Source organism: Panthera onca, chromosome A2 (assembly GCF_046562875.1).
Source record: "Panthera onca isolate mPanOnc1 chromosome A2, mPanOnc1 haplotype 2, whole genome shotgun sequence".
NCBI lineage: Eukaryota > Metazoa > Chordata > Mammalia > Carnivora > Felidae > Panthera > Panthera onca.
This window is the reverse complement of record NC_138340.1, coordinates 105,704,289-105,848,467: the sequence shown is the minus strand read 5'-3', so window position 1 is coordinate 105,848,467 and position 144,179 is coordinate 105,704,289. Positions and strand designations below refer to the sequence as shown.

General features: G+C 37.3%; 1 long non-coding RNA gene and 1 pseudogene across 1 annotated transcript; one reads left to right on the top strand and one right to left on the bottom strand.

The window, feature by feature from the left end:
• Positions 1-67,561: 67,561 nt before the first annotated feature.
• LOC132676639 (small ribosomal subunit protein uS2 pseudogene) lies at positions 67,562-69,208 on the top strand (annotated as a pseudogene).
• A 9,112-nt stretch (positions 69,209-78,320) lies between these two features.
• On the bottom strand, positions 78,321-143,082 carry LOC132679225 (uncharacterized). The gene is made up of 3 exons (XR_009610020.3): positions 142,960-143,082; positions 137,569-137,664; positions 78,321-78,385 (listed from the first exon to the last, which is right to left on the bottom strand). It is a non-coding gene; the product is annotated as an uncharacterized LOC132679225 (long non-coding RNA).
• Positions 143,083-144,179: the final 1,097 nt, after the last annotated feature.

Genomic DNA, 144,179 nt, shown 5'->3' with positions numbered 1-144,179 from the left:
GATAGATACATGCAGCAGACATGCCCCACATGAATATGTATACACGTAATGAACATGGCATAGGAAATTGCCAACATCAGTCTGGGCAGCCATATGAGCTATTTGGATGATTCAGAGGGGAATTCAGTCAAAGTGAAGAAGAACCCCTTTTCCTTTCATGATCTTTAATTAGGTGGATCAATAGAATAGCTGTCACATTTTGGAAGGCCATTAAAATCTGTTAATTAATTGGAAGTAAGGCTCATCAAAGCTAGGAGTCTATTTATGGTACTTGATTTTCTACCATTAGCAGTTAGGAAACTGAAGAGCTTTCATTTCTAATTTTACTCTTGTCTAATTAACTCAACGATGTCCCAGTCTTGTTTTTCTCATAAAGCAGTTACACACAATACACAGAGCCACTAACAAGGCACCAGGACCGGGCACTACAGACCAAATTAGAACCCACGTCATTGGAACTGGGCCCACTATTCATCCCCGTTGCAGTTTTTCTGCACTTTGAGAGTTGATGTCAAATTAGTTTATAAAGCACTTTTGAAAAAAGAATCCTGCTAAGCAGTATCATGAGATCATGGATTTAAAGTATTCCAGAATCAATCAGCTAGAAAGACCATTTCAAAGGCCAAACACATGTTAGTAATGCTGAATTGAAGGGTATTGCTAATCTTTATCCTTTGTTTTTATTAAGTTTCCTTATGCTTATCTTTGTCCATGCTCTCCCCAAGAAAGAAAATCCAATCTATTTAACCTTTCAATTTTCAAAACTCTGAAAGAGCAAATATATGCATACCAGGAACATGCATGTGGCTAGCTTTAAGCCAAGTAATACTATGTATTCTATTTCAGAAACAGCTCTGGAGTGTGGTGTCTCTTCTTCGTGCCCTCCACTTAGGACCCACTCCAGCACCCATTTAGTCAACATTTTTTTTTAAAACACAAATTTGGTTTGGGGTACATGGAGACATATAAATTAAAGAGCATGATCTCTATCCTCAAGTAACTCATGGGAGGCAATCACAAAAGCACTGAGAACAGCAACGAGGTATGCAAAAGGTGGTCAGAAAGTAACCACCAGATACACCTGGTAGGGGTACCTAACTCAGATTGAAAGAAGGTGTCAAGGGAGACATCTTTGAGGAGATGTCTTTCATATAGCTATTGGAGAATAATAAGAAATTAAGCAAGTGAAAACCCAGAGTGAGGCCATGTGGGACTCAGTGATCAGAAGGCAAGGGGATGGGCATTTCAGAAGGAAGGAAAACCTACACAAGAGTTCAGGGAGAATAAATGCCTGCTTTGTTTTTAAACAGTTTTTTAATGAAGGAATTAAGACCGAGAAATCAAGAATAAACACTTTATCAAGGTTTAGGCACTGTGTAGCATGTATTTCACACACAATGAAAATCTTGATGTATTTCAGTGCTGTCTACACCGTGGGGTCCTTGGAGGCTGACCTCGTGAAACAGAGATCCTATTACACCACAAGTAGTTTGCACATTGAGTCTCACACTGCATTTTCTTATTTGTTTTTCCTAACAGGAAACAGGAGTCGAAACCAGACCACTTCAGGTACTGAGGGTGGGACTTTTTTTTTAATTTGAAGGTAGTTAGGGACTCAAATACACGGTCTCTATTCTTACAGCTAACTAATGTGTTTCTTAGTGCTCTGAACCCTATCATGAGTCATGGAATAAAAAGCATTGATGAGAGAGGTGGATAGAAAATTGAACAGAGGGTACTTGCAGAGAGTGGTAATTTTAGCACAAATGCCCCATTTGTCAACATAGATTACTGAAATGGCAAGAATAGAACAACAAAGCACCTATCATGGAAAATAAAATGTGTTGTTAGATCTCTTCATTATCATCACGTGGTAGACTTTTTCAGTAAGTTTCTATCCAAATCCCACATCTAAATACCATTAACAATTTGCCCCATGAGGACCATGATCTCACCCCAGGAATGAGGCAAAAGGAGGCAAAAGCAAGGAGGAGACTGCCAGGAAGCCAGGCCAAGGACAAAAATATGTTACAAGGAGGAAATGGAGGAGAGAGTAATAAACCACAGAAAGAAAATGCCAAAGAAAGTTATTTTTAAAAATATTCTGGTTCTTAAATCAGCAGGCTGAATATGTAGCAAAATATGGAGATACTAGTTAGTACTGTACATCATCAGGAGGAAAACTTGATTTAATGGAAAACGAAATACTCCTGGATACTATTACTCATTCAGAGTATCAAATCACTATTTCAGGCAATAGTGGCAAGTTAGATGCTAGGTGTAATTTTTTTCCTCTTTCAAGGACTTTTTAAAAAAAAATTTTTAATGTTTATTTCTGAGACAGAGGCAGAGCACAAGTGGGGGAAGGGCAGAGAGAGAGGGAGACACAGAATCCGAAGCAGGCTCCAGGATCTGAGGCTGTCAGCACAGAGCCCAATGCGGGGCTCAAATTTACAAACCGTGAACTCATGACCTGAGCTGATGTCGGTTGCTCAAGTGACTGAGCCACCCCGGCGCCCCAAGGAATTTTTTATTCTAAATATAGGATTTTCAGTTTATCATTTTAAGGCACTTTTTCTTCTGATACAAATGGTGCTTATTTTGTCCTTTACCATGTTGATTTAGCAGGGTTTTTATTTATTATTATTATTCTAAGTTTTCAACAATAGTCAAGTTATTACTCCATGGCTGCAATTTGTCCAAGTATGACAATGTAGTCAAAATGGGATTATTTGAGGAGCCAAAAATGAATGAGATTAGTTTAATGAATATGTGTGCTGGTGTTATTTCATCAGAGTTTTATTTCCCTAGTTCAAAAGTGTTAGTAATATTTACTTAGCTATTCTTCTATTAACCATTAAAGCTTTGTAACATGCACTACCATGTAATTCTACTAAACTTTTTTTTAATGAAAATATTATTTCTTTTTTTTTTTTTTTTTTAATTAATCTCTATACCCAAATTAGGGCTGTAATTCACAACCCAGAGATCAAGAGTTGCATGCTCTACTGACCAAGCAGCCAGGTAGGTGCCCCTAGACAAACTTTGAAAAAGAATTCTCAATCATTCTACAAGCCAACAAGCTGTTACTTAAAAGTTAAACTGTGCTCCTCACAGGTTTAATGGGAAGCTTGGTGTTGTTGTTGTTGTTTTTTTTAACATTTATTCATTTTTGAGAGACAGAGACAGAGCATGAACAGGGAAAGGGCAGACAGAGGGAGACACAGAATCCAAAGCAGGCTCCAGGCTCTGAGCTGTCAGCACAGAACCCGATGCAGGGCTCAAACTCACAAACTGCAAGTTCATGACCTGAGCTGAAGTTGGACGCTCAACTGACTGAGCCACCCAGCCACCCCAAAGCTTGTTTTTATTTTAATGTCAATTTTCCTATGTTACTCTGATCCAACAGGTAAGCTAGTCAAGGAACATGAAAAGGCAACTCTAAAACACCAGGGAAATACATTTTAACCCAAATAATTCAAGAGTGTGAAGGTGTCATTTTCAATGTTAAATTAGTTGACATATATGTATATGTATGTACACAAATGAAAATCTTAGCACTGGTAAGGATACCATTTATTCAAAAAAAGAGAATAGTGTAAATTGTCACAAATTTACCAGAGGCAATCAGACAATATTACTAAATGACTAAATGTGTACATCTATTTTGTAGTTAATTCTACTTCTAAGAGAATTAGGTTGATAATGAAGTTATGTATCATTAAAAAATTATCATGTATTGTCAGTATTGTCTTATGAAGTATTAAGAAACTTGAGCAAGGCCATACTGCCTTGCAATTGCTAAACTATGGGTCCTGATGAATATATTCTTCGTCAGTGATACCCAATGTTTCAGATTGTTACTAAAAAGACTCAATTTTTAAGAAGACTAAATATAGGAAAGAGATGACTGGTTAGAGAATAACACATAAAAATTTGCCTTTTTTATTGTTTCAGGAACTATTTTGAGGATAATCCAAATAATTTTTCCCTCAGATTTCATAGCTTAATCATTCAGATTATTATAAACACTTTCCCCATATTAGGAAAAATCTTAAAACTTCTAATCAAAGATGTTGAGCAAATTAAAGGGCCTAGATCTTTCAATGTGTATCATCCATTAATTTTTCTGTTGTGGAAATGCGTGACACCACTTAAGGTCCTAACATCTCACTTCTTACCAGAAAGCCAGATGTGTTTAAAAGCATAAAATTTCACAACTACCAAATAACACCATGAACTGACCTTGATTCCTGTGCAATGATTTCTGACACCAGTTCCCCAAAGTTTGGCCAAACTTCCCAAGTTAATGGCACAGTCGTCCATATTGCCTTTGGTTCAGACACCAGTCACAAGTTCCAGGTCTCTAGGCTACCCATACTTTTGACCAGTGGCTCAAAAGTTGGGGGCATTTCCATTACCCAATCACGATTTAAAATTCCCTGGAACAACTCCTATAATTCTGTGGAGTCGGGACAGGTCACCCTCCTGGCAGATCAATGTGTACACAATGCAGAGTATTACCAACCAAATTAATTCACCTGTACTTTGGTATCCAGAATTCTTATTGGGGCTTTCGTATATAGGTATAATTAAATCTTTGGTTGATAGGTTGAATTTCCAGAGGCCAGGCTAGTATCTTGAAGCTCAAAGCCCCAACCCTCTAATCACTTGGTTGGTCTTCTCTCCAAGCCAGGCCCCATTCTGAGTTATCTGGTTTGCAAACACCACTGTATTGTCACATCATTAGCATCAATAATCAGGGCCACCATGACTAACAAAGAAACTCTCATCTCTCAGGAAATTCGAAGGATTTAAGTTACCTCCAGCAACCTGAAGCCAGCCAAATTCTTTTACACAGGATCCTCTGTCCTTCACATGTTATTTCCCAACTTTCTCTCCTTCTCATTGCCATCAAGAAACTAAGAGACCTCATCTTTTAAAATGGATTGTGTTATTCTCTTTGAACAGATAACCCCCATCTCTCCTTCTTCAAATGCAACCTCTTATGTTTTCTAGATAGGCTCTCCAAGTTTGGTACAGCATCAGCCTCACCTCAGAGTTCAGTAAAATATAAATCATCAGCTCCCACCCCAGATACACTGCATCAGAAACTTTGGGGTGATGCCACGTGATCTATACTTTAATAAATCCTACAGGTAATTTCAATAAGCATGGAAGTTTGAGAACCATTGCTCTGGATCCCAGCCATTGGCCTGTCCAGACAACTCAAACCCAACCAGTAGAAAACCCATAATCATCCTCTTTCCCCCTCAAAGCCTTTTCTATTCCTGTTTTTCCTGTTTTAAGAAATAGCTCCATTAATTCATTTATTGAATAAGTGTTTCATTTATTCAGTGCTTATTATGCATTAGTAAGGACAGTCTCTATCCTCACGAAGGTGATAGTTTAGTAGAGGTAAAAGAAGAAAAGTCCTGTGTAGCCTGAGAGTTTGTGCCTAGTGACAGGGAAAAACCAGCAGCAGGGAAGCCAGGGAGAATTTCCCTGTAGAAGAGAAATTTAAATACTGACAAGGCAGTAAAGAACTATCTAGAGACATAAAAAAAAGAGGAGGAAGAGCATCACACAGAGGAATGTGCAAATGTACATGATTAAGGTTGGATGTACAGTGGCTTATTTTGGGAACTTGAGGAAGGTTCCAGCATATTAAAGAACATTGAGTGGGAGGGAGGGAAAGTGGGGATAATTAATATTTCATCTGAAAAAGACCATTCTTAACCTTGAAAGCCTTCCAAAGATTTTGGTGATTAGAATAAAAGCAAACATTGAATTATGAATAAAGACTAGTATGTTCAGATGTTTTGAAAGGTCACTCTGGACAAAGTGAGCAATTGGGAAAACAAGGGTATGAGGAAACCCGATAGGAAGCTACTTCTACAGTCGTCTCTAGATAGGTGGATGTGGCTTCAAATAGGAGGGGATGTGGATGGAATTGAGAGGTGGACCATTTGAGAAAGTATTTTGTTCTCCTAACCATACAACTATTATCCTTGATCCTTCTCCTAGGCTTTTCTTGTCAAATCATACTTACACTGATAATCCTTTGAAAATCTAATTTTCTTTTGGATCACTTTTCTGATTCCTATAGCTTAATCCTAGTCTAGCTTGATCAACTTTCCAACTTTCAGAGCTGTATCACAAGAGATCTCAGTAGTATATTTTGATCTTATCACACCCCAACACACTTAGAATGTTTTATTTTTAACCAACTGAAACTAGGCAAGAGTACCAACTTCATAACATGACTTAAAGGCCTTCATAAGATTCAACGATTCTAATCAAGGTGCATCTTTTAAAACTTCTCACTTCCGACTCTGTTCCAGCTATCCTGTATTGTCTAGTACTTGTCTTCTAAATTGAACTTTCTTCTCACTCGCTGTTCCCTCTGTTTGGACAGTGCCTCACAGCTACCCACATATAGTCCACGTCCTGTATGTCTACTGAAATGCCGGCTAGACAACTCCTGTCCTGTGTTCAGCTCTTGGTATAGAGGTGACTTACATCCCTGGAATCCTTTGTCCTCCTGATTGGGTGTAGTTGTTCATCCTTATTCTCTATAGCATTTTGTATCTCTGTTTTAGGATTTGTCAGACTAGATGATAATACTTTTTTACTACTCCCCATCTCCTACTAGCTTCTTGAAAGTAAGTAGTGTATTTTCTTCATCTCTGTGTGTGGTGGGTCTTGACATGTAGTAAATTCACAATAAATAATGAGTTAATGGAGTCAAATACTAAATTTAATCACAGCCTTACTTTTTAGCAGCTGTATCATTTTAGGCCATTCGATAACCTTGTGAACTTTGGTTTCTCCATCTCTGAAACCAAGGTAATACCCTGACTCAAAATTGTGTAACTGTTAATTGAGCATTTAATAATGGACACAGTTTTAGCCATCAATGATTAATAACTCTGGCATGCTAATATTTGATTTCTTGGTAATTTGGTTTCCTCTTCTATAAAATAAAGGTTTGAGTAAGTATGGCTTTTAAAAGGAGCCTAGTAGACACTGAGTAAGTGTCTAAGCACATGAATGAATGCAGACAAATATTGTGTAATTTTATGTTCCTTTGTCAAAAAAACTATGCTACTACTTTTTGAGTCCTTTTGAAACTTTACCATTGAGGCCTTTGTTACTCAATTCCTTCAATCCAGTGAAGAAAATTCATTTTCACTTTAATTTATTCAAGCTCAAAAACAGAAAATTAAAATCTCACATTTCTGATCTGAGAATGAGCTCTTGCTTTATAAAACAACAGACAGGGGCACCTGGGTGGCTCAGTCAGTTAAGCGTCTGACTTCAGCTCAGGTCATGATCTCGTGGTGAGTTTGAGCCCTGCATCGGGCTCTGTGCTGACAGCTCAGAGGCTGGAGCCTCCTTCGGATTCTGTGTCCCCCTCTCTCTCTGCCCCTCCCCTGTTCGCACTCTCTCCCTCTCTTAAAAATAAATAAACTTAAAAAAAAAACAGAAAAGTGTAAACGCAGTCCCTCTCAGTAGTATTTTCCATTTCTCTCCATTTAAAAAGTCAACTCCATACACACACCATTACTTCATTTGTCATTATTTTCCAATATCCATGTAAAAGTAACTTAGACTAGATCAAATAGTGTCATCTTTCACTGTGTCAACAACCAGTGTAACAAATACAGGGTACAGAAAACAAAAATTCTATTCCGTAAGACTTTTGCAAAAACAATGGATGTAAAATAGGAATTGAGGAACAGAGTCCAGCTGCCCCACTATATTCCTTGGATATATTCAGCTTAAATATTAGTTTGGCATGCAGTAATCAAACATCAACTCAGAACAAAACCCCCTGATCTTTTCATCAGTGATTTTCCCTCCTATTGTGACCTCTGTCAACCAAGGATCAGTGCCTTAAGCAGCAATGGAAGGTGAGGTCGGACATAGCTTCTGTTTCTTTAATCTGTACTTTACAGTTAAACCTACTTCTTAGAAAGCTTTATAAAGATGCAAAACCAGTGTTCTTCCTCCTTTCAGAGAAATGCCCTCTAGTGATTAATAAAGGCCACAACATTTCCCATTATGCTAATTTATGCATAATCTGGTATATTTTAAGCTTTTATCTCTATTTCATATGTAACATGTTTGATGTTTATTCTATTTATAAACCACAACTTAGAATTCTTATCAACTTCAGTGGCTTTGGAAAACACAACAAAGGACAAAGAGAGGTGATGGTCTTCAGAGATAAAAGATTCCAAACCTCAGTTATTTCTTAAAATAGTCTCATTTGTTAGGGATATTTTCTCTTCCAATATTCACCTTTTAAGACCTAGGTTTAAGATTCTCAAAATCCTGCAGGAGAATCTGAAAATATCTCTTCCCTTTGAGTCTAGACTAGAAGCCTAGCCCATAAACAAGGGAAAAGGGCCCCATTAGACGTTCTCCTAGCTTTCTCCTGGCTGACTCCAGTTTTCAGGCATGGGGTCAGACTTACACCTCAGGTACCACTCATAGGAAATGGTTTCTCAATTATCAAAGCCTCCTACTCTCATACATGGAGTTGCTATGAGAGTGTGATGAGGCAATCTAACTTTGGGCAAGTAAACCCATCATTCTGTGTAACAGATACCTCTTTACAGCTTTGGTAAACATGCATCTCTTGAGTACATATGTAATTCTCCTAAGCTGATACACTTGTTTCAGTCCAAGTGCGGCTTCAGTCACAAAAACAGCATCTATGTTCATTTCACTATAACACTTATAGTATTTCCTGAATTCTATAGACAATACTCCTCAGATATATTTAATATTGTTTTGCCTCCCCCACTCACTTGTCCTCACCCACCATAACTTTCACAGCAAAACTTCACTGCCCAAAGCACACAGCCACACACCCCCAACCCTATTATACTTGTTCTTCTCTTCCTCTGTACTCTTGGGCACCTCCTATCACCACTTTTTGACATTTATTTCTGCCTGCCCTCTGATTCATCATCACAAGACTAGAAGAGCCTCTCTAATGTAACAAGACATTCCTTAGAAAATGAAGGCAGAGTAAAGATGAGGTCTTTTTTAGAGAACTGAAAGAATGATATACAAAATAAGTTCAGTAGATCACGATGTGGGTGGTTCCAAAAAAACAAACAAACTCTATTAGATTTTTGTTTTTACAAAAAAATATCATATCCATAAAGACAAGAGTACATCTGAAACAAGGTATGTGTACCACATTTTAGAAGTATTCTACACAGTTAGAATGTGTTAATGGAGAATTAAAAGAAAGAATATGATAAGGGAGAAAAAAATTAAAGTGTTTTATGAACTAGGATCTAAGATTAATAAACCTAAAAATTGAGAAAAAGTTTACAATATAGTGGTTTAGGTTATTCAAAAGCTCAGACTGAAGACAGATGAAAGAATAGCATTTATTTCAAGGGCCAGTGGATGAAATGTATAGGGAGATACATAAATTCAGCTTAGCAAAGAAAGGTCCCATGTATTAACTGAAAATGCAATTTTTCCATTAGAGGTTTATGATGTGTCTAACAACGTATATATTGAAAAAAGTAAGCATATATATTGAACGTATATATTGAAAAGGATGTTGTATGTTTTACCCCATGGGATTCTTACAACTCTAACATGTATTTTCCTCATCCTCTAGAATCTGACTTGGTGATCTAATCCCCCATTTTTGCCCAAATTTCTTCCACACACTTAATTTCCAGTCTCAGGAGACCTGGATTTTGCATTGGTTATATGTATGTACTTTTTAACCTTCCAATGGACACGTAAGATTTACATGCAAATTTTATTCATGGTTTACAAGGAAAGGTTTGACTATATACCAATTCTATTACATTTAGTCATATAAAGATTTTTTTATTTTACTTTTTATTCATTCCACAACACTATGGGATAAACTTTGTTATGCAAACATTTGATAGGGGAAAAAGCTGTGAAGAGTAGATACCAAGAGGTCTTTAGCTAACCTCTTCAACGTAGTGAACTCATGAAGCAGTTAACAACAAATGAAGAACCTTGGGACCAGCCCAGGCTTTTCTCCTCAATAGCCTTGAGAAATTGGACAAGTCAGTTATTTTACCTATGAAATGAAAGAACTAGAAGGGATGATGCTGATCTATTCCAGTTCTAGGGAGATCATCTAGTTCCAGTTTGCCTGAGACCGTCCAGATATTTTAACTCCAAGTCCCAAGTCAGCAAATGTCCACAAGTCCCTAGCAAAACCAATGGTCAGCAAGAGATTATCAGGTTACAAAGTTACCAGTACTATATATTTATAAACAAAATGTGAATCAAGAAAAAGTGATTAAGTCCTTCAAATATGTATCCTTTCCAGGATGGAAAAAGGTAAAATTGTTTTTAAAAATTTATATGCCCTTTGCAATTTTATTTCAAATGGAACAACGTATATTTTTTTAAATGTTTAAAAGGAGTATTACACATGGGCAGTAATCATACAAATCTAGACCAGATTGCAAAATATGAGAAGACAAAGAACATGTTTTCTTCTATTATGTATAGCTCTAAGGCTACCTCCACAAGAATGGTTGTAAGAAAGTACAGTGAAATCCATTTGACCTACCTGTGTGTCATTTCTAGGAATAATCATGAACCTGATTATCAACACACAGTTCACTGGAATTTTGCAGTAACACATAGGCATATAAAAATCTTTCCCAATTTTGCCCAATTAAGTCATTATAATAAATTAAGGACGGGAAGGAGAAGAAGAAAAAAGAAAAAGGGGGAGAGGAAGACAAAAATTTATATTAAGGGAAGGGGAAACTTTGTACACCTTGAGAAATGCTTCCTGAGCTGGAGGCCTCAAGTAATCATGGAGTCCTTCCTTTATTTTATCACCTCGATTTTTTTTTTCTGTTTGTTTGAAGCTGCATGGTTGGAAAAAATGTTTCCTCTCAGTAACTGTGACTTACAACTATGCCAAAGAGAAAAAAAATTTATAAATTATTCAGACTAAACTGATTTTGCCTAGCTTTTTCATTTACATGTTTAGACAGAATTCTTAAAATAAATCCATTTTTTAAAATAATTCATTAGGGATCAAAAAATCAAATAATTCATATAATTATTTTGTCCTCCTAGGAGTCTACTATAAAGGTTTTACTGGCATGAAACCTAAGAGTGTAACTGTCTTTAGGCATTTAGAGTCCGAAAAAATAACCTTGGTGCAAACAAGTGTGTACAGTATATTCAATGACAGAAATGCATGCATTAAGCCTGATCAAGAATAGTAAAGAATTTGCATCACCATATAGAGCTGTATGGCAATTCAGACAGCAGGGAGCAGAGGACATTGGGGAAAGTAAACAGATGGTTGAATTTTACCTGGAAGGGGAGGAGAGAGGAAAATATTTAGGTGGTAGTTTCCATTTCCAGTTGATATTTAAGACCTGGTTCCAGGCAACAATTGATGTAACTGAACCTTGACACTATAATGCAATTGACATTGGTCATTCGCCTAATTGTTTCAGGAATCACAAGAATTTTAGTACTTACCAACACTTAATGCTCAAATTTTGTAGGTGAACATCAGGTATCTCCTGACTCCAAGGTTCATTTCTTCTTGTTCTTTCCATCAAATTATCAACTGGCCTGTACAACATGACTACACCTTTGTTTGTGCTATATACCTGAGTTGATTATCTGGAAAATTAGGATCATACGCACGATGGTAACTAGCTCTTGTAACTGCTTCAAAATTTTTGCTAAGTTTTTCAAGTGGAGGAGGATTATTTCTAGGATGACAAGGAAAACAGCAGAATCAGACCCTGTTCTGATGCAGAAGCACTAACATATGAAAAAACAGTCTCTGTGGGATTTTAAGATGCCTACAACACAGTCTGGAGCACCTTTAAGTATGTACTTTAAGCATGTGAATTTTATTTGCTTTTTAGATATTTTAATGCTTTGAGAATTGGAAGGTCAATTCAACTTCTTTTGTCAACATAGTGTTTGAATTGTTTTTTTAGCTTCCACTTATAGCTATTTTTCCTATTTAGAATATTACGAGGTATAAGGCGCCTACTTGAGAGCCAGGCCTCTGCACTTCTCTTCCCTATATATTTAGCCCACTATCTCCCATAGCTACGAGTGTCAGGACCTCCAAACTTTATTGCATATTGGTTTGCATCACTGGGGAGCTTTAGAAATTACCTGAGCCGCAGCCTAGAGATACTGATCTGATCCTGGGCATGCACATTTTTTCAAGCCCCCCCCTCCCCCCCCCCCCAGTGATCATACAAAGCAGCCAAGGTTATCTATCTCTACTGCAGTGGCTGTCCAAATATGGTCCCTGGGCCAGTAGCCTTGCAACAAGTGGGAATTCACCACAAATTTAAATTCTCAGACTTCTCACATATACCAATTCAAAGACTATGGACGTGAAATCAAGCAATTTTTAAAAAATTTTTTTAAACTAGGCTTCAGATGTAATTCATCTGCCTTATAATTCACCCATCTCAAATGTCCAATGGCTCCTAGTATATTTACAAAATTGTACAGTTATCACAACAAATTTTAGAACATCTCCATGATCTGAAAAATAAACCCTGCAGGATTTAGTTCATTATCAACAATCCCTTCATCTTCTCACCTGCAAATCTGCAGACATTTACTTCTTGACATTTATTATAAATTAAATCAGATGACACATGGTCTTCTGTGACTGATTTCTTTCATTAAGTGTTTTTAAGTTTTATCCATGTTGCAGCATTCAGTGCTTCATTTCGTTTTGGTGCCAGATAATACTCCAATGTATAGATACACCACAATTAATTTGTTGATTCATCAATTGAGGGACAATTGGACTGTTTCCACTTCTTAGCTATTATGAGTAATGCTGCTACAAACGTTCATGTGCAAGTTTTTGTGTGGACATCTATTTACTATATATTAGATATTACATTATATATTCATTACCTGATGGACAATTATATTGATTATTTCTTATGTTTATTAATTTCTGTCTCTTCTTTGTAGAAGTGTCTATGCAAGTTCTCCCCCCCACCTTGTTTTTAATTTTGGTTGTCTTGAGTGTTGGTAGTATTTTTTAAAAGTCCTAGCTACAAGTCCCAAATTACAATTTTTAATTTATCAGATATATTGATATTATTACATATATTATTTGATAATGTATTAGATACATTGATATTATATAATATATATTACATTATTATATATTTTATTATTGATAATTTATTAGATATAACTATTTATAAAATTTTCCCCCATTCTGTGGGTTGTCTTTCACAATTTTAGTGTTCAAGATGTAAGTGTTTTTAATTTTGGTGTTACTCAGTTCATGTATTTTTTTACTTTGTTGCTATGATTTATTCTGTTTTTATAGTTTAGCTCCTATATTTAGATCTTTGATTCATTTTTGTGTATGAGTTGACTAAGGATTCAACTTCTTTCTTTCTCTTCAGAATATCCAGTTGACTCAGAAACATTGCTGCACCATCTGTGTTTCAACAAACCCTACTGGTAATTCTGTCACATGCTCAAGTTTGAGGATCAGTATACTGCATGTGCTAAATCTTCTCTTTCATCACTAGGACACCCTAAGCCTAGCATAGAGGATGCTCTTTTATAGAACATTATCTATTCTCTCCTGAAAATCCTATAAATCAATTACATGTATTACTCTAACTCTCCATTCAGATGCAGTGAAAGAATCAACATAATTTCATGTATTAGTTGAGTTTTTGCAAAGGTAGACAAAAAGAGTTTATACCTTGTCATATTCTATCACGTGTTCTCCACCTTTGAGTATTCATGTGCATAGGAGTTCGCTTCCTAACTGTCCCTGTCTAGTCCATAAAAAGATTTTATCCTCTACATCCATCACATTGTCCCATGAGAGCACCCCAAGACTGTTCATGCATCAATAGAGGCTGGGCATGTACAAAAATCCTGTCAGTTGTCCTCTACCCTACTTTTTGTCACTTTAAGGGAAATCAATGTCTATTTATAATGCAAGGGGTGGTTTTGATGATGTCATGAGGATGTTACGTTTTCCAAAGCCAGCTCTATTAGTTTCAGTTCTGCCATGTTGGAAATGAATTTTTACACACGGCCAACGCCAGGGCCCTCTGTGAAGCATGTAAGATTTTCTTGAAAATACTGCTTTACCTTCATTATAATTTTTAGCATGTTGGAGAACATGGTTTGTAGGTCTTTAAACAAGCTATCTTGTGGTATGCCTTTTAATAGTGGCCCCAACAAACTGAAGTTATATTTGAACTTGAAAATTTTTTTAATCTAGTAAAATTTTCTAGTTATGTCTCCTGAGGCAAGGTAAATAAAAGCAAACATCAACTATTGAGATTGCATCAAAATAAGTACTTTGTGCACAGTTAAAGAAACAAAACTTAAAGACCACCTACAGAATGGGAGAAGATAATTGTACATGATGCATCCAGTGAAGGATTAGCAACCAAAATATATGAAGAACCAATACAAGTCAGTCAGTAGCCAAAAAAACAAACAATCCAATTTAAAAACGGGCATAAGACTTGACCTGACATTTCTCCAAACAGGAAATACAGATGACCAACAGACACATAAAGAAATATTCAATACCACTCATCCTTAGGGAAATGCAAATCAAACCCACAATGAGGTAATTCCCTCACACCTGTTGGAATGCTTAAAATCAACAACTGAAGCAACATGTGTTGGTGAGAATGCCTTTCTTAAAACTGTTGGTGGGAATGCAAACTGGTGCAGTCACTGTGGAAAACATTACTGGTTCCTCAAAAAAGTAAAAATATAACTACCATACAATCCAGGAATCACACTACTGGGTATCCATCTGAAAAATACACTAACACTAATTCAGAGACATACATGCACCCTGATGTTTATTGTAGCATTATTTATAATAGCCAAGCTATGGAAATGGCCCATGTATACATCTGTAGATGAATGGATAAAGAAGAAATGGAAAAATTCACACACACACACATACACACACACTGGAATATTAATCAGCCATAGAGGAAAAAAAAAACAATTTTGCCATTTGCAATAACATGGATAGAGCTAGAGAGTATAATGTAAGTTAAATATGCCAGCCAGAGAAAGAAAACACCATATACTTTCACCCATACATGAAACTTAATAAAATAAATGATATAAGGAAGAAAGAGAGAGAGAGAGACAAACCAAGCAGATTATTAATTATAGACAACAACCTAATGGTTATCACAGAGGATGTAGGTGGGGAAATAGGGAGAACAGAGGATGGAAATGAAGGAGTATATTCGTCATGATGAAAAACTAAGATTTAAAAAATGTCCCATTTCATATAGCAAAGTAATTGTCATTTCTATCATAACTGGCAATTCTTATCAAGGCCACTACCTCTCTCCTAGATAACTTACTAACTACTTGAAAACTACTTAGAACTTTAACTGAACATATTCTAAGTGTGTACCTGCCTCAGTCTTTTTCTTCTACCAACTTACTACAGAATGAAAAACACACCATTAGAAGTCTTTGTTTGGGTTAGACATTGTTATCTCCACATAACCTGTATTAGCAATAGCATACAGTATAATCACCGCCAGACTTATTCCACTGGTACTGGTTATTTACTTCAACACCAAGTATTTGTATGAAAATAGACTCATAAAGTTAACAGTTCAAACGTCATGAAGTATGGATATTTACTTGAGGGAAGTAAAGGTCTTTTCGCGGAGGCACCTTGCTGGCTAGCCACAGAAGGAAACTTTACTTTCTTCAACAAAGCATGATGAATTGGAGGGGCAGGGGAAAAAAAGGCATGAGTCCAACTTAATGTCAGAACTACCGTATTTTTTAGATGTAACTCTGGAACCTAACATCACCTCTACAGTATTTTACTTTAATATACTAATCATTTGACAGTGCCTTTCCTCAAAAATGTCAAGCGAATTGGAATAGAAATTAATTTCCTTTTAGAAAACCGATGACTGCCACGTGGATTTACAAATCAGTTTGTTTTCTCATCTCTTAAACTGAATTTAATCACCAATGGCTGACTTGGAAGGCCATTCCTTTGTTTAGAAAGCTACTTTCCTAATGTGTTCCTAGTGAAATATTACCTATTATACTCCATCATGGTTAAAAGCTGTTGGGGCTGAGCCTGCTGAAGACGATTATATGTAATTATGCACAAGGTACAAGAAAATTAGTGTGATAAATCTGTCCACGCTTTCGGGTAGCCAAGAGAAATAAAGATGATCATTCTCAACAGAGCTTCAACCCAACAGGCCAACTACTTTATATTATTCATTCAGTTTGTAAAACAACAAATTATCGGCTTTCCTATATTTAAAAAGTCAAAATTTTCTTCTAAAATGTAGCCAATTTTCAATTACCTAGAGGGGGTCATACTTGGGCTTGGTTTCCTACAAGGCAAGTTAGGGCAGAATCAAGGATTGTGAGGGAAAAGGTCCTTTGATGCTTCCTCTAGTCCCATCCCTCTCATCCATCTGTGGACATTGTTCAGCAAGCAGTCAGAGGACTTCGTTATTCCTTCCAATTCCATCAGGCACTTTTTCACATGCCCCTGCCTTTTCAGAAGTGATCCTTTGATTTCAGTATCAGAAAAGGAGATGCACACCATGTTTATAGACACCATGTCTGTGCACAAGTCTTCTCATGAAAGATGGGCAGTTTTTATTCTCAGCTCTGACTATTTCCTACTTTTTAAATTCTCTATCACTCCTTCAAACTCAGTTCATGAGTCTAAATTTTTACCAAGAGTCCCGTGAATCTTCTCCTCCATATTCTCCTGTTGCACTCTTTCTCTTTATTTTCTCCTCCTGTTCTCTAGATCTTTTCCCATTTATGAAATAGACCTCTTCTCACACCCTGGTATTCAATATACATCAATTCTATTTCTTTATTTCACCCCTTTGCGACAGTCCAGAACAGAACTGTTCACTGGAGATCCTTCAGTATAAACACCAGCTGGTATGGTGTGCTTCCCACTCACACTTGTCTCAAGTTATCAGAACGCTCTTAGCACACCTGAGGTCAGTCCTAAGATTCATCCATGAACATAGTCAGTATAGCATTTACTGTGAGTAACAGAGTATTCCGGCTGCTTTCCATATGTTGTATACGATCGTCACCCGTACACATTATATGTATATACACATCATATGTATATATTATATGTAATAGTCACATAGACACCTATTTATGCGTCACCTAACATCCCTATGAATTGGGAAGCAGTAATACCATGCCCATCTTACAAAGTGAAGACTCAGGAAAACCAACTGTACTGTCTAGGGTTTTAGAGTCAGTAACTTAGCATATGGGCATCCACCCAAGGCGGTCTTACTTCTGGTGTGCTCTGAACTGCTACCTGCCCCATAATGCATCACTAAGGTGCTTTACATGCAATCTAAACTTGCAGGTTAAAAGTCATACCGCTTGACACTATTTTACCACATGCATGTGTTCAAATATATTTTTTCTCAGTTACGTTTTCTTCCTGTCCTAACTGGCTAAATCGAGGAATAAATTTCATAAAATTTTCATGTTAATGATGGTATTAGTAACAAAGAGATGTATTCAATCTGGGCTCCAGAATGAAGTTGCTTTAATTTTTTGAGCACAAATCAAACATTATGAATTATTTAACTTTGTGTATTTTGTATGACAACCCAAAAAGCTAAGAAACTTTTCAGATGAAACTGTCCCATGAAAATCTTTTTGAGTTTAAATTTCACACGTTTTTCTTCTGGTCAATTGACTGCTGTATTTCTTTTTCCGTGTACTATTGCCTTTTTTTTTTAACGTTTATTTATTTTTGAAGGAGACTGAGTCAGGGAGGGGCAAACAGACAGGGAAACAGAATTCGAAGCAGGCTCCACAGAGCCTGACAAGCCGCTGGAACCCATGAACTGTGAGAACTTTACCTGAGCTTAAGTCCGACACTTAACCTACTGAGCCACCCAGGTGCTCCTATGTACTATTACTTTTAACATTTCCTCCTTTCCCCTCCTGTCATCAGTTAGTATTTTCTTTGAGGCACGGGTGACCTATCTCTGAAAACACATTCTCATACAGTCCTTTTAACCAGCTTGAAGATTACTTTTTTTTTAATTTCAGGAACTTGTTACCACTGTAATATCAATATACAGAAGGTTACTAACACAATTTCAAGTAAAACTTAGTCCTAAGTAAGTTTCTATTTATTTATAAAACAAAAAAACATTAGGGTAAGTATCTATGTTTTCTATTTTCCGTCCATGTAATCACTAATTTCTAAATTCTTCGAGTACCAGATATTGAGCCATAGAGCCTTTTCTTTCTAAGATTCCCTTTATTATATAATCTGAATGTATTGTTCATCATTTTTGCAAACCTGGTATTTTTTTTTAATTTTTTTTTTTAACGTTTATTTATTTTTGGGACAGAGAGAGACAGAGCATGAACGGGGGAGGGGCAGAGAGAGAGGGAGACACAGAATCAGAAGCAGGCTCCAGGCTCCCGGCCATCAGCCCAGAGCCTGACGCGGGGCTTGAACTCACGGACCGTGAGATCGTGACCTGAGCTGAAGTCGGAGGCTTAACCGACTGAGCCACCCAGGCGCCCCGCAAACCTGGTATTTTTAAGCAGTTTTATTATTAGAGTATAGCTGACAATGTTACCTTAGTTTCCACTGTGCTGCACTGAGTCCACAAGTGAATACATTATGTTGTGTTCACAAGTGTAGCTGTCACCTGTCCAGATAGACTGCTATGACACAGGATCACTGACTAGCTTCCTTATGTTGTGATTTTACTCCCAGGCCTAATTCATTCCATCACTGGAAGTCTATCTCCCACTCTCCACCCATTCTTCCCAACTTTCCACCACCTACCCTGGTGGCACCCAGTTTATTCTCTGCTTTTTGTTTCTTCTTTTTGCACACCTCATTTATAATATCTGAGAAGTAGAGTCAATGTGAAATTTAACAAGTAGAGTTTAAATAATGGTACAGAACAAGTTCCTAATTGTTCTAGCTTCTCCCAAAAAAATTCCATGTGTGTAAGTAATGTGGAAATAATATTCCAGTGTTGTGAACTCATCTCAAAAACACCTCTTCCTTTCTTCCCAAAGCCCTCATCTTCATAACAGGTTACGTTTTTCTTAGAGTCAAATACATTTCAGTCTTTCATTCCTCAACAGTCGTGAAATGCAGCAAACGAAGATTTTAAGAAGCCTGAGGTCAGTACTAAAAATGGGCATTTTTCACTCTCCAAAATTAGGCTCAGATACCTATTTACTCATATCACATACATCAGTGCTGCTAAAACAAACAAAACAAACAAACAAACAAAAACTAGCCATTCTGGAGGAGTAAAGCTGAGAATCCCTTCTGCTTGGGGACCTTATTATTAATCTTTTCATTTTCCACATTCTGGACTTCTAGAGTCTCAACCTAACACTCCATGGCACTGCCTCCTCCTAAGTTAGCTCTCTGTTTTGCCAGGAAGAGAATTTCAGATTTTCCATTTTCATTTCAAAATATCAGACCTGCATGTGTAACACCCTTCCACTTAGCCAATGAACAATTCTCCATTCCTTCAGCTTGTGTTTCATTTTTGCAGCATGCATTATGTGACAGTCTCCTGGCACTATTGAAATGTCCACGACAATGAAGAGGTCAGTTTTCTAACACACTCTGAGCACATGGTATGCCAGATGCAGGTGGTACACAGCCTCTACAGAGGAAAGAGGAAGAATCCTTCCTCTGGCAGTTTATTTCTAGCTTGGGACATTGGTAACTAAAGCAACGGTACAAACAGCACTATGACGTAAGTAGACACCAAGTATTGGGGATTGTATAAGGGAGGAGTTGAGACACTCTGAGATACCTTTCTGAACACTGTGTGTCTTTGAAGGAATTAAAGAGAAGGGATCTGCCAGGGAAATCCAGGAGGTAAGTCCAGATAGAAGAAACTTCTGCACAGACGCAAGCAATGGCACACATCTCTCTAAGAAGTACAAAGTGCTGCATTGTAGCTGGAGCCTCAACTTCCAGCAAATGGGGGAGGAAACACTAGTAAGAGGTGGTCCTGAAGAGGAGAATTTGTCCAATTTGAAGTGCTTATAATCTGTGGAAAATGGATTCGAGGGGCGCCTGGGTGGCCTCAGTTCTTTAAGCGTCCAACTTTGACTTAGGTCATGATCTCCCAGGTTGTGAGTTCCAGCCCCACATGCTGTGCTGACAGCAAAGAGTCTGCTTTGTTTGGATCCTCTGTCTCCTCCTCTCTCTCTGCCCCTCCCCTGGTCCCCTCTTTGAAAAAAATAATATTTAAAAAAATAAAATGGTTTTGAAAAGCAAAGAATGAGCCTCTGGAGGTCCGTCAGGGGCACTGGTGTGATCCTGAAGGAGGGAGAGAGATGGACAGTCTCCTTTCAATCATCCCCAAAACAGCAGGATTATAACAGACTATAATGACAAAAAAATATATATTTGCTATTGAATTGGTTTTAGAGACTTGGTTAATATGCTACATGTATCTTCTAAGATCCCATGTCATATAAAACATTATCAAGGATTTAAAATCATAATTTTTTTGAAGGTTGAATTTCTCATTTGAAAATTTAATTATAAAACCTAATTTTGCTTTGTTACACAGTTCACATCCATTTTCCATTCTCTAGTAGTCTCAAGTACTCATTTCATCCTCAAAGCACGGGTACAGCTTCCTTTTCTTATATATTTTATCTACCTTTTAAAATATAAATGCTCTTCAGGCACCTGGGTGGCTCAGTCAGTTAAGCATCCGACTCTTGGTTTTAGTTCAGGTCATGATCTGACTGTTCATGAGTTCGAGGCCCGCGTTGGGCTCTGTGCTGACAGCGCAGACCATGCTTGGGATTCTCTTTCTCCCTCCCTCCCTCCCTCCCTCTCTCTCTCTCTCTCTGCCACTCCCCTGCTTGCTCTCTCTTTCCCTGTCTCAAAACATAAACTGAAAAATTCTAAATATAAATATTCTTTACTGTAAATTAACTCCTGTTTATTTTGCAAGTAGCTAATATATAAGTATCAATAGATCCTATCATCTTTACACTGATAATTTACAACTCTAAATCCTGAACATGAAACCCTAAATGATACAGAACAACCTGAAGGGGTAACTAGCTTAAAAAGCAACTGGAGTAGTGTTGATGACACTTTTCTTTAATAGTCTTCCATAGATGAAAAATTTTGTCTGAAACCTCAATGTTACTGTTAGGTCATGGTAACACATCTATTTTACTTAAGGGAGAACTTTTTAATGGGAATCTTTTTTTCATTATAATGTTTTGACATTGTTAACTAGTCAAATATAAAACTTAATTCATTTTTAATCTACCTCCAGAGTATCTTAACAACTATTCTACATGGATGTGCTTTTCCAAGAAGAATTTACTTCACACCAATGATACAAAAGCATAATGTGCTTCCTAAATCTAGTCTTAGTCAGGAAGCTATTATAGTGCACTGTGAATTTTTAATCTAACCACATGAAGCTATTAGACTTAACTGTTAATGATCCCAAATTCTCAACAACAGTTCTAGGAAGGTTTCGAAAGTATTTCATTCACTTGTGTCATGTACTTAATTTTCGTTGAGCGAATTCAGCATTAATTAACAGCTTACTACTGAGTAGGCAATGTTGTATGTACAGAGGACATCACCTCTGACCCGGTATACACCACCTTCCATGCAGGCTGTCATCTACCCTGAATTTAGGCTACAAATGTTAGTTGAGTACCTTCATACAGCTGTGCTTTAGTAACACTATCTGAGGAGTTTGCTTGTCCTATTTATAATTTTATAGCTAACTAGATAGTACCTATGATACCCTCTGGACTGAGAACTAGTTTAATATACACTATAGGGCAGTAGTCCCTACTTCCCGGTTGTGGTATTTTTTCTTTACACGAATCTGTTGCCTTAATGATTGGTGGTAGGCAAGGCTGAGACAGAACTCACTGTGGGTGGTCTGCAATATACTGAACTGCTTATGCTTCTATTGAGCTTATTCAATCCCCTTCACCCTCCTCATGGGGCCTACTTTTCCTTCTGCTTTGTCTTTATTGAACAAATTACAAAGGAGATGCGTAGGAAGATATAGGGAAAGGGAAAAAGGATAAAGGGAAAGAAAAACTAGCCTTCCTTCACCCAATATTAGTTTTCCTGAGAAAGTAAACTTTCCCATCCAGTTTCCCCAGTATTCTATCCCTCCTGCTTTTGTGTCACCTGCGTGCGTGCACACACACACACACACACACACACACACACCCCTTCCTGCCATGTGACCACACAGGATCATGGAAAGCTGCCATCTGGGGCTCCCTCTATAACCTACATGCATTTGGAGTATCTGTTTCTGAGCCCCTATACCCACTGTCCTCTGATCCAATAAAGACTTCCTGGGTCATCTTTGCTAATATAGAATGGACTCGAGTAGGCTCTATTTCCGGGACTTGGCTGAGGAAAACTGGTCCTTCTTACCATAATTGTTACCATTTTGTTCCACTGGCCCGTTCTTCAACCAGAACTCCATTTTCATCAGTCTGTATTGAAAACCGTATTGCAACATATATACAAATTTAATCCCACTAGCATCATCGTTATCAATGTGAAGTTAATCCCCATTGCAGTATACGTGGTCTGCTCCTAGCTCCCAGTCCCTCCTTCACTGAGATAACAATGTGGCTAAACACTGTCTTGGTTCTGGTCCTCAAAGGCTCTTCCTCCGTAGGTTAACCACACAGCTGTCTCCTGCTAAGCCTCCTCTGCATTCCATGGTCTACATTTTCACCCAGGTCAAAATGAAATGACTGTTCATACCATAGATAAAACTAGCTTATTTATAATTACTCAGTATTCGGATTTATTGTTCACAGGATGAATAGAGTGCTTCTATAGATTTAACATAACCAGCTCTTACTCATTACTGAACACGTCATGTCAATTTTGAACATGCTGGTATTATGGTTTTTAAAATATGCAAAATAGCTCTCTTTAAAGTCTCTCTGGGAGAGGTCACAAGAGTTTTATAAATGCAGACTTTGCTAACTGGAAGGGGAAGGAAATTATAGGTTCTTCTGATGCTATCAGTGTTGAGTTTCATGTAATACCCAGAGGTCATTTAGATTAGAAAAGTATTTCTGACAGGAGCATCAGTGGCAGAAATAACAGTTACAACTTTCTTATTCCTAATCCCCTGGCATCTTATTATTAACTAACCTCATGTAAAGATTGCTGTAACATTTAAAATATAATTGACTGCACATCTCAAAAAATGGAGAAGAGTTGCAAAAATCAGAAAGGAGTAAGACAAGAAAACATGTAAATGGCAATATTCGAAGGAAATGTTGATTTAAAAAAAAGCATTTAAACCCATCCAACAGTGTGCTAGCAGGGGAAAGGGAGGTGAGAAACAGCAATAAGGAATTGTTACTATGGTAGAACCATCTTTTGGAACTTATAAAATGTTCAAGAAATCTACAAACACAGGGACTCCATGAAATGATTTTGTTTTCAATAGGTGAAATCCGTCAAGATTAAATTGAAGGACTAAGAAACAGACGGACACATAAATACTAATTCAGCATTATGTTAGGTATCATACTAAATATATAAGCCCCAAGGACTAAGTTTTATTAAGCAATAGGAAAGGAAGGATTAATATGGTTAGGAAGTACAACTATTTACCAGCTATTAGAAGGACATAGCTGACATTTGAATCTAGCTTTTTTAATTGAACTGTTTTTAAAGGGACACATTTGAGTCTCCTGTGACTGAAAGCCAGTTGTGAAACAAAGAAACCCTTAATTAGAGTCAGATTCTGGATTTCTTCCAATTGCCAATTTCACAGTTCTGGTAAATCCACATTGGTTCAACATTAGATCTTTCTTGCACATGATTTTCAGCTAACGGTCAGCTAAAAGTTATTCAACATTTTTGAGATTTTGAACAATTTGTTCCATTTGTGAACCAAAGCCTTGCTAAATGGCCAAACTTTTAATGTAATTCAGAGCAAACCAACTCCTCAGGTAATGCTCAAGGCCATTGGATTCCAGCCATTCCCCCAGTTATGAGTCCAAAAGGAGGACTTCTTTCCACGGGAATCCACCCATCACCTAGCCTCTAGTCGGCTTCATGAAGTTTCGGCAGGTCAAGAATCCTAACACGTTCACATGTATCATATTATTTAAAGCATACACATGCCTCTAAGGAGGTCTTTAGAATTTGCTACAGGTTTAGAGCTGAGGAAGGGAGCCTCAGATAATTAAAGTTCACAAAGCATGAAGCCTGAAAACAACAGATAACCAAGTGGTCTCCAACTGAAAATTCTGTGCACTTTCCACTATGGTATATAGAATCTACCTCAGTGCCCTACAGCCCCTGACCTAGAAATAATCCAAAACTGGTGTGACTTCGGGGAGGCAGTCTAGGAGATTACTCATTAGCAAGAAGCTGCAAGAATTCATTCAATACAGGCAGAAAAATAAGAAAAATTACACACTATTGAGTCATTTTGTGTGTCATAGAGCCCAACATGCTTTCAAATAAATAGCAACGTTTCACTTCCATTTTCTTCTTTGATTCTTACATATTAAATGGACTGATCACAGGTATACATAGCAATCAACCTGCTATTTTAAGTTTTGTATCTATGAAGAGTAACAAGTATTCACTGTTAAGTTTGGAGATTTCTTGGTGTCTTTTACGGTATTTTAAAGAACGGCCAATGTGCTTTGCCTCACCTAGCTCTCCCTAAACCGAGGACAACATATTTTAAACACAAGATTCCATATTCTACAAGCAGAGACTTGAAATAAAAGCATGAGTAACAGAACGTGTCCAAGAAGTGAGTTTCCCTTCTCATATGCTCTAAATAGACTCCTAGGAGCTCAGTGATGGCGCCCAAAAATTCCCCAGAGAAAAACATTCCACAGAGAAAATAATTAACTAAACCATTCATGAAAGACTACAGAAAACGTTTCAAAATGACACATTATTTCCGTGAGTAATCATTCATTGAATTTAGATACACACGTAGAAGGAGAATCATTTATGTCAGGCAGCACGGTGGACACCATAGGGCATACAAAAAGGATTAAGATGGGGCTTATGTTTGGCGGAAACCTTTTATGGAGAAAAATTTTGAACTATCATCATAATTACAGTGAAATTGGTGTCATTGTGAACTTTTAACAGTATCGGGAAGGTGTAATAGTAAAAAGCAAAGTGGCCTACGGGTATTCAAAAGTCTTCACAATCCAACGTGTTCCACAAGGTTACACTATACCAAGAAGAAAAGAAAAAGATCTCAAAGGTGAAGGTACCAAGTTACAAGGCATTAACAGATTCAGTGGCCTGAGGAGAGGAGTAGGGGATGAAAGTGATGGGCAAAGTGGAGACAGTTCATTCCTGTGAAGTCATTATCTAAATCCCAGGCCTAGTCTTTGGTGTGTCTTCATAGCCCTGAAGATACACACCAGGGTTGTGGATCTCATTAAATATTTGAAACGCATGAGGATGAAGTTAATTAAAATATTTTTAAAAAATACAGACTTCAAGTAAAACATTTTTAGTGAAATGTGTGCTTTAACGTTAATTTCAGAGTAACTTAGACATCTTAACCCAAAAGATCAGAGGTGGAGTCTGGGAATCGCATTCAGCCAGCTTACAGGGTCAATTTCATGCCGGATAATGGCAGGACACACTGAGAAAATGTAGCTTCAAGGGGGAGGCACCAGTCTAGAGCTGCCGTGACTTGTGTGGATTGGCTAAAGGAATCCAGGAAATAGCACAGTTCCCAATGATTGCGGAAAATGCGTTCCTGTATCATTCCTATCTACAGGGACAAGGCTTCAGCGAGGATTATAACTAATTTTAAAATTGCGATACATAACAATCACCCAGAAAATGTATTTTTTTTCTTTTTGTTTTTTTTTAATGTTTGTTTTTAAGAGAGAGAGAGAGAGAGAGCGTGCACGCTCAGGCAGGGAAAGATCAGAGATAAAGACCTGAAGCAGGTTCTGTGCTGACAGCAGTGGGCCCAATGCGGGGCTTTAAATCAGGAACCACCAGATCATGACCTGAGCTGAACTCAAAGTCTCAAGAGACTTAGAACCCAGGCAGCCCAAGATGTGTTTTAAAAGAAAGGTGCTACACTGAGCCTGGAACCTGCTTGGGATTCTCTCTCCTTCTGTCCCTCCCCCACTCACATTTGTGGGGTGTGTGTGTGTGTGTGTGTGTGTGTGTGTGTGTGTGCATGCGCGTGCGCACGTGCACGCACTCTCTCAAATGAAAGATTAAAAAGATAAAATAAAAGTAATGTACCAGATTCCTCACTTCTAGAGTTCCTGATTCAATCAAGCTTGGTAAGGCCAATGATTCTGCCTCTTTTTTTTTTTTTTTTTTTTTTTGTAATGTTTATTTATTCATTTTGAGAGAGAGAGAGCAAGCGAGCAAGAACAGTGGAGGGGCACAGAGAGATGAAGAGAGAATCCCAGGCAGGTTATGTGCTATCAGCACAAAGCCCAACATGGAGCTCAATCCCATTAACAGTGAGGTCATAACCTGGCGGAAATCCAGAGTCAGACACTTAACTAAGACACCCAAGTGCCCCAAGGATTGTTCATTTTTAATATGAGGTCTTATTAGTGATTCTGATGTAAGTGACCCTTAGAAGATACTGGAAAACAGTGTCCTGTCCCCATGGGGTCCTTGTAAACATTTATTACAATTAACATACTTACTAATTTTTTGTTAGACAATTTATCTGATTTATAGCAGTTTCACCCTGATTTATTTTAGGCCTTAAGTAACTGTTGACATTTAAAATTCATAGGTAAAGAATATAATAGTCTAATTATCTTTTACCTACATACAATGATCACTCTCCTGTAAGACTTTCAGGTAATTAAGTATGGAAAGTCAATTTTCATTTATCACAGTTGTTTCTTAGTGAGTCGTGATCTCCAGTTAATTACACATTTGTTTTATTTAGGTGGATGGATGTCAATTAAGCAACACAAGCCAATATTTAGCATCCTAATTCCCTATTAGAAACTATTCAAGAAAAAATTCAATGCACAATTCAACTACACAATTAAAAACAAAATTCAACTGTACATAAGTTTACCATAGAATTACATTACCATCTGCTCTACCAGGAAAAGATTTTTAAGGTTAGATTTCCCATTGGCAAAACTTGGATCTCCTATTACTGTGCTAGATCAGAAACCAGTTTGAAAACATGTTTTGCTGAATATATATAGTTTATTAGCTCAAATTGCCTAATAGGAGACCGGAATAAAAACCTAAGCTGTATATCCACAGTACATGCGGGTATATTTGGCCAGACCTGATGGCAGCTGGGCAATGGGGAAGATGCTGCCTTCTCTAGACAAAGGGCCCCAAATATCTCATCAAGGAGTTTAGCTGACAACTGGGGCCCCAAAAAGCACCCAAAAGCAGTCATCCTGTCCATCTTGTTCATCACCCTATCCCCAGCATGTAACATTGAGCCTGACAGGTAAGTAGTGAGTAACATTTGTTGGGTCAAACCATTCTCCCAAACAAATGAGAAGTCATCATCACCATGTGATCTCTAACACAATGTACCTGATTAAAAAAAAAAAAAAAATCAAAAAAGCTTATGACTAAGTTGCACACATCATCAAAAGATACTGGTTTGAGTGTAGAGTGAGGTAAGGTATTAGTGATCATGGGGATTTATCTCCTGATCTCAAGCCTTGAAAAAAAATCGGAATTTTATTTATACTAGATTTCATTATAAATAGTCTTTATGATTATAAAACCTTATTTTTTAGACTGTACATATAAATCCAATTTTCACTAATGCCGTATCTTTTCCTCCATTCGCTTTTCAAATACCACACTTCAGGTGTATTTTTAAATGGTTCTTATACTAAAACAAGAATGTGACAGCAGTAACTTTTGTAGTTAACCTTCTTGGGGAAGTTTCTAGTATCTTTTTCTATTCCACAGAAGTTTATTTTTAGGAGTCTATGCAAAACAGCTGTAACCACTTGTAAGGCTTGATGAAATAAAATCAACTGTGTCATTTATTAAATGCTTTAGAAACTTAACACATGTAAACATGTGTCATCATATTAAAAGAAAAAACAACCAAAACCCTCAAGATTTAGGAAGTAAAATTTAAAAATAACTAAGAAAAGCAAATTACCAGAATTCTTCCCTTTTAAAAGTTAATTCAGAATTGTAATATGGAGTATCAGACATTTTTATACAGTGCTTTTCAGGCTCTATGAAAATAATATAACACCTCTACTTAACTGGCCTGCTGTCCTAAACTTATTCTCCTCCCTAAAATTTGTCAAGGATAAAACAGTTGCCCTGTTTTGATTCGTAACATAGGACTGAATAAAGTTCTTCAATGTCCTTTTCAATAGTTGGGAAAAGTGGCAGTTGGCAAGGGCTACTATCTTAAAAATTAGCAGCTCCAGAGTATTCTCTCCTCTCTACCACCCATACCCCCCCGCCCACTCCTCAGAGCATACCTGGGAAAAGAATTAATTCTCAGCACTTTCCCAGAGTAGATCCAAGAAAGAAAACAAACATACTGTAGTAATGGGGCATAAGGCGACAGGTAGAAAGCTTTCTATCCATAGCTCTTGATTCCTCTTTCTTGTTCCCCATACAGAAAATAAAAAATAGTTTTAGGTAATAAAATATGAATTTCAGTTTGGATCTGCTTCAAGGATATAAAGGAGTATACAATCTGACTGGGATCAGGATCATGAGAGGGTTGTCAAGTCTGTTTTAAGGCAAGTCATTTACTAGAACTTTGTTCCGTCCTTCCATGGCCTTAATAATTTAAGACAGTATGTGATTCAGTTTACAAAGACTGACTGAGGTACATTTTCTTGTGATTAAAAGGCAAAAGTAAGAATGGGCTTAATGAGGGACTCTATCATCAAAATTAATGCTTTGACTATTTCAAATTAGAAAATGAGAAATGACAACTCAAAAGCAGTTTATTAACCAAATAAATCTTATGTGATTTTTTGCAGGGAAACACACACACACACACACACACACACACACACACACACACACACTAGTTCAGTAACTGTCCCAATGTTCTTAAAAATACCTTTCTCTTTGAATCTTTTACAAGAGATAAAAAGGTAGGATGAATAATTAAAGGCTTTGGGTTGTGTTCTTTTGGTCAGATCTATTAGGACTCTTATCTAAAAAGACATGAAATGAAAGAGACACCAGACTTCCATTTGTCTAGTACAATTAGCTTGTTATATTACGAAAGATTACTACATATGGTCTCACTGAGTTCAAAAAAACATAGTGAGCTAACACAGTGTATTATGATGCCCATTCGAGACATATAGTAAGTGAAGATAATGAAGTACCAGCTCGTTAGAACCAAGCCTCAGATTACTATCATCTAGTCTTTAGTGTTTAGAAGAAATGTTGTAACAACTTGCTGTAGTCACAACATTGGGTTAGGCTCTCTTTAAGAAGATAAGAAATAAGGAATCTTGGACTTCAGTGTATAGTATCTTCTAGTTCACCTTATTCCTCTTTCCTCTTACCCATGTACCCTTCACTCCCAGAAGTGAACTATCAGTAGCTACAAATGTCAAGAGTCCTAAGAACATGGAAAAAACTTGTTTAGGTCTTTCCATTTTTAATTAAGTATTAATACTTCAATTTCACTTAGGACCATATTTTAACTCACACGTAGATGAACACTATGAAAAATGAAAATAGCATTTTTCAGTTCAAGTTCCTGAGATTACTACTTGTATTAATCACCATATTTTTCAATTCTATCCCCCTAATAGACATATAAATACTCAGGGTTGAAAACTGAACTCAGAGGATTATTGTTGGATCAGTATGAAGTCACATATACACTAATTTGGTGATGTCAATTACTCTGGCTTTGTCTTTGAGAAGGAGGAGTGAAACAAGCTGAAATTGAAACCTGTAAGTCATATCAAGGTAAGGTTGCTGGACAGTATTTTGTGTGAAAATATTCACTCTTAAACATGTCTTATTAATCAGACACACAACATTGGTCTTTCCTTAGAAATATAGCATTAGCATATCTCATCTTACCCAAAGACACTCATTCTATTCCTTCCTATGTCCCCAATAAATAGTCATATAGGAAACAATGTATGTTTCCCGATACAAAAAACAAATACAAACCAGAATTCTTATACACTTTTTACATATTGAGAGAAATATTCATTGACTTGATTATAGAGACTGAATCTGAAAAGATGTGAACCATGTAATTAAGTGTCCTATCAAAAAGACTAGCAGTCAGCAATTTGCCACAGGAAATTCACATTCAATTCAAAGACTAGAGTTAGTAAATGACTAAGGAGTATCATTTGGAAAATTTGAACTGTCCTTTGGTTCAATTTAATGTACTAGGAAATGGCCCTGCATGACATTTCATTCCTATAAACAATATCATTTAGAAATCCCTGTAATTTCCTTCACAAATTCTACAAATGGAACTACTGTCTGTTAAAAAGCCACTTGAGTAAACATGTAAAATTCTAGCTTTTGACAAATTACAGCATGTTTATCCTTTAGAGATCTATATTGGGTTTCCTAATTTAATCATGATCAAAAGATTCCCAGTGAGTAAACTTAGTTTTAAGACTGAGATACTGTCCTGAAAGCAAATTAACTATTTCCTCTGTAATGTTCATTAATTATATCTCACTGCCCATTTCTCTGTTCTTGAAACAGTCCAACAAAGTCCATCTGCATTCAGACAGCACAAAATTCTCTTCTCCATTCCCAGAGATTAAATAACATACTGCAGAGGAAACAAAATAAAGTAGCAACTAAGTGGAATAGAAGCTGAGTTTTGTATTGAAAAAATACAACTATAAAAATACAACTTGGCAAAGTTGTTAGTGGTCCACATGGCATTCAAATGTTGGCACAGAGTGGGGGAGGGGGGTATAATCGTGCATGCATTCATGTAGTATCACAAAAGTACCCCATCACCTAGAACAGACAGGTAATATTTTAGTTATCAGAGAAATCTCAAGTGAGAATTCCTTTCCTTATGTGTGGTTGTCCACTGTGTTCAAAGAACAGAGACTCTGTCAACCACATTCTTTTGTTCATAGTAATGGCCTGAGAAGGTGGTTCCGCAGAGAAGCTTAAGTTCCAAAGAGGTCAGGACTTGGTTGTTTTCATCTGAAGCTTCTAGTCCCAATGTTTGTATTATAATATTACTTCTCCCTTAATAATTAGTGCAGTAATGCAGTATTCACAGATTTCTCAAGGTCAGTAGGAAGGGAGTGGGTCCTTTGGTCTATTATTAAGAAAGTAAAGTAGTTACCTAGCTCCTGAAGCCAAGCAGACTAGCTCATCCCTGTCATTCAAGTCGGGGAAAGCCAGCAGCAAATGGGTGCTGCTCCAAAAATCATTCTCATCTAACATTCAGGATGGCATACAGGCAAACCATCACTTGCCTACTCTACCTTATAGGTCCTTGTTGCCCAGAGAAGTGTGTGAAGAATTTGGGGCTTCATCTAAACTCAGCCATAGTGAGTGTTCTAGACTTCACCAAAAAACTGTTGGAAGTTATTAACAAAATAAGTAGCATTACAGAATATGAAATCAACATACAGCCATCAGGTGTTTTTCTACAGAGTAACAATAAAACATCTGTAAAACAATTGAAACAAACAGTACCATCAAAAAACAGCAACATATTTAAGAATACAGCTAAGGAAGTATAAAATCTATACAATAAAATATATAAGACCTTTATGAAACAAACTGAAGATACAAATGCAAAAATATCCTTTGTTCATAGATAAGAGTTAATTTTCTTAAAATGTCCATACTATCCAAACCATCCATAGGTTCAAGGCAATCCCTATCTGAATTCTTAAGACATTTTCACTGAAATAGAATAATCCTAGAATATGTATGGAACCAGAAAAGACTCTGAACAGCCAAAGCTATTTTAACAAAGTCAGAGGTATCCCACTTCATGATTTCAAGCTATTCTACAAAGCTCTAATAATGAAAGAAATATGGTTCTTGCATAAAAAGATACATTGACCATGGAACAGAATTGAGAGCCCAGAAACAGACCCCCACATACATATTCAACTAGTACTTGACAGAGGAGCCAAGAAAATTCAATGAGAAAAGTGTAATCTCTTCAACCAATGGTGTTGTTAAAACTGGAGGATCACATGCAGAAAATTAAAATTGAACCCCTATCTTACACCACTGACAAAAAGAAACTTTAAGCACATTAAAGACTTAAATTTAAGACCAGATACCTTAAAACGCGAAAGAAAGAAAGAAAGAAAGAAAGAAAGAAAGAAAGAAAGAAAGAAACTCCTTGACATTGGACATTGGAATGGACAATGAGTTTTTAGTCTTTTGATTAGGACAACAAAAGTTCAATCAAAGCAAAAAATCAACAAGTGGGATGACAAAATACAAAGCTTCTGCAAAGGAGAGGAAACCAACAAAATTAAAAAGCAACCTACCAAGCGGTAGAAACTAATTGCAAATTATGCATCTGATATTCAATTTAATGAACTCCTACAACTCATTAACAGTAATGTAATGTGGGGGGGGGATGGGCAGAAGAACTGAATATATAATTCTCTGAAGAAGATACACTAATGACCAACAGGTACATGAAAAGATATTAAACAGAACTCAACAGGGAAATGGAAATCAAAACCCCAATGAGGTTTTAATGGCTAGTATCAAGAACATATGATTTAATAAGTGTGGTGAGGATGTGAATTTAAGGGAACCCGCACACTTTGTTAGTGGAAATACAAATAGGTTCAGCCACTATGGTCAAGAGTATCAAAGTTCCTACAAATCAAAAGCACAATTGCTAGATGATCCAACAATCCCAGTTCTGGGTATATATCCAAAGGAAATGAAATGATTCTCCAGAATGAATGTATGGACTTCCATGTTTATGGCAGCATTTTTTACAACAACACTAAGTATTCTTTGATGAATGGATAAAAGAAGTTTTGTATATGGATAAAGAAGTTATTGTACACAGATACAGTGGAATATTATTCAGCCATGAAGAAAAAGGAAATCCTGCCATTTCCAACAACACAGATGAAACTTGAGTGCATTATGCAAAATGAGAGATCAGACAGATAAAGACAAATCGTCTATGTTATCACTTTTATGTGGAATCTGAAAAGCCAAACTTGTAAATCAGAACACAACAATAATTGTAAGGGCCTAGGGAGTGGGGAAACCAGAGAGATTTAAGCATACCAAGTTGCAACCAGTAGATACAGAAGTTGTGGAGATATAATGCGAGGCACAGTGATTATAGACAGTAATAATGTATTACAAACTGCAACGTTGCTACAAGACTAGATCTTCATTATTCCCACCACAAAAAAGGAATGATAATTGTGTGACAGGATAGAGGCGTGAGCTACTGCTAATTGTAAATATATTGTAATATAAAAATTTATCAGATGTTGTATGCCTTAAACATATAAAATGTTATTCAATTTTGCTTCAATTAAAAACAAAGTTGTGATTTGATAACCATTACCTGTATTAATTTGATTATCAGATCTGAATAAAAAGAAATGAGGGGCGCCTGGGTGGCGCAGTCGGTTAAGCGTCCGACTTCAGCCAGGTCACGATCTCGCGGTCCGTGAGTTCGAGCCCCGCGTCAGGCTCTGGGCTGATGGCTCGGAGCCTGGAGCCTGTTTCCGATTCTGTGTCTCCCTCTCTCTCTGCCCCTCCCCTGTTCATGCTCTGTCTCTCTCTGTCCCAAAAATAAAAAAAAAAAAAAAAAAAAAAAAAAAAAAAAAACGTTGAAAAAAAAAAATTAAAAAAAAAAAAAAGAAATGAAGCAACTCAAAAATATCAAAGATCCAACTCACTGTGAAATTCTACTTTGTCATCCCATACTTTTCCATTGCTGTACATCTTAACCTTGCTCCAGGACATATCCTAGCATGACTTAAGATCCTAGCCCACTCATATTAATAACTGCACTCCCGTCTTCAATTCCTTATTCATGATGCACAGTATTTGCCATATAATAACTATGTGTTGGTAAACCTATTACTTAGTATAAAGGATGCTTTGGCATTACATCTTTTATTTAGTAAAATTAGTCTCCCACAAATTGGTGATTCTAAAAAGAGGTAAAGCAGGGGTGCCTGGATGGCTCAGACGGTTAAGTGTCCTACTACTGCTCAGGTCATGATCTCACAGTTTGTGAGTTCAAACCCCGTGTCAGGCTCTGTGCTGACAGCTCAGAGTCTAGAGCCTGCTTTGGATTCTGTCTCCTTCCCTCTCTGCCCCTCCCCACTTGTGCTCTATCTCTCAAAAATAAATGTAAAAAAGAAAAAAAAAAAGTTTAAAGAGAGGTAAAGCCAATTTTTTCCTAATGATTTTCCTTCATTCTGTTTATTTCTTGGCAGATTTGTTATCTGAATTAATGGCTCCTCGAGTTTAGGTCACAACTAATTTTCTTTTCAAAGGCTGTACCTTATTTTACTCTGGAAGAACTTAGTGTCAGTATCAGTAACGCCTCATCACCTTTTAGGACATGTCAGGGTGAGAATCCAGAAAAAAAAATAAATACTACATGCTAAATTATTAAGATGAAACCAAATATTAGCATTTTTTAAAGAACTTTACACACTAAGTTTAAGACCAGAAGTCGAGGTTGAAATAAAAACAAAAAATCATAGGGGCGCCTGGATGGCTCAGTCTGTTGAGCATCTGACTTCGGCTCAGGTCATCATCTCACAGTCCAGGAGTTCAAGCTGCACATCAGGATCTGTGCTGACAGCTCAGAGCCTTGGAGCCTGCTTCCGATTCTGTGTCTCAGTCTCTCTCTGCCCCTCCCCCCACTTGCACTCTGTCTCCCTCGCTCTCAAAAATAAAAAAAACCTTATAAAAATTTTTTTTTCATCGTAAACCAGAGACACTGATACTGTTTCAAACCAGGAAGGGAAGTCAAGAAGTGGTTTTTGTTCAATGGTGCTTGCTGCACAGTTTCCCCCTCCAAGGTCCCCTTTCCTTTTTCTCTTCAACTACCCACTTGTTTTTTTTTTTTAATTTTTTTTAATGTTTATTTTTGAGAGAGAGAAAGAGAGACAGAGACAGAACACAAGCAGGGCAGGGGCAGAGAAAGGCAAACACAGAGTCTGAAACAGTCCCCAGGCTCTCAGCTGTCAGCACAGAGTCCAATGAGGGCCTCGAACTCACCAACCATGAGATTATGACCTGAGCCGAAGTCGGATGCTTAACCAGCTGAACCACCCAGGCATCCCCTACCCACTTGTTATTCTTAACATGCTTTTGCTTACACTTTCTATCTGCCCCAGATCTACTAGAAGTTCAAAAAGCAGAACTGGCTGGTTTGCAACAACTTTACAATAAAGGAATTGTCATATTGAGAACTGCTAGCCTGATTCTAATTCATCACTTGTGTCTATGAGTCATCAGTAAATGGTTTTTTGTTGTTTTTGAGAATTCCTTGTCATTTCTAGGTCCTAAAAATATCCCAGGATTCCCAAGAATCCAAAATTGCCCCTCCTCTCCTGCTGACCAGTCATAATATCCCTTAAGAGTGGCAGTTCATATTCATTTTGCATCTTCTTGTGAAAGATGGATGATTGAAAATATTCGATCTGAGCCGGGAGAGGGGAACCATGTTACACAGAACATTGAGAGGAACCAGTTGTTAGGTTATACGAAATGAATGGTTACAGAGAGATTATGGGAAACTGAATGTCAGCAATGATATTTTCTAAGACTACGTTCCAGGTGTTGGCGGGAGTGAAGGCTCCAGGTAGGGCTGAAGTAAGCAGGTAGCTGTAGAGGGGCAGAGAGCCAGAACACCACCTGCTTCTAGATCTTCAAAAACAAAGACACCCCCATTCTACAAGTATACTAGATGAAGAGGATATATGCAAAGATTGCACATACGTTCTGTGTAAGGAATACCACTGAAGAAATGCTCAGATATTAATTTATAATATTCTCTTCACAGTTATCCTCTCAACACTGTTTAAGTAAGAACTCCTTACTGCATGGAATCTTCTATTAACCATGAGAAATTTAGCCACCTAGATCACAAAGTTCACAGTTCACCCTCAAGCACATTTGTCCCAGAGCATAATTTTAAGTGGCAGTCATCATCCACTTTCATATGTCAAGTATAGAAAATAGATCACAGTAGAAAATGAGTTTGACTATAGTATGGGTGTTTGCCTCATAGAATGGTGGCTTTAGAAATGTTTTGGGTTTTTTTAGTTAAAATTTGTGTTTTTTTTTTTCCTTTAGACAAGTTCTTTGTTGGCCTATGTACATAAAAATAACATTTGTCTACTAAATAGAAACATTAAAGACTCATCATAAATGGAATGCAATTCACGAAAGTTGTGGTATTTATGGATATGACCGGTCTGTTTCCTCAGTGATCATTAAAACAGGAAAAGTTAAACTGTTCATGAAGTAATAATGAAGATATTAAACAATGTTAAGTATCTTATTCTTGAAGACATAAGTATACCAAGGATATCAGAACTATTAAATTGGATTTATTGTTTTTAAGTTTATTGATGCAGGTTGTTAAATACTATCTTTTCCATGTTTATACTTCTACCTCAAGGAAAAAAAATACCCCAAATTTTAAGCAAAGCATCTCCCCCTTTCACTCATTCACAATAAAACTGTGCAGTAAAGATTTAGCAAACATAGCCTCATATGAGGCAAAAGAAATTTCCAATTCTAAAAACTTAAAATTGTGTTGTCCAAATTCCAGGTATTCCACAAGAGTGCTTCAAGGTTTCTACTGATATGTGATAGGAATTTTTTTTTAACATTTTTTTAAACGGTGAAAGTATGTAACATTAGCTCATTACTGTCATGTCATTTGAAATCTGGATGTACAGTCTTGCACAAAATGTCATTTTGCAAGAGACATTTTTCCCCTCTACTTCCTGTATCTGAGGACGACACATAATCATATACTTTATTTTTATCAAGGCCTTTTATAATAGACTCACAATAACTATCCAGTGATGTTGAGGAATGAATGAAAAGGTTTTTCTGCAAAGGAGTTCACCATATATGTTTATTGTGGAAGTTAATTCTGGAAACAGCCTATCCATTTGTATGCAAAATGGACTTACATTTGTTAGCTCTGTTTACACTCAAAAGCATTTTCACAGAAGGCCAGAAATAACTTTTATAGTTTAGTCCTCACAAAAAATACCATTTAATTGTTAGTATTATATAAAGAGAAAAGGGAGGCTGGGAGATTTGCCTAAACGAGAATATTAGATGCCAAGTGGTGTTAAGAGTCTAGAACCCTGTCATTTTCTCACTCTATTCCAATGCCATTTCTACTGCAGGACACTGCTCACAAAGTTACCACGAACTCACCCCAATTTCAAGTACGTTTTGTAGAAGTTCTTCGTCTCCCGATAAGCAATGCATGCTATTAACAACCCTAACAGTTACTTTAACTTTAAGGTACAAACTAGTCAACCTTAAAAGCATGGATATTGGCAAACAACAAAGACCCAAGGATTTTCAGATCTAGTCTCTATCCTTAAAACACACGAATTTCTGTAATAGTTCTATGTGGAGTTTTAAAAAAACATTTTAATAGAAGCCTTCCAACATGGGAAATATTTTTGAAATGCCTTTTATGTTTAACTAAAGTGACAATTTTTATACTACAATTATTTGAAGTACAATCCATTTCCATTTTTCCCCCTAATGTTTACCTTGTAGAGTTTTCTTGAAAAATTAGAACCTCTTTAACATTAGCGCTTATGTAAATGTATTTTTACATAATTAATTCATTTTTCAGGTTAGTCATCATTATGTAACTTACAGCAGTGTATTTTGTCTTTAATGTTATTCCTATATTCTACCCAACAATGAAGAGGAGTTACTTAAAAGTGATGAAAAGGAAAGAAAAGGTTACTAAGGAAGCAATCCAATCTCAGATGGTTAGCGCTCTCATGTTGTAGCCATTCTTTTCCTGCAGTTGATGTTAACCTAATTCGTGTTCCTGAGTTGTATAGACGCCAGTCTCCACATCTTCACTGGTTCCATATAATTAGGTGGTGCTCCTTATATGACCTAGAATTTCCTCAATCTTTTCATTCTTACTAATCATTATCTAAGTTAGCATTGCAAATCCAACATTATCTGGGTATATGCTATCATTTTAACCTTACATCCTCATCTTTTACTTACGGGTCCTTTATCATCTAGTCAAACTGCAATGATTTCATCAACATGCTTCCTATCTCTATGCTTTAAGTAGGACACCATCCAGGCTGTTCTTCCCCCATCGTTGCATGTGGAAATCCTATTCCTCCTGCAAGGGCTATTCTCTAGGATTCCCTCCTACCCCTGCACGAGGTGGGGGTAGGCAAGAATGGAATTAATACTTGTCAAGTAAGAATTATTTGAATTTACATATATTAATTCAGGTAATAAAACTATCTTATTACAGTTTTTTTATTTCTACTTTTTTATATTCATGTTTTTGTCAACCCATCAAATTTGTCCTTGTGAGAATTCTGGGTCTAACTTTCAAGAGTGAATTTACTCAGTACGGCTCCATGCAATTTTGGCCCATTTTCCAGGTAGATTATCATTCCCACATTTAAACCCTGTACCTGTAACTAATTCTACTTATTGAATGTTCCAAGGAAGAGCTCCAAGTGCTAAATTGCCATTAACCTAGTAAAGATTCTATGATGTAACTATTGCCATCACTCTCGTTTTTTACTTGCAATAACTTAAACCTATAGATTAACAATTTGTCTAAGTTTACTAGGGGGCTAACCAAGTTTGTCCATCTCCAAATTCTGTGCTCTTTGTAATGCACTTGGGTTTTTTTTTTTTCTTTTTTAATGTTTATTTATTTTGAGAGAGAACGAGAGAGCTAGAGAACTCTAAGCAGACTCTGCACAGTACAGAGACCGATATAGGGCTAAATCCCATGCACTGTGAGATCATGACCTGAACCAAAAATCAAGAGTCAGATGCTTAACCAACTGAGCCACCCAGGCACCCCCATCTCTGTAATGCATTGGTAAATAGATCCCCGGATTTCCAAGAGTTGATAGAAGCACTGTGGCTGTCCAAGTAGCAGTGGGTTCAGGTGCCCACCAGAGAATGCAGGATTTTCACTAGCCTCTACAACCCGATGGGCCTGGCAGACACTGCCCAGTGGATACACATGCTGGATACAAATGAACCAACCCTTCCTCCTGTATCCAAATCATACCTTTCACTTTGTCAAAACAGATTCAATTGTACTACCAGGATACTTTTCGGCATAATTTGCTATACTGATTTATCCAAGCATAAAAACAGTGAGTCTAGGAAGAAAAAAAAAAGGAAAGAAAACCTGAAAAGTTTGCCCTATTCAATATTTCCCTCAAGATTAATGAAGTTGTGTTTTATGAAGAATTTCAATACCCTGGATAAAAGCTACAAGTACAAGTTTTCCCAGTATAAGAATAATATTATTCTCATCTTCTAGTATTTACAGAAACCCTGCTGAGTGAAAGAAATTAAGACATAAAGATACCACCTCTGCCACTGTTATCATTTTGCCAAGTTTTTTTCACATACACCATGGAAAGTTATGGGAACAGATTACAGATTTCAAGGTCATTAAAAAATACTGCTAAGTTGGGGACTAGTCTTAGGGACAGTCTCCAAATAGGGCATCCATTTACTCCCAGGAGAGGAGATATAAAATACAGAGTCCCAGAAGTGGAATGTTTTACATAAAAAGTACTAAATTCATGGAGTGTGACTGTAAACAGACCCTTTATATCTGACTTTAAGAATATACATGTGTTTATTGCATTGTTTGTGTCCAAGTTTATCTTAATGATTTATCATTTACTTTTGTACATCCCCCTCCCCCCAGGTATAATGGGTTTGTTGTACCCCAGGAAAAAGGGTTAACTTTTGCTAACTGAATGCAGTGGGACTCAGATTAGCCACTAAGTCAAGTCTAGGGATCGCAGATATGGAAGCCTCACCCCTCCATCTGCCACAGCTTCGCAGAAAAGCTGAGCAGCTGGAACCCCAGAATATCAGGACTAGGCATGTATTTCATCACAGGGTCAAGGAGTATCATTGGAATTTGTTAGTCCATTAAATTTTTATGATGGTCAACCATTTCCCTTATGTATCTCATTGATTTCAATTATTCAAAAATGCAGAGAAACTTAAAACATAATTTTACTCATAATATATCCCCGTAAGATTGAATTTTCATTTCAAAAACAACTATCTAGTCATGTATTCTCAGGAATTTACATCGAGTCTCCCCAAGTACACGGCCTGAGTTCCAAGTTAAAACAGAGGACTTTTTGGGATGCTCAGTCAGTTAAGTGTCCAATTCTTAGTTTCGGCTCAGGTTACCATCTCATGGTTTTGTGAGTTGAAGACCTGAGCAGGCTTCCTGCTTGGAATTCTCTCTCTTCATCTCTCTTCCCTTCCCCCACTCACATAGTCTCTGTCTCTCTCAAAGTATTTTTAAATGGAGGACTTTTCATTTAATAACAAAAGTCTTCAGAAAGATGGAGGGTATTCCTAGAGGTTGCTGGTTAGCACGGTACTTGTCATCTTGCCATCCTATATACCCTGACTGGCTTTACTTTCCACCATAAGGTAGCTAATAAGCTACTAATTTTTAAAAATTAAATATTTTTACCTAAAACAGATTATGTTAAAACTGGCTTCCTGAATTAACTAGATCAGAACAAAGTCCCATTGGACATCAAGTATTTTATGGGCATAAACTATGTTATTTTTATTTCTCCTTCACTTATCATAGTGCCTAACAGGTGATAGCATTTAAATGTTTGCTGCAAAAAATTCATAGAAATAGAAGGGAAACAGTAATGCAATTTGGTCTAGGTCTCAAAAGGTGTCCCACATGAAGGAGAATAGTTGAGACAGCAATAATCACAATTGTCTGAAAGTGACCAGGGAGCCTGTGTGTAGATCCCTTTGGGATGCAGGAAAAGAGGAGAAGGTGCTTCTCTCCATACCCCAGGTGGAAGGCTACACCCGAAGTCAGCTTCTGAAGGAATCACTGCCTCCATTCCCCCAGCATGAGGAGCCATAACACACCACTGATGCAAAACCTCCTTGTGCTCTGTCATGTGGCATTCCCAGAGGACTTATTAAATATCAGGTAACCCAAATATACAAGTCCTGGTGCATTATCTCCTAGACAGGTTGGTTCTGGGACTGCACCCTACATAAGGACAGTAACTACAGTGGGGTGAGGTGTGTTAACTAGAATATATACCCACACAGCTATGCCCTATGCTCTGAATGGCTCTCAACAGCACAACAGGTTGATCAGGATAACAGAAGCGTTGCCTTCTCTGTATGAAATTCCTCCTTCCCCAGTAAACCTTACTTCTTAGCCTACACTACATTATCATGTGCAGTTATTACCCAAGTCCTGAGACATGACTGATGGATACCTGGAGGGATGGAATCATTATAGGTCATTTCAGTTCAATTCAATCAAAGTTTATTGAACATTTACTACATGCAGAGCTCCGGGAGACAGTATAGTGAGTACAACCATTAATACTTGGCAAATTATAATCTAGTTGTAAAAAATTGTGAAACCCAGAGGAGTATGAGCAAGTTTATTTCAGAAGTAAAACACAGCCCTGAGTGGCTGATTCTAAATTGAAAGAAGATCTTTTGGGAGGCTTTGCCAAGGATAGGAGTTTGAATCAAGCATTGCATCATCAAGAAGGACTCCAATTAGATAAAAGGATTTCAAGAGTTATGAACAACCTGAGCAAAAGCACAGAAAAAAGTTATGTTCCCTTGGTCAGATATTCTATGTGGCTAGAGATGAGAGATTCTAGAATGTCAGGAGGCTGAGAGTATGGATTAGGGTTATATAGGTTTATGTTTCTATGTCCAAGTGAATGGTTTCATTTAAACAGAAATTTTGCCTTTTCTAAGGAAATATGGAAACAAAAACTAACTGTTCTCTCCTTGTATAATAGGCCCTCACCCAAACATTCTAGGTCAAGGTTGATGGAACAATAATCATCAATAAAAGTCACAGGAATTATTACCAATTATTATGCCACATCCTAATACAACCATCTCTTTCTCACAGGACAGAATGTCTGCCTGTAGGGTCACTGAACTCCAACTCTTAACTCTATCCCATCAAGTTTCAATCAGTATAATGTTTCTGAAGAGCAACCTAACATGTATGTATGTAAGTACATAAAAATGCTCATAACTCTGACAAAGCTGTTTACAGTAAGATTAGAAACAAATCTAAACATTGCACATTCGAAAATGGTTTAAAACTAACATGATATATTCTTACCAACAAGTATCATACATCCATAAAAAAATTACTTTTAAACAGTACTTAATGACCTAAGCATTCCTAACAGAGATGGATCCAAATCTGAGTTTATAAATCCAGTTATTAACAAGGAGAAAAGGAAACAAAAAGGACAAGAAGCAAAGATCAGACACATGTCAATAAAACTACTTCTATAATACTCAAAGTATAAAATTATCTTTGGACTATTTGATTACATGATTTTTAATTTTTGCCTAGGCTGTGTGAAGAACTTCCATTTACATTTCTAAAAGGAAGTAGTTTGAGTATACCCAAGGATAAGTCTCTTAGTAAGTTTGTAAATTTAGGATATTAATGGACTTTTTGGCTTGGGAAGATGGACCCTCCAAGATTTGTCCTAAGTAAGGGGCAAGACTGTGTTTTACAAGTAGTTATGATTTGGAGCACACCTGGGCAGCTCAGTTGGTTTAATGCCTGACTCTTGGTTTCAGCTCAGGTCATGAGCTCAAGGTCTTGAGATAGGGTCCAATGTCAGGCTCTGTGCTGGGCCTGGAGCCTGCTTGGGATTTTCTCTCCCCGAGTTTTTCTGCCCCTCTCACCCTTTGATGCTCAATCTCTCAAAATCAAATAAACTTAAAAAAGAAGTAGTTATGAGACCACGTAAAGATAGTTGAGAGCCCTAGACATCTTTGTTATCTTTCTCAGTGGGCAGAATGCCGTTATTATTTTAATTTCAAGGTAAAAAACAATACTAAAGATATATTCTAACCTAGTTGTTTATTGTTCTGCATATTATCATCTTAGTGGGAAACTAAATGCCTTACAAATTTTCGTGATGAGTAGAAATATGAAAAAAATAGAGAAAAAAAATCTAAAAGAAGATGAAGACAAAAGGTTGAGTTTTCTTCTTCACTGGCTTTGTCAAACGGCTTACCAGTTAGCCTCAAATAACACATTTTATTGCTTTATGTATCAAATGCCCCTTCACAGAAGTATACCAACTTTGCCTTTCTTATCTCTTAACGAAATTTGATGGCCTCTGCATACCTTAAAGACTCATAAATTATCTCTTCGAAGAGTTGCCACCAAATTGTATTGGTTTGGGGTTTGACTTGTATTAGGTACAAAACATGGAGAATAGATTTTGGTGTGATTTAGATTTTTCCTTTCGATACTTCTGTTTTCATGTTACTCACATTTGTGTGGGTCGAGGCAAGACCTGTCACAGAGAGGGCCAGCAGAACTATTTTGCCTGAGCCTTATATTTAAGAAGCGGTTTATATATTGATTTTGGTATTATCCCCAAATAGTATCCTCCATAATTCCTTTTTGATCTATGAGTGTATCCCCTTTCTAGGCAACAGCTAGGGTAGCACTGGCTTCTCATCTCACAAAAGTGAAGTCATAGCTCCTCAGGCAGGGTGGAGAAGCAGGCTTTGACCTTTCTACTTCAAAATAATACTTGTCAAAGTCCTGGAAGAGGTAGTGAGCTGAAAGGAAGCCATTATCTGCCCAAATAATGTATTTGAGAAAAATGAATGGGGATATGAAGAGCAAGGTTTCCTACCGTTAACTGAAGAATTCAAGAGTTGAGGAAAGGTAAGGAAGAAGTCAGAGAATAAGAGTTGTTTTTGTACATCCAAGTTCATAGAAGGACTAAAACAACTAAGTGACGATGTTTTGTCATCACAAATAAACAAGCATTCAATTAGGGACAGAGTTAGATAAATGGTTACTGGGTTTTTTTTTTCTACACCCAAGTTATCATTTGGAAATTCCTACTGTTATATTTTACATTATCCACTATTTTTATAACCCTGTTTTGGCATTGCTGGTAGTCTCAAAATGTCAAAGAGGCCAGGATATCAAAGTAGGATGGCCCCATTCTACTTTCTATTGAACGTTTGTTTGCTCAGTGTGTAACTGCTAGCGTCTTATAGAATCCGTAGCCATCAACATAGCATTACCTAGTAACTTGCATGGAATCTTGATTAAAAGGTACCTAACAGCATTTGGATGAAAGGACATAAAGGTTTCCTCCTCCCCCTTCCCATCCCCGCCCCCAAGTACCAGACCTGGGAAGCAACAGACTACAGGCTCCATTCCAGAACGGATATAGACTAGACAAATGGACTAAAAATCTGTTTTAAAGCAGATGGCTATTCAAGAGGTAAAGAACAGAAGATCATCTTAATAGAATTCATTGTACATAGAAGAAAAACATAACCAGTTGTGTATTTTGCCTTTTACATTTTTGAAAACCCCAGTGGGTCAGTGTGATATTTACTGCCACAACTTGCTGGAAGATCGATCTTTTGCATTCTATCTCCTAGATAGTCAGTGTCAAATCCCAGTTGAAAACAATGTAGATGGACCGGTTACAAAACTACTTACTCAGCACCAGGACCTTTGGTCACTATCCACTGGTTAAATTTTTAAATGGAATCACAGTCTAGTGAGCCTTTTCTGTTTTGCTCCACTATCTGCTTTAAAAAATATATACTTTGGGGGCTATCTTACATAACCTCTCTGTCTGTATACTTTTCCACAAATTCTCCAGTTAAATGAATGGATTTAATGGGTTTCTATGCATCTCAAGTTTTCCCGCCAGTACGCTTAGTAACAAAATCTAAGAAGATAAATTAACTGCCAACCTTCTTGCTGTAATTAAATGGCACAAGGTTCTGCAATTTTAAATATTCCTTATTTAGACTTACTTTTCCACATTGATTGTTGTTTGAGGAGACAAAGCCTCATTCCTTACTGATCTTCACATTATGCATCATGTAACCACCCCCACCATTCACCTTCCACCCAAGGAGGATGTGGAATCAGCAAGTCTTTCCACACTCCCTACCACTGTCCTTCTAGGAACTGTGGTATCATTTTTCCCACAGCTGTGTGTTTGATTCTCTTTAGCCTTGAGCCACTAACCATACAAATTTTCCTGTGCCATTACAGCAGAAATACTGTTCAGCCAGTTCTTCAACTACTGATTTCAGCTAATGGTATTCCAAGTAAAAATGTCTGATTTACATAAATCTGAGTCCTAAAATATTTGTAGAATGAGTAGGCAACAGAGATTTCTGACCAAACAAGGTATTACTGACATGTCCAAAACTGGATGGTATTTATGCAACGTTTTTTCATTACACTATTCTTACTGTTATCCTGGCCATATTTATCAGTATATTAGACAAGTCCTTACAAAAAGATAAGAAATTATGTATTATGATTCATTACTGATTGCAGTAAAATTGTTATAATGGAGCATAGCAACCATTAGGCCTTTTGCCAGATTGTCAAAAACCCTATAGGTTTTGTACAACTCAAAGCACATAATTTCTCTATCACAGTAAGTCCATCTCATAACAGTTTCCATGAACTTTGTTTCACCTCAGACTTCTACTTTTTAACAAAATTGTCTGATAGATATTTCCACATTCAAATTCCCAGCATTTATAGTTCAGATGAGGGTTGACATTTATCTCCAGTAAGTTCATGTATAGAAAGCTGTGTTGTTCAGGATGTCACTATCAAATCAAGGAAATGAGTATGTTGGAACTAACCAACCAGCAAGACCTGCTAGATGACCTTATTATACCACTTTTTAGATTAGATTGCCCCACGCGTCAACTACTTTGTAAGTTTTGAGTCAACATTTTAAATTAAAAAAATAAAACCAATCACCCAACATGTTCTCATTCATGTTCCTTCTACTTCCAAGTTTTCACTCATTTTTATGCCAAGTTTCTGCAATGATGCTGGACTTAATGAGCTCATTTCTGTTGTCCACATCTAATTTCTGTTGTAAGATCTGTGTTAATAAAGGTCCACAAGGCCAAGGGGCCCTCGTGGCATAACTAATTAAATCAATTTGGAAAAATTTTATGAAATGGTTTATAACATTCAACTCTACAAGATTCTTCTAGATTGAGAAGTTGGCATTCTTCAAGAAGCCCTAGTGTCACTACAACTGTTGAATTTCTCACCAGGCATTTTTATGTATTTTCATGCAATAAAAACAGCCCTCTAGAGATTAGAAAGGTACATCCTCTTAATGTACCTATACAGAAGTACATTATATGAAGTTTAATATTAAGTGTTTGTTCTCTATTAACATGTTAATATTCCAAGTTTATAAAGAGAGACAGACAGACAGAGACAGAACACGAGCAGGGGAGGGAGGGGCAGAGAGAGGGAGAGACACAGAATCTGAAATGGGCTCCAGGCTCTCAGCTATCAGCACAGAGTCTGACATGGGGCTTGAACTCACAAACCCTGAGATCATGACCTGAGCTGAAGTCGGACTCTTAACCAACTGAGCCACAAAGGCGTCCCCCCCCAAAGTATGTAATGAGGTGGGTATGTAGATCACACACATACTTCTCGTACCACCTATGAAAATACTCTTTTACCATTAACAAGACCCTCTACTGTTATATATATTTACATAATGAAGTTAGTATGTATCCTTTTTAAAATCCCATTTGGGATTAAATAAAATTCAACATAATTTTAATGAACCTGAGCAACACTGAAATATTTGTTATTTTGAGGACTATCTTATTAAAAATAACTTTGTAGTTGTCTCATCCATAAAAATCAAAGAATGACATTTCATAATATATTACTTCCTGACATTAAAGGTTTTATGTAAAGCTTTAGCCTTTGGAGTCCTCCAGTTATCAAGTTTCAACACATTGTATTGGTTGACATTTAAAGTTGCTGCAAGCTCCTGTGGCATTTTAGTCCTGACTGTCATTACTGTTGCCTTACCACAGATTTTCCTCAGGAATGAAATCCAGTGACCCAACTAATACCACCAAAAGAGTGTGAACATATTAAATCCAAGTAAATCTAATCAACTATATTGGTAATCCCTTAAAATATTTTGCTTCCTAGAAACCTTCTGTTCCTAATGATGTAGGTTTATGGGAGATCATCCAGAATCATTTTCAACGAGACTGTTCAAAGAACTATTTTCTAATTAAAGCTGTCTAAAACAAAGTTCCTTCTCCCCTCTTGCAAAAGTTTCCTACTTTTAGTTTTTTGCCTTGTGAATAATCGACATTAAGGATGATCCTATTATTCTAAACTCCCCTTTCTTCAAAGTTTTTGTACTTGACTCTTTCCCTAGCTCTATCCCAAATGATCTCAGGTGCGTCCCCACTTAGTGCATTCACTTCTACCTTTTCCTCTTTTCTCCCCACATGCATTTTGTTTCCTATATATCCCTAAACTATTTTTGTAATCTCACTCCCTTTTAGATCTGTCTGCAATTTTTAGAGTCCAGTATTCACACTTAGATTCTGCTAACCCATCATATTCATTTTACCCATCTCAATATCCTTATCATCATCAGTCAGGAAGTAAGAGATAATAAAAATAATGCTAACATATACTGCATTCCTAAGGTGTGTTAAGATCTCTCATAAGTGCTGTGAATTCATTTTTATTATGAGAGATAAATTTCCAGATAAATTACTGATATAGGTACCACATATATGGATAGAATTTTCTGTATTTCTTCTATTCATGTTCTTTAATCAATCCTCACCAACATTTGTTTCTCACTGTTATTCCATAACCTTGTGCCAATTTTCCCATCATGCAACTTGTGTTCCAATTCTTATACTTATGATATGCAATATGACTTCTTGTTTAAACATCCGTCTTGATTCATTCCAATAAGAAAGGCTTTTTGCCAAGCATTTTTTTTTTAAAGGGGAAAAAAATGGAGACTCTAACCTACCATGTGTAGATAAAAATACATCCCTCAATTCCACATTCTGAGTCAGAAAGTGCTCTTATCTAGGACCCTGTGTCTAGAGGTCTTTCCATTCTTAGGACTCAGGCACTGTGCTTAAAGAGAGAACTCTAACAACCAGGGGAGGGGAATAGGGACACACCCATTTTTTTTTCTAGTAATAATGAAAACAGCATCTCTAATATAATCTACTCTCTGCTGTATACAAACAAAGCCTGACTTTAACTCAATGGTTATATGCCTTGCCAAAGTTATCACTGATACATCCCTTCATATTTAACTCCAAAACATGAGAAGGAGGTAGCTGAGTTACTAACTCTCAATGCCCAAATCACTTTGTTGGTCAATGAGCTGCTACCCTAGTAATTTAAAGAAATATTTTTCATTACCCTAATTTCCCTTATATAATTCTCATATTTAAGGGTGAAAGTTACATTTCCACCCACCAAGTATGGAAAAGTAAAAAGTGCTATTTAAAGATTACAAGGGAGCACCTGGATGGCTCATTTGGGTGAGTGTCCCACTTCAGCTCAGGTCATGATCTCACAGTCCATGAGTTCGAACCCCGCATATGGCTCTGTGCTGACAACTCAGAGCCTGGAGCCTGCTTTGGATTCTGTGTCTGCTTCCCTCTGCCCCTTCCCTGCTTGTTCTCTGTCTCTGTCTGTCTGTCTGTCTGTCTCTCTCTCTGGCTCTCTCTGTCAAATAAACTTTAAAAATTTCTAAAAATTTTTTTAAAAATAAAGAAGAGTACAAGGTAAGATTTTGCAAAGTAAATTTACCATAAAGTAGTTTCTCACCAACTTGCATTCAACAACTAACCTTCTAACAGTCAATGTTCTGCCCAACAGATACACTGTATTTTTCTTGCTTTAGAGCAGCGATTCTTAATGGTGGTTGATTTTGTTCCCCAAAGGACATTTGGCAATGTCCTCAGACATTTTTGTTTGTCCCAACTGGAGGGCCCCTAGTAGGTAGAGGACAAGAGGCCAGGCAAGCTGCTAATCATCTTACAACGCACAGCACAATCGCCCACCCGCAAAGTTGAGAAAGCCTATGGAAGCAAGTTTTTAGTCTATGTTTAATTATATTTTAATATTAGAACATGTAAAGAGAAACACATATACCCAGGAATAGTTCCACACAAGATGGTGGTAAAATTTCCCCTTTGGTCTTTAAAATCATTTGAAGTAGGGAAAGATCCAAAGGAAGATGAAAGGGAGAAGACATGATTATATACACATGCTTATCTAATTAACACTTCATGACAGTCCAGTGAGAATGTGAGAATGTTATGAAGTTTGTAGGCAACACTGTGGGTTCACGTTCCAGCTCTCACACATTCTAAATGTATAATATCTGGCAACTCAACCTCTGTGTACTTCTGACCCTCATCTGTAATACAACAGTAAGAACAGTAGCAATTTTATAAAGCTGTTCTAAGGATAAAATGAGTTAATTTAAGTGTGCAGGGTACAACTAGCACTTTACAGGTGTTTGCTTTTATTTTATCAGTCTTAAAATTACGATTGCATCATAGTCATTTCAGTGATTAGAAATGTAAGAATCAGTTAAGTTTAGCAAGACAAGTTTCTAATTGTAGACAGTAGCAAAGTGTAGGTTGGGCCATGCATCCATCTGACTCCAGGATCAGTTCTAATCATGAAGTCACGCATTCGAGACTTAAAGGCCAAGGAGTTGCTAAAATGTCTCTTGGAGGTTCTGTCACATCAAATTACTACCCTGCTTATGAAGCTGTGCTTTTTCCTCAAAGTAATTCAGACTTTATTCTGAACTTGAGTATTTTGTTCTTTAAAAATTACACTGGTTTTGGATGCACTTGAGAATATTTACTAAATAATCTAACGTCTTAATAAACTGTGGGATATAGCCCATTGTTGTCAGTGCACTATCCTCAAAATTGTTAACAAGGATGTTCACTAAATGTATTGCTAGCTACTTGTCCCTCCTTATTTTTAACCTCCACTTACCTTATCCCCTCCCTCTCCTAGCTCCTAGGAAAGGGGAGGAGAGTTGGTCACCCACCCCAACTTCAACCATTCAGAGAGGGAAAAAAAAATTACTAAATCATTTTGGTCTCACAGTTCTGGGAATTACTTAGTTCAGTAATAAACAGAGCAATGAAGGCCACTGAAATCTCACTTACCTGTATCATTAGGTGAATGGTTTGTCAGTTTCCCAGGCTTCTGCCTCAGCCACAGCCACGAGATGACAATATGTTACCTCACATTCAGCTCTTATTTTCTGATTCAGACAAGTCACTGCCACCTTTGCAGACATGGACCTACCCAGGCAGACATTCCTTACAGGTTGCACCCCCAGTCCCATTGTACAGGTGACAGCTACTGAATTGAGCTCAAGTGTCTCATTTTGGCATTCCCCCATCATGGCCTTATAGCCACTGCTAAACCTCCTGATCATCCAACAACTGAAAAACCAACCAAGCAAAATCCCAAAATTGTATAAATGTATACAATTATATACATTTTCTTTTTCCTGTCTGTAAGCCATAATGAAGCTAATTTCCTTAGCCTAGATGACTTTGAATTTTCACTCTCATATTAACATTTGTGGGTTTCCCCTTTCTTTGCTTCCATTTTAAGAAATAGAATAACTCCTTTTTAGGCACTACTAACATTCTTTTGAGTTCTTTTTAAATTAAATCCATGTCATTACTGTCTATCCTTTCTTAATTCTGCACTTTATAGTGTGCCTTCTATTCTTTCATACCTCTCCCAGCTTTATACGAAAATCAAATTCGGCTTCACCACTGCCTCAGCATCACTGTTATTAGCCACAAATAGGACAGACAGTAGGAAGAACTTTCCTCTAACCAGAGGGAGAGGAGCAAATGCAGAAAAAGATATGGGAAAAACTTCCAAGGCAAAATATGAGGATTTCAAGGTTGTTTTTTTTCTTCACATTACGCATTCGATAAGATTGGCATCCCTTTCCTATTGCTGCTATGACAAATTATCACCAACTTAATGAGCAACAACAACACAGATTTGTTAACTTACAGCTCTGGTGGTCAGAAGTTCAACATGGGTCTCACTGAGGGGAAATTCAAGGTGTTGTCAGTTCCTCTCTGGAGGCTCTAGGAGAGAATCCATCTTCTTACTTTTCCAGCACCAAGAGGCTGCCTGCATTCTGTGGCCTGGGGCCCCTTCCTCCATTTTGAGAGCTGGTAGCTGCAGAGGAAATCTTTCCCACCCCTGCCACTGCCCCATTCCAACTCTAACTCCACCCTCTTTTGTTTATAAAGACTCTCCTGATTACATTAGGCCCACCTGGATCATCCAAAACATGCCACATCTGCAAGGTCAGCTGATTAGCAACATCAATTCCACCTGTAACCTTAACCTGGCAACACAACATATCACAGCTTCTGAGAATTAGGATGTGGCCATCTTTGGGGGCAAGTATTGTTCTGCCTATAACTTTTTGTTATAATGTTTTTTGTTTTGGGGTGTTTTTGGGTCACTTTTACTTCGTATACATTAGACAATGGTTAGAACGATAAATCTTTTCTTTCTCTCTGTATCTCTTAAATTCCCAGCTAGCTCACTGGACTAGTGGGCTATCCCAGAAAACTCCTAACACCTGTCTCTGTGTGTCAGAACAAAAATTATAAAACACTTCAGGAAATAATTAATGGGCTTTTTATAAATTTGTAAAACAAACAAACAAAAAAATGAATGCCAAATAAAGACTTACTAGAACCAGACTGGCTTTAGCATTTAACTTAGTTTTCTTCTCAAAATCATTTCTGAAACTTGGTGTTTTTTGAGAGAAGGTGGGAGACAGGGAGAGAGGAAGACAAAGAATCTTAAGCAGGCTCCACATCCAGCATGGAGCCCTACACAGGGCTCGATCTCACAACTGTGAGATCATGACCTGAGCCGAAATCAAGAGTTGGACGCTCAACCAACTGCGCCACCCAGGCACCCCCTGAAACTTAATATAAGTAATACATAGTAGAATAATTATAATTACAAATAAGTAAAAGGAAAATTATCAGATTGAAATATACCTAACCCCACTACAATGGAAAGCAGTTACCTTTTTAATATACATTCATCCAGACTTTATTATCATGAAAATATTTCTATGTCAATAATTACACATTTATAATTATGATGACTAAATATTTCCTTATGTAGCTGTACTATAATTTATAGTGCATGTTCTGTGTTTGGAGCTGCTTTCAAAAGATGTGATTAATATCCCTGCATAAATACCTCTGTGTACTTTAAGATAAATTGCTCTAAGTAGAATTGCTAACTCAAAGATTATGCTCATTTTCTAGTTGTTGTTTATGCACACTGTGCATTAGTTTTTAAAGGACATATATTCATGAACTTCTTCATCTGGAAATAAAGTTTAATTGTGGCCCATAATGTAAAGTATTGCATTTGTTTTAAATTTTGTGTTTTCAAGAAATTTTTTAATGCAAGTGGTAACATTATAAACATGATTATAAGTACTTAGTAAAGAACACAGTATATAGTGAGTAGTTAGTAAATGTTTTCTGAGTAAATGGATGAATGAGCATGTTTGCTTAGAGTTATGTAGGGCTACAAAATTTAATCAGCCTAGATGGTGTGAGCAATCTTACATGCATACACTGTGTATCACCAACATATCCACATAGCTTCTTAATATTTTTTGTCAAATGACAGATGATATTGTCTTGGAGTAATAACTCTCAACCCTGGCAGCACATTGTAATTACCTGGGAAGTATTAAGAAATACTGCAGACTATGCATTGATTTTTAAAAGCTCCCTGGGTGATTCTGCTGTGCAGTCAACTTTTTATAATCTACCAGTCCAGCTTTGTACCAGACCACACCATTAAATTAGAATCTCCAGAGGTCAGGCATGTGCAAGAGCATTTCTTAAAGCCTCTCAGGTGAATACCGCGGGCAGACCAAACTGAGAACCTCTGAAAGAATCTTCTGGATCAATTCTGCAGTGCATTCATTTTACAGGTAAAGATAATTGAGATGTGCGTATTCAAGAGTCTTCTCTCAAAGTTAAATGGCTGATTAAATTTTGTGTTTGAAGTCAGGCCACATTTACCATAGGCATTCAAAGTACAGAAGAAACCATTTTACGATGTAAGGACATTTGTCAAACTACCAAAAATATATGAAAATATGGCACCATTTAGAATCTTCTACAAGAACTAACCAGTTAAGCATCTTACCAAGGTGTTGCTTCTACACTATCTGGTCAGATTATTTACTGAGTCATCTTGGCCAATCTTGTACTTTAGGAGATTCTGAAGGGCCCTTGATCTAAGTTTAGGGAGATTCTTGGGACTATGAGTGCTACACCCCTAAGGTCCTGTGACCAATAATTGGTCCATTAATGTGTTAATGGCTACAGTTTAACAGAATGAAAACAATAGGAAAAGAGAAGATATATCTTTAGAGGACTGGCTGTTCTGTGCTGGGTTTCCTGTGTGGAAAATCAAACGACCTGCTACTAATTGTTTGTGTGCAAAAGTCTTTGGCAGTGATGCCAACAAAAGCACTGGATAGAGCGTCGGCTCAAAGCAAAACACGTCAAATTATGTATTCAGCAAATCCTTATTATCAGAACCATGGTCATGTGAATTACTTGCTTTTTAGTTAGGCTTCAGGAGGCCCTTCCTGTGAACAGAATGTCTGGCCCGTTAAACGCAGAGCGGCCAAAACAGAGCCACAGGTGGCCATGACTTGGCAAGTGATAAAACACAAGCCACACCGAAGACAATAAAAAATGGACAGGATTTTCCATCTGGTTTTCAATATGTATACACAGCACATGAGAGTTTCTCGGGGAAAAGTGAATTTTACAATTAAACACAACGCCCAATATATTTTGCTGTGTTATCAAGCCCATACTTAAAATTTGAGACTTTTTGATTCAAGGTACCTGATTTAAAAGTCTGTGTAAAGACAGTATTTTGGCTGAATCATAAGTAGCTTTTGCTTTTTTCCCCAATTTCTTATGTTTTTAAGGATTCGTCATTGTTATTTACATTCTCTGTAACCTTGGAGAAAAGGCATACAGAACATGTGTTCTGAGAATTTCCCAAGTCCAGTCAGCCTCCACCTTGTGTCTCACTCTTGGCCACAATACACAGTCAATGGGACACTCACATGATGTCATTCACCTGACCATAGAGATCTGTGCACTCATCTTTTCTTAATAGTGCATTCATTGTATTTCCTATCAGTCTGATCCTTCCCAGGGCTCCTGAGATACTCGTGTTAACCCAAAACCTCATTGCAGCTACCACTTTTCAACTTCACCCTACATTACGTTCCCTGTACAATCTCATCCAACACTGTATATTCCCTCTCCTATGAATCCTCCACAGGAATGTGTATATAATGAACAGCAGATGAGTAAACTCTTGCACCTGCACTGTACGTCTGCTTGCTCCTCCTGTTCTCTGAGGTTATAAACTCCAGCCCCAGAGATGCAGTAATTGAAAACCAGGACCAGTGCCAGGGAAACTGGAACCTCTTCCAGGTTCTGCCACTTTGTAGACTAACCAGCTGGAACAATTTCAGGACCCTGTTTTCTTCATCTATAAAATAAAAATAAAATTTTTACAATGTACCATTAGGAGTATCTGTCATGATCAAGTAAGCTAATGAAAAGTGAGCATCTTAAAAAACAAACAAACAAACAAACACATGACAAATTTTTGTGCCATGAAGGATTTCCATATTTTAGAATTAAAAAAAAAACTTACAGTCTGAAGGAAACTTAAAATACTACTAGTCTACGTGCAAAGATGTATTCTTCTTCTCTGGCAGATGGTCATCAGTTTCTGCTGGAATATATTTAGTGATGGGAACTCTTTATGTCTAAAAGCAACTCATTCCAATCTTAATAATGTATATTTAGCCATTATAAAAAAAAAAAGCACCATCTCTAATAAGACATAAATTGCAAAATTTTCCTTATGCTATTAGGAAAGCAAACAAAGCAATTAGTTTCTTTGTTTCTTTTTGTTTTTTTGTCATTATTGCCAAAAGATAGACAATTTATATTTAGGCCCAAGCCTCCCATTAAAAAAAAAAAATTAACAACAGTCAGACCACAAGCACAAAGATAGTCATTTTCTGTTCTAAAAAACTTTGATTCCTGCACTCTGAAATATGACAGGGTCCATCTCACAGTGATTTTTAAGTTTAGCAAATCTAGGCTTAGATTGACAAAAGGTAACAAAAAGGAAACAGGGACAAGAATATTAAGAGTTACTAAGAAAAGTAAAGGCCAGTGGAATTTTTGACTAACTATGGCTATCAATGAGAACTAGTTTGGTCAATGGCATACGAAAATGTGCCCAACACATTAATTATCAGGGAAGGGCCAATTAAAACTACAATAATGTATCAATACACACCACAGATTGTTTAACAAGAAAATAACAATACAAAGCGATAGTGAAAACGTGGAATGCCTGGAACTTTTCCACACTGCTGTGGATATGTGTGTTGGTACAACCACTTTGAAATATTATGTGGCTAAGGGCACCTTGGTAGCTCAGTGGGTTAAGCCATTGGCTCTTAGTTTCCACTCAGGTCATGATCTCATGGTTAATCAGCTCGAGCCCTGAGTTGGGCTCTGCGCTGGCAATGCAGAGCCTGCTTGGAATTCTCTATCTCTCTATCTCCATCTCTCTCTGCCCCTCCCCACCCAAACTAAATAAACTTAAAAAAAAAAAAAAAAAAGATATATTATGTGGCTATATAGTGGAACTAAAAATATCTATGACCCAACAAGTCTGGACCTGGGAATGTGCTCCAACAAGAATGAGTTCTTATACTCACCAAAAGCCTGTACAAGGACTTTTACTCATAATTGTCCAAAACTGAGTTCAACTCAAATGTCCATCTACAGTAGAATGGATAAATAAATTGTGCAGTATTCATGCTGCTCAGTAATAAAAACAACAATGAACCATTGCTACACACAATTTAAGTGAATAAAATAGACATGATGTTCAACAAGACAAACTCAAAAGAGAAAATAGCATATGATTCCATTTATATAAAATTCATGAACAGGAAAAATTAACTCATGATGATGAGGGTTATAATTATGGTTACCTTTGTGAATTGACATAAGGAGGGACATGAGGGAGGGTCCTGAGGTGCTAAAGATATTCTGTATCTTGATCTATGTGGTGGTTACAGGCATCTACATTTATAAAATTTTAATTGATTTGTATATTTAAGAATTGTGCACAGGGTGCCTGGATGGCTCAGTCGGTTAAGCGACCAACTCCTTATTTTGGCTCAGGTCATGATCTCACAGTTGGTGAAATGGAGCCCCACGTTGGGCTCTGCAAAATGACAGCATGAAGGCTACTTGAGATTCTCTTTCCCTCTCTCACTGCCCCTCCCTCACTCGTTCTCATGCACTCTCTCTCTCTCTCCCTCAAAATAAATAAATTTAAAAAAAAAAGAATGGGGCACCTGGGTGGCTCAGTCAGTTGAGCATCCGACTTTGGCTCAAGTCATGATCTCCCTATTCATAGGTTCTAGCCCCACGTTGGGCTCTGTGCTGGCAGCTCAGAGCCCAGAGCCTCTTTCAGATTCTGTATCTTCTCTCTGTCTGCCCCTCCCCTGCTCACGCTCTGTCTCTCTCTCTCTCTCTCTCTCTAAAATATAAATGAATGTAAACAAAAAAATTTAAAAAAAAAGAATCATGCACAGAAAAAATGCTACCAGTAGAGGCTTATAGCTTTACAAGATTATATTCTAAAATATAATTCATCTTTCTTTTTCCATCTCAGTCTCCTTAGAATATAACAAAACAACACTGCATGTAATACAGTCCATTTCAAAAGAGTTGCCAAGAGTTTAATTTGAATTAATTATTGTGTTTGGAGAAGAAAAGCTCCTCTATAATTGTATATGTTGACAGTAAGAAAGTATATTTAGCACTTCTGAATATCTTTCTGTTTACTTAACATAAAAGCTTTATTAAAGTGAGCGGCAGAATTTCTCATTAACGAAAGCATTCATGAAAAATAAGTGTTACCTTTAGTAGCAGTTACTGCATTCTCTACAAAGGCAAATTAGGCATGACCTGGGTCAACAAGTGGATTCAACTGAGAAGAGGTGCCTTGTGATTTTTGGAATTCTATAGAAAATTTAAATTAAAATGATTTATACCATATAACTCTCTTGAAAAATGAAATTTGACAAAGAAAGCAGTCACTTAGAAAAAACATTCCATTAATATGTACCTAAGTACTATGAACTCAAGGACCTAAGGTTTTGAGTCACTAATTCCCTATGGCAAACACTTGGGAGGTTGGAGATAGGAGTGGTTCCTCCTGCCCATGACCTCCCTTATCTGTAGAGTGGCCCAGGTACCAAGTGTACTCAATCCTTTTCAGTTATTCAATATTATTCAATATTATTCTAATAACATCTACCTCGCTTAGAGAGGAGTATAAAAATAAAAGTGATCTTACTTTTCTATTGTTAATAAGATAAAAATTAAAGCAAACTAGAGAAGACCAACCACCTAAAACATCTAATACTTAAAAAAAAAAAAAGTCACACACACACACGCACACACACACATATACTGGAGGGGAAAGAGACAGAAAAAAACTAATCTCTCCTGGGGGAGTTGTTTTCCAGTTGAGTGGAAAGAGAAATTAATCAGACAAAGGAAGGATGAAGGATCCCTTACAGAATTGAACACCAAATGCTTATAGCTTCTATTATGTCATAATGACATTTTACCTGAATGGGGCATGAAAGAAAAAGGGGACAGTTTCTGAGCAAGACACAGAAACCCTGTTCCATCGGAGAGCCGGAAACTTAAGTCGTATCTTTTAGGGAGGCCTAAGCTCCACCCTAGAGCAAGTTTTAGGGATCCCCACTGATACCTACCCTCCGCTCAAACCCCTACTCACCACATCCCCATGCTATGCTTCAGTTAGTCCTGTTTTCATTTTGCAAAAGTAGAAGATATTCTCTAAGATGTAAGGAAAATGCTCTAGTTTCAGGGGAGTAGTTCAACCCTTCCGTTTATTCAGTAGACATTGAATAAACTTCTACTATTTTCAAAGCACTGATAGGTCCAGGGGGAAGAAAGACTACAAGAGGGAAAGAAGACATAGTCACTGAAAGGCTGACTTCAAATTGCTTAAAATCCTGCAGAGGAAATGGGAGCTGGGAGCTGTGGGGATGTTTGAAACCAACAGATAAAAACATGAATACAATTAAGGAAGTAAAAGAGAGAAAGGATATCCTAAATGCATCAAATCTAGAACAATTCAACTTTGTTTTTCCATTGGAAATAAAGATTTTTTTTTCTGTATGAGGGATTTCCGTAGTAATAAAGCAAACCCCAAATTTTATTCCTTGGGATTTGTTATTTTCACTGATTTTAAGAGCAGTGAAGAGAAAAAAAGGGATCAAGGATTATTTGGTTAAAAATTTAGACTTTACTTTCTGTTACAGTCTTTACATGTTTTGGCTTTTGATGTGTCTGGTAATTTAAATGAAGTAAATTATTAAAGTAAGATAGGCTCATCCCCCCATTGGAGTTCTATTAATAAAAAATGGAGGTCTGAAACCATAGTAACAAAACGCTCAACAGTAATAATTTATTTGACTTAATAACTTCTATCAGACTTACAAATGCAAATGAGAGAAATAAAAACATGAAAATAAAATCTCTACTTCAAAATATTTTATTATTTATAACCAAAATACATAGAAATTTACACTGAAGAAAAATACAACTAATTTATTTTAAGATATTAAATTATTTATAACAATTATTCCAATTCTTTCTAAAAAAGATTCTCTTGTACATAATCCTCTGAACTAAATTTTGAAAAGAAGGAGAAGCAGGTTATTAGTTAGTATTTAATGAAATGTTGCTCCATGCTCCTCCTGAGATCTAGTAGCTAAGAGTAATGAAGAAATGGGTAATAGACATAACAATTTTCTACACTCCATTAAGCTAGCTAGGTAAATGGGTAAATAATACGTATTACAAAAAAATGGTCAATTTGCTATTAGATTAAGAGAAAAAAGGAATAATGAAGGAATTATAGAATTTTTTCTGGACTGGACCTTAGAAAATATTTAATAAATCCTTGTTTTAAAAAGAGAAGGGAGGGGCGCCTGGGTGGCGCAGTCGGTTAAGCGTCGGACTTCAGCCAGGTCACCATCTCGCGGTCCGTGAGTTCGAGCCCCGTGTCAGGCTCTGGGCTGATGGCTTGGAGCCTGGAGCCTGTTTCCGATTCTGTGTCTCCCTCTCTCTCTGCCCCTCCCCCGTTCATGCTCTGTCTCTCTCTGTCCCAAAAATAAATTAAAAAACGTGGAAAAAAAAATTTTTAAAAAAAAGAGAAGGGAGTGGGAGGCATTCACATTAAGGAAACAAACAAAAACAATATTTTAACTTTACATGGAATCAGATGATTTTGGTTCAGAATCCAACCCTGCAACTGCAAAGATTTTGTCCTTGAAAAAGCCATTTAACCTGTGTAGGCTGCAGGTTATAGGTCAAAAGATACATAACAACCTCATAGGATGGTCAGTTTCAGAGGATAGTCATCTTAAAAAAGATGCTCTCCTGGAAGATGATTTATAATCTGCATTGCTTTCATCAAATATTGTTTATAAGCTAGAAGCCGCAGGTCAGGAAGCTCTTGAAGGGGCAACACCAGGACTGGAAAGATGAGCTTATTCACCGTCAGTGCTATGGGTTTGGTTAAGGTGTGCAGTGCTTGGATCCTCCGGGATTCATGTGGGGCCAGATGAGCCTTGAACGCTCATGGCTTATGGGCTAGTCTGTTTTGCCTGTAATTGGCCTTTCCCCCAGTGTACTGTACAAATAAAACTGCTTCCCACTTGTGCAGTCCCAGAACAAAGTTAGAGAGCAATACCTTTTTAATAGGGACCCCTCCTGCAACCTCACTAATGGTCTCTCCTGATTGTCAGGACTTGATGGTTTGACGAAGAACTCACAGAGTTCTGGGAAGGCAGTTGTAACCCATAAGCTAAGGGTCAGAAGCAGAGCCAAAGTACCCACTGGGGCCAGGGAGGACCTCCTGAAGGCCACAGAAACACCCTTCCAGCTAGATCCGGGGCAACTGTGAACTGCTGCTCTTGTCTGAATTATGGACACAAGGCTCCAGGGCATTTCAATTTTCCTTGAAAATTTTGATATGTACTGTTTTGATTGTACAGTAAAATGCCAGTGTACTTTGAAGTAGAATAAGCCAGCCAAAGATTTTCTGCCCAAGTTAAAAAGTATCATAAAATCAGTGAGAAAATTAAACCCATTACAGAAGCCTCTAGAGCCTTCGAGTCACCTGTAACAGAGACCAGCCCTCTGGAAGTACAAACACTGTGTGTGCCTGCACTTAGTAAACAAGTGAACAGGTCTCCCTTTTCCCTGGGGGGGACTTCCTCAAATAAGAACAGAAAGTAAGTCCCCTAAAATCTCACTTCATGGAGTAAAGATGGCTGATCTTGGAGGATCAAAGAGACATCACTCAAAGAGCCTTAAAGAGTGAGTGTCACTCAAAGAGACATCAAAATACCTCCAATTCCAAGTGACTAAGAGCAAAAATACCTTAAAGTCATCTCAAAAGAATATAGAATGTCAGAGGGAAATAGCTAATGGTTTTAAAGGTGTTCAGTGTCAGGAAAGCCAGAAGCTTTGTGCCCAGGAAGATGCTAAATGGTCAGACAGAGTGGCAGAGTTGAAGGAACAGAAAAAAATGTTTGAAAACTTCAACACATAGGGTAACAGATTGGGAATGGTAAAGAGAGCCTATTAAATTCCAGGAATGATTCTGTGCTGAAAGTGATACACTTATCTGCTCTCTTTATAAAAGTTTACATGTTGATGGCAACAGGAAATTGGAAAGAAAAAGTAAATCAGAAAATGGAGGCCAAGATTATCAGTCAGGTGTCTAGCTGAAGAAATTCACTGATGATATTAACTTAAATGTTACCTTTAAAAAACTGCTAAGAGGAAAACAAGGAACATTCTTAAAGTACAGGAGGAAAATCAAATACATAAATTACCTATAGTTCAAATCAAAAGTCTCCAACCAGAGCAGTGTGAAAATTCACAGTTAAAGCAAGGTTCAAAGGTTTCAGCTGAAACCCCAGAGATCCCTGAACTATATCCTGAACACCTGTGAAATGCAACTTCGCAGAAAATCAATGGGGGAGAGAATTTAATGCTTAGAAATAGAGGAGAAATTTTCCAAAGTATATAAAAACATCAGCCATAAGCATCAAACCCTTGACTCCTACAGGAAGATGGCCAAATACCTGGAGAAAAAAAAAATATGGAAAGCACCATTCTTTCTGTGTAAAGTGGATTAGCTCTGTGAGCAAATAGCTCAAGAAAGTTGGTTGGCAGTTCTGTTGACCAAGGAAAAGCTCAAGGGATCCAGGGAAAGAAAATTTTCACAACGGGCAAAAAAAGGGCTGATTGGAATTTTAAATCTGGCCTTTTCCTTTTCTTTTCTTTTCTTTTTTTTTTCTTTTCCTTTTCTTTTGAGAGAGAAAGAAAGAGTAGGAGCAGGGGAGGGGCAGAGGGGAAAGGAGAGAGAAATCTTAAGCAGGCCCCACCCTGTCAGCACAGAGCCAGTGTCATCACAGAGCCTAACGCAGGGCTCAGTTTCACGACCCTGAGATCATGACCTGAGCCAAAATCAAGAGTCAGACATTTAACTGACTGGGCCACCCAGGTGCTCCTAAATCTAGCGTCTTCAAGGGGACCATGTAGCTAGCACCTGCTATCCACATGAGGCCCAAGGCAGAGACCCACCAGGGTCAAGGCATCTCTGCATCCTCAGGTCCCCAGGGGAGCCAGAGGGGTGGGCTATGAGGACCCCTAGGTGGAGGCTGATGTGCAGACTTGAGTCACGTTTACAACAGGCACCACACCCCCAACATCCACAGGCACAACGAGATATTGGATGTGTTTTCTCCTTAAATTCATTCCAAGTTGTGTCCTTTTAGCTCAGTTTGTTATTTAATTGAGGCTACATTCGCTCTCATTGAACTTTTCTATAATTATGTTAGGATTGTGTTTCCAGAATATAAATGGCTTTAATAAAATTCTTAATAATATATCATTCCCAGTTCATTGCATCCTCTAGAATTAGATCTTATGAGTATTATATTTGAATTAATTAGTTCACTATTACTTAAAAAGTAATTAGAATTTGGCATGAGCTGGTAGGGACAATTGAAACATGAAAAACATTTTTAAATGCTATGAGATGTGACAAAAAATCTGTACAAGTAACCTCACATTTATTTCAATAAATGTTGAGTGTTTTAAAAAACAAAACAACACACACAAAAAAACCACGAAAATGACTATAATATCCCTTGCTAACTTATTGATTTTCTTATTTGTTTAGCCCGAAATTCATAGGTTACTTTAGGGGAGTTGACATTGATAAGTATTTATTTCTTTTTTTTTTCTCTGTTATGTGGTTTATAATACTCACTATTCTTTAAACATTACTAAATTGTATGCAGTCCAAACAAAGTTTCCTTATAAAGCTGTAGTTTTTTGTTGTTTTTTACTTGGAAACAATCTCTTCTAATAATTTTCTATAATTTTTCTCTTTGGTATTTTTATGGTTTCAAATTTGTACATTTAAAAGTTAGAAGTTTAAAGTCTTACATAAGTAAATATTAGAAATCCAGCATCATTTTCCCTACATCACCTGCCAGTTTTCAAATATAATTTATAAGATAATTTCTCATAATTATTTAAAATGTCACTTTTATCAGTTACTAAATCCCCATATGTATTCAGCTGTATTTCCACTGCTTTATAACAGTGCTTGTAAGGATTTTAAAAACCAATGGGATAGTGAAACTTTACTTTTTTTTTTTCCTAGACAGTTAATCTTTTAGGTGAATCTAGTAGCATCTCATCAAGTTCTCCTCCGTGCCCAAGAACAAAGAAAATTATAGATTAATTTAGGAGGATTGCCCTTTCCTTAATGTCTTCATATTTAAGATAAAGCGTACTTTAGGTTTTGTTTAAATGTTTATTTTTTTTTAATTTTTTTTTAACGTTTATTTATTTTTGAGACAGAGAGAGACAGAGCATGAACGGGGGAGGGTCAGAGAGAGGGAGACGCAGAATCTGAAACAGGCTCCAGGCTCTGAGCCGTCAGCACAGAGCCCCACGCGGGGCTTGAACTCACGGACCGCGAGATCATGACCTGAGCCGAAGTCGGCCGCTTAACCGACTGAGCCACCCAGGTCCCCTGTTTATTTATTTTTGAGGGAGAGAGACAGACAGACAGACAGAGCACAAGTGGGGGCAGGACAGAGAGTGAGGGAGAGACAGAATCCGAAGGAGGTTCCAGGCTCTGAGCGGTCAGCACAGCCTGACACGGAGCTCAAAATCACTAACTCTGAGATCATGACCTGAGCTAAAGTTGAACACTTAACCTACTGAGCCACCAGCCACCCCAAGAAAAAGCATAATTTCGCATTAACTTCAGCTGTTATTCATACATTACAGTTTTGCCATCCATGTTTTGCATACTTATTTTTAGGTTTGTTTGTAGTCACTTTAACTTCTTATAATTATGAGTTTATGATATTTTGAGATATTAACCTTCGGTTTCCTCATCCTGTATCTTCCTCATTTTTTTCCTTCAATTGTGTGCACAGAAAATTCCTTATGAAAGGAATATGATGGGAAGATAAACCAAAAATATGCAGAACATTTTTGCTTTTTATTTGGAAAATCACAAGCCCTAAAGGAGAGTAAGGACTTGGAGAGTGAAGAAAATGCCTTGGCAAAAAAGTCGATGAAAGTAGGATTTGTATCAATCAGGATTCTCTTGGTTGCAGGTGACAGAAACTAATGGCAGGGCCTCCATCTGTAACCATACACAAACCTAAACATATGTATATACCCCACCCAGACTCCACAAGAATCCGAAGAGAAGCGAGGTAGGGCTGGATTTTCTAATAAGTATGCTTCTTCCAGCCTTATTTGTGACTCTAGAAACTTTCTGCAGCAGATGGGATGGGGACCCAATGAACCGTAGTGACAAACACATATCCTTCGGTCATTTTGTGAAGTCATTTGGAATTCATCTCTCAATTCTGTATTTTCAGGTGAGAAACAACAAGTTTCTATCACTTGCTACTGTTTTTACAGAATACTCTGTGCCACTCAAAATCTATAGACATATGTGTTTTCTCTTGCACTCCTCCCTTGATTTCATCGATATTTCACTAGGTTTGGGGTATATGTTTCATAGTTTGAGACAATTTTGATTGCTTCCAGGTTTGGAAGCTTTTCAGATTTTTTCTTTTATACACTTCTAATGTCAATTGTAACATGCATATACAAAAGTAAATAAACAATTAGTATATAGTGACATATAAGTAGAAAGTGATTCCCTCTCTCACAACACTGTCTCCAACAAAAAGAACAGCACCTCCAAAAAGCCACACCTCCCTGCCATGCCTTGCAAGGCCAAGGCACATGACCGCAAGAGATTTTATTGTATGGATATGAATCCTAAGTGAGGCCAATGTCCTCTTCTTTTTTCTTTAGTTTAGAATTTAACATATAATTTATATACAGTACAATTTACCCTTTAAGTATTCAGTTCTGTGAACACTGACAAAAGTCCACCTTCATAGACTCACCACCACAATCAAAACATAACAGTTCTGTCACCTCTTCCCCAAAGTAACCGCTTTCCCTTTAATGTCAATCAATCCCCACTCCACACTTCTCTTCCTGTTCCAATATGATGGCTACTCCAAGAATGTCATATAAATAGAATCCAACAGTGTATAGACTTTGAATATGACTTCTTCCACATAATATAATGCATTTTGGTTTATCTATCTTGTTGCATGAATCAGTTCTTCACTCTTTTTATCGCTGAGCAATATTCCATTTTATGGGTGTACCTCATTTTACTTATGTCTTTATCACTGGAAGGACATTGGATTTTTTTCCAGTCCTAGTAATTCCAAATAAAGCTATTATGCACATGTGCTTACTGGCTTTTGTGTAGACACAGGTTTTCCTACGAGTAATGCCAAGTTGGATTGCTGGGTCAGAAGGTAAGTAAATATTTTCTTTTAAGAGAAATTGCCAAATGGTTCTCCAAACTAGCTGCGTCATTTAGAGATTATTTCATTAATATATGAAAATTTCAGTTATTCTGCATCCTTGCCACTACCTGGAGTTGTTACTTTATTTAAAAAAAATTCTAGTAAATATATAGAGATATATTCATGTGGTTTATCAGATGAATAAGGATGTTGGGCATCTTTTCACATGCTGCTCTGCCATCTATATGTCTTCTTTGGTGAAGTGTTTGTGCTAATCTATTACCATTAAAAAAACTTTTTTGTTATTATTTGTTTTTTTTATGAGTTAATAGTTGTTTAGATGTTATTTGTATACAAGCATCTTATCAGCCAATTCTTATGGCTTTAATTTTCAATTTCTTAAGTATCTTTATTTATTTAGAATACTTACAGCAGAAATTTTTAATTTTGACAATCCAATTTGTTAGTTTAGATAGATAGATAAGGTAGATAAATAGATGATAGATAGATGATAGAGAGATAGAGAGAGTATTTTGGGCAATGTATCTGAGATATCGTTGCCTAACTGAAATTCACAAGGTTTTTTGTTTGTTTGTTTTGTTTTTTAACATTTATTTATTTTTGACACAGAGAGAGAGAAAGCATGAACAGGGGAGGGTCAGAGGAAGAGGGAGACATAGAATCTGAAACAGGCTCCAGGCTCTGAGCTGTCAGCACAGAGCCCAACGCAGGGCTCAAACCCACAGACCGCGAGATCATGAACTGAGCCAAAGTCGGACGCTTAACCAACTGAGCCACCCAGGCACCCCTCACAAGGTTTTTTATAGACGGTTTTACTTAGAAGTTTTATAAATTAAATTTACATTTAATTCATTTTGAGTTCATATTGTATATATTGGAAATATGCACAGTGTTTAGAAAAATGGCTCACATACGAATCACCATGTAAATATTTGCAAGGATAAAAGCTAGACTCATTGCCCCCAACAGAGTCCAGACTCTGTCTCCTCTCTTAAGTTCACAACCCAAGATTAAAGGAATCTTTTCCTATAACTGTAGCCTAAAAAGTTCACAAGAAGGCCTTTGATTATTTTGTTTGGTTGTATGCCCCCTCCTGTGGCATAGCGGGAAGGTGCTGAGAAGGAAACTCCATGCAGAATCACATGGGAATGGATTACAGGAGGAACAAATTAATACACAAATACACAAAATGTGCCTTTCATTTTCCAAAAGAAGGTAAAGAGTGGAGCAAGCAGGAAAAAAATATCACTGTCTACTTTTGTTCCTCAGTTTTAATTCAGTGGAATTTCTTTCTAAGTGCTGACTGAAGTAGTCAAATTGGCCACAATGAAAGCTCAGAGAACAAGTTAGAATTTAGGTAATCTGTAAGTTGAAAGATAAGTAAATAAATATCTGAAAATTCAAAGAATACTTTACCCCCTTATTACTACTAAATTAAACATATGTATATAAATAAATATGTCTATAAGCCTTAATTACCAGAAATAAAATTCATCTTACCTCAGTTAACAAATAACATTTATGTGTCTGATCTTTTTTTTATATTGAAATATATTTGACATGTAACTGTGTAAAATTTCAGGTTTCCAACATGTTGATTTGATACATTTATATATTATAATATGATTGTGTGTCCCATCGTAAAGATTTCTGAGGTTCCTCAATCCAACAGATGCCATCAACCTCATATCACCAGTTCATATATGAATATGGACAGAGAAGCAAACATTTGACTGTTAGCTAATATTCTAATAGGACTTCCATTTTTTTTTTAAACGTTTATTTATTTTTGAGACAGAGAGAGACAGAGCATGAACGAGGGAGGGTCAGAGAGAGAGGGAGACACAATCTGAAACAGGCTCCAGGGTCTGAGCAGTCAGCACAAAGCCCGACGCGGGGCTCGAACTCACATACCATGAGATCGTGCCTGAGCCGAAGTCGGATGCCCAACCGACTGAGCCACCCAGGCGCCCCAGGACTTCCATTTTTTATTGCCCTTATAAACTATCTCTGAACTTAAGATCAGCTGTCCTTATCTAGATCATTTCAAGTGTTTTTATAAATTAATTTATCATCATTTCTGCGTGTAATGTTGCCCTAACTCAGCATTATATTTTAATACCTCAGAACATCTAAAAAAAAAATCAAAGTATTCCATGTTGTATACTTTGGAAAATAAATAATTCTGAATAATTCTCTTGGCTTTATCCTTTCACAAATCCAGTTTATTTGAATTATATAGATTGGTAAGTTATTTAGGATAATCAAAGGATTCATTAATTGACCGGCTCCCTTTCTGGAAGGAGAACACAATGAAATAGAATGACTGGTAAAAGTGGTATCAGGACCAGAACAAAGGCTATGAGATATGTAACTTCCACGGGGAGCAAAAAAGAGGAGAAGCAGTACATTTGGACTTCATGCTGGCAGCCTGAGCACCTCGTAGAATGCCTGGATGCCACTGCCCCAGGGGGACGGCTCCTGGATGCCACTGCCCAAGTCAGAGGCTGTTTGCTGCCATGCAGAGCTAGTATGTGCTTCCCCAGCTCCGGCTGCCAGACTGCTGATAAACACACTACTCTGAAGCACGGCGTGGGATAGCACTGCCTTGTCATCAATTTCCTGTATATACGTGAACCTGGAGCAAAGCAGAACTGATAGAAAAGATAGACTTTGGGGATTAGGAGAGAAATCCTGCAAAGAATCACTCCCGGCTTCTCCCTTTGTATCTCTCCTAGCCAAACATGTCAAATGCCGCGCCGTTGGCAGGAGACAAGAGAGGAGGGGGATGGGCAAGTGGCATTATACAAGTAAACTAAAAGTAAGTGATACATACAACAAACTTTGTCTGGATTTTTACCTTTGGAATGAAAGTCATAGCTCATCAAACTGCTGAAATCGCTTTATGTGCTGCCCAGGGAGGGGTCCATAGGGCGTTTTGCATTCCCGTCCTAACTCAGAGAGAAACTTTCACGATGTTGGGAGCCCCTGATGGCCTGCAAATGAAAGAGGAGGATGTCCTCAAATTCTTTGCAGCAGGAACCCACCTTGGTGGCACCAACCTCAACTTTCAAATGGAACAGTACGTCTACAAAAGAAAAAGTGATGGTATCTACATAAAACTGAAGAGAACTTGGGAGAAGCTTGTGCTGGCAGCTAGAGCCACCGTTGCCGTTGAAAATCCGGCTGATGTCAGTGTCATATCATCCAGCGAGCGAGCTGTGCTGAAGTTTGCTGCTGCTCGTGGAGCCACTTCTATTGCTGGCTGCTTCACTCCTGGAACTTTCACTAACCACATCCGGGCACCTTCGTGGAGCCGAGACTTCTGGTGGTTACTGCTCCCAGGGTTGACCACCAGCCTCTCATAGAGGTGTCTTATGTTAACCTGCCCACCATCGCTCAGTGTAATACACACTCTCCTCTGCACTATGTGGACACTGTCACCCCTTGCAACAACGGTGGAGCTCACGTGGTGGGTCTGTTGTGGTGGATGCTGGCCCCGGGAAGTTATGCCCGTGCAGGTCACCATGCCTGCGCATGCCTGATCTCTACTTCTACAGAGATCCTGAATACATTGAAAAGGAAGAGCAGGCTGCTGCTGAAAAAGTTGGGACCAAGGAGGGATTTCAGGGTAAAGGGATGACTTCAGCTCCTGAGTTCACCGGGCTTGACCTGAAGTCGAGGACCGGTCTGAAGGCATGCAGGTACCCTCTGTGCCTACTCAGCAGCTCCCTACTGAAGACTGGAGCGCTCAGCCTACCACTGAAGACTGGTGTGCAGCTCCCTCTGCCCGGCCACTGAATGGGCAGGAACAACCACTGGATGATCTTAAGCTGCTCTTCTACAAAGGCAAACAAAATAGAAATGAGGTTGACAGAAAATAAACAGTTTCAAAAAAACTGCCCAAATCACCAAAATTAAAAAAAAAAAAAAAAAATAGGCTCTAACTTTTCCCCCAAAGTGCTTGTTAACAGAAATAAAAGAATAGAAAACCAAACAGGGAATAAATTAATCATAACTATTAAAAGCCATGCTTGTTGTCTACTTACTCAGTGCCAGCTTACATAGAAATTTCATTAAAGTTCACAACAATGCAATGAGACTGGTAATATCGGATATTAAATCAAGGTGATGAAATGAAAACTTAAAGGTGAGATAACTTGCCCCGAATTTTGAACGTGGTCATCTTACTCCAAGTCCCGTATTAATGAACACACATGCTGCCCCACTCATGTCAGTGCTGCCCCCCAAAGTATGAGGAATGAGAAGCTTTCAGAGTAACAAAGCACCATCTAGGAAACTACATGACCTGAGAAGATACTCCTTTAGAAGGAGTTGATACTTGAAGAGAGGAAAATCCTCTTTAATTCCCTTATACCTCATGAAGCTTACCCTTGGCAAGAGAAATAAGGGTCATCTCTTCCTTTTAACATCAGCCCACCTGCAGTGTGAATATCTGAGAAATGTCTGAACTTGTGTCTCAGAAGCGCACAACATAACTCAAGCTCATACTTGCAGTGGCCAAAAAACCTTATTTGTTATCATGCCTTTTCAGCCTACTGTATGGTACCCGGAATGTAGGGAATCTTCACAGAAATATTTCCAACATTCACCTAAGACTTCACTCTGGACAACTCACATAAGTTTTTAATCTCTAAAGTGGAATGGGACTTTAAACATTATTTTTATACTTGCACAATTTTTGGAGAAAATAGAAAGCCAGCACCAATTATACATTAGCTAAAGTACAAAAATATAAGAATTGATAAAGCACAGAAATGATAAGAATAAAGCATGAAATGATTAACCAATTTATTCAATGTCCTGGGTTTGTTTTAAATATGTTTGGCTTGATGGCTTCAATTCCCCATACATATATTTTGGTATATAAATGCTCAACGGCATATTTGTATAACTTCCATATTGCTAGACTTGGAAATTTTCTCTTGTGCTTGCCTGCTCTACATAGGTTATTTATCATTTAACATGGGTATTTGAGACTGTAGTTCTTTCATAACTTAATGTTTTCATTTATGTGTATATGGAAAGTTTTAAAAATCAAGCTGCTAGCACATGGACCAAGAAAACTTGTGAGAATGGCAATTTTCTCATTATTCATGATAATAAGTCTCCCCTATCATTTTCCTAAGGCTCTCCTCACTCCTGTGAAGTTTTATTCTCTTTAATGAACCAGTCTATACCAGTAGGTTTATCCTCAGAGGTGACATTGTCATATGATAGAAGTCTCTGAATACTTAAAGGACAGACTCTATTGCTGATATTTTCAAACTCCATGAAGTTTGGAATGTATGGTTCCTTATAATAGCTGCAACTTAAATTGTGTTCTGGGTTCTATAAAGAGAAAAAAAAATCCAAAAAGCATAAAAATGAAAATAAAGATTTTCTGTGTCATTTTAAAAAATTATCAACTCACTAATTCATTTTGCCATGAATACATTCAACAGTATGAACCAAGCACTTTTTAAGAACATGTCTTCCAAAAAAATAAATAAATAAAAGAACTTGTCTCCTAGAGATGTAAATAAAAAGATTACTAAAATGCAGTCTTTCTCTCAGAGAAGTCTAGAAGAAACCACACAGCAAGTACTACCATGGTGCTGAGTTCCATATCAGGAGTAGGCATGTGAACAGTAGACGCACAAACTCATAGAAGCCATAATCTTCCAACAGACAGCAGAATGAAAACCATCGTGAAAGCCTTCAGAAAAGAGGGAAATGTTAAAAATGAGTTTTAGAAAGTAAAGATATATGGCACGGGGACTTTTGGTGTGGAGGAAACATGAGGTGTCCTGGCTCGGAGAATAAGGATGTATGGCTCATGATTGGCACTCTGAGTGATTCAGAATGGCAGGCGATGAGTTTGAAGAGTTGGAGACCAAATCATGGAAGGCCATAGATTCCCTGCCAGGGGTTTGATATTATCCTCTGAGCAATGATTTGATACTCAATTTTATGTGTCACTATTTCTCTAGGGAACCTCAACTAATACAAATGGGAAACCACCGAAAGGTTACAACCAGAAATAATGTGATCAGTTTTATAGAGTGGAGAGTAATTTCAGTGATATGAATTTCATTCTTTTGTTAATTTTTCAAAAAGTGTGTGTGTGTGTGTGTGTGTGTGTGTGTGTGTGTGCATTCCGTACCTACTATGTATTAGGCACTAGGATGGCATTAAGATTATAAACATAAAAAAAAAAGTAAACACAAACCTTGTCCCCATAGTGAGTTAAAATACAACATACATTTGTTAGAAGGGAGATCAAGTAAGAGATTATTGAAAAACCCCATCAAGATATAATTGGAACAGAAATGACAGGCTTGGGGAGCCTGGGTGGCTCAGTCAGTTGAGCATCTGACATTTGATTCCGGCTGAGGTCATGATCTCACCGTCATTAGAAGGACCCTGTGTCAATCCCTGTGCTGAACATAAAGCTTGCTTGGGGTTCTCTCTCTCCCTCTCCCTCTACCCCTCCTCCACATATGCATGCTCTCTGTCTCTCTGTCTCTCTCTCTCTCTCTCTCAAAATAGATAAACTTCAAAAAATAAGAAATGACAGACTTGTTATAACATAGATTAGAGAGATATCACTAACAAGACCCTAGCAAAACAAATGAATGTAGGGTAGGGGTGATTTAAGAGTGAAAAATAAGTCAAAGATGATCCCCAGGTGTCTCTCTTGGGAATAGCGCAGAAATCACATTCACAGGATCATTAAGCAATTCATTTCAAAGAGCTAACCTATACGGTCCACAGATCTAGGTGCTTCACATAGATTATTCAATTAGTAAAGTAATCCTATGGAGTAGGTATTATTATCTCCTGCTTCTTCTGCAGATAAGGAAACTGAGAATGGGGAAGTTTGAATGTCTAAACTGACACATCTTGCATGTGGCAGAGCTGAATTCAAACTCAGACAGGGCAGAAGCCAACCCATGTCCTTTCCCTGCAGCATGGTGACCACAGCGTGCCGCCTCTCACGTGGTTCTCGGATGAGCGAGCCAACAGAAAGATATAGAGCTTTAAAAAAATGTAAGTTTTTACAACACCACACCTTCATTTAGACTGTCATGAGTCTGTAGTTCACCAAAGATAGTTTCTCTATTGGATTTCTCTGCCGATCGCCAAAGATAGTTCCTCTGTTCTATTTCTCTGCCATGTGAGTTTAGCATGATAAATTAACAATCTTTTGAAAGTCATAAACCAACACATACTTACTGATTGAGAAATTTATTGAAGTAGAGAGGTTTTTTCTTAATGAACTACTTATAAATCATTAACCCAACACTTCCTTCGCACCATTTCAGCCACTGCAAAATGACATCCATTATGTATATTCACTGATTGGGTACAGGTACTTGGTTCTGATTTATACCTGATTATCCTGTTCCAGAAATGATCTAGCTACATTTAACATAAAGGTGCTCTCACTATACTTTTGAACATTATCTTCAGGCATCATAAAGATATGCTGTGCCACTTTTTTTTTTAATTGCAGAAAAAGCTCTTCAATGCCAAATGATACACAATATTTATGTAGCGCTTATGTGTCAAGTACCCTTATATGCACTTCATAGATGCTGCGCATCTATTCTTGATGATGGCCTTATGAGATTTTGATTATGATTATTATCTCCATCTTACGGGTGGAGAAACTGAGACATTAGGTAACATCGAGGTCACAGGATTAGAAAGCAGCAGAGCCAGAAGTAGAACCAGACTCCAGAATCAGCTCCTAACACTACATTGCCTCTGATCTAAAGGATCTCCATCTTTCAACCCTCAGCCTTCCACTCCTAGAACAAGTTCTATTCTTTCTTAGGTAATAATAAAAAGCAAGAGTGGTGGAATTCTCCTAAACCATAAAAAAAGGGTTGGGACTAGGTGAGAATTCTGAGTCACTACAGTCCATACAGTACAGATTTGAAAAGCCCTAATCACATTAATCATTTTCTTTCCCTTCCATATAAGTCCAGGAACTGACACCTGGACCTCATGTCCCACCTTCCACTCAGGAAGTAAAGCCAGGACTAAGTTCCCTGCTGCTACAGACGGGGCAGTGCAAGATCAGATAAAACTAATCAGTAACTAACCATGGCTGCGAAGAGAAAGGTAACAGGGCTCAAAATACACATCCCAGGAATCAGAGACCTTGCCAATAATTTACCTGCCACATCATTAATAGGGACTTTGCACTTTTTATTGCAAGATTGAGACAGCATGGATAGAAGAAAAAGCAAACATTTTAGATTTAAGACAAGCTTCGAGTTCGGGTGTGGCCCTGCCATTTGCTTGGTGAGTGACACCAAAGAACACATTTAATCTCCCAGGTCTCTGTTTTCTCATTTGCAAAAATGAGACTAAAACTATTTTATTATGTTATAAGAGATTTAACTATGTAAATTGTAAAAGCACTTCTTAAAGACGAGATATTATCATTAGAGCTAAACAACCAGAGTTGATTATCCTTGGTGGTTATGCACATGATCCGACTGGCCACCATTCTGACTATGTACTACTGGGTCAAAACATCTTTTCTATGGGGTAGGCCATATTTTATTAGTATTTACATGCAAAGCAATACCTTTTAAATATGCCTGTATATATATATATATATATATATATATATATATATATATATATATTCTTTAAAAAATGTTTGTTTGTATTCTGCTTTCCAAAATACTGTATTTGGATATTTGGCTTCTCCCTTTCATATCTCTCCTTAGTATCTTGACCATATTGATGATACCTAGTGAAATCTTTTTCTGGGAAATATGAAAAATATGGATACTGGTAAAGAGAAGATACAGAATGAGAGGAATGTTTGTAACAAAAGGGTTTAAATCATTTTTCCCTAGCCATTTTTTATTGGGTATCAGAGGGGTGTGTGTGTGTGTGTGTGTGTGTGTGTGTGTGCTTGGAAAAACTATGATCTTGAAACCTCTTTCCTGAATTACCTTATGAAAATTATAATTACTGAATATTACATAAGAAAATAATAGTGAGAAAAAGAATCTATGTATTATCTTTTGTCAAAAGAGAAGATAAAATCTATTTTTAAAAAAAGATTTATGTAAGTCTTACACTAGAAACTGAGTCTATAATTCAGCAAGTAATTATTCTTTTGGTTTTGTTTAAGGAAGAAGGAAATTATTGCAATTATAACTTTCAAGCTTCTATTTCTTCTGAAGAACATATTTTTTAATGGCAAAGTCCCAGCATCCTGAAAAAAGATTTTATTTGTTTCAGAGAAAATAATTTCCAGGTAAAATCCAGATACAGGTGACAACCTTAGTAAAAAATTATTACGAACTAACCTCTTCTAAGGAATTTGGGACCAAATAACAGCTCTGACTAGAGAATAAAATGATCTGGAAGGAGACACAGCAAGTTCAAGAAAATACCTACCTTAAGAAACAGGCAGAAAAGTGAGTAAGTTCAGATGTGCTGGTTAAACTTCACCTGTAATGGAGAAATTTCATTTATATTAATTCAAGGCCTATATTAATTCAATGACTACAGGGTTTTTGCCTTCATTAATTAGATAACTCATAACTTCATTTATGCTGTGCCCCTAGTATTTTTGGAAATCATTCAGATACAAAGCCCGTGTGAGAACAGATAATGATCATGCATACGAATAACTATATTTTTAATATCAGCACCAAAATAAGTGTAGACAATTTTTAGCACTTTCATTCTAATGTGAAATATAGGCTTTGCATTCCTTCCATATCTAAAAATGTGACCTATTTCTCATGTACTTTCCAAGTGAGAAAAGAGACAATTAAGGAAGTAATTGAAAGACATTTGAAATGTAACATCAGTTTTTTAAAAAGCATAATATAAAACTTTCATAGAATTGGTTATATCCCTTGATTGAGAGATGCTCATTTTCTTTAAGGTTTTTTAACAGATTGCATGGTGTCATGAAATGAGGTGCCATTGCATTTAATACCATAACAATATCTGAAAGACAAACTCAAAGACATAGTACTCTCCTTCACCATAAATGTAGCTGAAAAAAAAAAACAAAAAACAAAAAAAGTTCAATGGAGAACACATTGTATTACTGGTATAGTCATGTGATACAGTGATGCAGGCTTTGATGATGATAAACACTAATATGACATCTGCAGATGATTCTTTGGGTCCTGAAGTCTACCCAGTAACTGCACTGACTGTGTAGTGAGAGTGTCCTCTGTTAAAGCTATCCATCTTCTGCTCAGAAGCTTTTATTAATAAATGTGAACTTAGATCCAACACCGATGGCTTTCTAAATTTGGAGACTGGATACAGAATCCTTCTGTAATGGTAATTAAAAATTTATGTGCATTTTAAGAAATCCAATTCAATAGCAAATTCTTTTGGAATTAGCCCTTTCCTATAAGAAGGATTTTTAAACTAGGTTTATTTAAAAAAATTTTTTTGGCATCTATTACTTCTTATATTTATTACATCAATTAATCTAAAGACACTTACAAACTCTTTCAAATAGCACTAAAAATATTCCATAAGTTATATTTTGGTTAAAATTGGATCTCTGGATCTGGGAGAAAACTAACATTAGGTATAGGGGTAAAAAAATGCTTAGGATATAAGGTTTTGTTTACTAGAGAGCCACAGTTAGCTCTCTTCAACATTTTGTTGATGTTTGAAGGTAGCCTCTAGTAAAGGATATTAAATTATGTAATTGTGAAGTAGTCACGATTATTCTCTGGGGCAGCAAAAGGCAGCTCAATGTACCACCCCGAAAGATGCCACTTTGCCATATTGATTATTTTGAGCTGTAGGCACTTGAAAAAAGCAAAGGCAGGAGAGGCTTTCTCTGAACTCCATTTATCTGTCTAAAGACACATTCTCAAAAGGTACTCAGTGGTCCCCAAATCTACCCAGAAATTTCATCAACCAGAAAGAATTGACTCTTATCACAAGAGAGAAGCCTGGAAGTCCATTCGACACCCAGAAAATTTTCACAAACTCTCATACCCCCCGTGTATTTTACTGAGGGCACATTCATCTTTCCAAAAATCATTTATTCTCCCTTAAAAGGCCTCTACTCCTCCCATTTCCTTACTAAGATAGTATTTAAGCCTGAATCCCATGAGTTACTCACTTTTTCCTGGGCATCTCTCATGTATATGTGACTTGTATGTGTTAATAAATTTATTTTTCCCTTGTTGGTCTGGCTTTTACCATAGGGACCTCAGCTAAGAACTCAGAAAGGTGGGGGGTGGGGGGAATTATTTTTTCTCCCCTACAGCAGGATACCAGAAAAGTTATAAATATTAAGCAATAATATCACTTATATTGACTGAGGTGTAGGCTCTATATGACACAGCCTCTACAAATTTCATTTCCGGTACTATGTGGAAATGGAATGGGAGAGAAGTCCTTTGATATGAAATCCACATATGTCTTCATGAAAGAACTTTCCCCTATTTACAAGTAGATTTCCGCAAACCTGCCCCAAATGGCAACTACTTAAATTAAAATATAATTATGCTTGGTTTCTTGAAGTCCAATAAAGGGTTAGCACGTACTATGTTTTCTCTTCTCTGAAATAATTCAATAGCACACCAGGATAACTTTTTAATTTATTTCATTATAATAGCAAAATCCTCATAGTAAAAATCTCAAACTGTTCAGAGGGTAAAAAGCAAAAAAAAAAAGTCCCTTTTACCCAAAACAACCCTGCAGTTTTATCCCACAGAGGCAAGCACTGTTTACAGTTTCCTGTGCATCTTTGCAAAATTCTTATAATTTGCATTAATTTTTAAGTCTTCTCCAAGGGTAGAATTATCTCAATTTGGACAAAAATAAAAAGAAATAAGTAATGAATATGATGAAATTAATGCATCAATTGAGAACTTTCTCAGGTAGAAGCTTTTGACTTTTTTGTGCATGGATACAGGCTATGTGTGCAATCATATAGTAATGATGTAACTATCACAAATGGTCTAAACTTACTCAAAAGGAAAACTTACAAGTTACCAGAATATTACTATTTATCACATAGAAAATCTCCTAAATTGGAAAAATTAAAAAAAAATCATTTTAAATATCAAGTTTTGAATGTTTTACATAAAAATTTTCATTCTACACTCTACTAAGGTGGGAAAAGCAATTAACAATTGTTTGGGGATTGGAAAAACACCTTGGCTGTTTTTAATGCAATTTGTGGAAATCTTGTGTGTTTTGTGGTTACATGTTTGCCCACTCCAGCCATCTGCAGCACCATTTTAAAAACCTGGTAACAAATGTCATTATTAATTCCAAAACACAGTCTCCAAATAGGCCAAAGATTTCTGGAGAGCAAAACAAGTGGCACAGACATGAGGAAATTTCTTCAGTGACACGAATGAAAAATTCAAAAGAAAATATTTTTTATCCTAATGAGGGAAGAGAAGGGAACGTACAGTAAGAAAGAATTATGAGAACAAAATGGGCAGGATTCCAATTCACTTAGTTATATCCAATTTATCTTCGTTTGCAATGCATGTTAATTTCAAACAGTTCCTCATACTGAAACTAAGGATTTCTCAGTTACTAATAAGTAAGCCCCACAAATGCACAACTAATAAAATAGTTGTTAATAGGTATTTATTAACTTTCTATAGATGGAAATGGAATCACCTGAGAATAAAGACAAAATGATAAATGATCAACAATGGGAAAATAGTTTAATAAACCTGGTCACCTGCTAAAATTTTTATTCCACCAATTTTACCAGGATAAGAAATCTTAGGAAAGAATGTATAGCTCTGGGAAGAGGTCTTTCCCTATCTTGACCTCTAGGTTTTCTTCAGGAAACACATTTATGACTTTTCTTCTGTTGACCTTACAGGAAACATATACACATATATATGTCCATCTCTCCTTTCATTCCAGAAAATCACTGGGAACCACCGGGGGCTGTTTGGTTGGGTGCATACCTACCTGAGCCTTGAGAATACATCTGGTCCTTAGCAAACCTCATCTGGACAGAAAGAAAAAAAAAAAAAAAACAAACATGTCTTAAAAACAAAACTCAGATGTGGAAAAATAAGGTTATCCAAATCTTGTTTGCCTTTGACTTCAAAGGACTCCTATATGGGATAAACTTTGAGGAATATGAAAAGAGAAGATTTGGCTCAAAGAACAGAAGGATCAAATCAAAGTACAAAGTTGTGAGAAAGAGCCCGAAAAACATTTTACTGTGGTTGGAGCCATTGGCCGTGCACTTTGAACAAAACCAAGTTCACACAGAGTAGTGAACTTAGTGAAGAAGTGAGTGATGCTAATGATGGCATTTTAATTGTTATAATTGAATAATATAACTTACTTAAGCTTGAAGAATTTTTTTTTCTTTTTATCCAAAGCCAAAGTAAACTGACATATATTATTGAATACTGCAAGTTTTTATTTACCATTAATTCTGAATGTGGAGATTAATTAATTATTCAAGTACACTTGGAGTAAAAAAAAATCACTATAGTACTTACTTGAATTTCTAAAAATCAACATTTTACATATAAATAAGGGTAGTCTACCCTAACTGCATTGTATATCTACTCAAAGATGTCATGTACTTACTACTCTAGTAATGCTATTATCATTCAAATATGTTTTCTAAACTCTCTTACAATAAAATGTTAAGCCCTTGAGGAAAATTACCTCTAAACTTCCATAGGATGTTTAATGTTTTCTTCTGGCCACAAAATAATATATCCCTCGTGTAAAATTTTTTGAAGAAATTTTAAAAAGAAATATAAAAATAAAATTATTCATGATTTCTTTGCCACATTAACCTTATAATGTATATTCTTCCAGAATGCTCCTATGAACTTGTTAGACGGAGATATTTGACATAATAGTATCATTCTATATATGCTTCATTTTCCTTAATATATAGTACATGTTATATATGATATATAACATATATGTAATGTATATATCCTATACAATACATACATATATACAGTCAGTAATATGGTTATATATATTACTAAAACTTATTTATTTATTTATTTATTTTTTAAACTTTCTAAGTCAGTAAACATGCCTCATTAAATTCTTTATTAGTGAGTAATGTTTTATTAAATGGATCTAACACAAACTTTTTAACACTTTTTTCCAAACTACTTTCTGAAAGTGTTCCAAGATGTTCTAAATTACAAGAAGGGAGAAAAGAGTCATGTGGATCAAACAAAGTGGAAACAGTTGTAAAAGTTTTAATTGCAGGACTTCTCAGAGTGTTCAGTATGCTAATTCGAAACATGAACGTTCAAATGTGGGACATCTTATTATGCATTTACAAAACAAAATAAGCCACTGGAGTTTTTATTTGATAAAATCTTATTAATATTCTGATTTAATCATCCCCTATCTTTGGTCTTTTAGGCTGTTTTAAGTTTATTAACCATTCTTAATAATGCTTTGGTAAACATTTTCAGAATTCATCTTTGAGCATTTTTCTGATTATTTCCTTCAAATAAGCGTTTAGATATAGGATTGCCTGGCTTATTCCCAGATTTAACGATTTGATACATATCACCAAATTGAACACAAAAATATATCAAATTACATACAGCGCTTTCTGAGGCTATTTTCCCAAAATTTAACCAATACCTGTTATTATCATTCTTTACAATAACTTTTATTTTTTCCTGCCCTGATTGATTATCCACCTTAGTCAAAAGTCTTACTTCTAAATGGCATTTGGTAATCTCTTACACAATAAACCACATCAACCTGAGGATATAGATAGAGTAGAAGAAAAACTTAATCTGTGGAGTTTCACAAACTGCCATCCCTCTTGGCCTGTCTCATCTCTCATCACCACCACTGGTGGCCTGTTTCGTAAATTTAGTTTTTATGTCACAGCAGGAAAGCCACACATGAAGCCACACCTGCCTAACTTAATCTAGGTGAACAGAATCATGCACCGCATTGCAAAAATTAAAATTAAAATGCATATATTAAAGGTTTTAAATCTCCCAACCACTACTTGATCATTGTACCTGCTCTACAAAAATAGTGTTAGAACTAATAGATAGTCCAATAGGAAACCTCAAGGAAGAAGATAACTCTCCAGCCAAGAATTTCCAATCATTCAGGGAAAGCCAATACTATGAAAGAAAGAGAAGCAATAAACTAAGAGTGGGGAAATTTGGTCTAATAAAACATCAGTAATAGAATACCGAAAAATAAGAGTTTTTAATTTTGAAATAGTTACTAAATCTTAAAAAGAAAAACAGTGGAAAGGATAAACAAAAATAAAATCTGATATTGTCACTAGTTTTATTAAACTGACAAGAGAAAAATTAATCCTTACCTGATACAATTTTCCAAATTATAGAAAAACAGAAAAAGTCACCCAAAACTTCATTTATGAGGCTTTCCTACACTGGACCCAAAATCACATAAGGACTGCATAAGAGAAGAATGTTTTGAACAACAGATTCAAAAATCCTTAATAAAATATTAGCAAACTGAATACAGTAACATACAAATTACTATATCATCACTGTTTAGAGTCTATTCTAAAAAAAAAAAAGAAAAAATGGTTTATTTAGTATGAGAAAATGTGTTACTGTAATATCTACATTAAAATTTAGAGAATAAATTGTTTTTATCATAGAAGTTGGGGCAGAATAAAAGAATTCAATATACTTCGATGTCCCTTCATACAAAACAAGAAAATATCTTAGCAAACCAGGAATAAAGAGAAATATACTTTTATATATACATATATACATATATATATACACATACATATATATACACATACTTTTATATATATATATAATTTATTGTCAGATTGGTTTCCCTACAACACCCAGTGCTCATCCCAACAGGTGCCCTCCTCAATGCCCATCACCCACTTTCCCCTCTCCCCCACCCCCCATCAACCCTCAGTTTGTTCTCGGTATTTAAGAGTCTCTTATGGTTTGCCTCCTTCCCTCTCTGTAACTTTTTTTTCCCCTTCCCCTCCCCACTGGTCTTCTGTTAAGTTTCTCAGGATCCATATATGAGTGAAAACATATGGGATCTGCCTTTCCCTGCTTGACTTATTTCACTTAGCATAATACTCTCCAGTTCCATCCATGTTGCTACAAATGGCCATATTTCATTCTTTCTCATTGCCAAGTAGTATTCCATTGTGTATATAAACCACAATTTCATTATTCATTCATTAGTTGATGGACATTTAGGCTCTTTCCATAATTTGGCTATTGTTGAAAGTGCTGCTATAAACATTGGGGTACAATTGCCCCTATGTATCAGCACTCCGGTATCCCTTGGGATAGAATAGAATAGGGACTCTAGAATTGGACCCACAAACGTATGGCCAACTAATCTTTGACAAAGCAGGAAAGACTATCCAATGGAAAAAGACCGTCTCTTTAACAAAGGGTGCTGGGAGAACTGAACAGCAACATGCAGAAGAATGAAACTAGACCACTTTCTCACACCATTCACAAAAATAAACTCAAAGTGGATGAAGGACCTGAATGGAGACAAGAAACCATCAAAACCCTAGAGGAGAAAGCAGGAAAAAACCTCTCTGACCTCAGCTGCAGCAACTTCTTACTCGACACATCTCCAAAGGCAAGGGAATTAAAAGCAAAAATGAACTATTGGGACTTCATCAAGATAAAAAGCTTCTGCACTGCAAAGGACACAATCAACAAAATGAAAAGAGGAATATCATACTGTATTAAAAACACTATAGTGTTTAGCAAATACTATAGACAACAGTGGGATAGCAAAAAATTTTGCTTAATCTCAAGAGCAACACAAATTTGTCACCACTCACAAATTTTTAAAACACTAAGAATAGCTAAAAGTGAAGGGGACCCAACACCCTCATATACATTCTCTGTAACACAGCCACCTGGAGGGGCATCTGCAGTGTCTGTTAAAATAAGAACTTGTGCTCACTGTATGATGAACAACTCTTTGTATGTGTACGTGTACACGTACCAACAAAGTCACATAAGAACAAAAAGGCCCGGAAATAGGTGAAGGGCATTAAGAGTACGCTTATCTTGTTGAGCACTGAGTAATACATAGAACTGTTGAATCACCATATTGTACACCTGAAACTAATATAACGCTCTATGTTAACTGAAATTAAAATTTAAAAAATACAATTATAAAAAAAAAGAACAAAAAGGCCCATATGGGATGTAAACTACAGCACTGTGTACAACTGCTAAGAATTAGAAAGAATCTATACTGCAAAGCTAGAGTAATCAAAACAGCATAAGGCACATAAATCAATAGAATAGAATAGAGAGCCCAGAAATAAACCTACGCATATGCAGTCAATTAATTTACAGTAAAGAATGCAAGAACATACAATGGGAAAAAGCCTCTTCAGTAAATGCTGTTAGGGAAACATGAGAGCCACATGCAAAACAATGAAACTGGACCACTATCCTACACCATATATGGAAATACATTTAATATGGATAAAGACTTGAATGTAAGATGTGAAACCATAAAACTTCCAGAAGAAAACAGTAGCAGTCAGCTCATTGATATTGTATTATTTACAATAGCTGACATACGATAGTAAACTAAGTGTCCATTGATAAATGAATGGATGAAGAAGCGGTGATGCGCACACACACACACACACACACACACAATGGAATATTACTCAGCCATAAAATGAAGCCATCTGCTACAACATGGATGAACCTAGAAGGTATTATGCTAGGTGAAATAACTCAGAGAAAGACAAATACTATATATGTGGAATCTAAAAAAAAAAAATAGAAACAGACTCATAAATACAAGAAATTGTTGGTGAGCAGGAGGGGAAAGGTTGAGGGGACAGGTGAAATAGGTGAAGGGGATTAAGAGGTACAAACTTCCAGTTATAAAATAAATAAGTCACAGGGAATAGAGTCAATAATATTGTAAAACTTCATATGATAACAGATGGTAACTAGACTTCTGAGGAATCATTTCATTATGTCTAAAAATATAAAATCACTATGATATACACCTGAAACTGTTAGGATATTTTATGCCAGTTATATTTCAATTTTAAAACAAACAAACAAAAAACAGTCAGAAATCACCTAAATGTCCATAAGTAGAGGATTGTTAAATAAACCATGCTGTATCTCCTATATCACTAACATAGAGAAATATCTAAGATGTGGTTGGGGGACAAAAGGAAAAGAAACAGCAAAAAAAAAAAAAAAAATGTACACTAAGCTGTAATGTAAATTCTAAAAGAAGAATTTGTATATGCATACAAAAAATTCTGAAAGAACCCTCACCAAACTGATAATAGTTGCCATGTCTGAGAAGTGAATATGGATGTGTTAACAATAGACTTTAGCTTCATCTGCAATGAATGAATGAACCTATATTGATATAGCACATACGTAATTATACATAAATACATTTTTAATTATTAGAGGCCAATAAATGATACTTTCCCAAATTAATAAAACACTAAATTTGCTTACTTAATTTTTGTAAATATTTATTTATTTATTTTGAGAGAAAGACAGAAAGACAGAGAGCACAAGCAGGGGAGAGGCAGAGAAAGAGGGGGAGAGAGAAAATCCCAAGCAGGCTCCATACTGTCAGCACAGAGCCCAATGCAGGGCTCGGTCCCACGAACCTTGAAATCATGACCTGAGCTGAAATTAAAAGTCAGACATTTAATTGACTGATTCACGCAGATGCCTGAGTAATCCCAAATTTCTAACAAAGATACTAGACTTGTGAGGAGACCAGAATCGACCTTATGACAGAAAGTTAATTATTGAGAGAGGTACTAGATAGTAGATGAGACCAGAATTAGCCTTAAAACAAACCAGAACAAACCACACGACAACTACAAAAAAGACTCAGGAAATCTATTGTGTCCCAGGTTTTTCCTTTAACAGTATTTTTTGATCCTATATAATGGAAACTATGAATTCTAGAGTCTTTTGTACTAACCAATCCTACTCTCCTGTGTAGCTACTATAGATTCCCCAAATCTTCCTGTGGAAAAATCACAATTCTCATTTGTTATAGAACTTTTAGAGACCTCTCAATAACCACACATCTTGTCCTTGGCCCCGGCCCCAAGGAAGGAGTAGGGTTCTCAAATATAGTGTGGATGCATGGCTAGCACTGGGGGTCTATGGACGAACACGGAAGAGCCAGAACTCTACCACTGCTTGAGCTGCAAACCAGGAGGCCTGGGTTTTGATCCCTGCTTTGCTCTGTTACTTGGTCAAGCCTTAAACTTTATTTTTCTCACGTGGAACATAAGGAACCTAGATCTATCAGCTTCTTTCTAATTCTATAATTTGATGACTATATTTTAACTGCTCAGCATGCATCCCAAAACACCATTATCTCTTGAAAGGTCTTGGGCCAACATCAGTAATGATAATGTCTGGGTCTGCCCTCCAAAACTGTATCCTTTGAGACATTAATCACCAACATAATAACAAAATGTAGGTGTGTTGTCAAAGAAAACTCTATTACTGCAAAGTCACCTGGAATTAGGAAGTAACATGGACATAAGGGATAGATAGCACAGTCATTATTTGTCATAAATACTCAACCAGAAGCAGCATGGGTATTATATTTACACAAACAATTCAATTTCTTATAAAATTTATGTGTATGAAAGCAAAAGTTTCACAGCAATTTTGTTAAAAAGGCCTTTACTGGATTTCTCAGAAAGGATTTTTGAACAAGAGTGTGTTACTTAATTCTAAGTATAGCCAGCCTTATTCATTGGCAAAGAGGGGTTTGGCTTCATGGAGGACAAGAACTTACCTGTCCTAAAGTAATTCTTCTAAGGACTTGTTATGGCACCATCTCCACTATTTTCTGATCCAATTTGCCTTTCCAGATTCAGTTCATGATAGAGAAAATCAGAATGTGAACAATAGGAAACGAAACACCTAGAGCAGAGTTGAAATAAATCTTAAGCTGTCATAGAACCACAGGGAGTGCTGTACGGGAAGTGAAGGGTCCCTCCAGGAACAACAGGCAGCCAGCCTAGGGGACATGGGCATTACTAGGGAAGGTTGGGTAGGGTAGAATGGAGTGTTCAAGAGTAAATGCTTGGCAAGCTGATTTGGATGAAGGAGGGGAGACGTAAGGCGCCTTGGCTTAGGATGAAACTTTGGCCAGAGGCTATAATTAATTTTAATCATTTCAAAAGCCATTTTGCTAAATTATTTTTGTTTTTTTGCTTCACTACTTCTCATAAGTGGTGCTGATTCATCAAATTTAATTCCACTCCAGGACTTCTCTGATTTCTTTTCTCCCGAGTGAACAAGTTAACATTGTGCGCAAAGGCTTACTACCTAAAAATAAACCCCCGCTGAAAGAAAGTGGCACAAGCTGGCTGAAGTCCATGCTAACTGGCATAATTGCATGTTATCCCCCAGTATCTTAAGGATAATCACCAGTTCCACCTCACCCTGCCTCTCTGACAGCCAGAGGGAAATAAATTAGAGCAAAATCACTCTCAGTGGTTACAATGGATATAAAAGCAGGATGGAAACTTCATGACAAAACTGCAAAAAAAGAAAAAAAAAAACATAGATAATTAGATAGATGACAGAGAGAGAGAAGAGAGAGATGTATATGTTTATCCAAGCTTATTGAAATACCAGACTAAAACTTCTTGGGTTAATCACTGTCAATAACAGAGAGGATGGAAGAATATCTATTTAAGACTGAACGTTAGGCAAGTGAAGGCTAAATTGATTCATGATGGATTGCTGCCTCTGGTCCAGTATCTTTGTGTTCCCTGGATAGTCATTTGGAATCCATGCAGACATTGGACTTGAATGATTTATATAACACTCAATGAATTCTATTGACTCTGGGGGTAAAATATTTGATGTATTCAAACATTAAGTCATTTGTGTGGAATTGTTTCACCAAATATTATCTGTTGAAGTCATTTTAAATGGCCTGGACATTGATGATTTGTACTGATCACCTTTACCTTCTATATATGAAACCTCATTTAATATCCTTTTCAAAAATAATAATAATAATGTGCTTTTTTTAATAGTTAATTTTGCATCATCCAAATGTTATTAGCTTCTTTCCTGAAAATTTAGCACCTTCAATCCCCAGTATTGATGCTGTTCTGAATAGAAAGGAAAAAATATTAAAACTGACTTGATAGACATATATTTCCTTTAAAAAGATTCATTGTCCTTTTTATGAGCACAAAGTCGGACCTTTTTAAATCTTCATGTAAGGAAGCTTAATTCCTTTGATTTGAATTTAAGAGTCTGCATAAATAAATAAATAAATAAATATTCAAAAATTTAACAAGTGACTGGGTGGTTCAGTCAGTTGAACCTCCAACTCTTGATTTTGGCTCAGGTCATGATCCCAGGGTCATGGGATGGAGCCCCATGTTGTGTCCATACTGAGCATGGAGCCTGCTTAAGATTCTCTTTCTCTCTCTTTCTCTCTCTCTCTCTCTCCCTCCCTCCCTCCCTCTGCCCCTCTCTGCCACTCATGTTCTCTCGCTTTCTAAAATAAAAATATAATTAAATAAAATTTTAAAAAATTAAGAGTCTACATCATAAACGTGGAAGAAAAACAAGAACTACTAAATAAACATACCTTTCCAAAGCAGGTCAAATGACACTTATTTTCACTTTTATCCTTGATTGCTATAAAGTTTCTTATTGCCATTTGAGCAGAAAAAACTTTCTGAATTCTGGGCTCAATATAGGAATAGCCAAATGAGTTTTTCCAAGCATTAAAACAAAGAAGTGACTTAGAAAGTAGAGGTTTCTATTCCTGCTGTGCTCCAAGTCCTTCTGTGGCATTAGATTTTCTATAACGTGACAAAATAAGCAAGCCGCAACCTGTCCTAAAAACTTTTTTTTTCAATTATGAATTTGATACAGAATATACAATGGTGTGTACACCTTAAGTCATCGTATGACTATTGAGTTCTATTGAGAGAATTAAAGACCTCAGGTGATCTCAAAAAAAGGCAATCACGGAGCACCTGGATGATTCTCTTAGTTAAGCATCCAGCAATTGGTTTCCGCTCATGTCATTATCTTATGTCTCATGGGTTCAAGCCCTGTGTCAGGCTCCATGCTGACAGTGCGAAGCCTGCTTGGTATTCTCTCTCTGTCTCCCTCCCCTGCTCTCTGCATGTTCATGCGCTTTCTCTCTCTGTCTCTCTGTCTCCCTCTCTGTCTCTCTCTCTCTCAAAAAAAAAAAGAAAAAAAAGATGATCACTTCCACGTTGAGCACCATTTACATATGTTAAAATCACAACAGACACCCACATGCCAAAGAAAGAAATTAAACGCCTACCTCACACCACCCTACACACATTCAGAAATTAACTAAAACTGAATCATAGGTTTCACTCTAAAAACTAAAACTATAAATGGCATCAAAACACATGTGACAAAAGGCAAAATAGATAAGTTTGACTTCATCAAACTTAAAAACTTTTTTGCTGCATAAGATATTATGAAGAAAGAAAACACACACCAGGAGAAATATTTGTAAATCAATCTGATAAATGTCTAGAATCCACAAAATATAAAGAACTCTGACAACTTAATAATAAAAAAAAGGCAACATCCCAATTAAATATAGGGATTAATTTTAATAGACATTTCTCCCCCAAAATATATACAAATGGCTAAGAACATGAAAAAAAGATTCAAAATCATTTGTCACTGGGGAAATGTAAATCAAAACCACAATGAGATACTATTTTACAACCACTAGGAAATGGTTATAATAAAAAAGACAGACAATAACATTTTCCTGAGGCTATAGAGAAATTGGAATTCTCATACATAGCTGGTGAGAACTTAGAATGGTATGCCTACTTTGGAAAATAGTACAATTGTTCCTCCAAATGTTAAACACAGAGTAACCCAACAATTCAACTCCGACATAATAAACTAAAGAAAATCGAAAACATGTTCACACAAAGACTTGTACATGAATGTTCATCATAGCATTATTCATAATAGCCAAAAACTTGAAACAATCCAAATGTACAAAAACTGGTAAATGAATAAACAAAATATGATATATTCCTATCCATTCAATCAAATATGTGTCAACAGAAAGCAATGAAGCATTAATGTATGTTAAACATGGATTGACTTTGAAAAGATTATGCAAACAAAAGAAGCCAGTCACAAATGGCCATATATTGTATGATTCTATGTGTGTGAAATGCCCAGAATTGGCAGATGTAGGCATACCTCTAAAGAAAGTAGATTAGTGGTTGTCTAGTGCTGGGCAGCAGAAGGGGAGAGGGGAAATGAGGGGACGCTGGTGGGAAATGACTGCCAAAGTGTGTAAGTCTTTTTAGGAAGATGATAAAAATGTTCTAAAATTTGATTTGGTGAATGGTTGCACAACTATGTAAATATACTAAAAACCATTGGGTTGTATGCATTTAAATTGTAAAGTACATGCATATAAATTATATCTCAATAAAGCTGTTTTTTTTAAAACCATGCATTAAAAAAAAAAAAAAACTATGCCGAAAAAGTTACACCATCATGCTTTGCTCCTTAAGCTTCTATTCTGATACTGCATTCTTAATCACACAATGTTGCACGCATGGGATTCCATTCCATTATATATCTGGTGTTCCTAAAACTTTTTACTCCATTATATATGGAACATTCTACTATTCAGCTACTAAGCAAAACTTAACTCGCTTGTTATGGAAAAAAAATTAAAGCCACATATTCCCCCAATTATTGGCCAAGAATAATGATGGAGGGGGAGTAAAAGAAGATCAATGATGCTATATGACAGGGATCTTATGGCTTAGGGTAGTGTGGGGGTCTTTTGAATCTCTGCGGTTGCATCTGGCAGAGACTTGGGGCTGAGAATGTGAACAGTCTTGGAATGTTCCAAGGCAGCAATTCATACTCTCATTGTGCTGGTTGGCATACTGACATGGCTGAGCCCACAACTGGATCCAGATTTGTCTGGGTATGGTTGATAGCTCATTGCTCTGGCCTAACAGGGAAATGAGGAGCTCTGTGGAAGAAATCCAAATGGAATAGGGCAGTAGGCACACCAGGTTAGCCCAATAACCATGGTAGGTCAGGAAGGTGTAGCAAAGTACTCTGTGGCCTCTCTTTCATTTGCCTTCCAGTCCCACTTCCCAGGGATTTGTGTCCGACATCTAAGACACAGAGTAGACTATGAGTAAGAACTGAAGAAAATGGATATCGAAGGAAATCATAAACATCTGGGCTTATTTCTTTACTTCCTCACTCTTGCACTTCTACCCCCAAATGAAGTATAAAACAGTGTGTACAGCACACCATCATTAGTGTCAAAGCAAATGTATGTGTTTTGTATTCACCGGTATATACACAGAATGATTCTGAAAGGACTAACAAGAACTAAAAACATACGTTAACTCATGAGAAGACTTTGGAGTCCAGAGATAGGTATGGGAGGGAGGATTTCAGTATTTTCTTTTGTATCTCTTTTCTTCTTTACAATTTTTTGAACCCTATGGATATGTTATCTGTTCAAAAATAAAATTTAAAAGTGCCATATACATAGGTATAGGGAATATATATACACATATATACATAAATATATATAAACACATATGTTTATATACATAATTTATATATATAATTTATATACATAAATATATGTATAATTTATATACATAAATTATATGTGTGCATATAATTATATATAATTTATATACATGTGTGTGTATGTTTACGTATGTGTGTGTATACCTTCATTGGGACAACTCTATATTCCTGAAAAACACAAAACAATCAACTGAAAAATTATTAAAAGCCACAAGAGAATTTACTAATACGGCCACTTAAAAACTTAGTTCACAAAAAATGTTAACTTTCCTATATTAAACAAATATACAAATTTAATGCAAAAGATGTAGGCAAAGAAAACTTGAATATTCTAATAAGGAGTGGGTAAATAGAAATATATCTTCCTCTTTGATATAAAGACACAATTAATTAATTAATCCCTGAATTAATTCATAAATTCAGTGTGATTACCAACAAAAGTATGAATGACATTGTCTATTTTGGAATTTGATAAGAATTCTATAGGGAAAAGGGAAAACAAAGGTATGGAAGCATAAGAATGCTAGGATAGCTATGAGTAGACACGAAAGAGTGGTCTTGGAGAACTAGCCCTTTATTTAGTTAAAACATATAAAATATGACAGTGCTTCAGGAACAAACACATCATGAGGGAAGAATCTCAAAATAGAGTCAAATGTATGTGATAACTGAGTATATGAGAAAGGTGGCTTTACAAATTAGCTGGAAAAGGCCAGTTAAATCAAGAGTGATAATGAGAAAATTAGCTAGTCATTTGTGGGGGGAAATTGAGATCCTTTATATAAAAATACATTTCAAATATATGAAATATTTCAAAATAGGAAACCAGAACTATGCTGTGAAAACAATGAACGCTTAGGGAAACAACAACAAAACTTAGAATGGAAAAAGCCTTTCTAACAAGGCATAAAATCCAGAACCCTAGGGGCACCTGGGTGGCTAAGTCGGTTGGTTAAGCGTCCGACTTTGGTTCAGGTTATGACCTCGTGGTTCATGAGTTCGAACCCCGCATCTGGCTTTGTGCTCACAGCTCAGAGCCTGGAGCCTACTTCAGATGCTGTCTCCCTCTCTCTCTCTCCCTCCCCCACTCATGCTCTGTCTCTGTCTGCAAAAATAAACAAAAACATTAAAAAAATAAAATAAAATCCAGAACCCTATAAAAGAAATGATTAATAGACTTGATGTCATAAACATTGCAAGCCCCACATGGCAAGAAATTTAATTAGCAAAGTCAAAAGAGGAATAAAACACTGGGAGAGTTTATTTACAACACATGTAAATATGTTTTAATTGCCTTAATATACAATTGTCAAACCACCAGACAGATAGGCAAACAGCAACATTGACTCAAAAAGAGAAAAAAGATAGATCATATACATTGGACTGTGAAATAGAAATGAAGTACATTTTTTTACCTTTTAATAGGAAATAATGAAAAATATTGATAACACATAGAGTTGGCAAAGTGTAGAACAATAGGAACCATGATGATTTCTGGCTTTGGTGAAAATGGTCCAGTCTCCTCAGGGGTAATCTGGCAATATCTACATTATTCATCAAAACTCTAAAGGCAGGGGCACCTGGGTGGCTCAGTCAATTAGGCATCCCACTCTGGCTCAGGTCATGATCTCATGGTTCAGGGTTTGAGCCCCGTGTCGGGGTCTGTGCTGACAGCCCAGAGCCTGGAGCCTGCTTCAGATTCTGTGCCTCCCCCTCTTCTCTTTCTGCCCCTCCCCACTCACACACTCTCTCTCAAAAATAAATAAATATTTTTTAATTTTTTTTTAATTCTAAAGGCAAACATTTCATTGAACAACTCTACAGAGAAACACATACATGTAGGCAAAACTGTATATAGGCAAAAAAAATGGAGGTACAGAGTATTCATTTAAGAAACTGAGCCAAATATTAGGTAAAATATGGATATCCATTGATAAAAAATAAATTAAGAAAACAATTGTATATCATACCACTGTTAAATATGGTGAAATGGAGCCAAGAATGATATGGGAAAAAATCTCCAAAATTAAATGCTAAGTAAAAATAGCTACACACACACACACACACACACACACACACTCATTTTTATATATACATATAGATTGTGTATAATAGATTTTTTTAGGTAAATTTAGTTTTATATATTTTTACAAGAATGTCATATATATTTACATATATGGAAAATTCTGTGGAAATGCATAAGAAATCACTAATATTGGTGTCTGCTTGTTCAGCGGGGTCATTTTGGAAGGTAGTGGCATAGGATTTGTTGGAGACCTGCCTTTCATTTCATCCTACACAATGTGTACAATTTGAATGTTTTTATCAAGTGTGTGTGTGTTTAATTAAAATAACTATTTCAAGCTAAATAACTATTTGAAAATGTATCATTTATGTAAAATATTTGACCCAAACCTATCTTAATTGCTTCCTTACTGCCATAATTGTAACTTAGAGAGAGACAGTTACCAAACCTGCCGTCTGCTATAATTTCTGACCATTGACCTGCTTTCATCTAATGTGACTTAAGGGTGTTTATGAGCAGGAAACAGATCTAATCTTTACTGCCAGTTTCTATCACCTCAAAGGTCGCACTAAAAGGTGATGCAACTGCCCATGCCAAGCAGTAAGCTAAACGGAGGACGTAGACCAAACTATCCTACTTTAAAACGTGATTGCCCAAGAAGAGCCCATTCTGCAAAATAACTAATATGGAACTATTCAAGACTTGCACTTGCTGTTGTCACTCATGTTTAGCTGGGAAATAACGACACACAAAAATGTCAAGTCTTTCTGCTGTACTTCTCTGCAACCACTTATGCTGTGAGAGTTAAGCTGCATTTGGTACTATGCAAGTAAAGCCTGGTGAATCTTCAGGTTCAAACGTTAGTGACGGGATAGTCCTGGGCCCAAATCCAAATTCAAACTCCACGTCTGTGTCCAGGAAGAAAAAGATTTTCAGTGATTTTCCCAGAGCCATGTTTTGAGAGTGGAACCATTAGAGGCCCGGCTTCTAGACACTGGCACAAAGTATCTGACGTTACCTCATTAGAGTTTTGAGAATTATCAGGTGACTGTTGGAAAGCCTCCTAATATTAGACCCCTGCTGAGTATAACACCAAGAAAGCCCCAGAGGAAGGTATCCTGATTAAAGCATCATGTTTATCATAAAAAGAAAAACAAAACAGTCACGATATTTACCTTTCAGGAAGTAAACTGGAACACCAGGGTTGGGTAGCAGGAGCATTTATTTGCATGGTATATCTTTCCACTTTTTTTAAGTGGTTTGACATACATATTTATATATAAAAATTTTCAGAAATAATAATAATAATGGGCTTTTCAAACATTAGGACAATTAACTGTTGTGGTAAATTATGTCAAAAAGTACCATACTGGGGCTGCCTGGGTGGCTCAGTCAGTCAAGTGACGGACTCTTGATTTCGGTTCGGATCATGATCTCATGGTTCATGGGATGGAGACCCATATCAGTCTTTGCACTGACAGAGTGGAGCCTGCTTGGGATTCTCTCTCTCTTCCTCTCTCTCTGCCCCTGTCTACTCTCTCAAAAATAAATAAACATTTTTTTTTAAATAGTATCATACTGATCTTTATGCTTGTTTCTTTTACATGCCTCTTCATTTCTTGATGATTCCATCCCTGTATTATTTAGTTGTGAGCTCTGGGGCAATTTGCCAGGAGGGTTAAGTCAGAAATGCTTCTAGCCCATCTTGTTTTATACCTACTCACATAGCGCACAATATATGATTTATTGTCCTATCCCTCACTGCCCCCATATACTAAGTTTTCATGATATGTTATAAATTAATGATTTATAAATTAATTTAATAAATAAATCCAAGTAAATTAATGATTGAGTCATGCTAATATTGATCCCTGAGGAATCCCACAGTCAGCACTTATCAATAAAAGAACTACTATCCAAAAAACTTACTACCTCTACCATTGTCATTATTAAAAAAAGACAAAAAGCTTCATTTTTTACTTGCTATAATTTGTAAGTGAGGTGATATTAGTATTTTTTTAAACCCACTCTTGGGGAATAGGGGGAACATATAAATGTATTTACATACAATTCTGTGTATATCAGGGCATTCATAGGGTGTATCAAGTGTTCCCATGGGTCACTTTGGTCTCAGTAAAACTCAGATTAAGACCATCTGTTTAAACCAAATCTCTGTGTATCATAAAATGTTCATCTCCAGTCAAATTATGTAAGTTCCTGTTAAAGATCTTGTTAAAGGATTTTTAAACATTCTGATAGAGTATATCTCAACCACAAATATATCTACATAGAAGAAGATTGATTTTTTTTTACAAAGGAATTAATACTGGAAATAATTAGCTCTTCCCCACAAATGCAAAATAAAGTGTTTTTTGTTTGTTAGTGAGAAGGTAAGCAAATAGCTGTAGGAAATACTTAGTAAAAGAAACAGTAACTGAAACCATCCTGTTTTGACAATATCATGCTGTCTTATAAAATGAATATGTCTGGGGGCGCCTGGGTGGCTCAGTCAGTTAAACCTCTAACCTTGGCTCAGGTCATCATCTCACAGTTTGGCAGTTCGAGCCCTGCGTCAGGCTGTCTGACATCTCAGGGGCTGGAGCCTGCTTCGGATCAGGTGTCTCCTTCTCTCTCTGACCCTCCCCTGCTAGCACTCTCTCTCTTTCTCTCTTTTTCTCAAAAATAAATAAACCTTAAAAAAATTTAAAATGAACATGTCTGAAGAGCCACATAGAAACTAATCTCTTCTCTTTGGATTTTGTCTTACTTGTCATACAGTAAGATTGCTAATCTTATCCTTCTATGTTCACACATGCTATAACTACACAATTATTTGCTCTGCAAATAAAGGGTGTAGTGAGTGGAAAAACTTGTACATCCATCAACAGCCTTCTTATACTCTAGCTTGACGCAATGCTGATGAAAAGGCAAAAATCTAAAATATTGCTAGTTCTCTGTGAAATATGCACTGATTTAAGTTTATTGTTACATTAATAGATGAAAAGATTGCCAAAGGAGTGCAATCCATCCCTTGAAACAATTGCTGTCAAATGAATAATATAAAGAAAAAAATATAAAATAAAATTTCCAAGCCCTGAGATCATAAATTGTTATTTTCAAGATTGCCTTGCCATAATCATCAGTCTTTTGGTAAAGGAAAAAGTACCCAGAGAGTTTAAAAAAGGAGAATTCTTCTGGGCCCAATACACATTTTTTTCTTAGATTGTATTTTCATATAAAACATAAATTCTATCTGGAGTCTGGGTTTTTAAGTTTAGGTTTTATAAGAGACTCCGCTCCACCCCTGGCCATCACTGACCAAACAAACCCATGTGTGGGCCAGGTGTAAATCAATGCTGCCATCATCCCAGGCTCCTGAACACTCAGGCAATTTCTCCTTCTAGCTAATGCTGCCTTTCCAAATCTCTCCAAAACTAAACCTAAAGGCACAAGATACAACAGGAAGAGAAGATTTACAGAATTGGCAAATGATGTCTTAATAGTGTTTGTTTAGTTTTCAATAATAGTCTGAAGCGGGGCTCTTCCAATATCCAGCATAAAGGATTTCAGGAAACCCTATACCCCAGATAGAGTGCTGAGTTCAAAGAGATTGAAGGGAAATTCATCAAAATTAAGAGCACAATTCTATAGGAAAATTCAAATTTATTTCAATAAATTTCTTTGAATATCTGCATGAAAGTATACTCCACACATGAGTGGTCTTCTTTATTTCTCTCTTCTGGTTTTGGATTCTGCTTCCCAAGTAACATCAATTAATCATTAAGAAAGATCACAGTGGAGGTTTAAACAGTAATGATCATTATTCACAGACACTTCAAGTTAAAACATGTCGTAGAGAGCACACTATAAATTTTGGACCTCTGATCTACAAACCTTGTTAACTTAGATTACAGGAATTAGTCCTCTTCTCAATTCTATGGTATTTACTGGTGTACAAATCAGGATTCCAACAGGAAACAGGTGGTGTACTCAAATTAAGATAATTTGAGGAGGGTTTATTTACAAAGGGACTATTTACAGAAGTGTGGGTGTAGCAGAATCACAAAGAACAGGGCAAGAATGCTGAACTGGTTACAATGAATTAACACCCTTAGGTCCATAAGGTCGAGGCAAAAGGAGCAATCATTGGAACCAGAAGAGAAAGTTATACAGAGATGTCCACCTTGAAAGGCTGAGTGACCTTTCAAGGTGAGAACAACTAACCCTAGAGCATCTGGTAGAGAGGTCACTCTCTTTACCTCCCCTGATGTACAACCCAACAGGAAGCTTTGAGGGAACGGGAGCTTTAATGGCCTCGATCAACAATGCCACTCTACACAGCCTCTCCAAAAGATATCAAAAAGAATGAGTAATTGGATTTTCTACAGGGGTTGCCCAACAACCAAACTGAACCAAAATCCACAAGGCATAGGAGCCAGTTGATAAAGTATAAATGAGTCAACTTTCCGGGGTAAAGATTGAGATGGAAAAAAATGGAAACCCAACACACATGATTAAATTTCTGCGTCTACACATGCTCCTGAACATACAAATATACTCACACACACAATTTGAAAACTTCTCAGAAAAGAAATTTCCCTGGAAGCCTACACTTTTGATGTCTTGCATGCTCAAAATATCTACAGTCAGATACTTCAGAGACTTAATACCACTGATAATCTATAAATGCTGGGTGGCCTTGGTAGCAAACTAGAAATGGGAAAAAAGGAAACCAACATTTTTGAATAGCAACCCTATATGTATCATATCTCACCTAGTCTTCCAGAATGACCCAATGAGTTATAAATTATTATCCAATCTTTACAGATAAGTTGAGACTCAAATAATTTAAAGAATCGGTCCAAAGACACACCAAAACTATAAGGGGAATCACTGAACCCAGGCCTGTTTAGGTGTAAAATCCATTCAACTTATCCCTCAACACATTGCTGATTGTTAACCCACTGCATTTGAATACTTTAACCCAAAATAGTTTAACATCTTCCTAGCAGAATGTAGGGAGAGCAAGAGTCATGTAAAGATAGCAAGGAGGACATTCATTGTACAGGGTCTGTGTCTATCTGTTAGAATATTAAAGTGGGGGAGAGTCCTGTTACTAAAGAGAGTGGGGCAGTTAGAAGAGGCTGGATATCTAGGGAGACAGGGAACTAGAAAGATTAAATACAATCTTTGAGTTCTTCCTACTTCCCTATCTTGCTGAGCCAGCCCTGCCACTTTTCAGGGCCTGTGGACTTTGCATCTGAGGTCTACACCCTTCCACAAAGGAAGCATTTTATTATGTCTGCGACGGTGCAATGCCTCACCCCTAATAATAATTTCACCAGCATTCCATCTTCCCCTGCTCCTACCTGCTGGAAGGCAGCAGTGTGCAATGATCAGTTGATTATAAGCTCACTGCAATTACCCTGAGGGCCAATGACTCCCTCAGTCGCACCTGCCTTTGGACACGTGTGCTGTCCGAGTAAAACAAAGAGCACGCCTACTCAGGGAGGAGGATGTCGTTCCCAATGAGTTTACATCTTGATATCACTAAATGAGTCAGGGGCTCCAGACAGACGTAATGATTTCATGTGAAATCATGAAGGGAATGTGCTGTCAGACTCTGGGGATTACTTTGCTTAGAGAACAAACAAGATGCAGTCCTTTTGCTTTAAGGAGGCTGCAAGCATGCACTCTGACCGCAAATAAGAAAATCCATGTATCTGTGCTTTACCCCAGAGTCAAAAATGGCCAACCAGAAGTGAAGAGTAAGAAAGATGATGGTGTGGCCTGGGTGGTTCAGCCAGTTAAGCACTGGACTCCTGATCTCAGCTCAGGTAATGATCTCACGGTTTGGTTCATGAGGTTAAGCCCCGAGCTGGGCTCTTGGGACTCTCTCTCCCTCTCTCTCTGCCACTCCCTAGCTCACTCTCTCTACCTAAAAATAAATAAATAGACATTAAAAAAAGAAAGATGATGGAGTCATGCTCTTTTGAAAAAATTTTTCAACAAAAAACTCAATGCCCTGCTATAAGCACTCAATGTTTTCTTTTTTAGAATAGAGCTCAAACCTCTAAAAGCAGAATGCAAAGAAATGACTTCCAGGGCTGGTCAGCCACTCCCTGAGTCAATAGGAAATCATCAGGAGTACTTTTATTTTTGACTCAAATTCCTCAGTTGTCCTAAGGCCAAATATTCTCCTAGCTTCTTCAATTTCCACACTGGATTCTACAGAACTTAGTTGTGAATACTCTGTTTACCCAGCTAGCCCTTCCTGCCTGAGCTGTGAAATCATTTTAGACAGCTAACTGGATAAAGAGCTTAAAATAGGGTGGCCTTTATTCTTTATCAGCTTAAAATTGCCAGCTAGCAGCCAACTTGGTCTTTGGATAAATGCAGAAATGCTTTTGAGCTATTTATATTTTCTTGGCCATCCATGGAATAAAGTAGTTCGGAACTAATTTAAATAAAAGAGACTCTATTTAACTCATGGAATAGTTTGTGATCAAATAGCTGATGGGCTTGGCCTCTTCACTCAAATGGTTCAAAAACTGTGAGTTGGTGAATTGTTTGGAAATTAAGGGACAGTGTGAAAATACCATCCCTGGATAAAATTCACAGATTATATGATATTGATATTATGATGCAGAGGTAGACATGTGTGTTGATGAAAGAGGCCCTAATCTATAAGTACAAAATACCATGATTTGAGACACGTGTCCGCCAAAAATCACCTGGGATATTCTGGTGATGTCACTTACAACTCCGTGTCTCGGAGCCCTCTGTAAAGTGAAAGGTTGGACTAATACAGTTTTCAAATCATGATCTGAAGAGTATTCAACCACCTAAAGGGGTGACAGTGCCATTGTTGGAGGGGACAGTTGGGCCTCCTTCCAACCCCACTTCCTTCCTTACCCACCATCAGAACAGATCCACATTTTGTTTTTGTGTAAAATTTTAGCTGAAGGCCACTTTAAAAATGTTGAAAAGCTTTGACTATAGTATCTGTTTGATCACATTCTATCTCTAACTCTGGATTTTTATTTCCATCGACATATAGGTGTGCTTATTTGCAAAGTAAATATAATTTCTTCTGATGTATTAAACAAGCATAAAAAAATCAGTGTTGCCCCATAATATACATGTAGGACCATGATAACCTTATTCTATTCCTCCGAAGTTGGGCAAACTCCTCTGCTTAAATAAATTTCTACAATGTTTTCTTATGGCAATGCTTTACTATTTATATGTAAATAGTTTGAAAGGACCTAAATGGATTTTCAAAATTGGGTAGGAATTAAGTAGTAATGGGCAGAAGGACATCTGTCTTTGAAATGGATGCATTATGTAATTGGTCCTTCAAAACACACACACACACACACACACACACACACAGTCTCCTTAGAAACATGTCTGCATTTAGACAACTCAATTCCATCAGTGATCAAGAAAAACAAAGCAGGATGCTGGAAGTGCAGCCAGGATCGGGAAAGGGGTGTGATTTTTCTGGTTCATTTCTCTCAGTTTGGAACAAAAATGGGAGTGGTCTGGACCTGGTTCAGTTAAAGTTGCTTTGGTGGCCCCCACACAGATATGTGTGTGCAGGTGTGTGGGGGTGGAGCCAGAAGAGGGAAGAAAAGGCTAACTCCCTGGGGAAGAGCCCAAAGCAGGCATGTTTATGCTCTCATACAGGGAGAACTGCTGCAATCAGAAGGCCCCAAATCCCAAAGAACCCAGGGGGCCAATCCTCACATTGCAATGAGTCAACTGAAGGTACAGACACTAGGCACAGAGTGGTGTTAGAATCACAGCAAAAGAGAGGTGAAGGCTGTTAGAAAATAAATTTTCTACACAAGGCTCATCTCATGTCATATAATTTTCAGGGCTTGCCATACTTTTGATGAACCTATCCTTATCACTTTATCCTTTTTTTTTTAACTTTATTTACTTTGAGAGAGAGAGAGAGAGAGAGAGACAGACAGCACAAAAAGAACAGGGGCAGAGAGAGAGGGAGAAAGAACCCCAAGCAGACTCCATACTCCTCGCAGAACCCATGACACCGGCTGATCCCACGACCATGAGATCATGACCCCTGAGCCAAGAGTCCGATGGTTAACCAACTGAGCCACCCAGGTGCCCCAATCACTTTATTCTTAAAGTGCACCATACCTCATGGAAGATATATAATCTTGTTTGCGTGTGAGAAAAACAGGTGAGTGGGGGAGCACTATATGATTTCAATTACTTTGGCATGTTACTGCTTTGGATTTAAAAAAATGACTGTGTACTTAATAATTTTATGACATTTCTTTGGATAATAAGACATGGCTTCATGTCATACAAAAACAAAGAAAATTGAATTTTTAAAGTACCTTATAGGCTCTTTGTCCAATTATAATTCCATCTCCCATCAACATACATTATATTTAATCTAAATATATTTTGTATACTTTGAACTTTTTCTTGTATATTTAAATATTCCACAAAAATCCTATCAATATGCTGTTGATGATAAAATAACTACAGTTTTTCACAAAACAAAGCCATAACTAAAAAAATGTACTACTGCTTCCTTAAAAATATACTTTTGAAATGAGAAAAAAATTGGTTTTAGTCAAAATGTGTGACTGTCCCTTAAGTTTAAATAAACATGAGCTTCTGCCCTTTCTCAAAAAGCAGTTGAGGGGAATTTTGCCCTCAGAATTGGGTTTTATAAGCCTTTATTTGAGCCTCTAAATAGTCTGATAAGTGAAAAGAAGGTCAGATTTACCATATTTCTCTACCGTCACATTAGGGAAGGACCAGTTATGATTTCCACAAATTAAAATAAGCAATAGCAGGTCTTGACAATACACACGATTTGCCTAAAGGGAAATGTCATTATTCTCACTTTTATTAACAACACGGTGTTTGGCGGGGCGGGGGGGCAGGGAGCCATATATTATTTTGATGTTAAGAGAGGTAACAGGAAATTGGCTAGTAACTGAGTGATCTATGTCATGAAAACATGGAGACAGCTTAATGTTCTGTTCGCACATGTTTTCTCAGCCTATGAAGAAGAAGCAACCTGGATATTTATCTACACAACCGTAGAAATGCTACTTCTCTCATGATTTCCTTCATTTAAACATAGGGAGAAATCATAGATCGTATTTTAATCATGTAACTCTTCACAAAGATATTGGACATCTGACATCCCCCAAAATCATCACCATCTAGGTCATCACTGTGTTTTCACAGAAGGTACAGTTATTACGTTTTAGAGGATGGGAGCACTACAATATAATGTCCCTTGACCTAAATTTCTCCTAGTATCCTGAGGCTGAAACTAGAATTTCTAAATGGACTATAAAAGAAACTAAACAGGCCATCAAGAAAGTTGGTCACTTGTAGCATTTTAATTTTTTTTTTTAAAACATCATCGTTTTTTTAGAAGTACACTAGGTACAGCCAATGTCAAGTCAGTGTTGAGAATCCTGCTTTTATTTTTTTATGTTTATTTATTTTGAGGGGGAGAGAGGAAAGAAAAGGGGGTGGTACAGAAGATCTGAAGTGGGCTCTGTGCTGACAGCAGAAAGCTGGCTTTAGGGCTCGAACTCACGAACCATGAGAGCATGACCTGATCCAAATTCGGACACTCTGAGCCACCCAGGTGCCCCTGTGGCACATTTAATAGTCATTGATTCTAGTAGTCATGCATGCATTTGTACCTTCAAGTATATATTTTGAGTCTAACAGATTATGTAAATAGATTTCAGATTAGCAGTTTTATTACTATTGATTGTGAATGGATCATATTATTTTGCTGGCATGGCTACTAAACACAAAATGAAAATCAGAAGCTCGAATCTATTAATTAAATTGACAACTCACATTTCAAAGTAAAAAAAAAAAAAAAAAAAAAGATAGGGGATATGACTGTTTTAGGTAAGAGCCCCCAAGGAAAAGACTAGGAACAGAAATTTGTGAGCAGTAATCTTACTGGGGAATGCCCTGGGGATAAATTCCTTTTAAGGGAGTGACAGAAGCAGGATAAGGCAGGAGTTGAACTTCAGTACAACAGAAGCTTCACCAGATCCCACATGGTGCTACAAAAGTGGAACAGCCAGAGTTGTGCTGGATGAGAAAGTATACCTGAGCCTCCACTATCCCACTCCCCTGCCTCCACCAGTCACTGGACATGGTCTACCTCTAGCGAGAGTTTGTAACCATAGGTGAAGTGTTTCCTTTCAGCAGAGGGCAATATCTTGTGAAGTACTTAGATGCAAGCCTTCAGCAGTTGGTACAATGAGTACTTTGACCATAAAGGAGGCATCTGGGTAGCAAACCACAACATCTACTACAGTGATTACATTTGGGCAAAGCCTATAGGATTTTCACAATGTTATACCAAGTGAAGGAGTAATTATATTTACTTTGACATACTGAAAGGTTTAAACGTTAAACTATAACATCTCCAGAATAACTATCATCAATCTCTCTCATAAACTGACATGAAATAAAAGTCAGAGAGACAATAAATCATTACCTTAAAAATAATTTCTGAGAAACTAATCACTTTTGGTGCCTTGATAAAACCCACGTAGCCAAATCTCTGGAATTCAGAACTCCAAACTGTTCTTAGGACTTCTCTCTGAATTTCCTCAGGAGAAGACCACTAAAAAAAATAATCCTTGCTTCCCAGCAGCTTTTCATTTTAACCTGTTATCCCAATTTCCTGATTTTGGAGTGTGGTTTGGTTCTTGATGGATGGCATGAAAGATGAGGGTGGGGAAGAATCTTTTGCACAACAGTGGAATTTGACAGAGAATACCAAGATTCTCAAGATCCTGGACACTGATTTTCTAATTTTTTTCCCATATGTGAAATGGAGTAACACTTGTGTTAGATTGCAATGTCCTATGAGTTCATTCTCTCCTAACGTATGTGGCTCCAATTAGAAAATATCCAGAGATGTCTTTCATCTTCTGGGCCCCAGAACAACTGAACTCAACAAATGAACTTTAAGAAAAGAACAAGTACAGGCCATTTTCTAAAAACCACAGTAGGAGTTTGGGAACTGTATTTGAAAAGAAATGTGCATATTTTTAAGCCTACATTTAAATTTTCTTAAAACATTTTCCTGATCTGAAGGGGGATAAAGTATTATTTGGCTGTGATATGTGCTAAAGCAACATATTTCAATTTGATAGTTCTCGCACATGATACAAAAAAACTGTAAAGAATGCTACCTTTCAAACTTCTGGGAAAGAACACAAGAAAAAATAATAATAACTGCCTTTCATTTTAAAGTTACAAACTGAATTATGAAATAATTTTCTTGACAAAAAGGGCTCTTTACTTTCATGAAATATAAGAATTTAGAGAAAAATGAGTGCACACTACAAAGAAAGTTGAAACTGTATGTAGGAACAGTTTTTCCTGGAATGGCAGGAAATTTGCACCTCCTTCTAGGTGCAGCTCCTTTGTAAGGTAGTGTTTCCCCTGGTGCAGACACTACAGTTCAAGATCTGCCCCTCAATAGTCTTTCCACCTTAGAAATTTGATTTTATATCCCAGGATGGCTTACTCTCAAGAACACATATTCACACTAACAAAGTGCCAATGGACTGATAAATAAACCACGTAATTAATAAACAGCAAGTGTCAACCAATAAGACTAGGTTCTTCACTGAACTGACCAGGAGATTCCCTCTTCTTAGAAAACTACCAGGAAAGCCAATCACCAGGCAGCGGCTGGATGAATGTGGAATATGATTTGGTTATTGAGCAGAATCTCATTGTGATGGACAGACCCAGACTTCATTCTACATAGTTGGTATTTCTGAGAAAGAACAGGGAAACTCACATAAGCTGGGCAAGGCTTCATCTTTCCCGGATAGAGAGCTCTTTGATGGGATCTGGCAAAGATTGTGTGATTATTCTTTTTCTATAATTCATGGATAGAGCCAGGTTTGGTTGGTGCTGGAGTTTATATAATTTGGTGATCCCTGGGTGGGGGTTCGGGGGGATATTTTAGCTTTGAAACTGATGATTTATTTAGAATGACAAAAGAAATCACAAACACTCACAAATTTAGGAAGCTGGCAAATATCCAAAGCAACACAAAATCTACTAAAAGTATATTTGTATATACTGCCTAATTCACCATTCCATATTTTCCCTGCATTTTGAGCCCTTCTTCATACGACAACAATTCTGTAATATCATTTTGTATAGACAGAATAGAAAGATATTCTGTCTTTCCTCTAGTCTAGCATATCAAAATTTGTTTTTTATTATAGAGGTTTAGAAGTTTATTGTAGTTTCTCAAGTTGTAATTGTAATGCCACATCTGTATCTTCTGCCTGGTTTCTTGCTCAAGACAGTAAGGAATGAATGGGGGGAGCGGTCCTTTGGAAACCGCAGCCCTTTGATCTAGCAGGCTCACAGGGCGCCCTGCTGCGGCAGCTGCTCTGTCCCTCTTCCTTTCCCCGCTCCTGCCCCTCAGCCTGCAAGGAGGAAGTGGACAAGACGGCCATGAACTTGGGTCATAGTGGCGTCCAAGCGACGATTCAGCTTCGGGTCCAGATGTTTTCCTTGGGTCTCACTCGGTGTTAGGATGTTCCCTGATCTACACGGGCCAGTTGCTGAAGCAGAAGTAGTGATGGCAGCATAGACCCAGCCCTCGGCCTCAGGACCCGACTCGCCCAGCTTAGAAGGGCGCCCTCACCCCTTGAGCCAGAGGCTAGTGCCTCCTTGTGCCTCGCAGGAGAACAGTGGGGGCCTTCAGAAGGGCCTGAAGGACGTGGATCCTGAACCTTAAGCCTCACCAGCGGCGGGTAAATCAAACCCTGCCTCGCTCGAGTTAGACAAATCGGAGGGAACCATCCTTTCAAAAGGGAGGCCGATTCAACACGGAGATTTCAGGCCACTCCCCACTAATTCTGTTCAGACTGTATTTTTGGTAAGTGCCCCATTTGAAGATTATGCTCTGGTGCATTTTGGAGACAGGATTTTAAGGCAAGGCAGCATATCTCAACTTTGAACCGTTAAGCATGGATTAAATATTTTAAATCTCAATAGTCAATGTTATTCCCTCATTTCCAGGTTTATAAGGCATGACTCTGTGTGCGTATGTGTGTATGGTGCATGTGGGAGTGTGTGGGTGTGTGAAGTGGGTGTTGGAGGCCTGAGAGGAGAAAGAACAGACCACATTCACTGCCACAACTGCCTAGAATAAGTACCCTGAAAATCAAGACTCTCATTCGTACTAGAAACCTAAGACTCGTTTCTGAGGGAGGTAATGAAGAAAAGCTTTGAACTAGCCCTTCTTAAAAGAATTGTCTTTTCAATTGCTATCTCTTTGCCTCCTCATCTAGGTTTCTACTCATTACCAGGTTCCTACGATTAGTTGTCATTAAGTTGAGCCTTCCCCAATACAAGTCTCATAATTAAGTTCAAAGAACAATATTGTTTTTCAAAAAAAACTACATACTTTAAATAAAGTTAGGATGACATTGCCCATACACATGTATTTTATTTTTTTTGTAGATAATTTGATCTGCTGAACCAATGAGTTAAATTAATTTTAAAAGTAATGATAATAATAATAATAATAATAATAAGATCATAGTCTGCCTTTAACTCTCACTTGAAAAGCTCTACTCAAATTAAAGGTATTAGCTGTGGCACTCGCAAAACAAACCCCAACTGGTCAATCTTCGTGTTCTTTAAAAATGGAAAAATAACAGGCAATAATTTATTAGGAGCCCATTCAGTCAGGGGCAGACCCAGAAATCAAATGCAGCTGCCAAAATGTCTATGTGGCCTTATGCATTATTTTCTCTTACCTTGGGGGGAAAGGCAGGAGAAGCAGGGAGACCTGTGTTTGAATTCATACTCTGCCACTTAGTTGAGGTTCGGTCACCTGAAAATTATGGATAACCATTCCTACCTAAACTTTTGAAGAAGTTTAAGTGGGATAACAATTAGTATACATCTGCCTGTAATAATAAAAGTTAGTACATTTCCTGTTTTCTCTGCCCCCTTCTTGTGTTCTAATACTAACACTGTTCACACCTTAAACACCACTTCACAAAATGTATTCACTCAAAATAAAAAGACTTCAAAATTTTCGGCACCTTCACATAATAACATAAGATTATATATTTTTTTTCACACAATATTTTCTTTAAATAAATACACATGTTTTCCTTTACTCCCTTTTTTAAATTTTTTTTTAAAGTTTATTTATTTTTGAGACAGAGGAGACAGAACATGAACAGGGAAGGGTCAGAGAGAGAGGGAGACACAGAATCTGAAACAGGCTCCAGGCTCTGAGCTGTCAGCCCAATACAGGGCTCGAACTCACAGACCGCGAGATCATGACTTGAGCCGAAGTCAGATGCTTAACCGACTGAGCCAACCAGGCGCCCCTCCTTTACTACCTTTAAGCAATAATAGATGTGAAATCATGGGTTTAAAATTTAGCTGTATTGTAAAACAAATAACATAAATATAAAATTATTTTTAAAACGTACCCATCCAAGACTGGGGTACAAGCACCATAGCTCAGCAAGCATCGGTGGGAAATGATTAAGTCTCCTTGTCAATGGAAAGGATTCTGCTCCTTCTGCTAATGGCCTGTCCTTGTGACCTAGGAATGGATGCTACTAAGTCTATCGCATACATTTACTATGGCCACAAAACAACATTGAAGACCCAGAATTAAGCCATTAAATAGGTTCCAAGAATATGTCAAAGCTTCCAGATAACTATACTTTCTAATTAGATGCACCTGGTTTTAACATACGTTGAACAATATATATGAAGGCATTTTGGCCCTGTGGCTTATCTGTGTGAAAAAATACAAGTACCCCTATAGCAAATCCATAATCATACTCATCAGCTCCAAAACACAAAATACTAAGAAAGCTCATTATATGTTAGTAGAAAGCACAATTAAAATTTATGAGATTTTTTTTAAGCCTTAAGCTAGAAGTTTTCTAGGCCAGAGGCACATGCAAATATGTCTACCTGCATATTGCTTGGAATATTAATATGAAATATAAATTTAGAAATTTTAGTACATTATATAAATAATTCTTGTTCTGTGTTCAAGATGACTAGGCATATTTGATTTTAGAAAGAGAGAGAATGAGAGCAAGCCAGAGGGGCAAAGGGAGAGAGAGAGAGAGAGAGAATCTTAAGCAGGCTCCGCACTCAGCCCAAAGCCCGAAGCGGGGCTTGACATGACCCTGGGATCGTGACCTGAGCCAAAACCAAGAGGCCAATGCTCAATTGACTGGGCCACCAAGGCAGGTTTTAAATATCCTGGTTGAGTTACAACAAGATCTGGTACAACTTAGCACAGCCAGAATAATCAGAAGAGAATACCCTTTAAATAAGAGGGACAAAAGAATACAGTGGGTTTGATGGCCTTTGGTATTCAGCATTCTCTGAGAAGAACCAGAAGCCAAGGCACAGCTTCTTGTAAGTGGATTACAGGGAAATCATTGAGTTAGAAGCTGCCATTAAGGTGATTGCTGATGCCTTCAGGTAGGAGGTATGAGGACTACGATCTGATCTAAAGTGTGCAAAATTCTGGCACTGCAAAACTCCTTTGGAAAATAAGTTAACAGTTCACAATAAATGTATGATACCCTAATATTTTCAGAATGAGAATTTTTTTTTTCATGAATAGGAAACCTAATTTCATATTTAGACATAAAAATCGATCTCATTTTGAAAAAAGTAAAACATGAAAACTAGGCTCAAGGAATTCCTTGGGACATGCCTGTGTTCCCTTTTTAATCAATTCCTGTGACATTTTAATTGTGGAATAGAAATCAATTCCATTTGACATAGTGAAACTCAAGACAGTGCTGGAAAATCTGCCAGCATGGACTTTTTCAAGCTAGTTCCAGTTTAGCCAAGAAAAGCCAGGCATTTACAAATTCTAACCAAGAACATGAGGAAAAATAGAAAAATGTGTGCCATTTCAACACATTCTCTGTGTGACAGGAACCAACATTATTATTCTTTCTTTCAACACAATTCCGTGTGCATAAAAATAAAATGTAAACACAGCTGTACGCTGTTCATTTAACAGATGTATTTCTGAGAAGATGTTAATCAAATATTTTAATAGAGAATTATATTTTACATACACTAGGGCAGTAGAACATTGGTTCCCTGATTTTTATTTTATTTTATTTTTGGTTCCCTGCTTTTTAGATTTTAATAACAAGTATATTTCTTTAAAATGTTTTAAAAAATGAAATTGGAATAAAACACACAAAAAATAAAATATATAAATTTTAAAACTTGCAAAAATATAATCTCATAATGAAGATGAATACTTCCCAAGAAGATATTTGGTAACCAACCTATCTAAATCAAAAGATGTTTTCAATTTTTGAATGGACAAAAAAAAAAAAAAAAAAAAAAAAAAAATATATATATATATATATATATATATATATATATATATATATGAATTGTAGGATTTGACAGAGGTAATGAATTATTTTTTAAACTACTAAATCATCAAACTGCTTGAAGTGAACACATTTTAACATGGCTTAATTAACTTCCAAGCATTGTAAATGACTTCTCAGTCTTTGAAATAAATATTATTAATACTTTTTAACTTCTTATTTTGAAATAATTATAGAATCACAGGAAGTTGCAAAAAAAGGTATAGGAAGATTCTGTGCAGCCTTCACCCAGCCTACCCCAACATTAACATCTTAAATAACTTCAGTACAATATTAAAACAAGGTAATTGACATTGGAACAAACTATAGAGGGGCGCTTGGGGGGCTCAGTTGGTTAAGCATCCTACTTCAGTTCAGGTTATGATCTCACAGTTTGTGGGTTCAAGCCCCGCATTGGGTTCTGTACTGACAGTTCAGAGCCTGGAGCCTGCTTCGGATTCTGTGTCTCCCTCTCTCTGCCCCTTCCCCACTCTTACTCTCTCTCTCTCTCTCTCTCTCTCTCTCTCTCTCTCTCAAAAATAAATACTAAAAAACAAACTATAGAGCTTATTCAGATTTTACCAGTTATACATGCATTCCTGTATATGCATGTGTGTGTTTAGTTCTATGCAATTTTATCATGGGTAGGTTCATGTTTCCATCACTACAGTCAAGATATAAAACAGTGCCATCATCACATAACTCCCGTGTTCTACCCCTTTATAGCCACATCCACCCCCACCCCCCCCCCGCCATCCCTAACTCATGGCAACTACTAATCTGGTCTCCCTTTCTATAATTATGTCATTTAACAAATATTCTATAAATAGAACCATACAGTATGTAACATTCTGAGATTGGCTTTTTTCACTTAGCATAATTTCCTTGAGGTTCATGCAAATTATTTACCAGCAGCCCATTTCTTTTTATTGCTGATTACTATTCCATGGTATGGATGTTTAACCATTCACCCACTGCAAGACATTTGGTAAATTTCCGGGGGTTGGCTATTATAGCTGCCAAGAGCGTTCACATACAAATTTCTGTGAAAATACGTTTTCATACCCATGAATACAATAGATGACTATATCGTAAGTCCATTATTTAGTTCAAGGACTTGCCAAAATATTTCCAGAGTGTCTGTTTCATCCATAAACCCCCGCAGCAATGTCTGGGCGATCCTGTTACTACACGATGCACCAGAGCACTTGTATCATCACTATTTGTCATTCTGAGGGGAATGTGGTGGCATCGCATGTGGTTTTCAAATGTATTTCTCTAATGGCTGATGATAAACATCTTTTCATGTGCTTACTTCCCATCTTTATAACCTCTTTGGTGAAACATTTGTACATATCTTTTGCCCATTTTATAAATGGATTGCTGACATTCAAGAGAGATAATTATTTTAAAACTAATTTATATAATCTAGATACAAATCTTTTGCCAGATATGTATTTCCTCCCTATCTGTGGATCTGTGGCTTGTCTTTTCGTTTTCTTAAGAGGCTTTCATAGAGCCAAAGATTTAATTTTGATGAAGTTCAATTTCTCTACTATGTTTTTAAGGATACCTTTTTTTTCACATTTACTACATAATGCACATTTTTCAGTTATGCTTTAAGTGTGGAGCGTTGTCTTTCAGTAAATCTTTTGAATTTTGTATTTCAGTGGTTAACTTTAAATACCTTGTAAATGTGATAGCTTTACAGAATCATTCCACAGGATAACCCCATATAATATAAACCCCAGATCATTTTTATTTCCTTTCATAAACCCCAACTGATTTATGAATATTGTTTTTGTTTCTCTCATCGCTCTATGGACCAGTGGAAGTTTTGCTATGTAAAGTGGCAGGTGCTGAGACCAGTCAGCCATGTGCAGCCCACGCTGCAGTATAAAGTCCATCAAATTAGAACTGGTTCAGATTACTGCTTTGCCAAAGTGATTCAGAGCTGAATTTCAGTATGGGAGAGAAAAGAAGAAAAAATATAATTTTATATGAGATGAAACTTTGAGAATCATTGGACAAGTGTGGAGAGAAGAGACCACCCTTCTGTATCTAATATAAACTTGAAGTTCTTACTTGCTAAGGAGAAACTGTTCTAGCAGGACACAATGTCTCTAAACCAAACAAAGAACCCAGTTTATATCCCATTTAGGCAGAGTGAGAAGTTTAGAGATAGGCTGGTTTCCCAAAGTTAAGGGGATTGAGGCGATACTGTTGCAGGGAGTTGCATGACTCGTAGACTAGGACTGCATTAAAATCTGTTCTGTGATTACTTGCATGTGGTTTAGAACGAGAGCCAAAGGATCAGTGTGTCTCTTTTATAAACTTAGAAATAGGGTTTTTTGTAAAACAGTCTTTTAAAAAAAATCTCAGTCCCCATTCCACACCTACTGAATCAGGATCTCTCGTGGTGCCCAGATACAGCTGGCTAGTTAGGCAGACAGACATGCAGATACACATGTATTGTGGGGGTGGGGGAGAAAGAGAAAGAGAGATAAAGAGAGAGAGAAAGAGGTATACCAGTAATGTACTTCCTGTTTAGAGTAGAGCGATATGAAACTGATTTGGTCTTGTGATATTTTGGAGACCACTGAAAACATCCAGAGATGGAGCAAACTAAATGAGGAAACATAGAATCGAGGCTGCAATCTCTGTGAGCTTTGCTGGAGTCAGCAATGGCACCATGAGCATTAACTGGGATGATTCCCCCTGTGTACCCTCAAACACAAGGCACCCTGTTCTTATCTTTAATTCTTTCTGTTTCCTCCATAAAGGGCCTGAATCATGGAGGAAGAAAATCCTCTCACAACCTTTGGCCCTCATTTATCCCTCAGAGAGAAGACATTTGAACACCATACACTTAGTCACACACTTTGAGGTCAAAGTTCTTTTTGTTATTGCAAAATGAGAGAGTCTTTAGATAAATTACAGTAATTCGAGTTAGTTATTGAATCTTTTCCTAGACCAATCAGCTCATTCCATTGTGCCCTTCGGGACATTTGGTCCTATTAGAAGTTCAAATCTTTATGTTCTAATTAAATCGACCCTATTTTCAGCCATCTAAGCTCCATACCTAATTATCTGCTCACTTATATTTGACCCTGGAAACTTTTCCACTTAGTCACTCTTTTAAAAATGTCTAACTCGGTAATACATGTTAGTATTAAATCAAATATAAATCATTTTGTTAAAAAACAAATCAAGAGAAATGCCCTCTCTTTCCCCTCTCACAAATCATCTCTACAAAGGCAACAACTTTTAACTGGTTTTGGTTCTTCTTGTGGTTACTTCCATAGCTATTTTGTAAAATATGGGAGTGCCTGGGCGGCTCATTTGGGTTAAGCGATCCACTCCCGATTTTGGCTCAGGTCGTGAACTCGCAGTTTGTGAGTTCGAGTCCCACATCAGGCTCAGTACACTGACAGTGCTGAGCCTGCTGGGGATTCTGTCTCCCTCTCTCTGCCCTTCCCCCACTTGCTCTCTATCTCTCTTTCAAAATAATAAAATAAACCTTAAAATAAAAATAAACTTAAAAAAAATAAAAAACGAAAATAAAAATATGATTACTTGATTAGCTTTCCAGGGCTGCTATAACAAATTTGCACAAACTAGGTAGCCGAAAAGCACAGAAATTCATTCTCTCACAGTTCTGTGGAGGTTAGAAGTCTGAAATCAAGGTGTCAACAGGACCATGCTCCCGCTGGAGGCTCTAGGGATAGAATCATTCTTCGCTTCTTTCTACCTTCCAATTGCAACACTCTGATCTCTGCTGGCAAATTCTTAACCAATATTAAGATTTCTATCACCCGCAAAACTCCTTCTGTACATCTTGATGCTGATGGCTGCTGACTGATTGGGGTGGTAGTTGCTAGAGGTCAGGGTAACCGTGGCAATTTCCTAAAATAAGACAACAATGAAGTTTGCCGCATCAATAGACTCTTCTTTTCACAGTTCCTCTGTAGCATGTGATGCTGTGTGATGCCAGTTTACCCAGAGTAGATCTTCTTTCAAAATTGGACTCAGTGTCCTCAAACCCTGCTGCTACTTTATCAAACAGGTCCATGTTTATATTCTGAATCCTTTGTGTCATTTCAATAATCTTCACAGCACCCCCTCCCTCAGGAGAAGGTTCTATTTCTTTGCTCATCCATAAGAAGGAACTCCTCATCCATTCAAGTTTGATCATGAGATTGCAGCAATTCAGTCCTATCTTTAGGATTCACATCTAATTCTCGTTCTCTTGCAATTTTCACATCTGCAGTCTTAAAAGTCTTGAAACTTCAATTTGTTTTTTAAAAAGTGCAGTATCTGTGAAGCACAGTAAGACAGAGCATAGTAAAATGAGATGTGCCTGTCATGGCTTCCTTTATGGGTCTACTTGTCTTCCAGGAATAAGAACAAGTAGCAATTTGCTTTTTTCCAACCGGAAACCTCTGTCTTTTTTCCCCTCTTCCTTCTTTTGCTTTTCTTTGAAAGTAAACTCTTCCAAATTCCTCCAACTATGCTCCTCCTATATCGAGACCACCCATGTATACTCCTATGTAAAGTGTTTTCTTCATACAGAGATATTAGAGGTCTGTTTTTTTTTTTTTTTAATATTTATGTATTTTTGGGAGATAGAGAGACAGAGTGTGATCAGGGGAGAGGCAGAGAGAGAGGGAGACACAGAATGCAAAGCAGTCTCCAGGCTCTGAGCTGTCAGCACAGAGCCCAACACAGGGCTCAAATTCATGGACCATGAGATCATGACCTGAGCTGAAGTCAGACACTTAACCGACTGAGCTATCCAGGCACCCCAAGATATTAGAGGTCTTTTCAGGGTTCATACACACAAATGTACACATGCTTACACTCTAAGCTATTTATGGATAAGAGTTCTTTGCTGCATCCTGCTTTAAAGAAATGTCCTTTAGGTATCTAATGTGTATTTGAGTTCTTGTATTTTAAGTTAATATTTCTGAAAATACCTAGTAATTTCTGAAAATGATCTAGTAATTTAAGTGAAACCTAGTGTAATTTTTTGTTCAGTATCTTCAATTCAAAGGCAGATTAAAAAAACAGAAACAGAAATTTTATGCAGCATCAGCAAATTGAAACCATTTATGCAACATAGCATAATAACATGAAATAATAGTATTTCCAACTTTAGACACAGGAAAATGAAATTCTCTATCCTGTAAATAAAATATACTATAGATAAGATTCTAATATGTTCACTAGATTCTTAACTGTTTAAAGTTTCTGAGAAAAGATGTGGTTCTCCTCCTTTCTTTTACCCATTAAAAATAAGTGAGTGTTGACATGAATTTCAGTAGATTTTTAGAAATTTAATCTAGTAGGACAGGAAAAGAATTTTATTGAGCCAAAAAACATAAAAACAAAAACAACAACAACAACAAAAACAGTACTATTGAATACATTTCTGAGAGACTGGTATCAGACACAGTTGTAAACCATGATACTCTTCGTTCATACATGATTTTTTTTTAATTAGGCAAATGAAATAATTTAGGGCCTAACAGGAATAATTTTATGACTATTAAGCCAGTTCTTTACCGTTATTTTTAATGTTTATTTATTTTGAGAGACAGAGAGTGACAGAGCATGAGCGAAGAAAGAGAGAGGGAGACACAGAATCAGAAGCAGTCTCCAGGGTCTGAGCTGTCAGTGCAGAGTGATGCGGGGCTCAAACTCACTAACTGTGAGATCATGACCTGCCTGAGCCCAAGCTGGATGCTTAACTGACTGAGCCACCCAGACACCCGTAAGCCAGTTCTTCAGGGAAATTCTCAGTAGCATGTTTGGAGAGTTTGGCATCCTGCTCCCACTGACCATCATAAGGGTTTTGCATCTTTGTCTCGTAATAAAGCTTATCCTTTCATCTTGAGTTTGAAACTCAAATATTCAGTGATCATAAGGATTTAATGGGAGAAAAAATCCTTCTCCTATTTGTGATATTTGCTTTCTTTCCTTTAAAACAAAGTTGATAGTCATACAGTCAGAATGTAATGGCAGCCTAAGGGTTCATTGGCATTTAGAGTCATCATCTGTTCTCTTGATTTAAAATCTTTCTCTTAAGTTATAAAAAAGTGTCCATGCCAGTGTTACCCCAGTCTATATCTTCTGCCTATTCACCACAAACGGTAAACCAAGGTGTCAACAAGCAACATTAAATATAATTAAAGCAATAAGAAAATCACAGCTCTTTACAAATAAGTGTGACCTATATCTGAATAAATATCTGGTCACCAAACTGACTGCAAGCCAAGGCTTTGTTCTACAGTACCCTGCCTTAACCAGACCTGCCTTTCTCGAACTTTGTTGAGCCACAGGCTCAGGCCTACCTAACTTTTGGGCTACTTACTACTGAAATACATAGGCTATACCAACCTGAGCTTGAAAGGTGTCCATGGCATCTACTTCCTCAGTTTGCCTAGTCTACTTGACTGGCCTTGGTTTCCCACTGCAGCAGGGTCCTCTCTGGGGCTGGAGCCCTGGTGAACCACTAGTCTACTTGTTTAATACCCTGAAACACTGTCTAGAAAAGCCTACTGATTCCTACCTCAAGGGCTTTTTATGTGGTTCTTAGTGTAAACTCCCTACTCTGAACAAAACACCAGGAGTGTTCACCTCTCTATAACAGTCACCATTTCCTAGAAAACTCTTGGAATGCTACTACCTCTCAGTTCTTCCCCACACCATGGATTTTAATATATACCTGGGTCAAGCTCTTTGCATATTTATTTGGACTCGTGATCCCCTGATGGAGATACCATCTATAGCCACAGTGGATTCCAGAGACCAAATACATTTTATTCTCACTTTTTTCTTCCTCACTTCAGGAGAAACCAGGATGTCTGGTAGCCACAAACCCTTCAATTTATAGTGCTTTGGAACATACATTCTTAACCATGTAAATGGTTGAGATACTTTTGAAAAAGAGCTGTGTGGTATCCTCACCCTAGAAAAATGCACATATGAGCAGACACTCAAAATTTGTTTCACATATTAAAGGGGACTAACAAACTCTCTAATATCCTCCCAGGCTTAAGAACCCCTGCTTTAGACTGAATCCTCTAAGGTTCAGATACATTTATATTTTCAGGTACATATAGACCCCTAATTCCAATTACCTTACGGAGTTGAATGCAGAAAAGCCTCGCCTTCTAAAAAAATTTACCTCATTTTCCTTAGGGTTAAATGTAAGAATTAAATAAACTTTTAGAAAAAAGTCAAAAGTCTACTTATAATATTTGATGCATTAACTTACTTACACATCTCTGTTTAAAATTACATTTTTAAATGAATAGATTTATTTTGGAATATTGCTCTTTTCCACTCTTTAATCTCATGAAGCAATTTGCTCACTTCTCCATATTTCCCTTCCACGCCATTTACATGCATCTTTTATCATCGTCACTTAGCTTCTTGTTGTCATCTACCAGTTTTAACATCCATCTGTTTTTCACTTCTGTTCAAATTTTTAAAATACAGTCGTTTTCATCCATATATGATGGAAACTATAACCCAAGCTATAAACCAAAACATTAAGCCTCGTATCCACCCCATACACATTTATGTGACCTCTATGATAGACTCACTTGCTTTTTAAAGTGATCTTAATGTTTGTCCACACATATCAACACCTGCAATAGTGAGGTAATATCCCTAATAATAAAAAGCACATAGATGCATCAGATTCTTGAGTGGAGAAATTAATTGTTTCTAATATGTTTCTAATATGCATAGTCTAAGCTGTATTTTGATGTACAAATTAACTTTTAAATTTTTTTTAAGTTTATTTATTTTTGAGACAGAGAGAGACAGAGCATGAGCCTGGGAGGGTCAGAGAGAGAGGGAGACACAGAATCGGAAGCAGGCTCCAGGCTCTGAGCCATCAGCCCAGAGCCCGACGCAGGGCTCGAACCCACAGACCGCGAGATCGTGACCTGAGCCGAAGTCAGACGCTTAACCGACTGAGCCACCCAGGTGCCCCACAAATTAACTTTTAGAAAGCTCTATAACGTGAGAGAATGTGTAATTACTTAAACATCAGGCAGTTTTCATTTTTCTGAGGTATAATTTTTGGAAAGAAAAACACATTATATTAAGGTACATGAGAACAAAACATGTTGCGTTGTAAAATTCAGTTAAAACTTCCTCACCTCAAACAGGTTGACATGCTTATTCCCAAAAAGAAGCTAAGCATTCTTGGGTGTGTCTTATGTAAAGTCGTTTTCTAGTAACAGTTCTCCCAATCTCCACTTTATGACTTTATAAACTTTTATAACTTTATTGGGAAAACAGCACAAATATCACTAAAAAAAGATAGAAAGATGATCGATAAATGGTAGATAGATACAGATATTCCTCACTCCATTATTTCCCATAATGATACATACTTCCCCTTTATTGGTTCTTACTCATGTCCACTGTTAACTTCTATATGTACTTAGATATTTTGGGGGTTTTCTAACTGGATACCTCAAAATGTTTTATGAGCCAATATACTTTATTAAAATATTAATTTTTGCTTTATTTGTATTGCTGTAAAAGAATAACGAAAACAATAAAACTGCTTGTGTTTTGTGTTAAATCTTTCTTCTCTTTACCTGTTCCAAGAAGATAGCCAGGCAAGCAGATAACCTCAGGAGATGAAGATAACCTTCCTTTCTTGACACAAGCCTAAGTTCACGGGCTGTATCATGTTAGGAGAGAGGAATTTCAGAGGCCAGGGCCACATGGTAAGCTGGGGAAGCTGCCCTCAGCCCTGGGCCTCCCAGCCCTGGAACAACATTCTTATGCCCAAAAATGGACCATAAGCCATGGACGTGACTGATTTCAAGGCCTCATGACAGATTGCAATCAAAGAATCTCAGAGGAAGATAGATCTGAAGATCAGAGGAACCTCAGGGAATACACCACTCTATGTTAAGATGCCTTGGATCTTTGTGGAACCCCAGGGGAGGGACAGGCCCATTGATTTCCTGGAAACCTTGATGAATAAGGGTTTGACATCACATTATATTTGACTTGAAGAAAATAAAGAAATGTTTCCTTTTCACACATCCAACATTGCTTGGTTATTTACTACACCTATTATCTATATATCCTTCTAATTTTTTTTTTTCTCTAGAATATCAAGTCCTAAACTTACATCTTTATTTTCGACATCCCTTTAAACAAACAAACAAACAAAAAAAGGAACAAAAGCTTGGTGTTTTTTTTTTTAATATTCATTTATTTTTGAGAGACAGAGTGTGAGTGGGGGAGGGGCAGAGAGAGAGGGAGACACAGAATCAGAAGCAGGCTCCAGGCTCTGAGCAAGTGTTCAGCACAGAGCCCAATGCAGGGCTCGAACCCACAAACTGTGAGATCATGACCTGAGCCGAAGTCAGACGCTTAACCGACTCAGCCACCCAGGCGCCCCAGGAACAAAGTTTTACAGTCTTTATAGTCTTACATTCCTCGATTTTCCATGTACCATGTTCTATGTTATCTCCCCCTCAAAATCTCCTTAGGACTCCTTAGGACTATTCATTCATCCTTATCATGAACATTAAAATAAATCTTATCATGAACAAAGCACTATGTTTATTGAGTTCTAAACCTAGGTTTTAGTGTGACTGCTCTACAGAATACAGTGTTGAATTAATAGCGTCATATTTTTCTGCTACTCTTTAATTATTTTTAGCGTCGTGAAATGCAGGGCAGGTTATATAGAAGTATAAACTAATACTTGACCACATAAAAAGAAAAATTCACTTTTGATCAATCATTTCATGGCATACGGCAGTGGACTCAAGTTGAACGGGGTGGTGGGGGAAGAGGGGGGACAGAGCATGTAAGAAAACATCACAGCTCATGAAGACAATACAAATACAACCTATCTGCTCTCCAGACCAGCCTAACGTGCTTTCACCATAACTGAGAGAAGATATTATTCTCTGATTGCAGTTTTGTGAGAGGTTTTTATAGACATTCAAAATGTAATGATTTATTTCATCGGATCACTATTGTTTTTATTAATTTCATTTTTACATGTATATATCAATGTAAAACATGTTTAGCCTGTAATTTTATTAAAGGCAGAAGTACATTTTTTAAATTTTTTTAATGTTTTTTTATTTATTTTTGAGACAGAGAGAGACAGAGCATGAGCAGGGGAGGGGCAGAGAGAGAGCGAGACACAGAATCTGAAGCAGGCTTCAGGCTCTGAGCTGTCAGCACAGAGCCCGATGCGGGGCTCAAACTCATGAACTGTGAGATCATGACATGAGCTGAAGTCGGACGCTCAACTGACTGAGCCACCCAGGCACCCCGTGAAGTACATTTTTAATGTCTTATTCTGTCATAAGACTTCTGCTACAATATAAAGTCACCTTTCACATCCAGCCCTTTGCACAAAGGGAATCATTTCTGTTTTCATTCTTTTTAATTGAACTAGTTACAGTTGTCAGCATTTAAAAATAAGACATGTCAGATAAAAATCTAGCCATCCAGCTTCCTCGGACAAAAGAAAGATCTGATATGACTAGACCCACTTTCTCCCATTTCTTCATTTACTCTACATGCCAACCATCTGCTTTTTTTTTTTTTTTCATATAGTCACTCAAAATCATGTACTTCATCCACTTCATTCAGAGTTACCTGCGTGGCTCCTGAAGACATTGGAGTTTGAAAACCTGGCTTAAATTTTCTTTGAGTAATCACAAATGGACTAGAATTCTGATATTTTATGAGATTCTTCTGTAATTTGTACCAAACAATGGCAACCCATGTGGTAAGCTTTTTTAGGGTAGCATTGCGGTGGGTGAATCAGGGCACTAAATATATCTATCTAAAATTACATCTCGTATGTCTTTGTACCAATAATTGTAACATGCTCTCTTGCTCAAAAATAAATCTCAGTGGTGGACATGGTACTTCAACATGGATAGATAATCACCTAACCTTTTTGCCTAGCACACGTCACATTCTTTCCCTGGGAGTAATATGAAACCCTATGTCCAAGAAAGAAAGAATATGATGGAAAACAAGTATCTATATTATGACAAAATAGCAGTCACTAATGCTAATGAGATTACAGCTCAATATACAGGAAACAGAGAATGATCTGGACCCTGAGGTAAATTAAAGCCTTAAAGAAATTCATGTTCCTATTCCCACCGAGAATACTTTCCATCACAGAATGAAAGGTACTAAAAGAAGCTGGCAGAATGAAATCTCTCTGCATATGGGGTTTACTCAGAAGGGTACGAAGCCAAAGAGACCATCAGCCACAGTAAGTTGGACCTTCTCTGGCATGCTATCATTTCAAGAGCTGCCCCTGACAAAGGCACAGGCTTTTGCGCCCATTAGGCTCAGTGCGAAAGGTCTCCGATCACTTGCCAGCTGGCATAGTGGACCGTTATCTAAAGATGTGAACAGCCACAGCCCTGGCCTGGCTGTAACTGGAAACCAAAGCGACAATTAATTATGGATGGAATGTGGCCAGGCAAGGCTGCAATTGTAATCAAACGAGACCACACTGAGGAAAAATAACATTTTATTCCGTCCTGGGTACCTCACAGATAGATTTATGACTACACTGCCAGTTGGAGATAAAGTAAAAATCAATCATATTATTCATATGAGTAAAATAAGCAAGTCCTGGTGAAACAAAAAACATGCTTCCTAGGATTATGTTGCAGATACTTCATTTATATCCAGCTTTATTGGGCAAAATCGCAGATCCTCAACTTTTTTTTTTTTTTTTTTTTTAATGAAAGCTGAGAAATACATTATCAGCTGGCACTGTAATGAAAAGATCTGGGAACTTTTATATTCAAAGCCTGGATTGCAAAACTATATTACAATATTTCCTGCTTACTGCCTTGCTCATATTTTATCATAATAACTCTATTGCATTTTGAAATGTGGAGCCTGGAAGCTATAGAGTATCTACAGTCAACAAATAGAAAAGCCTTTTAATTATGTCCATGAATAATCAAAAAGAGAAAAATAATGCTAATTCTGTGCAGTAAAAAAAAGCTAAAGAACTTCTGTTTCTTTAGAAGCACAATTTAAATCTCAGTCTAGTTCTGTAAAGGATCATCATCAGATGAACATTCCCTGAAAGAGATGGTCTTTGTAACATTAACTTGCCAAGCTAAAGAGAGAAACTGCTGCAATAAACCACAGATTAATGGAGAAGAAGATCTCATGGACTAGAATTAGTTTACAATCTAGCAATTTTTTTATTAAAAAAAAAGCTCTCTGTGGATGATGCAGTCAAGGTATGCACTCACTCATTAGTAACAGAAGTGATACATTCTTCTTAAAAATGCCTTCAAATGTGACTGTTTTACATACGAGTTTAAGTAACCTTGGCATTTAAAATGAAAATGAAAATGTATACCAACCGAACCCCAAAACTTGTAAAGCATCTGGGCAACGGAGATCTTCAAATCAATCGCCTCAGAGATTTTACATAGAAACGGGAGTCTGTCTGCCCAAATCCTCAATTCCGCCTCACCTTCTAGCCCTTTCTGTCTCTTGCCAAGCTATCTGTGCAGTGAGTGGGATGACTGGAGGGGAGCCAGGGGGTTCAGCAAAGGAAGAGGGGGATGCCATTATTCTGCAAAACTGTTCACTCACCATCCTCCTTCCCCTTCGCAACCCCCTCACCTTCCACCCCCGACCCCCACTGCAAAAACCAGATTATCCAGGGAACTCAGCTTCTAGGGAATCACATTTAATAAGTGCTTAACCAGCAAGGGGTCTTCTTAAGAAATGGAACATGAGGCAAGATAATGGGAAAGGGCATGGATTGGTGGTAAACAAACAAATCTACAAGCCAAAAGCCGGGTCCTTGCATTTGTGAGTCTTTGCCTTCCCCACTCTGCAGAGGGCTGCAGCTTGGGAGTCAGTTCTAATTCTAACTAAACAATAAATATTGCTATAATGGCAATGTTTTTTTTTTCAAAGGGTCTTTGTCCGTTTAGTGTGGCACAACTGATTTTGCCCTTTTAGGTTGCCTTGCATTTGGCCGCTTTAAATGTATTTTTTTGCTTTGGTCCATTTGAACTCAAGATCAATTAACAAGTACAAAGAATTCTAAGAAGCAGATGCTTCAAAGACGGACTGAGAGAAGCACCATGTGGAATATCTTTTAAATATGAAGATTAGCAGGGCGCCTGTGTGGCTGGGTTGGTTAAGCACCTGACTCTTGATTTGGCTCAGGTCATGATCTCACCATTCGTGGCACTGAGCCCCAAGTCAGGTTCTGCACTGACAACATGGAGCCTGCTTGGGATCCTCTCTCTTCCTCTCTCTGCCCCTCTCCTGTGCACATATGCGTTCTCTCTCTCATTCCCTCTCTCTCAAAATAAATAAACTTAAAAAAAAATAGATGAAGACTAGAGTGCCCATTATCAATAGTATCCCCAAACTCCCTTGCCTATGTTAAGTGAAGCCCATGTAAAGGTGAATAAAGTTTCAATTTATTTTCCTGCAAATTGAGTTCCTTCTTTTTCTGTAACAGAATGACAGAATATTGGGATGCAGTTACTTGTATGTTTTTCCTGATGTAAAAAGCAAGACTGAGAAACAGAATTTTCAAACTGCCAAGAAATGTATGAGTGTGTGTGTGTGTGTGTGTGTGTGTGTGTTGTAAAAGTTTGAAGGGTGAAAAAAAGACCATCATGCTCAAATCAAGTCTCCTAATTTCCTTCATGATTCATCATTCTGTCTTGATTTTTATAGAAAATCTCTTCATCTCTCTTCACATTGGGTTTTGTCCTCAGCTACAGACTAATGTATATGATTCCCACCTGGGTGTATGAAATTCTTTTTAGAGTCCCAGAACCTGTCACCTCCAGAGAGTCTCCTTTCTCTGCCCCCAGCAGCCACAATCAAATAGCTCACTTATCTATGAAGTATCTCTACATTGGAGCTATATTGACATTCATGTCATTGAATTTGTAGTTATTTCTGTGCATGTCAGCCCCCAGAATCCCACCCTCCATTTCCCTACCCCACCCCGTTCCTAATTCTCAATGCCATTGAGATTTCTTTGAAGCCAGGAAACACATCTTATCTGCTTTGAGATCTGCAGCCTGACACCTAATAGGTCCCCAATATAGTTTGTCAAACTGGATCAAGTTTAAGAATTCAAAGTATATCTGAAGAACAATTTCTGTGTATACATAACCTCTTTTACTTTAGGTTGTTCCAACTTAGAAAATATATTTCAGAAGGCATTTTAATCTATCTAATCTTACTGTCCATTCAATACAGTCTTATAACTACAGCCGTCTTATATGGGACCCCTAAACAATTAAATTCTTACATACTTAACTCAAAACTTTGTAAAGTATCTGGAGAACTACGATCTTGAAATCAACGGCCTAGGAAATGTCACATGGGAACCCTAGTCTCTGTTCTCTACTCAAACCTTCTGTTCTCCTTAACCTTCTACTCCTTTCTATATATAAATTACTGACCTCTTGGCACAAGTGGGTGCCACGTGTGGAGAAGAGTCAGGAAATTCCATGCAAAAGAGGGGGGGGCTATTTTGTATGAAGTGCTGCACATACGTTATTTATTTAGTCTTAAAGTAGAAATATAAATACCCTTGTTTTACCTATAAAGAAACTTAAGTCTAAAGATTTCCAGCCACAAACAACAAGGTTACAATTCTTTTTTTTTTCTTCTGATTTTAAAGACTGTCTCTTTCCTTGACTTTACACGGTAACTAAACCACTGCATATTGTTATTGTATTGCTGTTTTTTATTTTTTTATTTTTTATTTTTATTTTTTTTTTAATTTTTTTAACCTTTATTTATTTTTGAGACAGAGAGAGACAGTGCATGAACGGGGGAGGGTCGGAGAGAGGGAGACACAGAATCCGAAACAGGCTCCAGGCTCTGAGCTGTCAGCACAGAGCCTGATGCGGGGCTCAAACTCACGGACCGCGAGATCATGACCTGAGCCGAAGTCGGATGCTTAACTGACTGAGCCACCCAGGCGCCCCTGTATTGCTGTTTTTTAACTAGCGGGTGAAAAGTGTTTCTTTCTTGTTCTGTTAAGTACTTATTGAGTGCCCATGTGATAGACATGCATCTGATACACGAAATACATTTTTAAAAATCTGCATAAATAGTGCCATAATCTCCAGAAACATACAGAAAAAAGAAAAAAGCAGAAACCTACAATTGCAAGCTAAATACCAAAGTTATTTCAGAGTGACAATTCCAAGGTAAAAGGAGAGAATCTCTTATCCATACACATTTAGGTCCCGAATTGTGACATAAGTCTTTAGTAATTTATAAAGAAACTAATGCATAAAGAATATAAATTAATTTATAAAGAATATAAAGAATTATTTGGGTCATTATATTTCATCTATTTAAATCATTTTCACTTTCAAAGTTGGCAGATTAACATTAGTAGTTCGATATGTTAAAACCATATGTATTTCTTCTCACTAGCATATGTTCATAGAGAATATTTCATTGAAAGAAGATTTTTATGTATTGTTTATATAATAAAACCTAATAGACATCATACATGTGTCTATACTGTAGGTTCAGAGACTAATTCAAAACCACAAAACCCTTTGCTTTTAGCCGGACCTAAAACAGCCTCAGCCTTTGAGCTTGTCCTCTTACTGCTGTTTATCTTGCATAGAACATTCTTTTCTGCCTCCTTCCGTCATTTGACTACTTCTTGCTGGTTTTTCCCTCAGCTTAGAACAAACTTCCTCCCAGGGATGCTAAAATTCATGGATGCTCAAGACCTCTGTGGGTAGAATTGTAGCTCATTATAATCCGTTTCTTTTGTAATGCGATGTGTTTTATTTCATGCATGTAAATTTTTTTCTCTCAGGAGGGGCTTATGCCACAAAAGAGGTTAAAGGAGTCCCTCCTTCAAATTCCCATCGTGCCCTGGTCTCCTTCCTAAATCAAAATACTCAGCTTTTGTTTTGTTTTGTTTTGTTTTGGTTTGGTTTGGTTTGGTTTGGTTTTTGCCGCCACCGAAGGAAAGACGCTTCGAGGCAGGGAAACAACAGTATTCACACTGTATTCCTTCTACCCACATGCTGCTTGTACACAGAAAGGGAACAAGAGATATTTGTGGAAAGGACAGATGAATTATATCAACTCAAAGTGGCAAATCTGGCCATTTTATGACATGCAGTAGCCCCACTTGAAAGTTATAGATGGGAATCTAAAAATGGGAATATCAATTATGATTAAATGACATTTGATAGGACAAAAATCTTTCAAATACTGCAGGCCATGAAAAGAATAGATCATGACACGATTAACAGAGTAAAAGCCCCTGAAGGTGGCCTGCCTGACTCTGTGTTTTTCTCACTGCAGCCTGTAAGTTCTCTCCTACGTCACACCCATTCTGGCCCTGGAGAGAATGAAGATAAGAGGCTAAATTTGTAGGGGGCACCTGCGTGGCTCAGTTGGTTAAGCGTCTAACTCTTGATTTCAGTTCAGGTCATGATCTCGTGGTTTGTGAGTTCAAGCCCTGTATCGGGCTCCACACTGGCAGAGCAGAGCCTGCTTGGGATTCTCTCTCTCCCTCCCTCTCTGCCCCTCCCCTTGCTCTTTCTGTTTCAGAAATAAATAAGTAAGCTTAAAAAAAAAAAAAGACCAGTTCTTTGTGACCACTGGCTTCACAATGGCTGGATAAGAATGTCCTTATGGCCCAGGGCAAAGCCTTGTCCCTGAACATAACCAGGTCTCCCAAAAACCCTGACTTTGCTTTCCTGACTTCAGATGCCTCATTGCTATTGTTTTTTTAAGTTTATTTATTTTTGAGACAGAGAGAGACAGAGCATGAACAGAGGAGGGTCAGAGAGAGAGGGAGACACAGAATCCGAAACAGGCTCCAGGCTCTGAGCTGTCAGCACAGAGCCCAACGCGGGGCTCAAACTCACGGACCACAAGATCATGACCTGAGCCAAAGTCGGATGCTCAACCAACTGAGCCATCCAGGCGCCCCACCTCATTGCTATTTAAGAAAACATATTTTACAATGAAAAGGAAGGAGAGAATGGGAGGAGAACTAATATTTATTATGCATGTTATATGTACAAATATACTACAGCTGTCAGGGATAGGTATAACTCTTTTCAAATTATTTTCAAATGGTAAATAATTTGCTCAACATCATGCAGCAATTAAATCAAAGAGCCTGGGGGCGCCTGGGTGGCTTGGTCGGTTAAGCGGCCAACTTCGGCTCAGGTCATGATCTCACGGTTGTGAGTTCGAGCCCCACGTCGGCTCTGTGCTGACAGCTCAGGGTCTGGAGCCTGCTTCAGATTCTGTGTCTCCCTCTCTCTCTGTCCCTCCCCCCGCTCATGCTCTGTCTCTCTCTGTCTCAAAAATAAATAAACGTTAAAAAAAATTTTTTTTTTTAAATCAAAGAGCCAGAGTTAGACCCAAATGTGCACACTGCAAAAGCTAAATGCCTTTTCAGACTAGAATAGGGGGCTAGCTGCTGGGAGAATTAAAGTCATCAAAAGCAGATGGTTGTAAACCCATGTTGATGCCAACAGATGCAGTGATTCCCAAGTATGGGCTTGGGCCAGGACTGTTATCTTCCTCAGAAAATTTATTTCTGATTATGTTAGCCCATGGTCCAAAAGGTTACAATAAGAATGAAAAAGAGGCAGAGCACCTATGTGCTGGACACACAGAAGGGACCTAATTAAAAATGGCTCCTCCCTCTGACATCTTATCTTACTAAGATCGGCCTTTATTTCCATGTGGTGTACCTTCAAAACAATGGGACCATCCTCCTGCCCCTTCCCATGCTACTGGTTTAGATGCTAGTTTCAAACAGAAGTGTTTGTTCACTCTTTTGCAATCCTTCATTTCATAGACTCTAATTCAACATTCACTGTTAGATACCTTGTTATTACATGTATGAAGAAAAAAATACTGCCTATTAAAGTATGACAAGTCAAATGTAACATTCATCCCACTCCAAGCACGTAAAAAGAAATGTGAAAAATGTGCTCCTCAGAATCACTTCAAAACTGTGTCTATGGTAGTAATCTTCAGAGTTTGTCCTACCTTGGAACTGGGCTCTTGTACTCATGACAGTGAGTCCTTGACCTGGTCGACCCTGGACAGTGTGAATTCCCGGACACTTCCAATAATCCAGTCTCCAGCTGCTGGGCAAAACAGCTCAGATGCCCTAAGATTGTCCTTGGAAGAGGGCTACAGGTGACAGCTGTCAGTAGCAAAGAAGCTGGGGAATGGGGGCTCAGTCTCAGTAAAGGGGACCCAGGGTGATCCAGGAGGACAACCACAGCATTCACTGCTGGACATATTTAATGTATGACCAAGACAGGGAAGCTGGTTTCAATGTGTGGGCTGTGGAATAAGTCTACCATCATAAACGCATTTCATATATCCGAGATAAGCGTGACTATATTTTGATCTAAAACAATAATCGCTTCATGAAATATCAGAGAATTTTTAAACAACTCATGCTTTCATGGTTTCTACTGATATCAACTATATGTAATTTATTGTGATGTTTACAAATCAATTTTACTTTTTTCTAGTTTTAGTTTTTTCTAGCTTTTTTAAAAGTTTTTTCTAGATATTAATGGATATCCTCAATGAGAATTATATAAATATTCTGATTATAGGCAGGACAATCTTCTCGGTTGTCTTGATACAGTTCTAGGTTTAATAAGGTGATCTTGCTTCCTATAGATCAGCTAGTTTGTGTCATTGAACCCAAATCTAAGTACTCATTAAGATTCTGAGAATCTGCTGGGAACATTTTTGAACTTGAAAGATGTAGAAATGACCTATTTCTGTTCGTCACTAAAGGATATATGGGATTTGGCATCACAACCTCTATTATTAAAGATTCTCTTTCCTAGAACTATGTTACTGGGCATGACTAATAATAGGATAGCCTCAGGGCAGGGTGTAGCAAGACTAAACCAGGAGAATATGTGTTAGTTCCAAAGACCCAGAGTTCAATTAAATCCAAGAGGGAAAGACAGAACTAAGGGGCAAAGCCAAGGTCAATTATGGTGTCAAGCTAGAAGACGCCAACTAGTGAATGAATAAGTACCCTAGTTAATAGTCGTGGATAAAAGCCAGAAATAAATGAGGAAGCAGCAAATGGGGGTACAAGGAGGATACCCAGCTTAATTCTTGCAAAGAGTATCTTGCTAGCTTAGCCTTCCTTTCAAAACAGGACACTCTTCCTCTGTTGTACAGAGGTAAGAAGGGCATTTTGAAGGCACTGTGTGTGCAAGGATATGGCAATCTTTGTGCTTGATTGAAGCACCACATTGTCTCACATGAAGTCTGTAATTCTCATATCTCTGAAAGATGGTGATTCAAAATCCTGTCAGTGTCATTTCATAGAATTACATTCCACCCAGTATACCAGAGTAACAGCCAACGTCTCTGGGGACCTCCAATTAAAGAGCTGAGACCTATTTAAACTTTGACTTCGTGTAGTTTTTCTTTAGCTTTAATACCACTATTAAATAACATCTATTTAATAGCCCAAGGAAGAGTTTTTGAAAAGTGTTAATGAGAATGTAGCTCACTGTCATCTCACTTGCTCAATGACTCAATTATATGACATTTACTTATGCCCTTTGAATGACAACAGTCATGCCAGCTGCTGGCTGAAGGGGAATTTTCCAGCAGCACTTAAATAGACTGTTTATCTTCATTAGCTCTTTGTTAGAATTCACTCTGAACAGACGTGGAGGCTGTCATTCATCTCAAACAGCCCTATCCCTGTCTTATATGGTTCTGATGTCTGCTTAGCAATTTCTTTTTTGGTTATTCGTTTGATGTTTCAAATTGTGATTGAAATTTTTTTTAATGTTTATTTATTTTTGAGACAGAGAGACAGAATGCGAGAGGGGGAGGAGCAACGAGGGGGGGGGAGGGGACACAGAATCTGAAGCAGGCTCCAGGCTCTGAGTTGTCACCACAGAGCCCAATGCGGGGCTCAAACTCACAAACCATGAGATCATGACCTGAGCCATAGCTGGACACCAAAGCAACTGAGCCACCCAGGCGCCCCTAAAATTGTAATTTATAATATCAGCACGCTTTCATACATTCAATGCACTAATCCTTATCCAAATTTAATGTTTCTACATTTTTCTATCTTAAAATTATAACTACCATGTACGTGCAATTCATTTTTATTCTATAGTCTACTTGAAAAAGATAAGTAAAATAAATAGAATAAAGGTCTCATAACCAGGATTTATATCAAATTCAGATGCCTTTGTCAATGTGTTACAAAGGTAGTTCGTAAATTATTTCCTTGGCACGTAATGACAGTAAACTCTCAGCCGTGATGCTTGAACAATAGGATGGTGTAGTCACTTAACAATTTCCCTACATAACAGCCTTCATTTGCAATCTTTAAAAAATGTATAACACTAAATCTATACTGAGTAGTCATTTTTTGATCATTTAAAGGATATATTTCTATTGCTGCAGAGAAAAATTACGAAAGTGACTAATAATAGAGATTACTACTAAAGCATGAAGGTTAACAGAGTTTTCCACATGTGGTTGTATGAATTTTGTACTTCAAAAGGGGGTTAACAAGTCCCCATGTTTACAGGATCTTTGAAGTGGTGTTAAGGTTGAGTCGGGTTCGAACAAATAAACAAGATAATTGGTAAAAAAGAGAAGAAAAATCTATTTCCAGAGCAGCTGAGAAGTATATTAATCACATCATTTCCAAGGGGAATGCTTGGCCCATAAACCTCAGCACTGCTTTAAAGAACTCCTCCCCCACTGCCTACTAACAATTTTATTTATATTCCTAAATACCAAGGTACATTTGTAAAGGAAGCAATTTTAAATACTGGTCTGACTACTGTAACAAATGACAGAGATATTTTGTTAAGCTAGTTTTCCATAGCATAAAGTCAAGTAGACGCTTCCTTGTTTCCAAATATATATTATTAAAATAAATAAATAAAAATAAATGTCTATTATTTATCATATGCTTACTATATTTGAGGAACCGCTAAGGGGCTACATGAGTACTGCCCTTTAAATTGCTATGCAACTTGAAGGGTCTTTGAATTGGGTGTTCTCTCAGCCTGGAATGTTTTTCCCCAACTGAATAACTGTTCCTGGCTCTATTACAAGTTTTAGCCTTTCTTAACAATATATCAACAAGCAGAGCTCTCAGCGTTGTCCCTGTCACGTCAATGTGTTTATCTCTTTCAAAGCACTCTTCCAAATCTATAACTGATTTACTTATTTATTTGTTAACTTGTTATGCCTACCTTCCAACTCATCCAATAGAATTTCCAGTAGGGCAGACCTCTGAATCCCTACCTTGGTACATCATAAACACTGACAAAGTATAAATTGAGTGAATATATGAATGTTTGATAAGCATTATTTCATTTAATCCTTCAAATAGTCCCACGTAATCATTTCAAAGGAATTAAGGTTCAAAGAGAGTAAGAATTTTGCCTGAGGTCATTTGAGCAGTCAGGCAGCACAAGGATTAAGCCATGCTCTTAATCTTTATGGATTGTTCACCTCTCAAACTAGTTTCACTTAACAATATTATTGTCTTTGCAGCACCTGCACTAAAAACCTGAAGAATGGTTCCTTTCTTTTATACCCCCACCCGAACAATTGTTTACCAGGTGCACCTAGCCTCCCCAGCCAGCTCTCTTCCCCATCCCTGTCTACACAATCTTAGTTTTGGCCCTCACCATTTCTCATCAACATGGCCCTTGGCCTCCCAACTGGTCTCCCTGCTATACGTGACTTCCCTATCCTCAACACTTCTACCGGGATGACTGTACAGATTTAATACTCCTGTTAAAATCTCTTAGTGGCTTCCCCAACTTTAGGATAAAATTCACACTCCTTAGCTTTACAACCCCCTTGAAAACCTGGCTTCTGTTATATCTTCTCATATTTACTTCTCTTACTCCCTACATTACTATGTTTGGTGCATGAAACATTGACATTCTTCTATGTCCTGTATTTTAAAATTTATTTTTAAATGTTTATTTATTTTTGAGAGAAAGAGAGAGTACAAGCAGGGAGGTGCAGAGACAGAGGGAGAGAGAAAATCCCAAGCAGGCTCTGTGCTGTCAGTTACAAAGCCCAAAGCAGGGCTGGAACTCACAAACTGCGAGATCATGACCTGAGCTGAAGTAGGACACTTAACCAACTGAGCCACCAGGCACGCCTATCCTGTATTTGTATATTTCCTCTTAATATGTTTCCCCCACTTTTTTGCCTGATTCACATCTATTTGTCCTTTACAACTCAGAACAAACATCATTTCTTAAAAGTTCATCCCAGATCTACTCCCCCTATTACCACCACCACTAAGCTGAGTATGCCCCTGCCCTGGCCTGCCATAGACCCCAGAATAAGTCTCAATACCATGACATGTCACAGCATGCAGTAGTTGTCACATTCTGTAGTTTTGTGGGGTTTTTTTTTATTATTTTTAAAAAGTACAGCAGTACTTGACGGACTCCCTGAGGGCATGTCCCTAACATATGTAGCACCTGGTAAACAATAATGATTCAGCAGGTATTTGTTGAAAGAATGAATCAAAGAACAGATATATTTTTTAACGCGATTACAAATAAGTTCAATAAAGAAAAGAAAGTAAAGTGAGAATAATTAAATAGTGTCAGGAGCTATGCCTCAGAAGCACACACTATTCTGTTTCATACTGTGGTGCTGCAGAACCTTCCATGGGACTGCATTATGAGCGCTCTTCGCTGATCAATGCAGTCGCCCAAATATCTGCAAAGTACTATGCCCAGTACAAGGGAGGATATACAAATAAGACAGTCAGCCTGCTTTGGAAGCTTACAAACTAATGGGAGAGACACATCATTTTCCAAAGGAATTCATATGAACCCCATGACTTCCTTTTATTCAAGATACACGACCTGAAAATTCATCAGAAATCATTTGATCATTTTCAACTAACAAATTTTCTCGAAATGCCAGATTGCCTCTAATGATTGATTTCATGTATTTGCTCTAACACTCTCCTTTTGGAGACCGAGTTCAAAGACCGTATAAGTTGCAGAGCAACTGCATGTTCATAAATTCAGTGGCCACTTAAATGTATGCTTGATTTTTTTTTTGATCTTACTGCAAAGAAAAAGAAAAAAAAAAAAAAAACTCTGGATTAGAGTCCTCCTGAGAAATAACTTTTTAGCCAGGCTCACCAAACCTTATTTTGCAGATTTCAGAGATGCATAATGCTATATATAAATTTCAGGCAGGGATTCCTAGAGAGCAAGGAGAGGGCCCCCCAGCCAAACTGCTCAGGGGACACCGATCTGCAAACAAAAAGCAAGGTGGAATTTTTTTTTTCTTGTGGGCCTTGAAGAATCATTTTGCTTTGCCTTTGTCCAGGTTTCCATGGAAACCCCTCTCCTGGAAATGTGCGGTTCTTCCCAGCCCTCGTCACGAATGCAAGGAAGGAGACAAGGAGACAAACCTGAAGTTGTATTCTATTTTAGTGCTGCCATGAGTTGATGAAATAAAGGGATATTGTTATATTCATAAAGAAGTCAGTCAACATGAAAATGAGTATAATGAGCAAACAATTGGTTGGATGATAACTTTAATTTTCCTTCTGCCTTTGAGTAGGATATAATGTAGGGATATAATGTAGGGTTTTGGTTTCTTACCTAATATATGAAATAATGAACAGTATAATGGCAGTCCAAGGGTACCAATAATCAGCCTAATAGTTACTTCATCCTGGGAACTTAGGCAAAATGAAATACACATTTTCAAAACAATAGAAGTAGGCCCAGAAATTACTTTTTGATCTCTAAGAAACAAGTCAGGAAAATTCCACTTTAAGGACAGGAAGAAATAGTGGACATTATGGTTTTTGTTGGGAAAGAATTTGATGTTGATGTTGGCGAAGAAGGTCACTGTTACCTACAAACAGACCCAGGAAGTGTTACGAACAACCAATACACCAATAATATCATGTATTGTAAGAGAAGCAGAGAAATTCCCCAAACTCACAGGAACAGAGCAAGGAAAAGCAAACTGTCAGAGTTCTGTATATGAGAAAGAGGGGAAGCAATGTTTATAAGTCAGGCAATATAGGCTGCATACCTCAGTGACTTCTGCCAGGAAGTGTTTACTCACACGAAAGAGCTGGTTTTACAATTACTGAATTACAAACTGCAAAATGTGCTATAGAAGAGAAGTACAGGGGCACCTGGATGGCTCAGTCAGTCAGGTGTCTGACTTCGGCTCCACGAGAAGATGTAAGGGAAAAGCATTACCTTACTTACGTTACTTCCCCCGCAATAATCCCTTGGGTTAGATGCTGTTATTATCCTGTTTCACAGGAGCTAACAGAGGCATGAAGAAATTTCCCTCAAGGTCAACCAGGAGCTAAATATTGAAGGGGCTCTGTGCTATCGGTACAGATACTGCTGCAGATCCTCTGTCTCCCTCTCTTTGTGCATCTCTTCTTTTCATGTGCACTCTCTTTCTCATAGATGGATAGATAGATAGATAGATAGATAGATAGATAGATAGATATTGGAGCCCGGATTTGAGCCAGTGCTGGTCTGTCAGGGTTCATGATCTTGCTCCTATGTCACATGATTTTTTGAAGTAGCTGTCTCAATTTTATTCTAAATGTTGAAGTTATGAATTCTAGGCAGGGCCACTTGGATGGCTCAGTTGGTTAAGCATCCAATTCTTGATACCGGCTCAGGTCTTGATCTTGCAGTTGTGAGACTGAGCCCCATGTAGGACTCCGGGCTGAGCGTGGAGCCTACTTGGGATTCTCTCTCTCTCCCTCTCTCTTTGCCCCTCCCCCACTCATGCTTGCTCCCTCTCTTTCTCTCTCTCTCCCTCTCTCTCCCTCTCTCCCTCTCTCTCTCTCTCTGCCCCCCCCCACTAGTGCTCTCTCTCTCTCTCTCTCTCTCTCTCAAAATAAATAAGTAAACATTTAAAAAAAAGAATTCTAGAGAGATAAAATATATTTGTCAGGAGATGCTAGAATGTGTGTGATGTCTGGATCCCTCTGATTTATTTTCTTAATAAGTACCGAGAAATTCTCCTTTAAGGAATCCTTCGGAATCAAAATGACTCATTCAAATACTCATGAATTTGCCTATCTAACGACATAGGCACATCCCAGTTAGGATTCTCAAAGCCGACCCAGTGGCTGGGCTGGGAAGTCAGCGTGTTCACATCACTACGCAAGAACGTAAGTTTGAAATCTACGGTCTCCCCACTCACCCCTCATTCAGATCTTCTCTCGGACTTGCCCTTGCCACCCCTCACCCACTTTATTATCCTGGTAAGTGCTGGTCATTTTAACTCAACTATAAACAACTTGGAAGGTAGAAGACACATATTACTTATCTTTGTACCATAGTGACAAGCATAGTACTATGTCACTATAGGTATTCAGTTGTTAAATAAGTTAATGTGCTTACTGTCTAATATTTTATACTTTCATTAAATATTATTGTTTCAGGGGCGTCTGGGTGGCTCAGTCGGTTAAGTGTCCGACTTTGGCTCAGGTCATGGTCTCACAGTTCATGGGTTCGAGCCCCACAGTGGGCTCTGTGCTGACAGCTCAGAGACTGGAGCCTGCTTCAGATTCTGTGTCTCCCTCTCTCTCTCTCTCTCTCTGCCCCTCCCCCACTCACACTCTGTCTCTCACTGTCTCTCTCTCTCAAAAATAAATAAATGTTAAAAAAAGAAAGAAAATGTAAAAAAAAATATTGTTTCAACCAGATTCAAAGTTCACCATAATACATTCACATTATCAGCTAATTTTGATTTTTTTTTCCCCAGGAGTCTTATTTCTGTTAGAAACTTATTAGCTACTGTTATGGTAACATTATTCTGAGATCTGACTGGAAATGAATCAAGCTTCCTTTTTCATGAAAAGCTGTAGAAAAGGATGGAATATCAATTCGTTTGATATGATCCTTAGACCTCCTACTTCTCTGGAAATAAAGGCTTTCATAAGTTTTTCTCTTAGTTGTTCTGCCGTTTTCTCTTTCTTCTTCAGAACTGTAAGCTTTGCAATCTTATCGGTAGCCTCCCGTGATGTCTCACCATAAACAATAAAGAACAACCTATGGGGCTTTTTCTTAAGAATATGTTCTGGTATCCACCCTGGTGAAACATGGTACAAAACACCTTGAAAACATGTGATAATGTCAACAAAATGTCCTCAAAAGTGGAGTGATCCTGTTACCCCAGACTACTCACCCAAGGAGGAGGAAGGAGCTATGATCTTGCCATTTTGGTAAAGATGAGTCCTGTAAGAACACAAGACCTGACTCATCTCATCAGATCCTCTTAACTTCAATTTAGTTCAAACATTTACTAAGCACCTACTATATGCCACACGCGATAAGAGATACTGCCACTAGAAACGTGAATCAAGGTGCACACCTGCCCTGAAGACAGGGCATAGAAATGGATAGTATCTTCTAGTATGAGAGAAACAAGATCTCTCCCATCCCACACCTCCCACCTTCATGCCTTCCTCCCCACACACAGACAGCAACTCTTTTTCCCCATAGGAATTCAAGTAGAAGAAATTATATAAACTTTAATAACATAAAGACAATGCAATGACTAACTGCCTTGGACTCATGATCTTCCTCATCCCATAATATCTTTTCTGAAAATGTCCCACAGTCTCCAAATTTTTCCACCCCAGCCTCCAACTGTGGACCAGAAATTAACAAAATTTCTTGACTCTTGGTCTCTAATCTCTGGTGATGAACATTAAAAGTACAGTGGGGATTCTCTATTTCTTTCAACGTTTGCTTTGAAATCCTTGAAACCCCTGAAAAGGATACTTCCCCCGCACCCCATAGCATCCAAATCCATCAATGTCTTTTATTGTCTATTGATTTTTATGGAACTCTGTATTTCAATATTTCCTAATGCATGTTCTTCATAATGCTAGTCCAGGGGATACTTAGGGAAAGATGGTGGCTTTTGAGGAGAGAGTTGTATGGTCAAATAATCTTGAAAAAGTCTACATACTACCTATCTTTCAGACATTCATAAGACATATTATGAGAAGTATGAGAAGTCTTGGAGAAGTCTTGCAATATAGAAGTTCAATTAATTTCATTTCACTTGGCACTTCCATAACTTAGTCAAAATACTCTTTGATCTTAAAACATAATAACCTGAGAAATTATTTTTTCACAGAACACATTTAGAAAACAATATTATAAGTTGATACCTTTGGAATTATTTGTCTAAGAATAGGAAACTTCCATTCTCCAGAGCTAAAATCTTATATTTCATCCAACAAATATGTATTGAGTGTCTACTATCTGCTAAGCACTTAATTCCCACTTGTTAATTTGAGTCTTATCCAAACGTCAGGGGTCAATTATGCCCCCAATTGTTATTTTGTTATTAGCCCTGTTACAACAATATTCTTTCTTTTCAGTAGTTGATATTCAGTTATATTCCTTTCACCAAGCTTCAACCTTAACCCTGCATCCAGTTACTGGGTTTTCATGCTGTCCCAAACATGTCGGAGTCTCTCTTTTTGCTTCCTATCCAGTTCCTTCTGAACTGAGTCCTACTTATCCCCACCAAGGCATCCTCGAAAGTGGAACCAGGTCTCTGAGGAGGAGTGCTCACATCTGGGCCTTTCAGGTTGCCAAGCACCTATCTTAAGTCCCCCATGCTATACTATGTTCATTTTTCTCAGGCCCTCCATGACTCACACTGTGATTTCATACGCTGTGCTCCTGGAATGACTCCCAAAGATTTCCAGTTTTCTCTGTTGTACAACAGCCAAGCCCTAGTTGTCAAAATTCTCTTTTCCCTTAGTTTCTAGAACTGTGTAGCTCTATTTGATTTTTCCTCCTTCCCCTCTGAATACTCCTTTCCACATCTCTCTGGATTTTATTTTTAGCTACAGTTTCTTAAACACAGTCTATGCTCAGGCAAAATCCCAGGCCCTATGCTTTTCTTTTTCTGCACTCTCTCAACAGTAGTTCATTTACCCTCAACACTTCAACCACAGTAGGAAAAATGATGAAATGTTAACATTTGACTTATCTTTAATCTTTTCTGAATCTTATAAACTTATGAAGACTGAATGTGAATATTCTGAGTGAGGCATTCATAAAGAGCATGTTAAACACTTCAAAAACTCTGGGTACAAAAATATGTACCCAGAGAATAGAAGCCAATAAGCATAAATACCATTTAAGTTGGTATTCAAAATCTAAATCCGTTTTTGTTTTCCATGACGATTTTGGAAAACATACATTCCAAAATATCTAATACATCTTTCCTCCAGATGATGTACGAAGTTTTGATTTCCATTCTGTCTGCATCATTAAATACTCATGTCAAAAAAACATTAAAAGAAATGCTCCACATGTCATTTTAACAAACATCTTAGATAAATCAGGAGTTGAAGATGTGTTCATATATGAAAGTGGTAATTCACTGACTCAGTAATAGAACAATCGATTCATTTTTCAGTAGTAGTAATAGATTGTTATAATAATAATAATACATTACATTTGTGATTTTTTAGGTTCCTCAATTATTTTCACGCTGCCTTCCAGTCAGATTCCAGTGAAAAATGAGGAGTTGAAATCAGAATCTCCATTTTACCATTTGGATATTGGGCCACCAAAAGTTCAAGTGACTTGTTAAGATTATGTAATTGAATCAGAATCCAAAATAAGACAACTGCTCTCTCCTGTTCTTCCAGTATGAGACTCTGAATATCTTCACACAGTCTCCTGTAATCACTTCTATGAAGAGTGAGCAATTTGGCTGAGAAAAGTGGCAGTGTAGTACAACACGTAAATTTTGAAATGCTGTCCTATGTGACAGGTAAGGAAAAGTGAAACCCAGAAGTGTTATGATTTGGCCAAGTTCAGAAAGATATAAAAACCATTGCACAACAGAAATATAAAACCCATTAGACAATAAAGTTAAACTCTGAAATCTCAATTGCATGGATAATGTCAGGATAGATAATATGACTATGCTTTACCTTTTCTAGTGTCTTCAGCAGTTTCTGAGCACGTCTTCTGGTTTATGTCTCATCTCCAATGTTGAAGCCGAATTTGTCCTCTACCACATCTCAGAGCTAATTTACAGAGAATAAAATGACGCGAGGTGAGTTAGTTAATGAGGTCAATGGCTGAATATCTGTACTATTTTGAGGTTACTAGGCTGAAAGTGGCTTTTTAAAAAGCCTGTCCTTTACGGGTGCCTGGCTGGCTCAGTCGGTGGAACATGCAACTCTTGGTGTTGAGGTTGTGGGTCTGAGCCCTATGTTGGGTATAGACATTACTTAAACATAAAATCTTTTAAAAAAATTAAAAATAAAGTTTGTCCCTTATAAACTTCTTTTCCCCTCTTGCAGAACTATTGTTGGGAACACACCAGTAATATCTGAAGTGAACACAGGTTCATGAGTGGATGTGTCCTGCCAAATCAAAGATAGTTTGATATTCTCTTTAAAAAACAAGACTAAATAAGTAAATAAAATCAAATAAAATAAATATTAAATTAAAAAAATAAAAAATAAATAAATAAAAACACTATACTTTTTAGGTGTAATAACACTTGAAAATAGCCATACATTGTGGAAAACACCTATAAAGCACTTCTGATTTTTACTGTTTTCTAGATCTTTGGCTGACATTTGTCTCCACTCTTCTTCAGTGTATTTGCATACTTCTTACTTTCTGTGGATAAAAGCTGGCTTCTAGATTTCTTTAACAGTTAACTGCTGGTATAATACAGATACTACCATATGAGAAGAAATTTCCAAAGACAGTAGTAAATGACTTTTTTAATGATTTAATACCACTCATCTCACAGGCAGCAATAATAATGCAATACATGGAAACAGTACAGAAACACTCGGTTAGTTTTCAACTTCTGTTTTGATATATGAATAAACACATATCTGGTTTTAACATATATTTATTCTTAGTATTTTTAAAAGTTAGAAATTTAACCATGTACATGACTTTGAAGTGGTGAGAAGGGTGGAACCAGACCTCAACAGCCACCCAGACTCTACTAATCCGGCTAAAAGTCACTCACATCTTAGCCTCCATTTCTCTTTTTATAAAAATGGTAACTGTCAAGTCCACCCGGAAGATCACCACCAAGATTCAATATCACAACAAATTGCCCATTTCCTAACAAAGAATGTGAAAAACAGTATATCTTTTTCATTTCTTTCTCACTACCGTCTTTTTATTTTTTTAAATACAATTTATTGTCAAATTGACTTCTATACAACACCCAGTGCTCATCCCAACAAGTGCCCTCTTCAATGCCCATCACCCACTTTCCCCTCTCCCCCAGCCACCATCAACCCTCAGTTTGTTCTCAGTATCCAAGAGTCTCTTATGGTTTGCCTCCCTCTCTCTATAACTTTTTTTCCCCTACCCCTCCCTCATGGTCTTCTGTTAAGTTTCTCAAGATCATCTTTGCTTTTATACTTCTCCAGTAGAACCATATTTATTCTGTCTGCATATCTTAAATTTTAAATGCATGTAACAATTTCTACTTCAATGGGGCATCTGGGTGGCTCAGTTGGTTAAGTGTCTGACTTCGACTCAGTTCATGATCTCTCGGTTAGTGACTTTGAGCCCTGCGTTGGGCTCTGTGCTGACAGCTCCGAGCCTGGAACCTTCAAATCTGTGTCTCTGTCTCTTTCTGCCCCTCCCCTGCTCGTGCTCTGTCTCTGTCTCAAAAATAATTACACATAAAAATCTTTTTTCTAGTTTGTTACTGTGTAAATCTTCTACAAGTAAGGACTCTGAACTCATTTCTCTGATTTCGAGCACAAAGGATATGATTTTAAGTCTGTCGTTATTTTTGGCCCAGAGCAGGGAGAAATTTATTGATTTGTCATCTTCCTAAATTCTATCACATTATGTTCATGATCTTTTTCATATGTTTATCTAAAAATGAAGTCTTTTTTCTTTTACTGCTTTATTTATTTTTCAAGAGAGAGAGTGATTGGGAAGGACCCACAGTGAGCTCTGTGCTGACAAGGTGACAGCAACAGCACGATGCAGGGCTCAAACTCGCAACTGGCAAGCTCATGACCTGAGCTGAAGTCTGAAGCACAACCGACTGAGCCACTCGGGCGCCCCTAAAAATACAATCTTTTTTCTTTCCTAGCTTCAATTTGTAGCCATGTTGTCCCATTCAGGCATTTACCCTATATATTCCAAAACTCAAGTCTGTACATGACACCAACTGCTTCTCCCAGTAATTCTTCTCATGTGAAAGTTGCAATCCAAAACATATCACAGGCATCCACTGTCTGGAAAAACTAAAGTGTTTACACCTGACACCAACCCGAAACTCTACAGAGTAAAAGGCAGTCATGGTTCTCACTGACAGTTACTATTTCCTTCCCTAGTAATTAATATCCTTCTTTGAAAATTTTGCCTGGAGCTCCTACTGTTAGAACAAAGAATCACAAATGACATTGCACCTAAAATAAGGCAGTCAATGTTTTAGAGATTTGTAATGAACGACACCCTCTCTGTGGGACACACAGGGCTGCTATGACACTTTTCTGGTTTCCTAGAAATGAAAGTAACCTAACCACATCAAGGAACACTAGCACATTCTAGTTACACTGGAGTATTTGCTCAGCATTAACTGGTTTACTTCTATCAATCTAATTCCATATTTTTTAAATTTCACCTTGTAATTTAATAAGGGATCTTGAAATCATATTAGTGTTATATACAACATTTTACTAAGTGAAGGAGAATAGAACAATATGGAATGGATTGGAACAAAACAAATCAAAAAGGAAAATATCAGAGTATACCACATGCAACATGGACAAATATTAAAATGGTATTTTGTGAAACTTTTGTTTTATTTATATATGTGTGTGCATGTACGTGTGCATGTGCCTGGGTGGTGATGTAGGAGGTATTTCATATTGTGCACCACAGCAAAAAAACTCTTTGATAGTCGGTGAGCCGGTGTAACAGACACCTATATCAGCCACCCAGACACTTCAAGGAAGGGCTTATTGCCCAGCTGTTGAAAGTGCTGTCACCAGACACCCTCAGCTATCAGCCCCTTCAGGGATCACCTCTGCTACAGAGAGACGCCTCCCAACTCAGATGAAACCTGGCCATTCCTAAGGTGTCCCACACCCAACCATTGACACAGGAGGAAAAAAGACGAGGCTATTTTGTTCCAAACCGAGACAGGTCTAAAAGGCCACTTTAGTTTCATAGCTCCCGACGGGGTCAGTGAAGACGGTTGCTCAGATCTGCATAGCAGTTCAATCTCTCCCTCTACCCAGTCTTGTTTCCTTTCTCTGTCTTCTACAGATGTTGATCCAAGGCCCTTCCTAATAAACATCCTACACACTAAACTGCTACCCACAGAACCCAAATTGTGACATCCAATTGAGGGAGTAACAAGTTACGTGGCCCAAGTCGGCTAAAAAGGCCAAATGTATAATAAGCAAAACATCCTTACATAAAATATAGTGCTTACTTTTTCAACGGCCCTGCAAAGTCAAAGGCTCCCATTACGACCATACTCGGTTTACGCTATCGGCTGCTAATGCATTCGATCAAAATGGGCACAGCTGTTTCTTAAAGATCCTTAGTTTGTTACCACTTTTCCCCCTAAACTTTCACAACTGTCTTATCAAGTGGAATATGCTGAGGTGGCTGTGAGTGATGCTTCATTTCTTCTGCCAGCCTACTCACATCCATTCCAACTTAGCAGCTCTATGGTTACTCTTCCTTTGTCCTACAGTGATAAAGCCATTCATAGGGAAAGGCGACAGGAGAGGGTATTAATAGAGAACCCTTCAGATAAATACCAGGTGATTTCCCTCAAATGTGAAATTTAAGAAACAAAACAAATGAACAAAGGGGAAAAATGTGAGACAAACCAAGAAAATAGACTCTTAACTTTAGAGAACTGAAGGTCCCCGGAGGGAAGGTGGGTGGGGAGTTGGGTGAAACAGGTGAAGGGGATTGAGTACACTTATGATGAGCACTGCGTGTAACGTATAGAACTGTTGTATTGCTATCTTGTACATCTGAAACCAATACAACACTGTATGTTAACTATTCTGGACTGAAAATTAAAAACTTAAAAATTTTTAAATATAATTAAAAAAAAAACTTTTTTAATTAAAAAAAAAAAAAAAAGTGAACCTTCCATGTTGTGTTAAGTATTATCCAAGGAGAAATGTTGAAAAAGCTGTTTAATAATTAGGCTGTGTTTTCTCACAGCAGGTGAATACTCTCATAAAAAGCTAGTTTGTTTTCTAGAATATAAATATTGGCACCAGGGCCTGACTCAATTATTCTGACTGATTAATTTGGTCGGATGAGTAAAAGCTTAAAAGAATCCATCGATTCTGGTTTGCTTGTTCGTTCGCTTATTTATGTATTTATTTTTAAATGAAAATACGTGTTTGCTCAGGCATCCTGCTGTCACACAGCATATCTCTAGCAACTTGACTCCACTTTGAGAGTTGAGTTCCCTTTGTTTTCTTCCTCAAATATATTTTGATGTGTGTCCTCTAGATAGGAACTAATGGTGGTAAGCGGATCAAATGTAAGGGGGAATTTTTTTTTTTAACAAAAGATGAAAAAAGTCAAAGAAATTTTAAGTAGAAAGATTCCCAAGTAAGGTCATTAGCCAAGTGCCTGTTAATTGGATAAATATGCATTTAATGTTGAATATTTCAGTCAAATAAAATCATTGTATACATTTCAGCAAAAATTGGCATACTCACACTTTTAATTTCGAAAGAAAAATAACGATCAGTTACTGCAGTCTTTTCTTTTTTCTTGAAGCAAGTAAATTTAGATAAATAGAAAGACTGAGAAGTAGCAGTGGATCTGTTGAGCTTTCCAAAAAAAAAAAAAAAAAAAGAGATTTCTTTTCTTCCATGCTCAGAATACACTCACAGGGGAGATGGACTATCAGGTAGGTCTGAGTAACGGGAATGGAATAACAGCTCTGACCCGCGTTCCCAGCCACCACGTGAATGAATGAGAGGAAACAGCTGCAGCCTAAGTTCTCTCAATAAAGTGATGCAGGGATTCCGTGTGACCTGGCATTCACAGTGTCTCGATGGTCAGTCAGGCCTCTTTGTTTCTCATGTATTTTCTATGCTGGGAATGTTTCCCTGGCTTTTCAGCCTCCTCCCAGACCTGTCAGTCCACTTAAGAAGTGTAGCAACTATGACTGCCTGAAGTGGTAACACCAGAACCAGGCCCCCATCTGCCTTTTCTTTCACACCATAAATAAAGCTATTGTCTACATTAAGATGACTGAAAAGGCCCAGAGACACAATGGAGGTTGAAAGAAGACCCGTCAAAGATGCATTAGCAAATAGAGCTGTAAACTAACTTACCAGGGCCAGACAGCCTGCAGGAGGGGAGTTCTTCTCACTGAAAACTCCCGTCCTGTGTACCTGCACTCACAAAGCAACAATTTTCCTCTGGCTAGACTGTAGCTGTATTCACACCGGTCACCTGTCCCTGTCATAAGCAGAAGAATCACATGATTCCACATGAAGGACAATGAGTAGTATCCATTCTACTGAAGGTCTGACCTCTAGAGCAGACACATAATTTCAGGCTTTTATCACAGGGACTTCTTTCGTTGTAAGACCTTTCTGTTGACTTGAGGACTTGGATTCAACAAAACCACTGAGAAGACTGAAGATTATCTCTTTCTGCAGTGAGATATCTCCACTGAGGATGAGATGCAGTTTTTCACAGTGCCATTCAGTTACTCTGATGACGAGTGAGTTTCAGAGGATGATAGGGACTGCTGCTATTTCTTTCAAAGTGCAAATTTCAAATCACTCTACATGGCAAGGGGGAAAAGTCTAGACCCTATTGCGTAGTATATCTGTAGATACTCAAAAATTAATGCAAAAAAAGAGAGAGAGAGAGAGAGAGAAGATCTAAGCACACACACACAAAAAAAAAACCCTTAAATAATTAAGTCATGTTAACTTTCATCACACTATCTGAATAATTTCTAATGTCCCGTCAATAAATGGAAAAACATCCACACACTGGCAGCTTTATACACTCAAACTCATACATAACAAATATTTTGTGCCATGATATAATTTCAAGATAATTTGGCACTGGTACTGATGCAAAGTTACTATTCTGGCTTTCGGTCGCATTTATTCTCTTCTGACATAATATCTGGATTCCATCCCACAGAGTCCTTCAGTGGTTTCCTTTAAGCGACTTCCAAACAGTTTAAATTAACCATCCTCTCCAAGAGAGAAGAGCTTAATCCTTCTCTAATTATATGACCTAATCATGAACTGTAAAAGTAAATGATGTTAATTAGTATGACAGACTGGGAATAAAAGGGGCAGAAGAAAAAAGAAAAGGTTTTTTGTTTTTTTGTTTTTTTGTTTTTACCCTTTCACCCCCGTGAGTGGCTTTCCTATAAATAGTTTGTTGCTCAAAAAGAATTTTCAATGTGATTTCTTTAAATAGTAAGCATAATCCAGGCTGGACCATTCCCAATCTCCCTGTTGTATTTTTTTTTCCTTTTTTTTTAAAGAAAATTAAACATTCTCAATAACACTAAGACAGTTTCTCT